Here is a 121896-nt window from a genome sequence, read left to right as displayed (position 1 = left end):
AGTACAATGGCACAATCTCAGCTCACTGCAACCTCCGCCTCCCGAGTTCAAGTGATTCTCCTGCCTCAGCCTCCCAAGTAGCTGCGGTAACAGGTGTATACCATCATGGCTGCCTAATTTTTTATATTTAGTAGAGACAGGGTTTTGTGATGTTGGTCAGGTCGGTCTTGAACTCCTGACCTCAGGAGATCCACCTGCCTCCACCTCCCAAAGTGCTGGGAGTAGAGGCGTGAGCTACCACGTCCAGCCAGTCTCATTCTTTCTAAAGACCACTCCAATTAGACCTTGCTACTTTCCTCTCCACCGAAACAGTTCTTACCAAGGAGTGGCCTCGCTGGAGCTGAGACCAATGACCAATAGTAAACTCACTTAACTATAAGCCGCATTTAGCAGCAGAGATCCATCCTCCCCACTGAAAGGTGGCTTCCTTCCAGCAGATGGCTTCCTTCCTTCCTTCTTATTTTTTTTTATTTTTTGAGACATAGTCTCGCTCTGTCACCCAGGCTGGAGGGCAGTGGTGTGATCTTGGCTCACTGCAATTCCGTTTCCCTGGTTCAAGTGACTCTCCTGCCTCAGCCTCCCAAGTAGCTGGGATTACAGGTGTGCATCACCATGCCCCACTAATTTTTGTATTTTTAGCAGAGACAAGGTTTTACCACGTTGGCCAGGCTGGTCTCAACCTCCTGGCCTCAAGTGATCCACCTGCCTCTGCCTCTCAAGGTGCTGGGATTTTAGGCATGAGCCACCATGCCTGGCCCGATTTTCCTGGATATCTTCCTACCACACTGGCTCCTCCCTCTCAGGGTTCTTTGCTGTTTCCTAATTATTCCCTGACTTGTCATTGTTGTGGGACTGGGCTTAGCACTAACACTCACATCCTAAAGAATCTCACTGGCCGGGCGCGGTGGCTCACACCTGTAATCCCAGCACTTTGGGAGGCTGAGGCGGGTGGACCACGAGGTCAACAGATGGAGACCATCCTGGTCAACACGGTGAAACCCCGTCTCTACTAAAAATACAAAAAATTAGTTGGGCGTGGTGGCATGTGCCTGTAATCCCAGCTACTCAGGAGGCTGAGGCAGGAGAATTGCCTGAACCCAGGAGGCGGAGGTTGCGGTGAGCCAAGATCGCACCATTGCACTCCAGCCTGGGTAACAAGAGTGAAACTCCGTCTCAAAAAAAAAAAAAAAACCAAAAAACAAACAAACAAACAAAAAAAAGAATCTCACTGTCCAAAGGTTTTACCTACTCTGAGAACTGCCAAAATTCTATCTCTGGCCCAGACTTCTTCTCTGAACTCTTTTTTTTTTTTTTTTTTTTTTTTGAGACAGTGTCTTGTTCTGTCACCTAGGCCTGAGGGCAATGGCAAGCTCTCGGCTCACCACAACCTCCGCCTGCTGGGTTCAAGCAATTCTCCTGCCTCAGCCTCCCAAGTAGCTGGGATTACAGGTGCACACCACCATGCCCGGTTAATTTTTGTATTTTTAAGTAGAGATGGGGTTTCACCATGTTGGTCAAGCTGGTCTCGAACCCCTGACCTTGTGATCTACCTGCCTCAGTCTCCCAAAGTGCTGGGATTACAGGTGTGAGCCACTGCACCCAGCTTCCTTTGAACCTGGATGTCCAACAGGCAGCTCAAACTTTATATGTCTCTAAATAAATTCCCAAATTCCATCCTTCACATCTGTTTCTGCTTAAATTTTCCCCATATCACCAAATTGTATCTTCCAGTTGCTTGAGGAAAAAAAATTAGAAATCAGGAAAATCCTTTTAGCTTTTTTTTTTTCTTCAGTCAGGGTCTTACTCTGTGGCCCAGGCTGGAGTGACAGTGGCACAGTTACAGCTCACTGGAGCCTTGACTCTCCAGACTTAAGTGATACTCCCACCTCGGCCTCTAAAGTAGTTGGGACTACAGGCACATGCCACCATGCCTGGCTAATTTTTATTTTTTCCATAGATAGGGGTCTCACTATGTTTCCCAGACTGGTCTCCAACTCCTGGCCTCAAGTGATCCTCCCGCCTTGGCCTCCCAAAGTGTTGGTGAGCCACCTTTTATTATTATTATTATAATTATTATTAATTATTGAGACTGAGTCTCGCTCTATTGCCCAGGCTAGAGTGCAGTGGCGCAATCTCAGCTCACTGCAATCTCTGCCTCCCAAGTTCAAGGGATTCTCATGACTCAGTCTCCCGAGCAGCTGGGATTACAGGTGCCCTCCACCATGCCTGGCTAGGTTTTGTATTTTTAGTAGAGACAGCCTTTCACTACGTTGGCCGGGTTGATCGGGAACTCCTGACCTCAAATGACCCTCCCACCTCTGCCTCCCAAAGCATTGGGATTACAGGCATGAGCCACCTTTTAAATGTCTAGAGGTGACCATTTTACTCTTCTACTGCCACCATCCAGAACCGAGCGTTATCTTCTGGCTGGCTGATTTCAATAGCCTTCTCGCTGGTTCCCCTGCTGAAACCCCCAGGCCCTTCCGACTGGTTCTCATACCACAGCCATAGGGATCCTTCTGAAATGTCAGTCCATGTACTTTCTCTGCTCAAAACCCTTCAAATTGCTTCCCAACTCCTTGAGAGTAAAAACAGGAAGGCCTAACTTTGCTCTCTAGGGCCCCACTCCTTCCTTATCTCCTACCCTCTCTGGGGCCTCGAGCCAGCACATTCTGGCTTCAGGGCCTCGGTCCTTCGCGTCCCTCTGTCCCTCTGTCCCTCTGCCGTTCCATACAGAAAGCTCCCAGGCCCTCACTCTCTAGGAAGCCGCTCCCTGGAGGAGCACTGCAAATAACAACAGCCTGCCTTCTCTCGCCTCCTCACCCAGTGGTGTTTTTCACCAGGGCTCTTAAAACTATCCAGTATTGAACCAGGCACAGTGGCTCACGCCTGTAATCCCAACACTTTGGGAGGTCGAGACAGGCAGATCGCCTGAGGTCAGGAGTTCGAGACCAGCCTGACCAATATGAAGAAGCCCCGTCTCTACGAAAAATACAAAACTTAGCAGAGCGTAGTGACAGGCGCCTGGAATACCAGCTACTTGGGAGGCGGAGGCAGGAGAATCGCTTCAACTCGGGAGGCAGAGGTTGCAGTGAGCACTCCAACGTGGGCAAGAGCGAGACTCCATCTCAAACAAAACAAACAAACAAAAAACCCTCAATTATTTGTCAACTGTGCCAGGAGCAGAGACTGTTTCGATCACTGCCCCAGCCCCTGGCATACAGGAGGTGATAAAAAAAAAAATAGCTCAATTACACATTAATAACAAAGAAACAAAAATACACACATAAGGCATTTACATGCCAGAGCTTTGTAATGCACTGTCCAGTTCATTCTGAGGGGACCGTGGGAGGAACCACTATATTATTACACCTTTTTTTTTTTTTAATGTGCGAGGAAATCCATGCACAGGGACGTGAAACAGCCCACAGATAGCAAATGGTGGAGTAGGATTTAAATCCAGGTTGCTGATTTAAATAGGAATGTTCCCATTAATCTGGAACGTTCCGGCACTTTCTATGCTGTGTCCCCGTAGATGCTAAAATGATCTGATAGCAAGTAAGAAAGAATCGGTCTGCACAAAGTGGGCTGCGGGCCTGTCGCAGAAATAAGCTTGTAGAGTTGAGGGAGCGGTCGCTGAAAGCGAGCGTGCGATTCCCGTAGGAAGAGCGCTCGGGCGGAGAAGGGGCCGAGCCCCGCCTCGGAAGCCGCAGCGGAGGAAGAGGAACTGCGGCCTCGGCTTCTGCTTTTCTCTGCGGCCCCTCCCGTTGGGGCCTGGCGCCGACTCGCAGCGCACTGAGTCCGCCGGCCGCCCGGGGGCGCCCGAGGCGGAAGGGGGCGTTGCGGCGCCGCCCGACGTCGCGTCCTCAGCGGCTGCGCAGTGCGCACGTCAAAGCCGGGCTCGGGCCGCGAGTGGGGCGCGGGGATCGGGGAGCGGCGCGGCCTGGGAGACACAGAGCCTTCAGGCGCCGGGGCGGGGGCATCGGCGAAGGCTAAGGCGGCGTCGGGTCCCGCAGCCGCAGCCGCAACCCGAGCGAGCGCAGCAGCGCGGCGGCCGCCGCGGGAGCCCCTGGGCCGCCGTCCGCCCGCGCAGCCGCCGCCGCCGCCGCCGCGGGAGCCCGTCGCCTGGAGCAGGAGCGGGCGGAAGACAACGGAGGGGCCGAGCGTCCGAGCCACGCCGCGGGGACCGAGCGAGCAGCCCGAGGCGGCGGCGGCCGAGGACGGGGACGGCGACGACGCGGAGGCAGAGAAGGGAACGCCCAGCCCAGCCCCGTGAGTGACCCCCAGCCCGGCCCTACTCGTGGCGCGGACGCCCGCCCAGCTTCCGCCTGCCCCGCCGGGCCCTCACCGGCCCCGAGGCTGCCTCCATTTTCTCGGGTGGCGGCGGCCTCAGCCCGGATTGGCCCCGGAGCCCGTGGGAGTACCCGGGCCCGGCCTGCCCTCTCCGCCCGCCTCGGCCGGGGTCCGTCGCTGAGACGCTCCCCTTGCCTTCGCCGGCGCGGGGCGCCTGGGGGCCTGCGGTCCAGGCGCTCCTGCCGCCCCCTCTGTGGTTCTCAGGCCGGGCTGGCTGCGCCGGGCGGCCCGGGCCGGAGTCGGGAGGGCGGGGAAGTGCGGGCCGGGCCAACTGTCACCGGCAGCACCCGGGTTCCAGCGCCTCGCTCCCGCCCCTGGTAAACTTCCTGTTGTCGGGAGGCGAATACCAGCTTTGTGATCAGTTCAGGGAAATGCCTAACTGATTTCTGGTTAGGAATTGTGCGGTCGGAGCGTTCTCGAGTGCAATGGAACCAGCCCGAGCGCTGACTGCGTGCAGGCGCCGTAGTCGGCCCGCGCCGGAGGGATTCAAAGGTGAAGCCAGCCCCTGTCCCCTCCTCCGAGGAGCTTAGGCTCTGTTGTGGGAGATAAGGCGCGTACACAAATAACTGCGATACCGGGAGGGAGGTGATAAGTCCTGTGAAAGAAGGGCAGAGAGCTAGAGGGGCACCCGACGGAACCGAACCGATCACTTCTGCCTAGCAGAAACCTGGAAGGCTTCCTGGGCGGGGGGTGCCGAGCAGAGTCTTGAAGGCCTGATGGGATTTAGGAGAGGAGGGTTGCAGAAGAGTGTGGAAGGGCAGCGAAAATGAGAAGACAAAGCCTAGAAATCATGGATCATTCCGTTTGTTTGCATGGTGCATGGGGCGGGGGGTAGTGGGCTAAAGAGGTATTTTGGGGCCAGATCCTTGAATGCTGTAGAGAAGCTATTTGAGCAGCATTCTAAGAGAAACCTAGAGCTCATTTCTCAGTGACTCATAAGCCCGGAAATGTAGGCTAGGGGATATTAAAGGCGCTCTTGTGAAAGAAGAGAGAAGGAAGCCCAGTCAGGAGTTGACATTCTGTGCCTTGAATATAATGCAGTTGAGATCGATTTTGACAGCTTCCCAGATATTCCCATGCCCAGGCATAGCAAAGTACTTTTGCAGAAAGCCTCATTAGATGTCAGGCTCTTAAGAGATAATGGAAAAGTGTATATAGAATAAGCTCATCTTCATCCAGAAGGTTTTTTTGTGCGTTTGCTAACGCTAAAATGCATAAAAACTTCTTGCACTTTGTGTTAAGTGTCTACGCTTTGGAATTACCAAGCTAAACCTACATTTTTTGAGGTGGCATTTGTGTAAAATAACATAAATTGATGATTTTTTTAAAAAAATTAAATGGTTATTAATATTCTGATACAGAAAGCCGGACATAGACCTTTTTGTAGAAAGGGCAAGGCTTTCTTTATTCGTTTTTATTAATTATAAAATCTTTATAGTAGAGACAGAAGTGAAAGTGTTTAGCCCTATTTTGTGGTTTCTTCAAATTGCTAGCAAGTAATTAGCAGCTGTATTTGAAATCTAAACTCTGTGATCTGTGAAAGCAGCTTAGGGCCTATGTTTTGTAAGCATGTACTTGTTTGCCTGTGTGACAAGTGAATGCCACCTTTTTGCAGTTTAAAAATTTTCTGCATTTCGAAATAATACCTGATCTTTGTCAAAGCTTGCAAAATTCAGGGAGTACTAGAAAATCTTTGAAACATTGTCTGTATCTTACCACTTAGATTTGGTTACTGTTAACGTTTTTTGTATATTTCCTTTCCAGTCTTTTTCTGTGTGTTTTTTCTCTGCGCAACAATATATCATATGCATATAATACACATCTCCTATTAAGCTTTTCTTGTCATTAAATATCTTTATAAAAATATTTTTACTCAACAATGGAAGTCTTCTAAGTGTGTTATGTTTTTCTGACAAAGTTGTGGTTTTTTGTTTTTTGTTTTTTTTTTTCACCTCAGATGAAGTGCAGTAGTTACGCTTAATAACTAATACTGTGGACAGAACCTTTTTCTAAAGGCTACTTATTTGATATTTATTTATTTAGAGACCATCTTGCTCTGTTACCCGGGCTGGAGTACAGTGGCACAATCCCGGCTCACTGCAACCTCCACCTCCTGGGTTCAGGCAGTTCTCCTGCCTCAGCCTCCTGAGTAGCTGGGATCACAGGCACGCGCCACCATACCTGGGCAATTTTTGTATTTTTAGTAGAGATGGGGTTTCTCCATGTTGACCATTCTGGTCTTGAACTCCTGACCTTGCGATCTGCCCACCTTGGCCTCCCAAAGTGCTGGGATTACAGACAAGTGCTGCCCGGCCCATGAAGTATGTTTATTACTTTCTCTGCAACATTTGGTTCCTATTGCTTGTTGAATAAAGTTTTTATTACTTGGCAGGATGTGTGTTGTCATACTGTCTCCCACAAATGGTGATGCAGCGCCCCTTCCCACCCCCAACTTCACTCTTGAAAAATAGTCTCTATACTAGGCCCATTCATATAGGTTAACTATTTTTTGAACATACCATCACAAAGATTCATGCTGGATAGAAGTATAGAATATTTCATGAAATGATTTGTGACTGTGACAAATGGGTGTTGTTTGCTTTTTTGGTTTGTTTTCTTTTTCTTTTATATTTTTTTAGAGATGGGGTTTCTCCATCTTGGTCAGGTTGATCTCGAACTGTCTCCCTCAGGTGATCCACCTGCCTCAGACTCCCATCGTGTGTTTTGTATTTTGAGACAGGTTCTTGCTCTGTCACTCAGGCTGGAGGGCAGTGGTGGGAACGTGGCTCACTGCAACCTCAACCTCCTGGGCTCAAGCCATCCTCCCACCTCAGCCTCCCTTGTAGATGGGACCACAGGCTCACACCATTACATCTGGCTTGGCTAATTTTTGTGTTTTTTGTAGAGACAGGGTCTTGTCATGTTTCCCAAGCTGATCTTGAACTGCTGGGCTTAAGTAATCCTACTGCCTTGGCCTCCCAAAGTGCAGGGATTACAGGTGGGAGCCACTACACCTGCCTGGCTATTTGTTTTTTTAATTTCAAGGCAGCCTACTTTTCTTCATTAACGTTTTAGACTTCAGGTTCTTGCATTAAGTCAGTTTTTTCCCATGTATTTTATGTTCTGAGGGGTATTAATAAGATTTCTGTTTCGTTACATACAAAGTGAGATGCTGAGTAAGGCTGTGTACATTTCCTAAAGTTAATATAAAAGAATTGCTGAGAAAGTCCAGTGTAAGTATGGGGTTTGGTAACTTGATTTTACTTGAATATTTGTATATTGCAAATGTGTATGCCACACAGGGTCTTTATTACCTTAAAATATTTACTAAAGTTTTCTGTTTTGATCAACTTTTGTAGGATTGTAGATTTCTTTAATTAACTACCATACTTTCCCAAGAGGTTTTTTCCCAGATTGATGACTAATCACTCACAGTTTAGCCATCTGCCAGGAAAATACACAAATCCAACCTCCACAACCCCACCCTCCAAAAATAAAATTCAGTAGTCGACAGAATTTTATTTCAGGTATTATCTTTTGGTTATCTTTCTGGCATTGTTTCTATTCCAGCTCCATTTTATTTTTTAAAAAATTTTTTAAATTAGATGATGTCTCGCTCTGTTGCCCATGCTGGTCTTGAATTCCTGGGCTTATGCCATCCTTCTGTACCAGCCTTCTAAAGCAACCGAGATTATAGGCGTGAGCCGCTAAACCAGCCTCCAACTCGATATTTTAAAAGTTCAGGGCAAGTAGGGTAGCTCGTTCCTATGATGCCAGTGCTTTGGGAGGCCAAGGTGGGAGGTTTGCTTGAGACCAAGAGTTGGAGGCCAACCTGAGCAACATTACAAGACCCCATATCTACAAAAATAAATTAACTGGGCATGGTGGTGTGTGCCTGTAGACCTAGCTACTCAAGAGGCTGAGGAGGGATGGCCTAAGCCTAGGAATTTGCAGCTGCAGTGAGCTATGATCACTGCATTCCAGCCTGAGTGACAGAGCGATTCTGTGTCTCAGAAAATGTCTGTATAAAATAAAAATAATAAAAATTTTCCTCTTTTTCGTTGTTCCTTTTAATTGGGCATTTGATTTTATGAGTGTCTTTATGTGTTACAGAAATGGGACTGTGGAAGGTAGATTAATATGGATAACAGAAACACTTTGGTAAACTTTTTTTTTTTTTTTTTTTTTTGCAAACTTTGTTGTGTGATAGAATTGTGGGAAAAACACCAAATCTCTGAATCGCTAGGTTAAATTACTTGGGACTTGTTATTTAATTATTGAGGTGTAAATATCTGGCATTATGAGAGCAAGTAACTAAAATTTCACTGAGATTTAATTGCCAGTCTATCTTTTGGCCATTACTCTGAGAAGACTTGTATTAGAGCCGCCTTTAATTAAAGAAGGGATTGAGCTGTGTGAGAGTTCTTACATTATGTTCTCTTAATATAACTATCCGACCAGATGCTAACCACTACTTTTTAAAAAAATTCTCCTGCAAGGGGGTCTTGAAGTGAAAGAGACTGGGCTCGACACCCCTAATCTCTGCTTTTATCAGTCCAGAATATGGGGATGGAGCAAAGTGAAGCAAATATTTCTGCCATCACCATTTGTGGAATAGACCAGTCTGTGAATAAAATGATCAGTGTTCTGCTTCTGTTCCTCAGGCCCTCCAAGGATTATGCGAAGAGTTACTGTGGGCCTAGGTGGCAGATCATTGACTGGTGGCAATGAAATCGGGTTAACGGCTTGTTGCCATCTGCATTTTTGGGTGTGTGTGTTGTAGTCCTTAGTTGTGCCATTTCTGTCTCACTGAGCTTCCCAGTCCCATTGTGCTTTTAACTTTTAAAACAGAAGGGGTGAGGGGACAGCAGAATTGTGGTTTATAGCAGCTGTGATGTTAAGCCTGCAGAGGAAGGGAGAATGGCATGCAGAGAATTGCAAGCGGTCATTCGGGTGTGAAGTGGCTCCAAAGGAGGGAGGTAAATCCTGCCTTGGCCGTTTACGTTGACCATATCCAATGCATACCTGTGTGTATGATCTTTAATAGCTTTTGCCTTGGTACTTAGTATATGGTGTTTTAAGTTATAGATTGTGTTTGCTTGTTTATGTGTGTATTTGTATGCATATTTTCAAAGACTGAAAAAATCTAGTTAGCCATTATTTAGTGGCAGTTTGATTTTATATAGTAATTGTTCTTTGGGAGCATTATCCAGCAAAAATTGTTGAGGACCAAGGAAGTATGATACTGTTAAAAACATCACACACTTTATTTTGATAATATGTTTGTCTGAGAAACAAAATACACATTGTGTAGCTTGATCTTGATTAAGTTCCTACTTGGTGACCTTGTCTAATGAACTGTAGCTTGCTCTTTACAGGGGCTGTGGGCTCTATAACCTTAAGCAAGTTCCTTCTGTCTGGCTTGGATTCCTTGGATAATAATAAAAATAGACCATATCTGAGACGGTTGTCAGATGATTAAATGAGTCCCTACATCTGACATGCTGCCACGTATCAAATGCCTAGACATAATAAGTTTTGTGATGCCAGTGACAGGTTTTTCCAGGTGGAAGAAGCTTTAGAATTTCAGAAACAATCTAGGCAGAATGGTTTTTTCTGCAGGTGGGAACACTGAGGCAGAGTTTAGTTCACGTTGAGCTGTAACAGGTGGAGCTTTCTGAAAAGTGAAGTCTCTTTCCTAGGGCTGTAGGGCTTATTAGCCACAGGACTGAATCTGGTTCTCTTCATTCTTTGTCCAGTTTACTTGGATTAAGTTTCATACTTTATGCAGTAATGTCTTCTTCAGACCTTTTCACTAACATTTACAAATGTTGTATTCAAAATATATTAAATGTTCTTAGGCATGTATTTCTTTTTTTAAGGTTTAATATACTAATATTCATAATAATTGTGATGTAGCTGCAAGTTTTTTGGGAGGGGTGTAAGAAATAGATGAACAAGAGAGATTAACAAAATTAGTTAGGTTGGGGGAACAAATTACCATTTAGATCTAAATGTTGGAAAACCTCTTAGTATTGTCCCCAGCATCATTATTGATGGGAAACCAAAGTGAGGGATTTGTCCAGGATCACACAAACATTGCACAGTTGAGCCAGGATTTGAACCTAGGTCTGCCTCACTTCAAAATATGTGCTCCCTGAACAGAATATGACTCCCTCATAAAAAGTAATTTTATTTTCCTTGCTGAGCGTTTTTGAATTCGTATTTTGGAATGAAAGTTTATAAATAGATCCTAATTCGGATTTTAATAGGCTTTCAAACAGTAACTACATGTTATAATCTAAAAGAGATGGTTTATTATAAATGCTTTAGTTGTTTAGTCATAATTTGATTAGTGGCTTATAGTTTAGTTAGGCCAGTAGATAGTATTTAATTTCCACATTATTTTTGTAGGGAAGATGGGAGGCCTGTGTTACAGTGGAAACACAGAAGCCTGGCAATCAAAAGATCTGGGCTGGGTCCTGACTCCATGACTAATTATGTTGTCACTCTGGACAAGTAACTCCATCTCTCTGGGATTCAGTCATCCCATTATTGTATCAAGGGCCCCAGGTTGAAAACCCCTCCAGATCTCTTTCCCTTATTTTCGGTGATTTGTATGTGGGCTTCTGACTTGCCTTTTTCTCCTGCACTGGTTCCCTCCCCTTTTGCTGGTGGTCTTGCAGTCTGTCTGAGCACTTGATGGCATGTGACTGTGCTTTAACCTTTTCCTCCCAGTTGGTCAGATGCCTAGTGTTCTTTCACAGTACCAAAGTTCTCTGCTTAGGGTAATGAGAATAACATCAAAATGTGTATTTTCAAATTTTCTACCTTTGTGCTTATGCGTAAATAGTTAAGAACGAAATGTTTTATGGTCGTGAAAGTACAAGCTTAGTCAGTCAGGCTATTGATAAACAAATCCTCAAACCTGACATCAGTTTCTTTGTCACAACTGTTGTAAAGTTCTGTAAGCTATGTGTTTCATGGGAAGGAAAAACATTAACCAAAGGCAATGAGAGTGGGAAAGAAAGGACCAAAAATGTAGAATTAAATTCGGGGATGTAAAGAACATGCTTTGGCTGTAGTTGGTATTAATACCCTACCTATGTAAACGTGGCATGCTGGCTTGGATCACAAGGTTCTTTGCAGCTCAGGATTCTATCACTAGTAAGAGATGAGGGTGATATTCAGCACCCATTAGCATTCATATCTCCTCAAATGTCTATTTCTTTTTTTTTTTTTTTTTTTGAGACGGAGTTTCGCTCTTGTTACCCAGGCTGGAGTGCAATGGCGCGATCTCGGCTCACCGCAACCTCCGCCTCCTGGGTTCAGGCCATTCTCCTGCCTCAGCCTCCAGAGTAGCTGGGATTACAGGCACGCACCACCATGCCCAGCTAATTTTTTGCACCATTAGTAGAGACGGGGTTTCACCATGTTGACCAGGATGGTCTCGATCTCTTGACCTCGTGATCCACCCGCCTCAGCCTCCCAAAGTGCTGGGATTACAGGCTTGAGCCACCGCGCCCGGCCAAACTAATTTTTTTTTTTCCTTTTTTGAGACGGAGTTTCGCTCTTGTTACCCAGGCTGGAGTGCAATGGCGCGATCTCGGCTCACCGCAACCTCCGCTTCCTGGGTTCAGGCAATTCTCCTGCCTCAGCCTCCCGAGTAGCTGGGATTACAGGCACGCGCCACCATGCCCAGCTAATTTTTGTATTTTTAGTAAAGAAGGGGTTTCACCATGTTGACCAGGATGGTCTCGATCTCTTGACCTCGTGATCCACCCGCCTCGGCCTCCCAAAGTGCTGGGATTACAGGCGTGAGCCACCGCGCCTGGCCAAGTGTCTATTTCTAATTTGGTTCACAAGCAGGTTTTTTTCCTTTTCTTTTCTGAAAGTGGAATCTTGCTCTCTCTTCTAGGCTGGAGTGCAGTGGTTTGAGCTCAGCTCACTTCAACCTCCACCTCCCAGGTTCAAGCAATTCTCCCACCTCAGCCTCCCAAGTAGCTAGGATTACAGGCACACACCACACTCAGCTAGTTTTTTGTATTTTTAGTAGAAACAGGGTTTCACCATGTTGGCCAGGCTGGTCTCGAACTCCTGACCTCGTGGTCCACCTGCCTAGGCCTCCCAGTGTGCTGGGATTACAGGCATGAGTCACCACGTCCGGCTTAAGCAGTTTTTAATGCCCATTCTTCTGGGTACTATTCTAAAGGCCAGGCCTCAGGGAGTTCGGTAAACAGGTTTTTTCCTGCTTTGATGGTGTATTATCAGCCAGTCAGTTCATTTACTTTTGGATTCTATAGCAGAGAGACCGAAACTCAGGCCATTAACATGAGCCATTTAGATGCTCTTTGGCTCCCATCTCTCTAGTTTTCAGTGTGGTTTCATTGCTGTTTAATATTGGTGGGTTATGTTTTTTTATATGTATGTAAGTTTTCTCTCTCTAAATTGTAATTTATTTGAATAGGTAATTGTTTTTTTGCCTTTTAAAATTTATCTTTTCTCCCCTCTTCCCCACCTCATGTTTTCAGAGTAGAATAATACATTCTTTCTATAAATACTAAATGATGCAGCTGTGTGGTAGTATGAGAAAACTTTTGCAGCTGGCATGCTGGCTCATGCCTGTAACCCCAGCACTTTGGGAGGCCAAGGTAGGCAGATCACTTAAGGTCAGGAGTTCAAGACCAGCCTGGCCAACATGACGAAATCCCATCTCTACTAAAAGTACAAAATTAGCTGGGCATGGTGGCGGATACCTGTAATCCCAGCTACTTAGAAGGCTTCGGCAGGAGAATTGCTAGAACTGGGGAGGCAGAGGTTACAGCGAGCCAAGATCTTGCCACTTGCACTTCAGCCTGGGCAACAGAGGGAAACTCCATCTCAAAAAAAAAAAAAAAAAAAAAAAAAAAAAAAAGGAAGGAAAAGAAAACTTGCTTAATAGATGAAATATTTAACCAAAATATAATTTTTTCTATTTATTTTTTAATCTCAGCTATATTTGCGCTTATTTGAAGGTGATTTACATACTATGATCATTGAAGGTTATGAGGATCCCCTTTTCCCAGATAAGTTCCACATAAAGCGGTGTTTCCCAAATTGCGTTTTGTAGAATGCCAGTCTTAGGAGCGATTAGTTCTTGGTAGGAGAGGTTCCAGAGCGAGATTATAACTTGGGAAAACTAGGTTAACATAGTTAAACAGATTTTAATTTTTGTTGGTGATTGTGTTACTGTTTTTCTGTGGAGCTCGTCAGAGTTTTAGTAGTGTGTGTTGGCAAATTGAGAAATGCTGCACATTATATTTCCTTCAAGTTTATTTGGTCAAAAGAATACCCCTTTCCCCGCAAGGAAATACCCACAAACATCCTGAAGAAAAGTTCTACTGGAACACGGTTTGAGAAACCCTTGTATTTGCATACTTGTTAGTATGGCATTCAAAGCATTTAGTTGCTGATTGGGATGATAATTCTTTTTTATCAGAGTTGGAATTCAGCTAAGATTGTAGTGGCTTTTAAGCCTTGTTTGTTTGTTTTTTTTTTCTTCAGCCTGCAGTGAGAAATTTATATTTTTGATCAGTGACCCAACATATTCACTCTCAAAACTGAAAAAGAAATTTCATGTAACAGTACTTAGGTCATACTTCTTATGATGCATTCTAGTACTTTCTATTTTATTTCTTAATGCTTTTTATGAACTACTAAAATAATTCAACATGCATTATGAGAGACACTACAAGGTTACATGAATTTTTTTTTTGAGACGGAGTTTTGCTCATGTTACCCAGGCTGAAGTGCAATGACCCGATCTCAGCTCACCACAACCTCTGCCTCCTGGGTTCAGGGAATTCTCCTGCCTCAGCCTCCCAAGTAGCTGGGACTACAGGCACTCGCCACCATGCCCGGCTAATTTTTGTATTTTTAGTAGAGACGGGGTTTTACCATGTTGAGATGGTTTTGATCTCTTGACCTTGTGATCCACCTGCCGTGGCCTCCCAAAGTGCTGGGATTACAGGCGTAAGCCACCACGCCCGGCCGGTTACATGAATTTATAAACTTACATTAGAGTGAGAATATACCATGCAAACTGTTTCATTTTTCTATTTAAAAATTTTTTTTGTAGAAATGGGGTCTCACTATGTTGCCCAGGCTGATCTCAAACTCCTGGGCTCAAGTGATCCTCCTTCCTCAGCCTCTCAGAATGCTGGAATTACAGGCATGTGCCACCTTGCCCAGCCCCAAACTGCTTTATAGTTGAGAAAACTAAAGCTCAGTGTAGAGATGAGATAGAAGGGGCTCTGGCCATAAATTCTGTATTTAAATCCTGGTTATATATTGTTGAGCAGGGTGTTTATGCCCATTTTTCCTCAGCTTTCTTGTTTATAACATAGCAGTAGTAGAACCTATACATAAAGTAGTTGTGAGGATTCAGTAAGAATGCCATGCATAGTGTGTCCCATAGTGTGCTCTAAGTGCCCAATACATTTTAGCTTTTATGATGGCTGAAGTCTCAAATTCTTTCTGCTGTACTATACGTACTTTCAAAAATATTTTAAGACTTTCGAAGTGTTTAAGCAACCTCCACGTAAAGCTAGACTCTTGATCTCTAGTTGGATGTATCATTTGTTGTGATATCAGCCCTCTGAAATAGTAAGTTTTAAAAATAGCAAAAAGGAGCCACTTAAAGTTGTTTTGTCTCCGTTGCAAATTGACTCTCAGGTTGCTGAGCTTTATGCTATATTGTATAGTTTTAAAACTATTCTTTTTTAACTTTCTTAAATTTCAGTTTTGTTAAAGAAAAGAATGAATACTTTGGTTGGCTTTTCAAGCCTTTTTTTTTCAGTAGTCTTTATAAGCATGTAATTAAATACAAATATGTTGATACTTGTAACCTATTAATTTAGCTTTTTTGTAGTTTCAATTCATTAAAAGAAAAAGACCAAAGTTACCATTTCCTGTTTTGTCCACGTTTCTGCAGGTTTGGTGAGTTTGCCCATCCTCAATATTTTATATTACCATTGGGGGTTTAATTTTGTGTCCTGACCTAAGAAAAGGGACATTTCCAGAGGATTTACGGGAGTGGGAGCCTGATTTCCCATTATCTTTTTCTTTCTTTCATTCTGGTTTAGATGCTTTATTTTCATTTCTCCACTTTGGGCTTCCTGAACCCACCCCACTTAAATTTTAAGGTTGAACCTCCCCCAAACACAGGAAGACAAGTCTCTGATTCAACATTCCTGGGGGAGTAAGTTCTGCTCTCCAAAGCCATGTCAGAGATATCTTGCTGCCCCTTCACCAGCAGGTGTGTCCTCATCTGTACGTTCCTGAAATGTGTTGTCTTTGAGCTGATCCTCCAGTTGTCCGACCTCCGAGACCCTTCTCCTTTCAGTGCCGCACAGTCTTTGGAGGACTACACTATCACCGTGGCACCCAGAACCCTCTGCCTGCTGGTTGGGCTTTGGTTGGGTTTAGCAAGTGGAAGCCCTGGGCAGGAGATTAGAGGGTAGGAGGAGAAAGAACTTGGTCTGGTTGCAGAGGCTCATGCCTGTAAATCCAGCACTTTTGGAGGCCAATGTAAGTGGATCACCTGAGGTCAAGAGTTCAAGACCAGCCTGACTAATATGGCAAAACCCTGTCTCTACTAAAAATACAAAAAATTAGCCAGACATGGTGGCAAGTGCCTATAATCCCAGGTACTCAGGAGACTGAGGCAGTAGTATCGCTTGAACCCGGGAGGTGGAGATTGTGGTGAGCCGAGATTGCGCCATTGCACTCCAGCCTGGGCAACAAGAGCAAAACTCCATCTCAAAAAAAAAAAAAAAAGGAACTCAGCGTATGTTTTGCCCTGCCCTCTCCATGCCCTGGTGATATTGTTTGGCCAAGGATTCCCATTATCTTAAACATAGCTGGCTACTTAATATATTGTCACTACTGAGGCATTTTGAGTTTTCTAGCCATGGATTAAGTGTTTTTCAGTTTGTTTCTTTTATCCCCCAGAGTGTCTTCATTGTGACCTGAAGTTGCTGAAATAAGAGGTTCCAATCAGCATCACTGCCACATACCAATTCATTATGAAAATAGCATAAAGAGAGCCTGGTATGGTGGCTCACTCCTGTAATACCAGCATTTTGGGAGTCTGAGGTGGGTGGATTCCTTGAGGCCTTTAGGAGTTTGAGACCAGCCTGGGCAACATGGCAAAACCCTCTCTCTGCTAAAAATACAAAAATCAGCCGAGTATGGTGGCACACACCTGTAATCCCAGTTACTTGGGAGGCTGAGGCACGAGAATCGCTTGAACCGAGGAAGGAGATGGAGATTGCAGTGAGCTGAGACCACGCTACTGTACTCCAGACTGGGAGACAAAGCAAGACTGTCTCAAAAAGAAAAGAGAAAGAAAATAGCATAAAGGCATAAAGATTCCCTACTTGTGTGAGCAGGAGGAATGTGGTAAAAAAGATAGAACATGTATTTAGCTGCTGATATGTTGTTTAAGACCTCTATAAATAGTTTACCTCATTTAATCTTGTAACAACCCTATTTAATATCAAATTTTGTCCTCATATTTTTAGGTGAGTAATGGAGAAAAACAAGCAAATTATGTAATTGGCCTGAGGTTATACACCTAGAAAGGGGTCCTAGATTTGAAACCCAGGTCACACAGCTTGAACTTGCAACCTGCCATGCTGCCTCTACCACAAGATACTGGAATGTAGAATCATCTTGGAACATAGGACATTTCTGATATGGAAACAGATGAGGTCAAGTCTCCTGGTCAGGATGTTTGATACCTCAGGACACAGAGAACTTTCATTTCATATTACTGAATCGCTGTCAATGATCTTTGAGGAGTTGTGATGGAATGGAGCCATGCAAGAAAATTAGAAAAGTTAAAAGTACTGCTTCTCCATAAAAGGAAGAGGTGAAATCTACAAATCATGAGACTACACTTGATGTTGATTGCCAGGCAGAGTCCTTAGTTAAGTGCTGATTTCTAGAAGCTATCATCCATTTATTAACTATGTCCTTTTTTAGTAGGATTCTGTTAAATGTCTTTCTTGGATAAGGATGGGGCAGGATTCATAGTTCTGTCCATATTTGAGATTATCTGAAAAATGTTAAATCACACAATTTAAATTGGAATATTTTCTGGGACTTGAAAGTCATTTTGGTGTTTGTGCTTTTTAATTTCATTAATTTTTTTTTTTTTTTTTTTTTTTGAGACGGAGTTTCGCTCTTGTTACCCAGGCTGGAGTGCAATGGCGCGATCTCGGCTCACCGCAACCTCCGCCTCCTGGGCTCAGGCAATTCTCCTGCCTCAGCCTCCTAAGTAGCTGGGATTACAGGCATGCGCCACCATGCCCAGCTAGTTTTTTGTATTTTTAGTAGAGACGGGGTTTCACCATGTTGACCAGGATGGTCTCGATCTCTCGACCTCGTGATCCACCCGCCTCGGCCTCCCAAAGTGCTGGGATTACAGGCTTGAGCCACCGCGCCCGGCCTCATTAATTTTTTTTTAAAGGTGGAGTCTCACTTTGTTACCCAGGCTGGAGTGCAGTGGTGTGATCTCAGCTCCCTGCAACCTCCGCCTTCTGGATTCAAGCAATTCTCTTGCCTCAGCCTCCAGAGTAGCTGGGATTACAGGTGCATGCTACCATGCCCTTTTTTTTTTTTTTTTTTTTTTTTTTTTCTAAAGTAGCGATGGGGTTTCACTGTGTTGGCCCGGCTGCTCTTGAACTCCTGGCCTCAAGTGATCTGCCCACCTCTGACTCCCAAAGTGCCAGGATTACAGGTGTGAGCCACCGTGCCCGGCCTTATTTTGATGTTTTTAATAAGATCCTTATACTTGTGTTCTTTATACGCTTTTCCCAAGCAGCTTATGGGCACAATAGTCACAGATATGGTGGCCTGCATCCCTGTGCCTCAACCTTTTAATGTAGGCAAGAAGGAACTAGGAACTGTTAGCATCTTCCTGTACATACACACAGCAAAGTAAATATACCATTAAAATCATCCATTTCTGTTCTTGAAGATTGTTACTAACCTATTTGTTTACTCAAAAGCTAGTCGTGGTCTTGTTCACATAGTGATTGGAAACTGAATTGATGGAAAGAGGGCAGCCCTTCTCCACAGAAGCTAAAAGGGAGGGGCAGAGAATATTTTTTAATTTTTTAATCTTATGGAAGCTTCCCCACTTTTTAAATATAGTGAAAGGAAAACAGAAGGAATCAGTGTGTATGTTGATGCCCCTTGGTGTGTGAAAAGGTCAAAAACTGTCTTTTATGGAGGCTTTTGTTGTTATCATTGAGAAGAGGAAGGAATAATAAATATAGACAGGAAAGAGGAACAAGACATAGGAATATATCCAGAAGAAAGTAACCAAGTAACACTAGATCTAAATTTGTGTTTCATGTACAACTTTGAAAGAGCCAGTAATGAAGGTGGAATTGATTGCTTTTCAGAATTGTCTTAAGTAGAGCGCTTGAATAGATTGTCAACCATATTCAATAATATATTTAAATATATATATAAAATTTAAATATATATATAAATGGGAAGAGGGCAATCTTTCCTCATGGAAGCTGAAAGAGAGGGGGTGGGGAATATTTTAAATGTATGTAAATGTTTAAGAAGTAGAGCACTCGAATAGATTATTAACCTTTGTGTGTGTGTGTGTGTGTGTGTGTGTGTGTGTGTGTGTATTTTTGAAACAGGATCACGCTCTATTACCCAGGCTGGAGTGCAGTGGTGCAGACTTGGCTCACTGTAGCCACAGTTTCCTGGGCTCAAGTGATCCTCCCATCTCAGCCTCCTGAGTGACTGGGACTATTGGTGTGTACCACCATGCCCAGCTAATCTTTTTGTATTTTTTATAGAGATGGGGTTTTGCTATGTTGCCCAGGCTTGTCTAGAACTGGGCTCTGGTGATTAATTTGCCTTGGCCTCCCCAAAGTGCTAGTATTACAAGCATAAGGCACTTTGCCTGGCCTTAACTTGTGGAATATATTAAGTATATATTAAAGGCCATGGCCTTTTAACCAGATAGGGGAAGGAGTGTTCTTGACCCAGTTAGCATAGAAATTATATACTCTTATGTAATGATACACCTAATATATATATACCCATATAGAAATTAAATGTTCTCTTTAAAATTTGATAAAACGTAAACTCTATTTATTCTAGATCCTAGAATACCAAAAGGTACCAACCAAATCGTGTTACAAAACTAGCCTAGGCTAGGTGCAGTGGCTCACACCTGTAACCTCAGCACTTTGGGAGGCCAAAGCAGGAGGATCACCTGGGGTCAGGAGTTCGAGACCATTCTGGCCAACATGGTGAAACCTCATCTATACTAAAGATAAAAAAATTAGCTGGGCATGGTGGCGTGCGTCTCTAGTCCCAGCTACTCAGGAGGCTGAGGCAGGAGAATTGCTTGAACCCTGGGGGCAGAGGTTGCAGTGAGCCAAGATCACACCACTGTACTCCAGCCTGGGCAACAAAGGGAGACTCCATCTTAGAAAATAAATAAATAAGTAAAAACTAGCCTAAATTCTTAAAAACCTAATAAAATATAAAATGTAAGAACAGCAACCTGATAAGACATTACAAAGGATGAAAGCTGCATTCTAGTTTATCTTTTTTTGTTTGTTTGTTTTGTTTTTTGAGACAGGATCTCCAGTCTGTCTCCCATGCTGGAGTCTAGTGGCGTGATCTCTCCTCACTGCAACCTCTGCCACCCAAGCTCAGGTGATTCTCCAGCCTCAGCCTCTGGAGTAGCTGGGATTATAGGGGTGAGCCACCATGACCAGCTAATTTTTGTAGAAATGATGTTTTGCCATGTTGCCCAGGCTGGTCTTGAACTCTGAGCTCAGAGCAGTCCACCTGCCTCGGCTTTCCAAAGTGCTGCAATTACAGGCATGAGCCACCTCACCCTGCCCCAGTTCATCTTTCATGTATTTTTTTAAGACAGGGTCTTGCTTTATCACCCAGTCTGGGGTGCAGTGGCACAGTTGTAGTGTACTGTAGCCCCACACTCCTAGGCGTAAGCAATCCTCCTGCCTCAGCTTCCTGAGTAGCTAGGACTGCAGGCATGTGTCACCACACCCAGCTAATTTTTGGTGGAGACAGGGTCTCACTTTGTTTTCTAGGTTGGTCTTGAACTCCTGGGTTCAAGCAATCCTCCTGCGTTGGCCTCCCAAAGTGCTAGACCTACAGGCATGAACCATTGCACCTTGCCGCAGTTTCACACACAGAAGCCACGAGCATTCTAAGTAAAACACCAGCAAAACTAATTAAATATGAAATTAACAAAGAAGGCAAAACCTGGTATTTACTCGGTACCAAGTGTTTTAAGCACTTATATTATCTCAGTTAATTCCCATAGCCCAAAGAAAGAGGTTATTACTTATTTTACACCTTATGAAATATAGGCCAGGAGGTTAAATAGTCTGCCCAAAGATTAATTGCAAATAAGCCACAGTGTCAGGTTTTGAACCCTTGGTAGGTTTGCATCAGCTAATATTTAACCTCAGACTTTATCATCCCAATATGTGCCAGGTTAACAGTGTTAAACAGTTCTTGTTTTGTGAACTCTTGAAATCAGAAAACAAAACAAGGATGCCCAGTAACACTGATGATGTGTGATCATATCTTGGCTGGTGAAAGAATACATCAAATAAAAGGCTTAACTATTGGGAAAAAAAATGGAATATAGCAGTATTTGCAGGTGGTCACAAATAAAATAAATAGCAAGGACTTTTTTTTTTTTTTGAGGCAGGGTCTCGCTGCATCACTCAGGGTGGAGTGCAGTGGTACAATCTTGGCTGACTGCAGCCTCTGCCTCCTGGGTTCAAACAATTCTCCTACCTCAGCCTCCCAGGTAGCTGGGATTACAGGCGCCTGCCACTATACCTGGCTGATTTTTTTTAGTAGAGATAGGGTTTCACCATGTTGGCTAGGCTGGTCTCAAACTCCTGACCTCAGGTGATCCTCCTGCCTCGGCCTTCCGAAGTGCTGGGATTACAGGCGTGAACCACCACACCTGGCACAGATGGTCACAATTTTAAACCTGGGAAAACCAAGTGAATCAAATCAAGAGTTAAAAATAAGAATTTAGTAAGGTGGTTTTTTTTCTTTTTGTTTTTTTTTTTTTGTTTTTTGAGGCAGAATCTCGCTCTCTCACCCAGGCTGGAGTGCAGTGGTACAATCTTGGCTCATTTCAACCTCCGCCTCCTGGGTTCAAGTGATTCTCATGCCTCAGCCTTCCCAGTAGCTGGTATTACAGGTATGCTTCACCACAGCCGGATAATTTTTGTATTTTTAGTAGAGATGGGGTTTCACTATATTGGTCAGGTTGATCTCGAACTCCTGACCTTGTGATCTGCCCACCTCAGCCCCACAAAGTGCTGGGATTACAGGAGTGAGCCACTGCGCCTGGCTAGTAAGATGGTTTTATACCACATAAAGATATTTAATAATTGGTAACATTTAGTTATGAAAAATCTTGAGAGAAAACCTCATTCATTATAGCAATAAAAAAAAAGAAGTGTCCAAGGTGAGGGAATCTATTAATGTTTGAGATTTTTACAAAGGAAACTATAAATTTAATTAAGTAAAAAAACAAATAAGAAAAAAAGAAAATTCTTCCAAGTTAAATCACTGTAGTATTGGCCAGAGAATACTGTTAGTTTTTTTTTTTTTTTTAAGTTGAATTATGGAACTCAGTAAAAGATATGAGAGCCTACTACATAAGCCACATCACATATTAGTGGAGAAAAGTAATTATTTAGAAAAAAAAATTTATTTCTTAGAATTTTTGAGACAGGATCTTGCTCTGTCACCCAGGCTAGAGTGCAGTGGCATAATCACTGTACAGTGCAGCTTTGACCTCCTGGGTTCAAGTGATCTCCCACCTCAGCCTCCTGAGTAGCTGGGACTACAGGTGCACACCACCACGCTCAGTTAATTTTTGTAGTTTTTGCAGTGTTTCACCATGTTTCCCAGGCTAGAGCAAAATACTTTTCAATGATTGGCTATTCTTTGGGAAAATCAGTTGTGATAATTAAGCTACCCTTTATATGAAAATATACCAGATGGGAGAATGAATAAAAACCATACATTGGAAGAAAACTTACATGATATCAGACCATTGGATATAAAAGCAGGCTATTTTCATTGCTGTTGAGTGATAGAAGAAAAGAACTAAGAAAAATGTGAAAAAAATTTGCATGATGATGGCCAAAGTGTTGACATTTACCTCAGTATAGTAAAAGCTTATAGAAATTGGTAACTGCTGTTTATTAGTAGGCTCCTTTTATGTTTTAAATGCTGTCCTAGGCATTTTATTTATCTTACAATTTTAACAGTCATTTTATAACTAATGGAGACACAGAAGGTCAATGTTTTACCCCCAGGTTTTGGGTCATACTTCTGCTGAACAGCAGAGCTGGGATTTAAACTGGGGTTTGATAAGAGATGCTCATGACCCTTAAAGCATGCTGCCTTTCAAGCAAGTTAAAGGCTAAAACACTGGACAAATGAACAGTCAAATCAGATGGTGGCTAAATAAGATAAATGAAAATATAACAAGGGGGTGCTATCAGAAATTTTTAACAAGTGGTAATCTTTAATGCAAGCATGGTTACATTGAGGTGCGTAAGATGACGATCTCATATACTGCTGGTAGTGCCTTTCTGGGAAAGAGTTTGATCTTTCAAAGTATGTAGTCAGATTGTTAAGATATTCATTTTATGTATACCAGGAAAAAATAAAATTTCTTTTTCATCCTTACTACAGGTGGTCTTTGGCGTTTTTAAAAAATCTAGCTGTTTTACTGATTATGGTGGTACTTGCTTAACTCTGAATATACTGAAAACTATTGGGTTTTATGCTTGAAAATTCTTTTTTTGAGACAAAGTCTCACTCTGTCATTGAGACTGTGAGTGCAATAGTGTGGTCATAGCCTACTATAGCCTCAAGCTTCAGGGCTCAAGTAATCTTCCCTCGTCGGCCTCTCAAGTAGCTAGGACTACAGACCAGAACCGCCCACCTAACTAATTTTTAAATTTCTTGTAGAGATGGAGTCTTGCTATGTTGCCTAGCCTAGTCTTAAACTGGCCTCAGGCATTTCTCTTGCCTAGGCCTACCAAAGGGCTGGGATTATAGATGTGGGCCACCATGCCCAGCTGAATTGTATCCTTTAAATAGGTCAGTTGTATGGTGTATAAATCATATCTCAATAAAGTTCATATTTAAAATACCTAGCTATTTTAGCTATTGAGTGGAAGAAGGAAATAATTTGCTTCTTTGAACTTTGCGTTGTTAAAAATATTCCAACAAGTTAGTCTTCCAGTTTATCCTGCACTGTTATTGGTATACCCCATTTAATGCAGTATCATCAATCTATAGAAAGTAGAATTAGTGCTGAGACTGTCTCAGTCAATGGGTAAAGGATAGAGCTGAGAGCTTGGTGAAGTTATCTCTTAACAGGAGAACTCGGTTTGAGGTTTATCAAAATCAGTTTTAAGACCTCATACTTGGGTTTAAGGAGACATCTTCCATCTCATCTTTATTTAAAACTAATGTGTGCATACAAACACAATCTCAGTTGATTTTCACTTGTATTCCACCTTGTGAGGAGTACATGAAGATGGCCCTTGCTGTCTAGGGGCATGCATGTAAATGTATTTAATGTTAATTTTCAAATACAGGGGTGCATAAACCAGGGGAAAATTGCTCAAAGATTCAGTGGGGAGAAAAAAACTCATGTTGAGATGCTGGCTGTTGAGTGAATGAGATCAGTTAGATCAGCCTGTTCTGATTCTGGGAGCAGGATGGTATGAATGATGCTGATAATGAAGTGTTTGCCTGTAGAAGAAATGCCAACTAGTTGCCCACCTCGCCTGGGTGGTTAGTGGGAGGTTGAGGAGTTACATCATGACATAAGCATAATACTCAGTAAGTCTGGTGAATTGTAGATATTTACTGATTTGAAGTATTAAATAGTGTCAAGAGAGACTTGTTTACATCATCACTGACAATTTTTTTTAATACATTTTTAAATGTGGAATTTTTCTCAACCAGTTCTAACAAATATGTATGTGCAGGTTACCGTGCTGCACCCTACTGTCAGTGGAGGGTGCCCTGTCTGCTAGATTGAGAAATGTGCATGAACAGAAAAGTTGGCTAGTCATAGGGGAATCCAAATAGTCACAGATTAGTAGGGGTGACCAAATGTCCTGACTTCCCAGGGATAGCACACGTTTATGCCTGTTGTCTTCATGTGATTATTCATTGTGCCCTCCTCCATTCTCCAGCTTGCCCTGATTTGGATGATGAATTGTCATCTTAGCATTCACCAGTTGCAAGACTAGCTGTTTCTTGACCCCCTCCTCTCATTTTTTTGCTGTTAACGGATGCAAGGCTGTCTTATCAGGTCCTCAGGTGACCCCCCACACACACACCCCCAATGTAGTTTGATTTTGGGTGTTCCTTCTGGAGTTGTAGCATTCCTTCCTTCAAACCTAAAGGGTTTTCAGTAGATTGCCTTGACTTTCTTCTGAATGAGAGAGCTATATGCTGTTAGCACTTCTGCCTTTAAAGTATTCAACTTTGCTCGAAAGGAGATTCTAAATGTAAACACTTTGTTTTTGCCCAAATTCCCTCTTCCTTTACTCTCCATAAGTAGCTTCTCAGGAACTATTGAAAGAGAAGTTGGGGAGTTGTAGATTTTAAATGGTTGTTACTGGATGCCTTAAAACTCTTAAAAAGGACTGTTTAAGGAGACAGTGTACCAGTATTCCTATAGTTACATATTTATATAATGTTTAATTCTTGACTTTAGAGCAAATGTTTCCAAGGGAAATGCCAAGAGTTTCGCAAGATCATTTTGGGAGTTGAGTTTAGGATTGCCAGGGGAAAAAAGTGCATTTAATTTTCATTTGCTTATATAATCTTGAACTTTATTCTCAATTTGTGAAAATAAACATACTGTTTTTACACTTTAGTTTTTTTCTTTGTTTCTTCCCGTTTCTTTATGACACATTTTAGATCTCCATCCCCCAAAGTAGATATGTAGAGAATATGGAAGAATAAAAGACAGTGGCGCTCTCAGCCTGCACTAGGCCAGTTTGGCCCTCTAAAAGATAAAGAGGAGAAAGATCTGACCCCTGCCCTTTGAATTATTGGAACGCTCTTGTTTCTTCTAACAAAACAGGCATTTAGTAAAATTTTATTTTGGAGGAAAGGAAGAGGTACATCTGGGTCTCAAAAACAGCTGGAACCAGGAATACAGGCACCTTTAAGACTGTCCATTTCCTACTGCATTTCCCTGCTTATTCGCCCCATGATCTCTATGCAGACCAGTTTTTTCCACCTGATAGAAAACCTGGCCACCTGCATTTCATAGGTATGTATCATGGAACTTCAGCCCCTCGATAGAGACTTCCTGTTCAGTGTCTCGCTTACCCCTCCTCTAGGTTAGGTTAGGCCAGCAGGGGTATGTCATGTAAGACCATAGCACCACCCACTGGAGCTATGTGAGTGGTATGGGAGTGGGGGAGTTGCCAGAAGAAAATGGTGCTGGGAGTGATAAAGAGTGACCCTGTGACCTTTCTGAGGGTTGGTGGAGTCGATCATCTTTCCCTCCCATTTGTTTAGGTGTCCAAGGTAAAAGTTACATAGCTTTCTTGGTTATTTGACCCAGACCACATCTTCATTCCTGTTATTTTGTCCTTTATCTCTCATGTTAAACCTAGGTCCAGTTTTAGGACTTTTGGCCACAGATATTGTGAAGGCACAAGGGAGTCTAAAGGGCTGGCCCCCAGGATCCCAGAGGCATTCCACCTCCGACTAAAAAGCCACTGAACCTGTATTCTCTCAACTGCGGAGGGAGGAACTGGAATATGTGCCCCCCTCCCCAGGTAGAACACTGTTCTACATTATTAGTCTTCTGGTCTAAACCACCAATATTTTGGTTGTGTTTTTTGTTTAATCACAGGAAGGCATCAAATGACCAGTACTTGTTGATTGGGTAGCATTTTGGTTTATCTCATCAGCCTGTCTTCCATTTACATTGCGCTCTTTGCTGGTCGCCTCCCAATACCCCTCGAATTCTTGTTGTTTACCTTAGTTTCCTTGGAGAGGTTAGAGTAGACTGTGGAATTGCTGTTTACAAGTACAGCTCAGCCATTATTTTATTTATATTTTAATTTTTTTTTTTTATTTTTGAGGGAGAGTCTTGTTCTGGCACCCAAGCTAGAATGCAGTGGTATGATCTCAGCTCACTGCAACCTCTGCCTCCGGGTTAAGTTGATTTTCCTGCTTCAGCCTCCTGAGCAGCTGGAATTACAGGCAGCTGCCACCATGCCCAGCTAATTTTTGTATTTTTAGTAGAGATGGGGTTTCACCGTCTTGGCCAGGCTGGTCTTGAACTCCTGGCCTCAACTGGTCCACCCACCCCAGCCTCTCAGAGTGGTGGGATTACAGGCGTGAGCCACTACCCCCAGCTCAGTCATTATTTTAATTTATGAATGATTTATATACCTGGTTAAAAATAATTTTGGGGGGAGTGAGAGTGGGGGGACAGGGTCTCCTTCTGTCACTCAGGTTGGAGTACAGTGGCGCAGTCATGGCTCACTGCAGCCCCTACCTTCCAGCTCAAGCAGTCCTCCTACCTCAGCCTCTCAAGTAGCTGGAACCCTAGGTGCGTACCACCACACTCAGTTAAGTTTTAAAATTTTTTTATAGAGCCCAGGTCTCACAATGGTGCCCAGACTGCTCTTGAACTCCTGTGCTCAACCCTTCCACCTGCCTCAGCCTCCCAAAGTGCTGGGATTACAGACATGAGCTACCATGTTCAATGACAAAATAAATCCTTTTTTTTTTTTTTTTTTTTGAGACGTAGTCTTGTTCTGCCACCCAGGCAGAGTGCATTGACGCAATCTCTGCCTCCCAGGTTCAAGCAATTCTCCTGCCTCAGCCTCTCAAATAGCTGGGATTATAGGCACCTGCCACTGGATCTGGCTAATATTTATATTTTTAGTAGAGACAAGGTTTCCCCACGTTGGCCAGGCTGGTCTCGAACTTCTGACCTCAGGTGATCCGCCCACCTAGGCTTCCCATAGTGCTGGGATTATAGGCAAGAGCCACTGTGCCTGGCCCCAAAAAATCTTTTTCTATAAACACCATTTAGACTTTAATATCTATAATGACTTGCATTTAATAGGGGCTTGAAAAATATGTTGAAGAAACCTGGAAGTATTTTTCTTCATCTTTATTTACCAGAAAGGAGAACAACAGGAACTAAACATTTATTGCACACTGCATAGGGGCTCTTTGAGAGATGGAGGAGCTATGTGACCATCTCTCATGTTCAAGGGGCTGGCATGCTGTTGGTCATGGATAGAAAGTATTTGACTCTCAAGAAAAATGGTAGAAGTCCCCGCTTTTGCTGCATATTGTGCATGTTGATTGCTTTGACACATTTTGCCTGTTTTACTTAATGTAGTTCTCTCTTCCCAGATAGGATGTCCCCATACCATTGTTACCTATTTCTACCACAGTGAGAATATTGACACTCTAGAGCTTACAGTATTTAACACGTTTATCATGGTGGTAAAGTTAAAAGCTACATCATTATGCTAAAATTAGATTTTTTTCATGTTCTTTGCCTGCCATTTTAGGGAAATGGAGAAAACTAGGGGTATGTTTCCTTCCCTTTTTTCTCCCCTTCTGGCCCATCTTCTACTTCACCCCAAAGAATTAGATAAGAAGCAATGGAAAAATAAGGAGAGAGAAAATTATTCTCAGGGCAAGGTTAGTATCAAATGCATATGTTTTACGCTAGCTGGATGATGCCTGCACATTTGGCTTTGAGTTTGAGTAGCCAAAGAAAAAGCAAATCCAAGACAGTTTATGAGATAAAAAAAGAAAGCCAGCCACTTAGGAGCAGCATAATTTTCTGTATTTGAGACAGAGTGGATCCTTTATTAATGTGAGCTCTGAGTCTTAATATACTTGTCAAATCTTGGTCAGGAGGAGGTGAAGGAGGAGAGTCAAAAAATCTCGAAAATTCGACACTTCTTAAATCTCAATACCGTCTGTAAAAATGAAGTGCCTGAGTTCAAGTTTAAGGTAGCTTAGTACCAGACATAAACGACATAGTTTTAGGCTGGAGTATAGTTTAATTAAATCATTCTTCTAATCTCTTGAGCTGTGGAAGCAGCCCTCTATAATAATTTACGCTGCTGACCTTTTAATTAAAATTGAGTACCAGAGAGGTCCAAGTTTATAGTGTTTGGTAGCTGCTCTGGCTTTAGCAATTGGCTGAAATGGCAACCAACACTAGTATCTGCCTTAGAAAACTTAACCAGGACTTGATTTCTAATCTAGTTAGGTAAGTTGACTGTGAGGCCAGGTTAGTGTTGTCCTCAGAAACTAGTTCTGTGCCCAACATGCAGACATTTTTAGTGGACATTGTTTTACGTCATAAAATTTTTAGAAAAAAATTATTTAATCGATGACACTGAAACCCAATATATAAAATTGTTAAGAGTAAGGTTTTTGGGCTGGAAAGGAGATAGACCCTCACCTGCTCCAGATCTTAGAACAAGGTTTAAAAGTCACTATCAGAAGAATGGCTACTACTGTCATTTTAGTCTGAAAAACTTCAATGTCTTGATTGCTGTTCTCCCACTGTTACGGAATAAGCTCACCCTATCTCCCCTCTACCCTCTTAGGATATCTGCCAGAAATCTATTTTTAAACACTGTAACTTCCTTTTCAAGCCAGTCTGAGAGATTGGCAATACGGTTAACAGTAATACCAGCATTTGGGGAGACAGAAAAATCAAGAGGATGGATTTTTGAGGCCTGCACGGAAATGATCATCTCGGTTTGTTGGAGATTACAGAGCGCTGTCACAGATATTTCGTTTAGTCCTCATATTCACTAACTCAGTAGTATTCTTTTGCTGAACTAGTAAAGGAAAAGTGAAATCCCATGTTGAGAATTTTTGTAGAGGAAAATAAGGTTTTAATGTAAGTAAATGTATCCCTTGTGGCTCTTCCTGAATGGTTTTAGATCTCTCACTAAAACTTAAATTTTTATGCTCCCTTGGATATAAGATGCTTTTGTTGTACATTTTAGATAGTGCTTTTAGATTAAAAAGCAAGTTTTCCAGATTGACTATATTATGATGTCAACACTTACCTGGAAAGCACCCCTCCATAAAAAGTGTGGAATGTTCTTTGAGCAATAAAAGAAGGTATGTGGTTATTCTGTAAACAGCACTTGGGTTTTTCACCTTCTGCCTGCCTTTTCACTCAATACTTCATTACCCACCAGAGCTTGACAAAATTACAAAGTAATTTTTCTTTCCTTATCTTAGTTCAGATGGTTGCATAAAGTCTTCCACTCAAACATTTTCTGAACCTTATCCAAATTTTTCATTCTACAAAATGCAGTTCAAGAAACATCTCCCCTGAAGTCTGGGACCTTCAGTACACAGTGCCCTGTCTGTGTGTATTAGTCTTCTACAGATTTCAGTCTTCTGTATTTTGTGCCTTTCCCCAGCTGTGTTCTAAGTCCTGGAACAGCTAATGAGTATGTGCCACTTATTAAATGTGTCATTTAGTTCTCATCTTTTGGTTCCTGAGCTGAGTTTAGGCTGTATGATTGGGAACTTCTTTCCTCAGAAACGCAGGCAAGAGCTTTTATATTTGATCATGCCAGTCAGTTGACAAATGAGGTTTGGTTACTTCCTCTGAAGCTCAGTGTTGTTTGGCTCATTATTTCATCAGGATGAAGCCTTCATATGCCAGTTAGCGTGTTGATGTGGAGGAGTGGAATGGAAAGAATATGTTGATTGGTTAGGAAAATTCTCATCAGAAATTATCCTTGGGTAGAATGTTCTGTGTGATCATCTATAAGGGGCTGTGTACTTGTGCATTCTGTGACTCTAAATACTGCTGCTGGAAAAAATCTGTTTACACTAAATACCACAATACGGCAGCCTTTGAGCAGTTTAAAAAGAATCCTTCCAATCTCCTACTATGGTGGTTCAGCTCAGGCTTGTTTTGTGACATGTTTGTGCTTTTGTGGGCATTTGGCCAGAACAGAAATAGCCCTGCTTAGACCTTGAAGGGGAATGATTTTCCAGGTTTATATCTGATGCTTTAGAAATAAGTTCAAGGTTATAAATTTTGCAAAGAAAACTTTTTTTTTGAAAATACGGTTTTTCATTGGAATGACTAAAAGGAAAAAATTAAAGTCTTCAACCACTCTCAGGTGTGAATTTTTAGAACCATAGCATTTCTAATCTACCTTAATTCTTTGACACAAAAATAATTTTCTGGAAGGTCTTTTCCCCATACTTGAACTTTTAAGTTTTCTTTTTTGTTTAGGTATTCTTTTAAAGGAATTCTCTTTATAAAAGAGCAGGATTGGCTATTTGCTTTTCTTATTTACCAAAACGTGGGTGAGGCTGTGATGTTTGCCCATCATCATATGGACTATGTTTACACAGCCTTGTAGCCAGAGAGATTAAGTTTAACCAGAAGGAAAATGGATACTTTAAATAGTAGACACTGATTAACCTTTTTTATCTTAAAATAGTGTTAATTTGTCTAGAAAGAGCTGAAGTTCACATATTCTGAAACTAGTTCTAAAAATACAACTCTTAATTTCTTAGAGTGTCTGAATAAATCATTGTAGATAAAACTAAAGATGGCAGATCTGTATTAATAAAAGACCTTTAGCACATTCATGGAAGTCAGTCATGTATTACAGATGTTTCTAAATAATGCTTCGTAATATGAAACTATAATTAGAAGTCTTTTTTTGAGATGGAGTTTCGCTTTTGTTGCCCAGGCTAGAATGCAATGGGACAATCTTACCTCACCACAACCTCTGCCTCCCGGGTTCAAGTGATTGTCCTGCCTCAGCCTCCTGAGTAACTGCGATTATAGGCATGTGCCACCAAGCCCAGCTAATTTTGTATTTTTAGTAGAGACCGGGTCTCAAACTCCTGACCTCAGCTTATCCTCCTGCTTCCCAAAGTGCTGGGATTACAGGTGTGAACCACCATGCCTGGCCTTTTTTTTTTTTGGACACAGTCTTATTCTGTTACCCGGGCTAGAGTTCAGTGGGATGATCTTGGCTCTCAGCTCACTGCAACCTCCACTTCCCACGTTCAAGTGATTCTCCTGCTTCAGCCTCCCTAGTAGCTTGGATTACAGGTGCCTACCACCACGCCTGGCTAATTTTTGTATTTTTAGTAGGGATGGGGTTTCACCATGTTGGCCAGGCTGGTCTCAAACTCCTGGCTTCAAGTGGTCTGCCCACTTCGGGCTCCCAAAGTGCTGGGATTACAGGCATGAGCCACCATGCCCAGCCTCTAATTTGTCTTAAACCATGATAAAGTCTTTGTGCTTTGTCATAACTTGAAAAGTTCAGCATTGTGAATACGATTGCTATCATTAGTATAAAAGAGCTGTTCAAATTAATTTTAAATCTTCTACTGACTATAGGTTCTGTCTTATCAGTGTTATGAAATCAACTTAGTGGGTTATGACTGATATTTATTAGGAAGGGAAGGAGTAGGGGTTTAGAACAAAATAGAATGTTAGTATCATTTTATATAGTATGAGTGCTGTTTGGTGACACTTGTTTTCTTTGTGTGAATATATGCGCATCATGAGTCATGAGATCAAAGAAATCTGTACGCCACTGGCAATGCTATATTGCAGTTAGGTGGCCTGGTAGCCTCATGGTTATTTAATGACTGTACACAAAATACGCATTGATGACAGGCTTTATTGGAAAGCTCCGGTACTGTCTTCCCTGATCTATTCATACTTGGAATGGGAAGTAAAGGAAAACCTGTGTGACTTGCTCATCAGATTTGTAGTTGACACTAATCTGGTAGGGGAAGCTAATGCATACTGGATAACAGCGTTAACATCCAAGAAAAAAATTTAAATGCCATACTGTGTACTGAGTCTAAATCATAAGGAACTGAATAGGAATAGTTGTTCAGTCCTGCTAGCGTGTCCCAAAATGCAGTAATACAGCAGTCCTCAATCTTTTTGGCATGAGATACCAGTTTCATGGAAGACAAGTTTTCCATGGACTAGTGCCGGTTGGATGTGCAGGGCAGGATGGTTTCAGGACAAATCTGTGCCACCTCAGATCATCAGGCATTAGATTCTCTTAAGGAGCACACAATCTAGATCCCTTGAATGTGCAGTTCACAGTTGTCATAGGGTTCACACTCCTATGAGATCTAATGCTGTTACTGATCTGACAGGAGGCAGAACTCAGGCAGTAATGCTCTCCTGCCCACTGCTCCCCTTCTGCCATTACCAGCAGGCCACTGGATGCATACCAGTCTGCAGCCCAGGGGTTGGGGACCCCTGCAGTAGTAGACAGTGTATGAAGGTGGGGCTTCCTATGCAACATTACAAAAGACTTGGGTCAGTTAAATTGCTTAGTAGAAAACGTTTTAGTTGTGCTGTGCCATAATTAAAACTGTTAATGTAATTGAAGATCACATTTATGAAATATATAGAAAGGTTGTCTTGCCTGGTCAGCTGACATATGGGGAATATGGGATCCCATTTGGAGCACCACGCTCTGAGAGGAGCAGTGACAAATAGGAATGCCTGGAGAGTCATTCCAGCAGCCCCCTGATTGAGTTAATTCCCCCAGGTTCATCTCCCTCTATGACAAAACTACAGCTGGATAAATTTTATAGGAATTTGGTTGCTGACTGTGCTAATTGTGGTACAGATTCAAGGTGAATATATGGCTCTCATTCCCAGACGGCTCACAGGCTAGTGAGGAGGTGATTATTTACATCTTAAACATGTCTGATTAGACAGTTCAAAATGCTTTCAGCTCTTTCTTTATGACATCTCTTCCTTTTATTTTATCCCAATCCTGGATGCCTCCATGCTTAAGACACAAAGGATACTAGTCAGCTTCAGAATATTCCTACCTGATACCCATGGAAATGATTGCTGAGATTTGGTACTATATTTTGTCAGTTTACTTCTAGTATTTGCCCCTGGCTTGGCTAGGACTGGGATAAGGTCCCAGTCTGGTCTCTAATTCCTGACCTCAAGCAGTCCTGCTGCCTCAGCCTCCTGAGTAGCCAGGATTACAGGCATCCATGCCCAACTCTAGGAATGGGAATTTGATCACATCATAAATAGGCTGGAATCTAATTCTAAAAGGCATGTTTATAAATTCAGTTTTTTAAAAATCCTCAAATCACAGAGCTGTAATTTTGAACAATGCATCAAATTTAATTAAGTTTATTTAATGTTATATTTATTCAACATGTATTTAGATATGGTTACCATATAAAGAATATATTATGCCTCCCCAAAATAACTATTTGCTGGTTAACTGGAGAAAAGTCACAGATTCTTACAATAGATTTCTTCATTGACTTTTTTTGTCTGCAACTAAGCAGGGCCATAATGAAAGCAGTCATTCTTTCTCAAACTGGATAGAATAGTGAGATTCATTAAATGAAATTCTACTATAATGGCTTATTTCAGAAAGATACCATTGTTTATAAATGTTTAATATCTATGAATGTGAAATTTTGGATTCACATTCAGTATGCAGTTGCAAGCCCAGTACAAAATCCAAAATTTGTAAATAAAAAGATTTACAGATAAAGCTTATAAGAAAATGAAAACTTTTCATATTAATTGACAAAGTTTAGAAATGCAGGTGGCAAACTAGGAGAACATATTTGCAAAACAAATAGCCAAAGGGATAATATTCATAATTATTCAATATCCTACAAGTCAGTAAGAAAAGGACTCCAAATCCAGTTAACTAATGGGCAGTAGAGATGTACAGTTTCACTAAGAAAATAGAAATGGAAGTATGTTCATTGTGATTAATGATTAATAATTCAAATTAAAAGAGTTGATCAGAGGGGTGGAAAGAAGAGGAAGTCAAGAAAACAGCATTTTTAATCTGGCAAATCAAAAAGATTAATAGGTTCTAGTGTTGATTAGCTGGCAAAGAAATGGCTACCCTTATGGACTTTTGATGACTGTGTAAATTGGCATAAGCTTTTGGTATGAGTTAAGAATCTTAGCCAGGTGTGGTGGCTCAAGCTTGTAATCCCAGCACTTTGGGAGGCTGGGGCGGGTGGGTCATGAGGTCAAGAGATCGAGACCATCCTGATCAACATGGTGAAACCCCATCTCTACTAAAAATACAGAAAATTAGCTGGGCATGGTGGCATGTGCCTGTAATCCCAGCTACTCAGGAGGCTGAGGCAGGAGAATTGCCTGAACCCAGGAGGCGGAGGTTGTGGTGAGCCGAGATTGCGCCATTGCACTCCAGCCTGGGTAACAAGAGCGAAACTCCATCTCAAAAAAAAAAGAAAAAAAAAAAAAAAAAAAAGAATCTTTGTGTTTTGGCTCTCCGACTGCTGCCTTACCTGAGTCACTCAGAGTCTTCCTTAGCCGCATTTTACTCTCTTATCTGGTATACATAACTGCACAGACCATTGTGTGGTCTCTTTGTGGCCAGGTCAGCCCTTTGTTTATTCCTTATGAATAGCTTTCCACGGTGGGCAGGACAGGTATAATTACTTTAGGTTTTATAAAGATGAGGAAACTGGCCTTTATGTCCAGTGACTGTCCTAAGTCTGGGTTAGTTGAGAGGAGGACAAGGAGTTGCAATTTCTTTCTGGTCACTCACTCTATGACTTCCACAGACAACTGAGCTGGAACTCTAATACAAAGTAAGGCTGGCTACATTTGCACAGAAAGGAAGGGACAGATACAGTAAGTCATTAAAAATAAGACCCCCCCTCAAAGACTTGAGTCTTTTTACTGAAATAGTTACAAAGCAGTCTGTCCTTTGGAAAAATGCTGTGATGACCCCCTGCTGACTTCAAAAAGAGTTGTGTTTGTCCAACAGTTTGAAAAAAATCTGTATCTGCTATAATTAATCTAAAGGACATTATTAAAGATAGTTTTGTGTGGAGTTGTTAGTAAAAATATTGAAAGTTTTGCCAAGCTATGTTAATATAGAACATTTAAACACAAGGATATTGACCTTTTAAACTTGACTTTATTTATGATGTTATTAAGGTAATTTAGAACTTTATATACATTTAGTCAAAACTAGAAGAAACTCATTTAGAAGAGTATTCACTGTGATGGCAGCTTGTTTCAGTACCAAGCAAACTACCTTTCTTGTAAACAACAAAAGACATTTGAAAACTGCTAATTGGGGCCAGTGTTCAATTATAGCAAAAACCAAATATTAATGTATAAAAAGAAACCTTTTGTCTGCAGAAATCAGGTAAGTATGTGTATGTGTGTGTAGTATATACGGTCATTAGAACTTAGAAGAAGAAAGTCACAGAGCTCTGATATGTGATACTTGTTGGTGGTGGTGTTGGTGTTGGTGTTTCCCAGGCTGGAATGCAATGGCGCAGTCTCAGCTCACTGCAAACTTCTCCTCTCGGGTTCAAGCGATCCTTCTGCCTTAGCCTCCCTAGCTAGTAGCTGGAATTACAGGCATCTGTCACCATGCCCAGCTCATGTTTTTATTTTTAGTAGAGACGGGATTCACCATGTTGGCCAGGCTGGTCTAGAACTCCTGACCACAAGTGATGTGCCCACCTCAGCCTCCCAAAGTGCCAGGATTGCAGGCGTGAGCCACTACGCTCAGCCCCATGATACATTCTTAACTCTGAAGAGTTACTTAGTTGTGGTCAGTTTGGCTAAAAGACTTCCAACATATGTATACATACATGTATACACACGCACAGACACACACACACACACACACACACACACACACGTATATATATTTTTTGGGGGGAGGGAGATGGAGTCTCACTCTTTCGCCCAGGCTAGAGTGCAGTGGCATGATCTCAGCTCACTGCAACCTCCGCCTCCCAGGTTCAAGCGATCCTCCTGTCGCAGCCTCCTGAGTATCTAAGACTACAAGCACGTGTCACCCTGCCAAGCTAATTTTTGTATTTTTAGTAGAGACAGGGTTTCACCACATTGGCCAGGCTGGTCTTGAACTCTTGACCTCGTGATCCACCCACCTCAGCCTCCCAAAGTGCTAGGATTACAGGTGTGAGCCACCTCACCCGGCGTCCAACCATATTTTTAAGTATATTCTATAACTGTGTTTAGATGTTGTAGTGGATGTTTATACATGTCCTGCCTTGTTCCAGAAAAAATTTAAGGGAGCGTGATCCTAAAGCCAGATATACCTATTATATATGTTAAATAGACCATTAATTCCAAAATTTATGTATTATATATATGTACATAATTATAGGTATTTCTGGCTTTAGGATCCTGTAGAATGTTCCACTAACAATGATCCACCTTTACCCTTGCTTCTATATTCTACAAAGGTTAAAAAAAATTTGAAGTCTCGGCCGGGCGTGGTGGCTCACGCCTATAATCCCAGCACTTTGGGAGACCGAGACAGGTGGATCACGGGGTCAAAAGATTGAGACCATCCTGGTCAACATGGTGAAACCCCGTCTCTACCAAAAATACAAAAATTAGCTGGGTGTGGTGGTGTACACCTGTAGTCCCAGCTAACTCGGGAGGCTGAGGCAGGAGAATTGCTTGAACCCAGGAGACGGAGGTTGCAGTGAGCCAAGATTGCGCCATTGCGCTCCAGCCTGGGTAACAAGAGCGAAACTCCGTCTCAAAAAAAAAAATTGAAGTCTGCCAGGCACGGTGGCTCACGTCTGTAATCCCAGCACTTTGGGAGGCCGAGGTGGGTGGATCACAAGGTCAGGAGTTCGAGACCAGCCTGGACAATATGCTGAAGCCCCATCTCCACTAAAAAGACAGAAATTAGCCAGGCATGGTGGCAAATGCCTGTAGTCCCAGCCAGTTGGGAGGCTGAGGCAGGAGAATTGCTTGAACCTAGGAGGCGGAGGTTGCAGTGAGGCAAGATCTCACCATTGCACTCCAGCCTGGGTGACTGAGTGAGACTCAGTCTTCAAAAAAAAACAAAAACAAAAAACTGAAGTCTTTGAAAAATATATTTTTTTAAGTGTTCTGAGAAAAATGTAGACATGTGCCTAAAAGAACTTTGTTTTAGTTAGATGTTGTTTTCCTAAAGGATGATGAGTATGTAGAGAAGCTCATGGTCCTCAGACCTATGTTTGCACTCTGGAGACTTGGTTGGGACTAGAAGGTCATCTGTAGTACTCATTGCCTAGCTCTTTGTGCAGCATATGTCAGAAATTTAATAGAAGAGGAACTTTATCAATGATGAGCAATAATTTTGAAAGCAGATGAAGCTGGGGTATAGGCCAAGCTTTTAAAAAATCTTTAAAAAAAATTTTTTTAAAGGATAGGGGCATTCAGGGGTATCCTTTTCATATTTATTTGACTCATAATCTTAGAAATTACCCTTTGCCTAGTTGGTCAGGAGTTAACAAAATCACTCAGCAAACATTTATTTGTGATTACTCTGTTTAAAATTATATTTTTATGTATTACCTTTTTTGTAATACTTGATTTGTGTGTGAGATGATGGATTAAGTAAGTACAAAAAGCAGAATTTGGAATCGGGAGACTTGCCTTGAATCCTGGACACCTACATTTATTGTGTAATACCATGGCCAGCCTTTTATGTGACTTTTAAGATTTACAGGAATTACTTACCATGGGAGCTAGAGAAAGGTACAGGGTGGATCATGGATGGAAATTGTTCATAGACATTGTGGTCAGGAATACACATCACAGTATAAGCATGCCTGAATCAGTTATTTATTCCAGTTTAACACTGTTAAGAACAGCCAATCCCAAAAAGCTGTGAAGCTCTACAACAGGATGGCTCTATAAATAGTGTTGTACTCTTAGGAACCCAGATCAGCCCTTTCAGTATTCCATCTTGGGTATTACATGAAGCCATCACAGTTTAGTCACAATATTGCCAGGTTTATATTCATGGCATAAACAGTATTCAGACAGACAAATTAGAGTTGCTCAGCAAAGGTGTGAGTCCAGTTTTGTGTGTAGCGATAGGGAAATTATGGGCACTTTGCTAGAGTTCCTGCTCACTTACCCTCTAAGAGCATCTTGGTTCTGGCCTCTAGCTCCTTTCTGCATGTTTTTCAGATGTAAATTCTCTAGTTAACTCTTGATTATGTATCATCTCTGTGGAATTTTTTTTGTTGGTGTGATTTTTGTTTTGAGAAATGTTCTTCAGTTCTCAGCAAATGTATCTGGGGTGTTGTGTGCAAAGCAGCATGCCAAATGTTATAAGAATATTAAATAACTGTTAATAGACAGCTTTGCTATCAAGAGGCTCCCAGATTAGTTGGAAGTGATACATAGGTACATAATAACACATTATAGTTAAGATTTTAAAAATCTTAGGAGTGTAAGGAGGGCCTTACAGTTTTACTGTGGAGATCTTTATGGAGAAGCTGGTGTTTGAAAATGGTCTAGAGGCCAGGTGCGGTGGCTCATGCTTGTAATCCCAGCACTGTGGGGAGGCCAAGGTAGATGCAGGAGAATAGAATCACTTAAACCTGGGAGGCAGAGGTTGCAGTGAGCCGAGATCACGCCACTGCCCTCAGCCTGGTGACAAAGTGAGACTTTGTCTCAAGAAAAAGAAAAAAGTGGTCTAGAGATGGGCAGCATTTTGGACAAGTAGAGTAAGGAAGGGTTACCCACATTGGCATTACTGTAGTTTCCAAAAACGGAGAGAAGGGGAGGGACACTGTGAACCAGTTGTTGAAGGCATTGCCGGTGGAACTGTTTCCTCTGTAGATATTCTTCCTCTTACCTGCCATCAACAAGGTGAGTTTAATTGAATTGCAGTGGACAAAATGAAAACACATGTAGATTGGAACAGTTAGGTAAGAGAGCTCTGAGACCCTATAGAAGGAAAGGGTAGTGTTTATATCTGAAACATGGATTACAGTGGTCATTTTGCAGTTTTACGTAAATCTGACTTTGAACTTCTTGACAAATAAGGGGAAAATTAAGTAACGCAAAATTCAATGGATTATATAGTTCACCTTTCAATGATTTATTTAAGGAGGCATACCAGTTCTTCAAATAGAAACTATTACTATTTTTTGAATTATGAAAAACATAAATTTATACAAATAGACTATAATACAATGAATCTCCAGCTTCAACAGTTAATACTTTGCTAGCCATTTCGTCTGTCCCCTACTTTGTTTTCTGAGAGAGGTGGAACTAAAGTATTTTAAAGGAAATCCCAAATCACTCATACTTCCATATGTATGTCTAACTGATAAGGATATTTTTTATGTACATATAAAATTAACAGTCATTCCTTAATTGTCATACCCAGTGTATAATTTTCCTGATTGCCAACATATGTTTTTTTCGGTTGGTTTATTTAATCAGGATACAGAGAGGGCCCATGGATTGAATTTGACTGTATCATGAGTCTTTTATTATTTAAGTCTCTGCTGTTCCCCCCCACCCCCCACCCTTTTCTCATGTTGTTTGGTTTTTTTGGAGAAACCCAACATCTGTCCTGTGAAGTGTCCCATTTTCTGGGTTTGACTTAACTGCTTCCCTATGGTGATGTTAAACTTGTTCCTCTCTCTTGATGCCTGTATGTAGACTGACCACTAGATCTGGAATCTTTATTTGATTCAGAATTGCAGTGGAAGGGGATGGTGGGGGACGGTGGAGGATGGGGGAAGAGGGGTTGAAGAGTCAAATTTTGATAGATGATGCTTTTGTACTTCCTACTGTGTTGTATCATGAGTAACACTGGTGTGTGGTTGTCTTAATAGATTAGTGTTGTCCATGTAGTTAGCCTGCATATCCTCTATGAAATTCCCCATCAGCCTTTCACCTAATAGTTAAAGCCATTGGTGATTATTGCCTAGTTCCATTATTTCATCAAGAATTACAAAATGGGCCAGGCATGGTGGCTCACACCTGTAATCCTAGCACTTTGGGAGGCCAAGGCAGGTCAGTCACTTGAGGCCAGGAGTTCAAGACCAGCCTGGCCAACGTGGCCAAAACCCATCTCTACTAAAAATACAAAAATTAGCTGGGCACAAGCCTGTAGTCCCAGCTACGTAGGGAGGCTGAGGCACAAGAGTCGTTTGAACCTGGGAGGCAGAGTTTGCAGTGAGCTTAGATCATACCACTGTACTCCAGCCTGGGCAATAGAGTAAGACTCTGTTTAAAAAAAAAAAAAGGTATTACAAAAGGTAATTTTTTTCTTTCCACATTTATTAGCTATAAAGCTAAAGAACTTTTCCTTGTCACCTATTTGATTATCCTGAAATACAGCCTGTTCAGAAAAAGGCAGGATAAATGTACATGTCCTTTTTTTTTTTTTCTTAGAGCAATTTTTGGTGTATTGCATTGTTGCCTTCACAACCTCCAAGGTAAACCAACGAAATTTTTTTTTACTAGTATTATAATTTTAATGGACTCTATTGTGTTACATATATTATTTTTTATTTATTTATTTTTTTTTTTGAGACAGAATTTCACTCTTGTTACCCAGGCTGGAGTGCAATGGCGCGATCTCGGCTCACCGCAACCTCCGCCTCCTGGGTTCAGGCAATTCTCCTGCCTCAGCCTCCTGAGTAGCTGGGATTACAGGCACGCGCCACCATGCCCAGCTAATTTTTTTTGTATTTTTAGTAGAGACGGGGTTTCACCATGTTGACCAGGATGGTCTCGATCTCTTGACCTCATGATCCACCCGCCTCGGCCTCCCAAAGTGCTGGGATTACAGGCTTGAGCCACCGCGCCCGGCCACATATATTATTATATATACATGTTACTATCAAATATACAATAATTTAATGTATGCAAATGCTTGATTTCCATGTTAATGCGTTGTCCTCATTTTTTTTTTATGCTCAAATTCTACCATCTTAGGTCTGTGCAGCACTTTTCAACTTAGCTCCTGTGTCTTTTTTAGCATGCATGACCTCATAAGTGCAATATTTGCTTTCTGGAGTTAACATGTCCCTGGCTCATCTTGGGTATTTCCTACTCTTTCATGAAGTCTTGGTTTCTTTTTGTAGGAAATGATCATATATTGATTTTTTTTTTTTTTTTTTTTTTTGAGACGGTACCTTTCTTTGTCTCCAGGCTGTAGTGCAGTGTCGCCATCTTAGCTCACTACAACCTCTGCCTCTCAGGTTCAAGTGATTCTCCTGCCTCAACCTCTTAAGTAGCTGGGACTACAAGCGCACCCCACCACACCCACCTAATTTTTATATTTTTAGCAGAGATGGGGTTTCACTGTGTTGGCAGGATGGTGTTGATCTCTTGACCTCATGATCCGCCTGCCTTGGCCTCCCAAAGTGCTGGGATTACAGGAGTGAGCCATCATGCCCGGCCTCATGTATTGATTTTTTAAAAGTACACTTTCTATATTTAGAAAAAAAGTATTACACGCTCATTGTAAATATTTAACCTTAAGAAAAAATATAAATATCAAGCCATGTTCTCACTACCCATTATTAACCTTTGATATTTTTTCTCTTAGCATATCCTTCCGCATATATAAATCATAGACGAGATTATATGAATGCAAGTTTATATTCAAGGTGTTTTCACTTAAGAGGAGTTGTAGACATTTTTTGATGTCAGTAAAAATCTTCAGAAGCATTGATTTTTAAATGACTTCTCAGTGTTCATTTCTACGTGCTGAGGATTCTGGTTGATTTTCCTTTTTCTACTATATTAAATAACTATTCAGTGGCCATATTTGTATATAAAACTTAGAGAAGCAGTAGATGATGAGGATACATTTATAGAAGTGGAATTGCTGGCTTAAAGAGAAACATTTTTAAGGTTACTGATACATACGAATATATTGACTGTAGTATGAAAGATACCAGATAACCTGACAGACACTGTATAAGCGTTGGTCAAAAACCTGCTTTGGAGTTTCAGCTTTTTCACTTTACTAACTAGCTTCATGATATTTTAACAAATTAGCCATTAATTTTGAGCCTTAGTTTACTCATATATAGAACAAAAATAATAAACTTCTTGTAGGAATGAACAGAGAATCCCACTGTTTCTTTGAGGATCAAAATAAATATTTAATAGGTCATTCTACAAATATTCTACCAATATGTGCCTGCTGTGGTTTGAATGTTGTTTGTTTCCATCAAAACTTACGTAGAAGCTTGGTCCCTAATGTGGCAGTGTTGGGAGGAGATATCTTTGAGAGGTGATTAAGTCGTTAAGAGGGATTAATGCCTTTCTCCTGGGATTGAGTTCTCTCTGTTTTTGGGGACTGGATTAGTTAATGCCAAAGCAGATTTTTATAAAATGAGGCCGCCTCTGCTGTTTGGTCTCTTCACACATGTCCACTTCCCCTTCTGCTTCTCCACCATGTTGTGAAACAGCACAAAACCCTCACTAGAAGTGTACCAGATGCTACCACCTGACCGTGTACCTCTCAGCCTTCAGTATTGTGAGCTAAATAAACCTCTTTACTTTATGAATTACCCAGAGTTTCAGCTGCTTCTTAAAGCTACTCTTGATTTATTTTAATGGAACCTAAGTTACCACATCTTTTATTTTTTTACTTCTCCATATGTAGTTCTCAATTTTATTTTTATTTTATTTTTAATTTTTAGTTATCACAAATTATTTGCAGCTAAGAAAGCCTTGTGTCCCATTCATCAGAAGCTGAATCAAGACTTTTAGATGTAGGCTTATAGAACAATAAGTTCATTCATTTTATTACATTTTATGTTGCTATCCAGTTTATATAATAGATACCATATACAGATACAATGCTAAGCACTTTTTAATTTGTATACCATGTTGTGAAGTAGCTATTACTTTTCCCATTTTAGAGATAAGGAAAAGGGGGCTTAGAAATGTCTAAGTTAGTTAAGACATAAGAAAGTCAGGATTTGAACCCAGGCTATCTTTAAAGGCCATATAGTTAACTACTGTGCTTTAAATAATAGTTCTGTACTACCAAACATAGTCTAGCACCTAATTCAGTATCTGGAAATAGTTATTGTTTGAATTAAGTAACAATAACACTGGAAGCAAGGGATTAAGCCTTAGAACCAGCTATCTAAAAAGAATACACATTCATGCATGTACTGCATTTCACACTCCATGGCTGCTTAAGAAGCTTTATAATCCTTGTAAGCAACTATCTTATGGTGTGTGGGTTGTTTTTCTTTCTGTGTGCTTTTTGTGTTTGACCACGAAGTTCGTGAGTCAGATCTAACACATATGTTAGTGTAGAGTCTTGTGAGCTCAGCTGTCTAGGAATGTGTTGTCATTCAGCAGCTTTTCATTATTGTCTCGAAACACATACGCCCACATCCATACACACCAGAATGTGTCTTGAGAGCAGGCACTCTTAATGCTTTAAGTTTGAGGAATATAGTAAATACACAGTATTGGAGTTAATAAATGTTCTGCTGACTGGCTTGTGGACCTTTTGAGTTCTTCTCAGTATTTGTCAGTACATAGATGAATAGAAGTATGTCGCATAAGCCAAAAGTAATCAGATTGCCAAAGACGGGCAGTACCTAAAGGGCCTAACTTTAATGGTGTGGGCTTTTATTTTCCCAATGGGTATTCTGTATATTCTCCAGCACTTTCTTGGGATGTTTCTTTGTATCCTTGAAAATATTCTTGAGACTATTAATGTGATAGAGCAGTGATTTGATGTTTTCGTGCTTTGTAAGATAGAAGTGGCCATTTCTAGTGTCGTCTGGTTTGGAGAAGAGAGTAGATTTCCAGTACCAAAAACCCCCACAAGTACACAGCAAGTAATAAAAAGGAGAATATATTCCAAACTATTGGAATATAATAATGACTGTATCTTACAGACTTTGCAGGTGACTTTCACTTTCTACCTTATGTAATTCTTTAATGTTTGAATTTTCTTTAACCAGTATAATCATTTTTTAAAAGCTAGAGGTTTAGCTCTCAGTGATGGACTTAGATGCAGGAATAGATGGAAAGATTTTGTATTCTGATCCCTCCACACACCCTCAACCTCAGAGGATATGGAAACCAGCAGAAGGAGGATATGCTTATGTGAACAACAGCATGGAAAAGCAATGTCTTTTTTAAAATGATGATTTTGATGCTCACTTTGGCAGCACATAACCTAAAAATTGGAATGATACCAAGAAGATTAGCGTGGCCCCTGCTCAGGGATGACATACAAATTTATGAAACATTCCATATTTACAAAAAAAAAAAATATTTCAATGGTCAGTAAATGTCCCAGTCATTGACAGCCAGATTTCCCACAGCGTCTCTGTCTTATTCCATTTGTACTGCTGTAATATCTGAGTCTGGGTAATTTATAAGAACAGAGAGATACTTCTTGCAGTTCTGAAGACTACGTCCAAGATCAAGGTGCTGGTATTCAGAGTCTGGGGAGGGTTGCATCCTCACATAATGAAAGCTGGAAGGTCAAAATAGGGACAAATGTTGTGTCTTCACAATGGCAGAAGAGAGCAGTCCACACCCGTAAGCCTTTGTTACAGTGACGAGGGCAGAGTCCTCATGACCTAAGCACCTCCCATTAGTTTCCACTTCCCAGCACTTGCATTGGGAATTAAATTTCCAACCTACAGATTTTGAGGTATATTCAGACCATAGTAATCCCCTAGAGGTGATATTGACCCCACTGACAACTGGCTTTTGTGAAGAATGGTAGGGATCTAGCCTTGATGTCTATAAAGACAGATTTAGAAAATAGAATTGACTAAATTCATGAGCTGAATATATATGGAAGAGTTGAGTAGAGTTTGCTGTGACAATCAAGTTTAGTGATGGGTTGAACAGTGGATACATTCACTGTGAAGGGGAACACTGAAAAAGAAGCAGTACTTAGAGGAGATTTGGATTGCCTGGAGGACATCTGTAGGAAGCAGAGTTGGAAAGGCAGGCCATTGGTCGGGCTGGAAATGGGTTTCAGATTGTTGAAAACATAGATGAGATCACCCAGAGGGAATATAGGGAGACAGCCAAGAGTGGAACCTTGAAGGACATCGACATTGGAGTAGAGATGAGTCATTGAATTAAATTCAGAAAGGAAAATAAAGAAATAAATAGATGCAGGAAAGGAAAGGGCATTTGGAGAGAGAGGAAAACAACTAGTGGAGAGCAGTGCATGAAAGCGAAAGGGGAAAACTAAATGTCCATGCACATTCAGCTTGTCCTAAGTGTTCATTTCATATGAAAGTAATATATTAACACCCCTCAACACCACCACTTTGGATTCAGACATACACCAATAATTATCATCAGAAGCAAGCCTATCTCCCTAGTAGGTATGGATTGCCACAGCCCATTAGAATCCTGTCAGCATCTGGCTTTGTCCCAGTCACATTAGTAATTTTAGCTTAGCCCAGGGAATCCTGCTGAGGTTTATTATAAACCATTTTTGGCCGGGCGCGGTGGCTCACACCTGTAATCCCACCACTTTGGGAGGCTGAGGTGGGCAGATCATGAGGTCAGGAGTTGAGACCAGCCTGGCCAACCTGGTGAAACCCCGTCTCTACTAAAAATATAAACGATAGCTGGGCGTGTTGGCAGGCACCTGTAGTCCCAGCTGCTCAGGAGACTGAGGCAAGAGAGTTGCTTGAACGTGGGAGGCGGAGGTTACAGTGAGCTCAGATTGTGGCACTGCACTCCAGCCTGGGCAACTGAGCATGACTCCATTTCAAAAAAAAAAGAAAAAGGAAAAAGAAACCCGTTTTTTATGGGACAAGGGAATTGTATTTGGAAGCCAAATGAGTTTTTTAATTGTAATATCTATTTCTGTTCATTATCTTCATGAACTTCAGTTATGTCTAAAACATAGTTAAGGCTGTTTTAAAACAGTGTTAAGAAAAAGGACATAACAGAAAAATTCAGTAACAATGAAAACCCATACGCCCATATCTAAATTTTAAAATTATTATTTTACCGTATATGTAAATGTGATATTCTAGCTTAGAATTAGTTTGGGGAGCAGAAAGGACACCAGTGTGTCTGAACCTCTAGGATCAAGGCCAGAAGCTGGGCTGTGAATTGGGGATAGGTAAAACCTAGAGGGCTATGGTAAGGAATTCAGATTTTATTAATTTATTTTTAATTTTTTTCTCCATCGGTTATTGGTGTACAGGTGGTATTTGGTGACAAGTTCTTCAGTGGTGATTTGTGAGGTTTTGGCGCACCCATCACCCAAGCAGTTTAGACTGCACCATATTTCTTCTTCTTTTTTTTTTCTTTTTTTTTTTTTTGAGACGGAGTTTCGCTCTTGTTACCCAGGCTGGAGTGCAATGGCGCGATCTCGGCTCACCGCGACCTCCGCGTCCTGGGTTCAAGCAATTCTCCTGCCTCAGCCTCCTGAGTAGCTGGGATTACAGGCACGCACCACCATGCCCAGCTAATTTTTTGTATTTTTAATAGAGACGGGGTTTCACCATGTTGACCAGGATGGTCTCGATCTCTTGACCTCGTGATCCACCCGCCTCGGCCTCCCAAAGTGCTGGGATTACAGGCTTGAGCCACCGCGCCCGGCCAACTGCACCATATTTCTAGTCTTTTTTGTTGTTGTTGTTTTCCTTGAGACAGTCTCGCTCTGTTGCCCAGGATGGAGTGCAGTGGCATAATCTCAGCTCACTAAAACCTCCACCTCCCAGGTTCAAGCCATCCTCCTGCCTCAGTGCCTCCGGTAGCCGGGATTACAGGCACGCGCCACCATGCCCAGCTAATTTTTGTATTTTAGTAGAAACAAGGTTTCCCCATGTTGGCCAGGCTGGTCTCAAGCTCCTGACCTCAGGTGATCCACCCGCCTCGGCTTCCCAAAGTGTTGGGATTACAGGCGCGAGCCACTGCGCCTGGCCTATTTGTACTCTTCTGTCCCTCACCCCTTTCCCCCAGTTCTCCCAAGTCCCCAAAATCCGTTTTACCATTCTTATGCCTTTGCGTCCTCAAAGCTTAGCCCCCACATAGCAGTGAGAACGTACGATGTTTGGTTTTCCATTTCTGAGTTACCTCACTTAGAATAATAGTCTCCAGTCTCATCCAGATTGTTGCTGCAAATGCTGTTAATTCATATTCCATCTCACACACACACACACACACACACACACACACACACTCTGATCCTACACACCACAGTTTCTTTATTCACTTGTGTTTTTTTTGGTTTTTTTTTTTTTTGAGACGCTTTCGGTCTTGTTACCCAGGCTGGAGTGCAATGGCGCAATCTCGGCTCACCGCAACCTCCGCCTCCTGGGTTCAGGCAATTCTCCTGCCTCAGCCTCCTGAGTAGCTGGGATTACAGGCACAAGCCACCATGCCCAGCTAATTTTTCGTATTTTTAGTAGAGACGGGGTTTCACCATGTTGACCAGGATGGTCTCAATCTCTTGACCTTGTGATCCACCCGCCTCAGCCTCCCAAAGTGCTAGGATTACAGGCTTGAGCCACCGCGCCCAGCCCTTTATTCACTTGTTGATTGACGGGCATTTGGATTGGTTCCACAATTTTCCTCTGGGTAGAAACCCAGTAGTGGGATTGCTGGATCAAATGGTAGTTCTACTTTTAGTTCTTTAAGGAATCTCCACACTGTTTTCCATAGTGGCTGTACTAGTTTACATTCCCACCGGCAGTGTAGGCACATCCACACCATTCTTGCAGCAAGAAGGTGGTATCGCATTGTGGTTTTAGTGTGCATTTCCCTGTTCATTAGTGATGTTGAGCATTTTTTCTTACGTTCGTTGGCTTTTTGTATATCTTCTTTTGAGAATTGTCTATTCATGTCCTTAGCCCAATTTTGGATGGGATTGTTTGTTTTTTTCTTGCTGATTTTTGTGAGCTTGTCGTAAATTCTGGATATTAGTCCTTTGTCAGATGTATAGATTGTGAAGATTTTCTTCTACTCTGTGGGTTGTTTACTCTGCTGACTGTTTCCTTTTGCCATGCAAAAGCACTTTAGTTTAATTAAGCTCCAGGTATTTATCTTTGCTTTTATTGCATTTGTTTTTGGGTTTTGGGTCAAGGAATTTGGATTTTATTCTAAGAGCAGTGAAAAATTATTGAATAACTTAACCAGTGGATTCTTGTTATTCCCTTAAATTCTTCTAAATATGTGTAAAAGAAAATCTGATGATAAAGGGGAGATGAGAAAGGCAGGTGGATTGTTTTGGTGAAATATATCTTTATACCACTGTAACCCTTCTAGAACCATTGCTACTTCCAACTTGGGCATCTCCATACTCTAGGGATTGTCAGTTTCAAAACTCAGATACGTGCCCATGTGCTTCACATCCTTCAAGGTCACAGAGTATTCTGAATGGCCCTTTGGAAGGCAGTATTCCCTCCTTGGGAGAAATCAGTACCAGCTGAAGAGTTCACTCTTAAAGGTGCCTTTGGTATCATTTGAGCATTGTCTGAAGGTCACGCATTATCCTATGAAGGAATTAACTCCTCTGTTGTTTAACAACTGAGATACATTCTGAGAAATGCACCAGGCAATTTTGTCATTGTGCAAACATCATAGAGTATACAGTACTTACACAAACCTAGATAGTATAACCAACTACTTAGTAATCTATGTGATACAGCTTGTCTAGGCTGTAAACCTGTACAGCATGTTACTGTGTTGAATACTGTAGGTATTTGTAACACAGAGCACTAAGTGATAGGAATTTTTCAGCTCCATTATAATCTTATGGGACCACTGTCATATAATGCAATCAATCATTGACTGAAACCACATCAGGCAGCTGCATGACTCTGTAAGACATTTAAGCTTACTACTTAGCAAACCTGAACATAAGAAACAAATTTTGTCATGCAGAAGTTTTGGGGAGTGTTATTTCCTTGTTTATGCCTACCAAAATCTTGGGTAACTGTATTAAGAGTTCATGAGCCTGAGGACATAAATGATTGTTGAGAATTGTTACACTCATACTTTAAAAATAAAGAGGATTTTTTTGAAACAGAGTCTCACTCTGTCACCCAGGCTAGAGTGCAGTGGTGGGATCTCAGCTCACTGTAACCTCCGCCTCCTGGGTTCAAGTGATTCTCCTGCCTCAGCCTCCTGAGTAGCTGGGATTGCAGGCACACGCCACCACACCCAGCTAATTTTTGCATTTTTAGTAGAGACGGGGTTTCACCATGTTGGTCAGGCCAGTCTCAAACTCCTGATCTTGTGATCCTCCCACCTCGGCCTCCCAAAGTACTGGGATCCTCCCACCTTGGCCTCCCGAAATGCTAAGATTACAGGCATGAGCCACCGCACCCAGCCTTTAACTTTATTTTTAAAACTAAATCTTGAAAAATGATTTATTAACATTACCAGTGTGATTGGATTCTGCTGAGGAATGTCACTTCTTGTTTTGGGTAGTTGTTACTGTGTTTCTTTTCCTTATTTAAATTTTTTAAGGCAGGGTCTCACTCTGTCACTCAGGCTGGAGTGCAGTGGCACAGTCACTACCTCTTGGGCTCAAGTGATTCTCCAGGCAGCCTCCCGAGTAGCTAGCTGGGACCACAGGCATGCACCACCATGTCCAGTTAATTTTTAAATTTTTTGTAGAGACAGGATCTCACTGTGTTGCTGAGGCTGGTCTCAAACTCCTGACCTCAAGCAATCCCCCAATCTCAGACTCCCAAAATGCTGAGATTACAGATTTGAACCACATCACCTGGCTTGTATTTCTTCCGAATACATTCTTACTAGTTCTTATGTTCTGTAAAATCTTAGCTGCCTGGTATATTAACAGAAATGATTATGTCATGCCTCCCCTTGCCCACACAGAAGCATTTTATATATGTGTTCTCTTCGGTGGCTATACTCTTTCAGCTATAACCAGCGTTCGGTGTATGATAGGACTTTTAAAACCTCTATTACCCTGGAAAGTCACACCCCTTTCACCATTGAGCCAGAGCTGAAAATATCTCTGTTGCATAGCACCATAACACTTACTGCAAAATACCACTAAACATTCCCACCCTCCACATCACTGCTATTATTTGCCGAGTTACAGATAGGAAAGATAATATTTTCAGAGGACATACTGTGAGTGTGATCCACTGTTTTTGGAGAAGCAACCTGCATGCTTCCCTGCCCAAAGGAAAAAGTAATGGAAAAGAATGATCCAGGCTTTGTGCCCCATCTAGCTTGTAGAGCGATCATATGACAGCTAGTTGAGAGTGACTTCCCTGATGTCAGTTCAAACTTGTAGGCATAGAAAAGTTATTTAGAAATGGACTTAAACATCCTTGGATTTTATGACTGGCATGGTGTCTCACACCTGTAATCCCAGCACTTTGAGAGGCTGAGGTGGGTGGATCCCTTGAGGCCAAGAATTGAGACCAGCCTGGCTAACATGGTGAAAACCTATCTCTACTAAAAATACAAAAATTAGCTGGGTGTAGTGGCTCACACCTATAGTCCCAGCTACTTGGGAGGCTAATGCTGAGCCATGAGAATCGCTTGAAGCTGGGAGGTGGAGGTTACAGTGAGCCAAGATCACACTACTGCACTCCAACCTGGATGACACAGCGAGACTCTTGTCTCCAAAACAAAACCAAAAATCCTTGGATGTTTAAGAACCTAAGACAAAGGATATGCATTAGATTGTTTTTCTTTGGTTAATTAAAATGTAGTTTTAATTTTATCAAAAAAAGGATTTACAAGGTGACAAGATGAGGTAGGCAATATTTGGGGTTAGAGATTGGTCATAACAGTTCACTTCAGAACATGTTGAGAAATAACATCCTTGTTGACGATTTAGTTGTAGGCTTAACATTGCATTCATTTGCATGTTTTAAACATTTATTCTTTATAAACAAATATGTAAGTCACTATTTCAAACTGAGGGAAAAGAACACCCAAGTTTTTTCATCAAATGAAATCTTAAGCAAAACTCAAAAGCAGTGTTATGATACTATGCAATGGAGGTATTTTTGTGTTTATATAGGAGGAAAACAAAGTAGAGTTGGTGTCTGAGAGCCACCTCTTCTTACTTGGGTGTTTGTGGGGAGCACCTGGGCAGTTAAATAAAGCGTGTTGAAACTTACAATCTGAAAACCAATGATCTAAGTGATCCATAAGGTTTTTCTGAAAATTAGCATCTTTTGGTGTCTGATATGAGACTGTTTAGTGCCTGTGAGTTTAACGTCTCCTAGGTTTTTTTTTACTGAAAAATGGTAACTTCCAACATGTTCCCAAGTCACTTCCCTTGTTTGTCTTGTTAACTTTGTTTCTTCGTAGTGCCTTTTTGGAATAGTTGCATGTCCTCCTTTTAGATGATGTAATACTGTGGTTTATGTGGTTGAAATGTTTTCTACTGCCCACAAAAAATTAAGAACTTTCAGAAGTTCATCATCCAGAGTTTTATCCAGTGAGTTCTTTGATAGGAGATGGTCAAATCCAGGAAAAGAGAGTACATGTTGACAACTGTCACATAGGAGATTAAAGAATCTAGCGAGAGGTTTTTGCCGCCATCCAGGCTTTTCTCCAGCTCTGAGGCCCTGTGACTGCCTGAATAAGAGGATGAGTGTGCTGAGGAAGTACGTGCCGTATTCAGGGCACCCCACTGGGGTGCTTAGGAGGAGCAGCGTGAACACCAGGAAAAGAGCATCTGGAGAGACCTAGATGGTAGGCTGTTGCTAGTGGTGTTTGGCTGAACACTTTACCTAACTTTTTGCCTCAGTTGCCTTAGCTGTATAATAGATACCTGTCAATTCGAGGTAAAGTGTGGTGATCAAGACAGACCTACGCTTGTTTGACCACTTATTACCTTGAGCCTGACTCCCAACCTTGCCAGACTTCACCGGTAAAGAGGAGCAGGAGATTGTTAGAAAGGGTTCCATGAGATGATGAATTCTAGTACTCAGCATCAGGCCTGGCAGTAGCGGTTGCCCTGTGAGTGGGAGCTGCTGCTCCCTACCTGAGCAGCAGCAGTCAGCATGTTTGTCCTCATTTGGGTGGTTAGGAGAGCAGTTGATTCGAATGAAAAGAAAAGTAAAATGTTTTGAAAAATACAGTGTTCTGTAATTCTAAGCAATCTGTAGTCATTTCTTGCGTGTATTTGTGGATTTCCCTATTCCTACTTATTTTGAAAGTTAGGTAAAATGACTTTTCCAAACACAGGTTTTCTTCCCAGATGAGGATTTACAAAGTCTGTCTTCTCTTCATTCCAGTGTTTGCTCACATGAGCCTTGTGCTGTGTTCCAGGTAGCACAGGCGGAGTGCAGCGGAGGCCCCTGCCCCTGCCGTCATGCCGTTCCCATTTGGGAAGTCTCACAAATCTCCAGCAGACATTGTGAAGAATCTGAAGGAGAGCATGGCCGTTCTGGAAAAGCAAGACATTTCTGACAAAAAAGCAGAAAAGGTATGGATTTGGCTTTATTTATATTTGAAATCTCTTAATTAGCAAGTGTAAGACAATTTATTTGAGAAATCAGTAAGTCCCAATTTGGGTTTATTTTGGGTTTTAAAAGTAACATCTAAAAAAGCAACATATGCTGCTGTCGCAACACGTTTTTTCTTCTATACTTTCATCTAACAAATAGATTTCTAACTTTTCTCAGGTTTTTGAGTTTATTTAAATTGAGTTTATTTCATTCTTGAAGTGTTTTACCTGATTCTTATTTATAATTAATTATTTTTGTAGAGGCAAGGTTGTGTTTTGTTACCCAGGCTGGTCTCAAATGCCTAATGTCAAGTGATCTTCCTGCCTCAGCCTCCCAAAGTGCTAGGATTACAGTTACCAGTTATCTGCTTGGTTGGTTGGTTGGCTCAGAGCAGGACTGAAAGTTTATTAAAAAGTTTTAGAGCAAGAACAAAAGGAAGTAAAGCATACTTGAAAGAAGGCCAGGCAGGCAGCTTGAGAGATACAAGTGTCACAGTTACCTGATTCTTGAAATCAGTGCTTCCGCCACAGTCTTCCAGGCAGGATACCCGTCCTGGTTTTCTTTCTGTGTTCCCTGTATCCATGCCAAGTATCTCCATCTACTCAGTCACCACAGTCCAAAACCTGACTTTCATGCCACTGTGTCTTACCCTTTCTTCCCTAAAACATCATTTTCCAATAAATCTTGTTCAACTCCTTAAATTGTTTATGAATCAGTTCTGATTTCCATTCTTTATTATTATTATTATTTTATTATTATTTTTTTTGAGATGGAGTTTCGCTCTTGTTACCCAGGCTGGAGTGCAATCGCATGATCTCGGCTCACCACAACCTCCGCCTCCTGGGTTCAGGCAATTCTCCTGCCTCAGCCTCCTGAGTAGCTGGGATTACAGGCATGCACCACCATGCCCAGCTGATTTTTTTGTATTTTTAGTAGAGACTGGGTTTCACCTGTTGACCAGGATGGTCTCGATCTCTCAACCTCGAGATCCACCCACCTTGGCCTCCCAAAGTTCTGGGATTACAGGCTTGAGCCACTGCGCCCGGCCTATTATTATTTTTTAATAAAGACGGGGTTTTACCATCTTAGTCAGGCTGGTCATGAACTCCCGACCTCAGGTGATCTGCCGGCCTTGGCCTCCAAAGTGCTTGGATTACAGGCGTGAGCCACCATGCCCAGCCTGATTTCCATTCTTTCTTGAAGAAGTTGGTCATAGTCTTTATGATTTTTAGTCTTTGTAATTTTAGCAGCAGCCTTCATATTGTACTTTTTTGTTTGTTTGTTTGAGACAGAATCTCACTTTGTCGCCAGGCGCCAGGCTGGAGTGCAGTGACACAATCTTAGCTCATTGCAACCTCCGCCTCCTGGGTTCAAGCAGTTCTTCCGCCTCAGCCTCCCAAGTAGCAGGGACTACAGGCACACACCACCACGCCCAGCTAATTTTTGTATTTTTAGTAGAGATGGGGTTTCATCATGTTGGCCAGGATGGTCTCGATCTCTTGACCTCATGATCTGCCTGTCCCGACCTCCCAAAGTGCTGGGATTACAGGCTTGAGCCACTGCGCCCGGCCCTTACTGTATTTTTTAATCATCATCCCTGCTTTACATCTTCAGTGTAGTCTCTTCTTGTAACACATAGGACCTTCATGATCTGGTCTTTGTTCCTCTAACTAAATTGTAGAGGTTTGGAATCATTACCCAAAATGTTTGGAATATGAAGTGTTTCAGAGTTTGGATTTTTTTTTTTTAATTTTGGAATATTCGCATGTACATAATGAGATATCTTGGGGATGGGACTCATGTCCAAATATGAAATTCATTTATGTTTTACATACACCATATATATGTGTATATATAGGCTGAAGGTAATTTTATACAATATTTTAAATTTGTGCATTAAATGAAATTTGTGTACATTGAACTGTCAGAAGGCAAAGATGTTACTATCTCAGCCACCAGTGTCACAGTCTGTGGTTCTTTGGCATCATCATCATTCCTGACTCTGAATTTATATGCTAAACAGTAAGCAGCCATTTTCTTACACACATGTAAGTACTTAACAGTAAAAAGTATGACATACCGGGCCAGGCGCAGTGGCTCACGTGTAATCCTAGCACTTGGGGAGGCCGAGGCGGGTGGATCACAAGGTCAGGAGTTTGAGACCAGCCTGCCCAACATGGTAAAACGCTGTCTCTACTAAAAAATACAGAGATAAGCTGGGCAGGTGGCAGGCGCCTATAATTCCAGTTACTCGGGAGGCTGAGGCAGGAGAATCACTTGAACTCAGGAGGCAGAGGTTGCAGTGAGCTGAGACCGTGCCATTGCACTCCAGCCTGGGCAACAGAGTGAGACTGTGTCTCAAAAAAATACATACATATGACATACCATTAATAATACCAAAACAGAGATATAGACCAATGGAACAGAACAGAGGCCTCGGAGGCAACACCACACATCTACAACCATCTGATCTTTGACAAACCTGACAAAAACGAGCAATGACGGGAGTCCCTGTTTAATAAATGGTGTTGGAAAAACTGGCTAGCCATGTGCAGAAAGCAGAAACTGAACCCTTTCCTGACACCTTACACTAAAATTAACTCCAGATGGATTAGAGACTTAAACATAAGACCTAATACCATAAAAACCCTAGAAGAAAACCTAGGCAAAACCATTCAGGACATAGGCATAAGCAAGGACTTCATGACTAAAATACCAAAAGCATTGGCAACAAAAGCCAAAATAGACAAATGGGACCTAATCAAACTCCACAGCTTCTGCACAGCAAAAGAAACAGTCAGTAGAGTGAATCGGCAACCAACAGAATGGGAAAAAATTCTTGCAATCTACCCATCTGACAAAGGGCTGATATCCAGAATGTAAAAACTAAAACAGATTTACAAGAAAAAAAGAAGCCCATTCAAACGTGGGTGAAGGATATGAACAGACATTTTACAAAAGAAGACATATATGATGATGTGGAGAAATAGGAACGCTTTTACACTGTTGGTGGGAGTGTAAATTAGTTCAGCCATTGTGGAAAACAGTGTGGCGATTCCTCAAGGACCTAGAAATAGAAATCCCGTTTGACCCAGCAATCCCATTACTGGGTATGTATCCAAAGGATGATAAATCGTTTCACCATAAGGACACATGCACACGAATGTTCATTGCAGCACTGTTTACAATAGCAAAGACTTGGAACCAACCCAAATGCCCATTGATGATAGACTGGATAGGGAAAATGTGGCATGTATACACCATGGAATGCTATACAGCCATAAAAAACGATGAGTTCATGTCCTTTGTAGGGACATGGATAAACCTGGAAACCACCATTCTCAGCAAACTGACACGAGGACAGAAAATCAAACACCGCATATTCTCACTCATAGGCGGGTGTTGAACAATGAGAACACTTGGACACAGGGAGGGGAGCACTACACACTGGAATCTGGGGGGGGGAGCGGAATAAGGGAGAGACAGCAGGGGGTGGGGAGTTGGGGACGGATAATATGGGGAGAAATGCCAGATATATGTGATGGGGAGGAAGGCAGCAAACCACATTGCCATGTGTGTACCTGTGCAGCAGCCTTACATGTTCTTCACATGTACCCCAAAACCTAAAATGCAATAAATAATGATGATAATAATAATACCAGGCTGGAGTACGACGGTACTGGAACTAAGTTGGTACCTCAGTTCAGGGTAACTAAGCAGCATAGTTGTTACATCATCTGTATTTGTTGTTACTTCTTAGATAGAATATCATAATCATTTGATTTGGGATTTCTATTTTTATTATTATTTTTTTTTTGAGGTGGAGTCTTGTTCTGTTGCCCTGACTGGAGTGCAGTGACGCGCTGTCAGCTCACTGCAACCTCCCCCTCCCAGGTTCAAGCAGTTCTCTGCCTCAGCCTCCTGAGTAGCTGGGATTACAGGCGCCTGCCCCCACGCCCAGCTTAGTTTTGTGTTTTTAGTAGAGATGGGGTTTCCCCATCTTGGCAGGCTGATCTTGAACTCCTGACCTCGTGATCCACCCGCCTTGGTCTCTCAAACTGTTGGGATTATAGGCATGAGCCAGCACACCCAGGCAGGATTTCTGTTATAAGTATTATTATACTGCAGTGTAGTATGGATGCTTTCAGATGAGTTTGAGGAGTACTAATTATTCCTTCTCTAAATGATCCTAGCTTCGGTGCCTATGAGCTATCATTTCTGGTCTGTCTGTGTTTTCTTTTATTGCTTGTTGTAATCTTTTGGTATGTGCTGCTAACTGATGTTAAGCTTAACCCAGCTTCCTGTCGTTTTCTCATTCTTTTCAATGTTTCTAATGCCCTTTGGACTGGGAAACTAGATTAATTGAAACAATTTTAATAAGAGAATATAGATTCTAAGAGAATTTCCTTGGATAAGGTAAGTGGTACTGTAAACACGGGATTCAAGTACATTTCTCATTTTGTTGGTCAATGGGATATAAAAATATGAAAAGTTTAGCTCCAGAAACTAGAAACAAAGTGACCTCAAGGAGTTTGACTGAACCACGTTAACATCTACTAATTCAGAGGGTAATAGCACTTAAGTTGGCCTCCCTCTCACTGCTGGACATCTTCAACTTTAGGAAACATGCGGAAATCCTGATAGCCTACGGGGCTTCCACGAGCTGGAGGCGGCTACAGCCCACAAAAAGCAGAGGTGTTACCCATGACTGGGCTCTAGAGGCAGTCAGGAGAGAGTAGATCCCACAGAGTAGACATGATGCTTGCCTGCTGGAACCTCCCTCAGTGGTATTCCTTTATCCTTATCCTAAAACTCCAAATTGATAAAAGGATAATATGTATGTCCTATAAATTAAAAATGTTTCACCTGGGTGCGGTGGCTCACACCTGTAATCCCAGTACTTTGGGAGACTGGGATGGGTGGATCATGAGGTCAGGAGTTGGAGACCAGCCTGACCAACATGGTGAAACCATTTGTATATTTTTATCTCTACTAAAAATATAAAAATTAGCCAGGTGTGGTGGCTCGCGCCTGTAATCCTAGTTTCTCAGGAGTCTGAGGCAGGAGCAACACTTGAACCTAGGAGGCAGAGGTTGCAGTAAGCCAAGATTGTGCCACTGCACTCCAGCCTGGGTGACAGAGCAAGACAAAAAAAAAAAAAAATTAAAATGGTTCATCTTTTGTCTGTGGCTAAATATGTCATGTTCTCATTACATTCATTCTATTCATGAGAATCATACTGAACACCTACTAAATAAATGCTCGGTCAGATTTTAGGCACTAGGGATGTAATAGTAAGACGGACAAGGTGGCTGTTCTTTCTGAGCTTCTGTTCTAATTAAGCTGGACAGTAAATAAATAAATATAACTGAGTAAAAATTTCAGGTGGTAGCAAGTGCCACAAAAGCAATAGAATGTACTGATGTGATGATAGAGCACATTTCTTAAGCTTTTGGGTCTCAAGACCTGTTTTAGTATTGAGGACCCAAAAGAGATTCGTGTTAAGTATAGATGCTTTGTTTATTGATGCTACCTTATTAGAAATTAAAACTGAAAGATTTAAAAATATTTGTTAATACATTTAAAAGTAATAAGCTCATTACATGTTATAAATAATGTGGTTTTTATGAAAAATAACCATATTGTGTGAAACAAAAAATTTAGTGAGAAGTGTAGCATTGTTTTAAGTTTTGAAAATCTCAGTATCTGGCTTAATAAAAAGCAGCTGGATTCTCTTATCTATGTTTGTATTCAAACTGCTCAAACATAATTTTGCTTTAAGTATATAAAGAAAATGTATACTTAAAGTTGGGCACGGTGGCTCATGTTTGTAATTCTAACACCTTGGGAAGCTGAGGTGGGTAAATCACTTGAGGCCAGGAGTTAAAGACCAACCTGGCCAACATGGCAAAACTCTGTCTCTACTAGAAATACAAAAATTAGCCAGGCATGGTGGTGCACGCCGGTAGTCCCAGCTACTTGAGAGGCTGAGCCATGAGAATTTCTTAAATCTAGGAGGCAGAGGTTGCAATGAGCTGAGATCACACCACTGCATTCCAGCCTGGGTGACAAGCAAAATTCTCTCTCAAAAAAAAAATAATAATAATCTGGCCTCATAGATGTGTAGTTGGAACAGAGACCAGTATTTTAATAGCCTTTCAGATAATTTAAAATATTTAATGCCACACAATTGGTGGTTTCTTTGTTGCATTACAGAGCATGAAACTGTATGAATGTACTTTTTATATTCTGTACTTTGAAAGGAACTTTTACCAGTACATGATTTTATAACATGTTTCGGTCATTTAGAAAGTACATATGGTGGCTGGGCGTGGTGGCTCATGCCTGTAATCCCAGCACTTTGGGAGGCCAAGTCAGATGGATCACTTGAGGTCAGGATTAGAGATTAGCATGACCAACATAGTGAAACCCCGTCTCTACTAAAAATACAAAAATTAGCCTGGCGTTGTGGCACACACCTGTAGTTCCTGCTACTCAGGAGGCTGAGGCAGGATAATTGCTTGAATGGAGAAGGCAGAGGTTGCAGTGAGCCCAGATTGTGCCACTGCACTCCAGCCTGGGTGACAGTGAGACTCTGTCACCAAAAAAAAAAAAAAAAGTACAAATGGTCCCTGACTTAAGAATTTTCAACTTTATAATGTTGCAAAATAGATACACATTCAGTAGAAACCATGCTTTGAGTACCCGTACAGCCATTCTGTTTTTCACTTTTATTACAATATTCAGTAAATTACGTGAGATATTCCACAGTTTATTATAAAATAGGCTTTATGTAAGAGGATTTTGCCCAATGGTAGGTTATTGTATACCAAGCACATTTTAGCTAGGCCGTGCTAAGCTCTGATGTTTTGTGGGGTAGGTGTATGTATAGTAAACGCACTTTTGACTTACAATATTTTCAACTCTTGATGGTTTTATCTGCAGGTAGCTCCATCATAGTTGATGAGGAGGTCTGTATTGGATCACTGACATATACAGATTTCCCAAATGTTGACACATACAGATGATAAAAATAAACTTTTTAAAATAACACCACTGATCTCATTAGAAGAGTCTTAAGTATTGGGATGTGGTCAACCTTATCCACGATGTATTTAAATTTCACAATTCAGATTTGGCAACAAATACGGTTTATCGTTTTCCTTCAAGTGACAGGTTCATTTCAATCATTTTGGAGAAAACATCTGCCAAATAATTCAAGTCTGAATAATTTATCAATCTTTCTTCCAATAACAAAAGCAGTTCAACTTATAGCTGAAATAATGATACAAGTACTTTTCTTTAAGATGACCCATTATTCTGTAAGGAGCCAAAGGCAGTTTATATGTACATCCCATTTGTTTTCTGAAGAGCAGTCCATGCAAATTACTTACGCTGAAACAGTTTAAGACTAGAAGGGAAAAACCCTGGAATTTCCTATTCACTTTCTTATCAGGATTCAGAAGGAAGTAGCAACTAATACAAATGGTGAAGAGAGGGTACTGAGACTCGAAAACAATGAAAAGATGAAAATTGAATCACTAAATTAAAAACAGTGAAAAACAATTGATGTTATACTGAAAATCTAATGACATTAAGGTGCTTGCAGCCTATTTAGCATTGTTCTAGAAATTCTAATCAATGCATAAAGAAGTGGTTTAGAAATAAAAAATATACCTATTGCAAATAAAGAGGGAAAATTAATGTAGAGATACTTAAACATTTACAAAATACAAGATAATTAATGGGAAAATAAGAGTTTATTAAGGTAGTTATATGAATAGAATATTCATAGCTTTCCTAAACACTGTGTTACACTGTTTTTGCATTGCTCTAAAGGAATACCTGAGACTGGGTAATTTATAAAGAAAAGAGTTTTAATTGGCTTATAGTTCTGTAGGCTTTACAGAAAGGATGGTGCTGGCATCTGCTTCTGATGAAGCCTCAGGAAGCTTACAGTCACGGTAGAAGGCCATAGAGAACCAGCATGTCACATGGCAATAGCAGGAGAGAGATGGGGGTAGTGAGAGAGAGGAGAATGACTAGGAAGTGCTACACTCCAACCAGATCTCGCATGACCCCACAGCGAGAAGGCTGTCATTACCATGGGGAGGGCACCAAGCCATTCATGAGGGAGCCACCTCTATGATCCAAACACCTCCCATCAGGCCCCACCTCCAGCCCAGGGGTTATGTTGTGGTTTTTTTGGAACAGGGTCTCACTCTGTCACTTAGGCTGGAGTGCAGTGGCACAGTCATAGCTTGCTGCAGCCTCTACCTCCCGGGCTTAATCGATCTTCAGCCTCCCAAGTAGCTGGGACTACGAGCACATGCCACCATGCTTGGCAGATTTTTCTATTTTTTTGTAGAGACTGAGTCTCCCAGTGTTACCCAGGCTGATCTCAAACTCCTGGGCTTAAGTAGTCCACCCAAATTGGCCTTCCAGATTGCTGGGATTATAGGTATGAGCTGCCATGCCTGGCCTGGGGATTACATTTCAGCATAAGATTTAGAGGGTACAGATATCCCAGTCATATGATCGACCATATCTAGAAAATGTAATTTACAAAAAAGTAACTAATTCACTATAGCAACAAAAAAACAGTATAAGATGTCCAGGAACACTTTCATTGGGAAGCACGCTGAACCTCTATGAAGAAATCTTTAGGACTTTGTTCAGAGGTCTGTGTTATCAGATATAAATATGGAATATAGTTAAAATGCCATTTCTTCCCAAATCATGCTTAAAGCAATTCTCTTCACAGCAAGATCATTTTGAAACTTTACAGATACAAGTTCTACTCTGTTTTGAAGCAAAATGCATACTTCAAAACCTGTTCCACCCACATTCTTCACTCTCGTCATCAGCAGAACTCTGTCCTTCCAGTTTTTCAGGTCAAAAGTCTTAAGGGTCACCCATGACTACTTTCTCACTCCCCACATCTAACCACTTCTCCCCATTTTTTTTGTTCCCACTGAGCTGTCATTTTCTCTGCTCTGGATTACTGCAATGCCCTGCTCACTGGTCTCCTAGGTTTCCCTACAACCATAGTGATTCTTTCAAAACATGAGTCAAATAATATATTCCTTAGAGTAAAAGTCCAAATCCTAACAGGGGCCTAAAGTAAGTTCTGCAGGCAAATCTTGTAAGGTCTATTTTTATCAATCTCGTGAGCTAAGAATGGTTTTTACATTTACAGAGTTGGTTAAAAAAGCAAACAAGTATATGAGGCAGAGACCTTATATGGCCTGCAAAGCCTAAAATATTTGCTGTCTGCTCTTTTACATAAATGCCAACTCCTGCCCTGAACAATGAGGCCCGTGACCTTAGTGGTCTTGTCTCCTAATGTTCATCACATTGGGCTCCTTTCCTCGTGCACTCCAGTCAATAAACCTGCCCGCAGACCTTTGCATTTGGCTTTTTCCTTTGCCTGAAAGATTCTTTGCCTAGTGTTCTATTTGGCTTACCTCCTGTCTTTTTCAATTCTTTGCTCAAATGGCACTTTTCACCCAACTCGCTATATAAAAGGCAAGCCTACTCTGTGGCATTCCTCTTCCCCCTTATCTTGCTATATTTTCCTGGGCAGTGTACTTAATGAGACTTGCTTACTGTTTTCCCCAGGTTAGACCATCAGTCTTTCAAAGATAGCTCAACAAATAGGTGTATTTATTGAAAATGGAATAGAAAACAGAGTTTTTAATAAGATGAAACACTGTCGTCTTGTACTTTTCTGAATTATTAATATCTTATCTGAATTAGTTAAAACAAGTATTGCTGGCCGGGTGCAGTGGCTCATGCCTGTAATCCTAGCACTTTGGAAGGCTGAGGAGGGTGGATCACCTGAGGTCAGGAGTTCAAGACCAGCCTGGCCAACATGATAAAATCCTGTCTCTACTAAAAATAGAAAAATTAGCCAGGCATGGTGGCGGGTGCCTATAATCCCAGCCACTTAAAAGGCTGAGGCAGGAGAATTGCTTGAACCCAGGAGGTGGAGGTTGCAGTGAGCCAACATCATACCACTGCACTCCAGCCTGGGTGATAGAGTGAGAATTCATTTCAAAAAAAATGCACACACACACACACACACACACACACTCACACACTGCTAAGACTATTGTAATAGTTTATATATATTGAATTTGTGACTGAGGAGAGAGTACCATATTCTCTGGATTCTGTGATAGTGGCCAAGTACTGTATTATATTTCTGTTCAGTGTTTCTGCCCACAGAATTAGTAAGATAAATGTCCTTACTCAAGAGATGTCTACTAGTGGTATTGTCCGTATAGGTTTATGTTCATCATCTTTCCCTATATTTAAGGATAATCGGGGATATTTTGCCTGATTAGATAAATAATCATACCTAATGGATGTGGTGATTGAATCACTGTGAGCTTGTTGACAGGGTTTTAGTTATTTATAGGATAACAGTTGTCAAGTCTAAGCTGACATTCATTGTGATTGACTTATATGAAGAGAATTAAAGGATTTAATTAGCCAAGTTTGTGAATGCTGAAAATTGGAGGAGAATAACAAATTCTGTGAGTGCCTGAATGAGGCACCAAAAAAGGGCCAATTAGCTGGAGGTGGTGGGTCAGTGGTTAGAGGGAATGTATAATATTAATTGATAAAACACAGTGCAAATAAAAGTATGGCTCTGTTCTCTATCTAAAAAACAGACCATATGTTAACAAAGAAAATAAAATCATTAAAAACGCTTGATTAATTTAAAAGAAGGCAGAAAATGGAGGAAGGGAATTAAATAACAAATGGGATATAGAAAACAATAAGGTGATAGACTCAGATGTACTCTATCAATCACATTAAATATAAATGGTCTGAATAACCCATTTAAAAAGCAGAGATTGTCAGATTGGATGAAAAAAATTCCTACCGTATGGTGCCTATTAAAAAATGGACTTTACACGTAGCAACACAAATAGGTTAAAAGTAAAAAGAATGGAAAAAGATAAACGTTGTTAACACTCATCAGAAGAAAACTGGAGTGACTCTTATTAACAGCAGGCAAAATAGACTTTGGAGCAATGAATATAACCAGGGATAAAGAAGTCATATTATGATAAAGTAGGGGTCAAATGTTCCAACAGATACAGTAATTCTAAACATTTATGCACTTAATAACAGAGCTTCAAAATAAAGCAAAATAAAACCTGCTAGAACTGCAAGAAGTAGTCAAAGTCACAATTAATAGTTGGAGATTTCAGTAACCCACTCTCAAGAATTGATAGAACAAGCAGGCAGAAAATCAGCAAGGATTTTCTAGGTAGACCAGAATGATACTGTCAACCAACTTGACCTGATTGACATATATAGAACACTCAACAACTGTGGAACACACCTACACATTCTTTTGAAGTTCACATGGAAGATCTACCAAGGTAGACTATATTCTGGGTCAAAGAAAAAGGTTTCAGCACATTTTAAAGGGTGAAGTCATACAGTGGATGTTCTATGACTGCAATAGAATTCAATTAGAAATGAATAGCAGAAAAATCCTTGGGAAAATTCCCAAATATTTAGGGGCTAAATATCATACTTCTAGATAACTCATGGATCAAAGAAGATACTAGAAAAGTAGTTTGAGGCCAGACACAGTGGCTCATGCCTGTAATCCCAGCACTTTGGGAGACTGAGGTGGGCAAATCACTTAAGCTCAGGAGTTTGACACCAGCCTGGCCAACATGACGAAACCCCTTCTCTACTAAAAATACAAAAAAAAAATTGGACGTGGTAGCATGTGCCTATAGTTCCAACTACTCGGGAGGCTGAGGTGGGAGGATTGCTTGAGCCCAGGGATGTTGGAGGGTGCAGTGAACTGAGAGGTCACACCATTGCTTGACTGAAAGAGTGAGTCCCTGTCTCAAGAAAAAAGTAGTTCGAGTCAAATAAAAGCAAAAACACATTTCAGAATTAGTGGGATGCTGGCCGGGCGCGGTGGCTCACGCCTGTAATCCCAGCACTTTGGGAGGCCAAGGTGGGTGGATCACGAGGTCAAGAGATCGAGACCATCCTGGTAACATGGTGAAACCCTGTCTCTACTAAAAATACAAAAAATTAGCTGGGCATGGTGGTGCGTGCCTGTAATCCCAGCTACTCAGGAGGCTGAGGCAAGAGAATTGCCTGAACCCAGGAGGCAGAGGTTGCGGTGAGCCGAGATCGTGCCATTGCACTCCAGCCTGGGTAACAAGAGCTAAACTCCGTCTCAAAAAAAAAAAAAAAAGAATTAGTGGGATGCTGCTAGGCTTTACTCAGGGAAGTTTCTAGCACTCAATATCTATGTTAAAATATATTTAAAAAGAAAGTTCTGAGTTTCTACCTGAAAAACTAGAGAAAGAAGTGCAAATTAAATGCAAAGGAAGCAGGAGAAAGGAAATGCTATCAAAACAGAAATCAGTTAAACAGAAAAAAAAAAAAACTTAATAGTAAAATTGATAAACGCTAACTAAGATTGACTAGGAGAAAGAAAACACAAATTCCCATTATCTGAACTGAGAGATTTCTGTAGTGATATTACCAGATTCCCTAAGTTAATGGGGAATATGTGAACAACTTCATGCCTTTAAACTTGACAGCTTAGATGAAACAGATGAACTTCGGAGACACAAATTGCCAAAGCTAACTCAAGAAAAAATAGATAATCTGATAGCCCTACATAATTAATTCCCTTACCACTGTGAAAACTGTAGGTCCAGATGGCTTGGTTAGAGATTCCTACCAAATGTTTAAGGAAGAAATAATACAATTTCTATGTAAACGTTTCCAGAAAATGTAAGAGAAAGAAATCGTTCTTAATTCATTCTATGAGGTCAGCATTATAATTATCAGACAAAGATACTACAATAAAATAAAACCTACAGACTAGTATGTCTCTCAAATATAAATGCAGAATTTCTCTATTTTAGCAAATTGAATCTAACTATAGGTTAATAGACCAAGTGAGGTTTATTCTTAGAATGCAGAACTAGTGTAATATTACAAAGTTAATCAGTATCATTCACTGTATTGAAAAAGTACATATCAGTTGATGAAAAGGGGAAGAAAAACCCAGCATCTATTCCTGATTTAAAAAAAAAAAAATCTCAGCAAACTAGAAATAGAGGAAGGAAACTTCCTCAAGCTGAGAAAGGGCATCTGCAAAAATACTACAGCTAGCATTATTCGTATTGGTGAAAGGCTAAATCATGTTACCTCTGAGATCGAGAAGATGACAGGGATATCAGCTTTCACCACAACTATTCAACTTTGTACTTGGAGATTCTAGCCTATAGCAGTCAGGCAATAAAAAGAAATTAAAGTCATTCAGATTAGAAAGAAAGCAGTGAAACTTTTAATTTGTAAATGACATGATAATCTACATAGAAAAACTGAAGGAATCTACAAAACTAGTAGACTAGTAAATGAGTTTAGCAAGTCACAGGTTACGAGGTCGATATACAAAAAATCAATTATATTTCTGTGTAGCAGCAATGAACAGTCCAAAATTGAAATTTAAAAATACCCTATATTCAAGAGTGTTAGGTATAATTGGATAAAAAGAATAGGAAAAGAAAAAAGAAAAAGAAGCATTTAGAATAGCATTAAAAAATATGAAATTCTAGAAATATCATTTAGAATAGCATTAAAAACATGAATTACTTACGGATAAATCTGACAAAGGAAGTGAAAGAGTTGTACACTGAAACCTGCAAAATATTGCTAAGAGAAATTGACCTAAATAAGCAGAAGATACATGTTGTTCATGAGTTGGAAAACTCAATATTGTTAAAATGTCATTTCTCTTAAGGTGTATCTAGAGATTCTGTGCAATTCCAGCAGGATTTTTAAATCGAAGAGTTTATTCTAAAATTTGAATGGAAATGCAAAAGACCTGGAGTAATCAAAATGACTCACTAAACAGAGTTGGAGGGCTCACACTGTCTTATTTCAAGACTAAAAAAGCTACAGTTGTTAAAACAGTATGGTGTTAGTGTAAAGATAGACAGATACACTAATGGAACAGATTGCAGAGTGCAGAAATAGACCTACGCATGTGTGGAACATTAATTTTTGACAAAGGCATAAATGCATTTGTGCAGAAAGAAGGTAGTTATTTCAGCAATTGGTGCTGAAACTATTTAGTAGGCAGAAGTTAGGACTCAGACCTCATACCATATATAAAAATTAACTCAAAATGGATCACATAGCCAAATATAAGACCTAAAATTATAGTTGCCAGAAGAAAATCTTTGTGACCTTGGGTCAGGCAAATAAGTTTTGGATGTTCTGCCAAAAGCACACTTCATTAAAAACAAAAATTGAAAAATTGGAATTCATCAAAATTAAAACCTCTTCAGAAGATACTGTTAGAAGAATGAAAAAGACAAACCACAAACTGGGAGAAAGTCTGCAAAGCATGTATCTGATAAAAGACTGCATCTAGAATATATAAAGAATGCTCAAAATTTAACAGTAAGAAACAATCCAGTAAAGAATGGGCAAGATATTTGTAGATGCATTCCACTGAAGGAGATAGGAAGATGTCAAATAAGCACTTGCAAATATGTTAGTCATTAGGAAATTGTAAAGTAAAACCAAAAGGAGATTCCACCACACAGCTATTAGAGTGGCTAAAATTGAAAATTTGGCTATACCAAATGTTAACAAGGATACATAGCAGCTGAAACTGTTGGTGGGAATATAAGATGGTACAACCACTTTGGAAAACAGTTTGCCAGCTTCTTAAACTAAACTCGAACCAGCCGTATGACCCAGCCATCCCACTCCTAAGTATTTACCCAAGAGAACAAAAAATACTTGTTCATAAAAAGACTTTTGCCTAAATGTTCATAGCAGCTTTATTTGTAAATAGCCCAGATGCATGGATAAACCAGTTGTAGTACATCCTTGTAACAGAATACTACTGAGCAATAAAAAACAAAACAAAACAAAACAAAAATGCTATACATACAGCATGGATGAATCTCAAAGTGATTATGTTGAACAAAAGAAGCCAGACTATAAAGAGCACACAGTATATGATCTATTTGCACAAAACTCTAGAAACCAAAGGTAATCCATAATTACAGAAAGCAGATCAGTGGTTGCTTTAGAGTTGGTAAAGATGCATAGGGGCAAGGGGGGTGGGGTGGGGGAAGGGGGGCGGAGTAAAGGGAGGGACCACAAAGGGACACAAAGAAGCTTTTAGTGGTTACATTACTATCGTAATGGTTTCATGAATGTGTAAATATGTGTCACATTACCTACTTTAAATATGTGGACTTCATTACATATCATTTGTAACTCAATAATGAGTAAGAAAAGACTCTTCATGTACCAACAGGGCAAATGTGGCTTAAAAACCATAAAGCACCCAGAAAGGCCATTGGAAGGCTAAATTGCAATACTTGAAATACGTAATTAAAATTCAGAGAGTATCTTCTGCTCTGTGTGGGCAAATCCGCACTTGAGGATATAGAGCAGGCGTCCCCAAACTACGGCCCGCGGGCCGCATGCAGCCCCCTGAGGCCATTTATCTGCGTGTCCCCCCCCCCCCCCCCGGCCGCACTTAAGGAAGGGGCACCTCTTTCATTGGTGGTCAGTGAGAGGAGCACAGTATGTGGCGGCCCTCCAGTGGTCTGAGGGACAGTGAACTGGCCCCCTGTAGAAAAAGTTTGGGGATGCCTGATGTAGAGGAACTGCAGTGTGCTGAGAGAGGAGTGACCAGGCTGACACAGAAATTCAAAACTCTACTGTGAGGAACAGTTGAATGGCCTGAAGATGTGAGGTGCAGGCTAGGGAGAAGAGTTGAGCAGAGTAAGGTTGTAAGGCGGAGGGAGTCACTGTAGCTCTTACTAATATGTATTTGGGAGACCGTATCATATGACAGGATTAGAACTGACGGTGGCAGGAGGTAGAATTCAGACCCGTGAGTGGAAATAAAGCAGGAAGCCCAGTTTTGTCTTGATGTTAGGAAAAACAGTAAGTGGAAGTTGGCTTTTTCAGAAGATAGCAAGTTTTTTGTTTCTTCAACAAAACAAAAACCTTGGAGAGGTATTGGCATGGGCTAGTGACCACTTAGTTAAGTGTACTAGAAGGAATTCAAGCTTTGCATCTTTGACACATCCTTACATTGATATTCCACCATACTTTGCAAGGTGCCTTTTTATAGAGTCCCCCATCTTATTTTGAGATAGAATTGGTTCCCGTTTCTCGTGATCCAGATAAAGAAAGCTGTTATTCACTAGGTAACTTGTTACATTAGAGTCAAAGATAGAATTTACACCTAGCTCAGCCAAACCCATGGTCAAATTATGCCTTTTTCCACTTTATTCTTTATATCCCTGGGCCTTTTCTGTTCATTTCTTGTTATCTTATAGACAGAATGATAAATACAACATTTAAGCATTTATTCCTTTATTTGCAATATGTTTGTATTTGTTTTATATGATCCACAGTTACCACATTAAGAAATCATGTATGATACAAATACATTAGTCTCTTAGGAACTATGCCACAGCTTTTAAAAGAATTCACACAAAACTACTTTTCTTACATTTTAAAAAAGCAGTTAATCTTACCATCCTTATATTTAGGTGACTGGGCAACAGGGGTGGGGTGGGACGTAGTCTTTCACTGCCAACAACCTAACAGACATGGTATATGTGATTAGTATTTACACACCTCTTGCCCACCACATGCTGTATAAAGGAGGTATGGCTGCCTCGCTCAGCTTATAGGTGGTTCCCTTCCTCACGATGAATGCTTGTGTTCACAGGGTTGAATAGCTATATTCACTCATTTCATGAGAGGAGTAAGTTTGCTGACATATTTAAGAGGGGGAAAGGGAGTAACCTTTTCATAGCATGGCCATTTAGCAGTGACTCATGGTTACTAAACTTGTTTAGAGTAATCTTGGACACCAGAAGGTTATTAATAGACTTTTCTTAGTCCATAATCATTGAGCTTAGAATACCCACACATTTTCTTTAGTGAAGAGGTATGGGGGTGGGGGAGGTAAAAAGCATTTATCACTGGAATTAATGTGATAATAAAAATTGTTCTTATTATCAAATACTTGGCACTAACAGTATCTCCGTCGGTTCACTTTTAGATTCCATTTCACATCTATGTCTTCATTTACTTTGATATAGAACTTTTCTTTTTACAACAAGGTCATTTAATCTTTTCTTTTAGAATGAATTGATATTTCAGGCAGTAAATATAAATTGGTAAATATTTAGGGGCTCTTGTTTAAAATGATTCTTTTGCTGAAGATTGGGTTTAAAGAAACAAAAAAAAATTTAAGCCTCCCCATTTCTCCCAAATCTGAGCTCTTTGAGGCATTTCTTTTTTCTTTTTTCTTTTCTTTCTTTTTCTTTTTCTTTTTGAGACAGAGTCTATCTCCTGTCTCCAGGCTTGAGTGCAGTGGTGTGATCTTCGCTCACTGTAACCTCCGACTCCCAGGTTCAAGTGATTCTGCCTCAAGTAGGTGGGATTACAGGCATTCGCTGCCACACCTGGCTAATTTTTTTTTTTTTTTTTTTTTTTTAAGTAGAGACGGAGTTTCACCATGTTGGCTAGGACAGTCTCAATCTCCTAACCTTGTGATCAGCTCACCTCGGCCTCCCAAAGTGCTGGGATTACAGGAGTGAGCCACAGTGCCTGGCCTCTTTGAGGCCCGCTGGCTGGCCTGCCCACCCACCTTCCTCCCTCTCCTCCTTCCCTCCCTCTTGTTGCCCAGACTGGAGTGCAATGGTGTGACCTTGGCTCATTGCAACTTCTGCTACCCCGGGTTGAAGCCGTTCTCCTGCCTCAGCCTCCTGAGTGGCAGGAATTACAGGCACCTGCCACCACACTTGGCTACTTTTTATATTTTTAGTAGAGATGGGTTTTCACCATGTTGGCCAGGCTGGTCTTGAACTCCTGACCTCAGATGATCATCCACCTCGGCCTCCCAAAGTGCTGGGATTACAGGTGTGAGCTACCACACCCAGCCTCTTTGAGGCCTTTCTTAACAGTAATAACTAGTTACACGTAAGTTAGAATCAATTCAGTTACGTAAACTAATGAACACAGGCATGGAAAATTTTGCTACATAGATCCCTTCAAAATTTTTCTAAAAAGATGACTTTATCAACATTGGTGCACATTGGGGGAGTTAATGTTTTTTTCATGCATAGGTGCCTTTTGTCATAGTCTACTGTACTTGCATTGGCATCTCTTGCAAGAGATCCCCAGTTTGATGGAATCCACAGACATTTTAGTGCCTCTCTGTGTGGGCAGATAGGCATGGGAGTCAAACCTTGTCTCTGTTCTTAAAGAGTTTATAATCTAGTAAAGGAAATACAGATATGAATAATGTAATATAGAGAGACTTGGATACGTGGATAAAATTCTGTGGGAATCAGGAGCATGAAGCACTTATGTCTGTCAGAGACAGGTATAGAGATGACATTAGGTTTGAAGTGACATTTAAACTAGTTTTTAAGGTTTTGGGCGGCAGAGATCGAAAGGGAACAGAATTTGAAACAACCTAAACTATGGCATGTTCAGAAAACAGTGACAAGTTCAGTGTGACTTAAAGGGTGGAGATAAAGAGGAATGGTAGGAAGTAAGGCTAGAGATACAAGCTTTGGTAGAATGACAAGGGCCTTATAGACAACCTAAGGGTATACTGAGGGGGAGTGCAAGTGGTCTTACGCTGTAGAAGTCTTCTTATGTTGCTTTGCTTTGCTTATTTTGAAATTCATTAATTCACAGGAAGTCACAGAAATGAGTACAGGAGAACCCATGTACCCTTCACCTGTGTCCCCATGGTAACCTCTCACATAACTATATACAATATCAAAACCAGAGCATCGACACTGGTACAGTCCACAGACTTTGTTCACATTTCACCAGTTTTGCAATTGGTGTGGGTGTGCGTATAGCTCTATGCACTTGTATCACACTTCTGTAGCTACTGTTAACACTCAAAATATAGAACTGTTTTATCACCAGCTCTCTTGCTACCCCTTTATAGCCAGACCCATCTTCCCTATCCCTAACCCCTGCTGGCAACCACTAATCTGTTCTACAAGTCTATATATTTTATTACTTCAAGAATGTTATATAAATAGAATCATATCGTGTGTAAACTTTTAAGATGAGCTTTCTTCCACTCAGCATCATTCCCATGAGATCCATGCAAGTGATTGTGTCAATAGTTCATTGCTCTGGAGAAACAAGTAGGTCGTGGTTCCAGGTGCTCTTTCTCTCTTCATCCAATTTTTTTTTTTTTTTTTTTTTAAGATAGCATTTTGCTCTTGTTGCCCAGGCCGCAGTGCAAATGCGCAATCTCGGCTTACTCTGACCTCCGCCTCCCTGTTTCAAGCAATTCTCCTGCTTCAGTCTCCCAAGTAGCAGGGATTACAGGCATGTGCCAGCACCCCCTGGCTAATTTTGTATTTTTAATAGAGATAGGGTTTCTTCATGTTGGTCAGGTTGATCTCGACTTCCTGACCTCAGGTGATCTGCCCATCTGGGCCTCCCAAAGTGCTAGGATTACAAGCATGAGCCACCGCACCTGGCCCCTTCATCCGCTTTTTTAGTTTTACTTTATACTAACTAGTATATTGGAATTCTGCATTGGGTAGTGGGGAAGTGTGTGTGTGTGTGTGTGTGTGTGTGTGTGTGTGTGTGTGTGCACATGTGTGTTTGAGAAATATCTTTGTTTCCTTCATAGATGCCAATTTGTTTCTACATCTGTACAAAGTCAGAATCAAATTTCTACAAATAGTGGTAAAACTTAACTTTAAAGTCATTGTAACCTGTTTTTTTGTTTTTGTTTTTTAACGTCTTTTCATGTTCATATAGATCTCAACTTTTTTGTTTTGTTTTGAGATGGAATCCCGCTGTCACCTAGGCTGGAGTGCAGTGGCATAATCTCAGTTCACTGCAACCTCTGTCTCCCAGGTTTAAGTAATTCTTGTGCTTCAGCTTCTCAAGTAGCTGGAATTACAGGTGGTCAGCTGATTTTTGTATTCTTAGTAGAGATGGCGTTTCACCATATTGGCCAGTCTGGTCTCAAACTCCTGACCTCAAGTGATCTGCCACCTTGACCTCCCAAAGTGCTGGGATTACGGGTATGAGCCACCGCAGGCTGCACTCAGTTATTTTTAAAGCCTACCGTGGTTTTTCCATTTTATGGGTATATCATGATTAAACTAGTTCAGTGTGTAACTTTTACTTCTAATTCTTTGCTGTTGTAAGTAACACTGCATGTACTTAGCTTAATGGACTTGTCTGTTTCCGTAGAGTAAATTCCTAAAAGTATAATTCACAGAAAGTTGCAGAAATGAGTCAGAGGGCTTGTAGCTTTTAAAGCTCTTCGGTAACATTTTGCCAGATTACCCTCCAGTAAAATTGTACCAATTTATTTTCCTGCCAACAGTGTATCTAAAGGCCTTTGCCTCTGATAAGAGGAAAGAATATTTTCTCCTTTTAAGATTATTACTATTACTATGAAATAGAATCTTGTGTAAGGTTTTTAATGTCTGACTTAGCCATTTCTATACTTCAACCACGTTACTATGTTTGTCTTCAAGTGTGCTTTCTATATTGAGGTTAGTCTTCCTACTAACTACTGAAAATTGGGGACAATGAAGTGGGCAGCCCAGTCTTGTATCTCACCAAGTATAGTCCTGTCCCTCCATCTGGGAGTAGCCTTCTTGTCACCTTATGTTTCGTAATGTAAGGCCAGTTTAGATCTACTGAGTGCTTGGGTCCAGGGAAGGAATGTTGGGACAGGCTGTGAGTACTTCAGGGACGTAGTATACAAGCACTAGTGGATATGTGAGCTGTCTTCTCGAGTCTTCTGAAACTGTACTTTTGTATCACTATTTTTTATCAACAGGTGCCTCTAGTGACAGTAAAATAGTGCACTGATAGGTACTGTGGAAATACTGGATTTAAGTCAAGAGAGTTTAAACGAAACCTCCAGAGCTTTTGGTGATCTCTAAAAAGACCATTCGTACTAATGTTTGGCTTGCTCATTGCTTGTTTCCCCCACCCTCTTTTATTTTACTTTATTTTATTTTATTTTATTTTGAAACGGAGTTTCGCTCTTGTTACCCAGGCTGGAGTGCAATGGCGCGATCTCGGCTCACCGCAACCTCCGCCTCCTGGGCTCAGGCAATTCTCCTGCCTCAGCCTCCTGAGTAGCTGGGATTACAGGCATGTGCCACCATGCCCAGCTAGTTTTTTGTATTTTTAGTAGAGACGGGGTTTCACCATGTTGACCAGGATGGTCTCGATCTCTCGACCTCGTGATCCACCTGCCTCAGCCTCCCAAAGTGCTGGGATTACAGGCTTGAGCCACCGCGCCCGGCCCTCTTTTATTTTTTAATGGGAAAGTAGGTAGTAGAAAGTCTCATAGTCTTAGTGCTGCTTGAAGAGGTTATTATGGACTCTATCCTTAGAAACTTGAAGCCCTGTTACATATTACTTAACAACAGGGATACATTTCCACAAATGTATCATTAGGTGATTTCCTCCAGCCTGTTGCCCCGGGCTACAAATCTATATATGTTACCTACACTGAACGCTGTAGGCATTTGGAACACAATGGCAAGTATTTGTTTATTTAAACATAGAAAAGGTGCAGCAAAATTATGGTGGTATATCTATGGAACCACTGTTGTCTGTCTGGTCTGCTGTTGACAAGGTGTTATGTGGCATGTGACTCTAGTTACCTGTGTCCTCACCCTGGGAGGGAAGCAGTTTAGTTCTGATATTGTTACTAGTGAAGTGAGCATTAGGTGTGAACTTTGGGGTATTGGTTACTATATAAGTTGATCCTGTAACTTAAATATTTTTAAAAATGTATTTAAAGTGTAATTAAAAATGAAGTTATCATTTGATCGTATGCGAAAGTCAAGCTCCATGGTTTAGAATGAATATGCCTGGCCCCATGGGACATAGGGACTTCACCTCTCAACTCAGAGCCTTGATCTGAGAGGCTCTGCCACACCCAGACTTTTTCCTCTACGTGCTGTGCTCTTTTGGAGCCTCCACACTCCCACCACGTACGGCTGCTCTGCGCAGCCACACAGGGTGAAGCACTTCTCAGAAGCCTACTAATGTCCTTTATCTGAACCAAAATCCAATTCAGGATCACACATTACTAAGGAAACAACTAGGAACTGAAACAAAACTATACCTCTCTTCCAGACAAGTCAGCAGTAAGGGATGATCCGTATCACTTTCCAGCCATGCGAGTGGGTTTGTTGTAAGGGGGCCTGTTCTGTCATGTCTTTCTTTTTCACCATGTATTTATAAAATGGTTGGCTGCTGTTGATAAAGCAGTCTGCCATGAAACGCAATGTTAGGCTAACTGGTTCATAGAAGTGTAGCCTCTATGTCTCAGAACACCATATTCAACTGAGGAAACTTCCCAGACAATTCAGTTAGTTAACAAAATCATCAGATCATTCCATGTGTAAATCTCCATCTTAAGTGCTTTCCAAAGCCCTTGAATATGTGAGGGAGATGAGAGGTGCACGTGAGAGGTTATAGCACTACAAGGTCAGTGACTGAAATAAGGTCACAGCTGCTGGAGGCATCAGAGGGGAGAGTTATGGGAGGGGGAAGAGTCTGGATGCAGGAGCTCTAAAAGTGGAGAGAAGGAGGTAAGCACTCAGGCTTTTAGGTTAGCTTGAGTAGAAACAGATGCCCAGGGTGAGGATAGGAATGTAGATGATCGGGCGAGAGAGAATTGAAGACTTTTATTTGGAATTTAAGACCTTAACAAAATGGAGTGGGTCTCAGGTCATCTGGTCCAGCTCCCTTAATTATCAGATGGTCCAGTAAGACCCGACAGGTTTCCATGAGGCCACACAACTGGTACAATTGCAAAGGGGTCCCTGAGTCAAAGCCAACCCCCATTTTGCCCTTTCTCCACTGCATAGAGAGAGAGCTATCAGCCTTGGAACTAAAGTAGAATGCCCCTAACCTGTGAAGAAAAGGCAAAAAGAGGACTGATGAACTTCTCAGACTTACAAATTGGTTTTGAAGAAAATCTTTCACCCAGCCTCCCTAAATGTTGACATCTTTTATAATCACAGGAGAATGATAAAAATACAGAAAATAACATTGGTATGATACTATTAGCTAATGCACAGGTCTTTTTCAAGTTTCATCAGTTGTCCTACTAATGTCGTTTTCTGAACCAAAATCCAGTTCAGGATCACACATTGCATTTAAGGAGTCGTAACATTTCCCTAGGGCTCCTTTGATCTGGAACAGTTCCTCAGTCTTTCTTATGACTTTTATGACCTTGGTACTTCTGAGAAATAATAGCCAGCTGTTTTATAGAGTGTCCCTTGACTTAGGTTTGGCTGATGTTTCTTCATGATTCAGTGTCAAATAGGCATTTGCAAGAATACCACAGAAGTGAAGTACCCTTTTCAATGTATCATTTCAGGAGGCAGAGATGTCAATACTCTGATTATTGACGATGTTCAGTCGCATCAGTTGGTTAAGGTGGTGTCTACCTTAGGAAAATATACTATTTTTCCTTTTGTCATTAATTAGTATCTTGGAGCCAGACTCAGTCGCTCATGCCTGTAATCCCAACACTTTAAGAGGCTCAGGTGGATGGATAACTTGAACTCAGGAGTTTGAGACCAGCCTGGCCAACATGGCGAGGCTCTGTTGCTACAGAAAATTTAAAACTTGGCCAGACGTGGCGGTGTATACCTGTAGTCCCAGCTACTCAGGAATCTGAGGTGGGAGGATCACTTGAGCCTGGGAGGTCAAGGCTGCAGTGAGACATGATTGCACCACTGCATTCCACCTGGGTGAAAGAGCAGAACCCGATCTCAAGAAAAATAATTACCTTGTGGGAACAGATCACCTCCTCTAAAAGTTTCTCAGGTGATTGTGAGTGTGTTGCCAGGTTTGAGAGGGGATGCAGAAATACATCAAGATGGAGTGAGGAAGTCGAAAATGTTTGGATTAGAAAGTCTTGTGTTAATATAGAAGGAGTGAAGCTAGATGTTCAGATAAAGGAGTAAAGAGAGACTGATGGCTCTTGAGAAAAGTGGAGCAGTTTTGAAATATGTGCTCCTGGGAGTTACTGGTTGGAAATCAACCCAGTTTAAGGAATGCTTCTGAGCTGCTTCTGAAGTTTAATGCCATGGTGTATTGGTGAACCAAATGTGCACAAGTTCTGTCACTTTCTACAATGCTCAGAAATTTGGGAGCTCAAGTAGAGAAAGTTTTGAATAAAGCACATTCAAGATTGTATAGGGGAACCAGGAGACATGAGCTGCTAGCATGAGTGGCCCTGAAATGTGCAGTCTTGGCAGGACAGAGAATGTGGTCGTAAGGGGTCAATGGATTAGGTGACGTGATGATTCAGCATCTTGAAAAGGATAGTGTTTGGAGGAGCTGTAAGTGTGAATACCTTACTCAGTAGGTGTGAAGGCACAGATGGAGGTGGGAGATCAGGAGGATGTGGTTAGAAGGCAGATAACATACTGGCATAATGCCTGCAGGCCAGAGTTGGGGCCTCAGGCCTAGTCACTAATGCGAGCTTCCATGGAGGGAACCAAGTCAAAACTAAACAAGAACAACCAAGTTTTTGTTTTTGTTTTTTTGAGACAGAGTCTCGCTCTGTCACCCAGGCTGGAGTGCAGTGGCACAAACTTGTCTTGCTGCAAACTCTGCCTCCCAGATTCAAGAGATTCTTGTGACTCAGCCTCCCGAGTAGCTGGGGCTATAGGCGCGTCCCACTGCACCTGGCTAATTTTTGCATTTTTTAGTAGAGATGGAGTTTTGCCATGTTGGCCAGGTTGGTCTCAAACTCCTGACCTCAGGTGATCTGCCTGCCTCGGCGTCCCAAAGTGCTGGGATTACAGTCGTGAGCCACCACACCCAGCCACAACCAAGTTTATTTGTTCTGTGTGTGGCATCTTCAGTTAGTAAATATTCGCTGAATTGCCTTCTCTTGTGAAACACTTATTAAAATTTTCTGATCGTTTTTTGTAATAGTTGGGTGTTTTTTAAAGCTTTTTGTTTCATCAGCTTATAATTGTCCATGGTTATGTGGTTATTTGTCAGAAATACATCTTTAAAATGTGGGAGGGGGATGTCTTATGGGGAGGGATGAAAAAGGAGAAATGGAGGAAGAAATCAGTCAATGAGTACCAACATAATGATCATTTTGATCTATGTAATTTACCTCGTTTTTTTTTTACATAAAAGTAGAATGTGAATTGTTTAAGAAAAAATATTCAAACAAGTCTGAAATGGAGCAAGAGAAAATACTCTTAACTCTGCCTCACAGGTAGACAACCATACTGAGTTTGGTATGTATTCTCCCAGAGTATTTTCTCTGTGAGACCACAAGGAGTTAGTTAAATTGAGCACAAGGCAAAACACAACCAAGCTTACCTTTGAAAACCCCTTAATTGTCCATACAGAGCAGTAAACAGTGTGGGCGTACTATGACTCAAGATTTCCAACACTGCGAGTGTTTCCTCCAGCATTGAAACAGGCTGCTGTTTCTTCAGTGGAGCACCAGATGCAGTTGTTGGCTTTCACTGGGCTCATCTTGAGGACATGTCCACACTATGAGCTGTGGGTGCACACCAAGACCCAAGCTTGGGGCATATGCTCATTAAGTAAAATGGCTAGCGTTGAATCACTCAGGCAGTCTCTTTTCCCTTGCTCACTGCTGTAACTCTTTGTTAGGAAGACATTTGCTTGTAATTATTTAGCTGGCTCCCTTCCTTTAAATTGCAGTTATGTTTTCACATCTCTGGTGATTTATTTCTTTGCCCATTCTTAGAGGAAAGTCTGTTCTTGTCTAGTATTATTATTATTATTATTACTATTATTTTATTTTATTTTATTTTATTTTATTTTATTTTATTTGAGACAGGGTCTCGCTGTCACTCTGCCACCCAATGGCACCATCTCAGCTCACTGCAGCCTCCATACCACCCCATACCCCTGGCCCCCAGGCTCAAGTAGTCCTCCCACCTCAGCCTCCCAAGTAGCTAGGACCATAGGCGTGTACCTCCATCCTGGCTAATTATTTGTATTTTTAGTAGAGATAAGGTCTCACTATGTTTTCCAGGCTGGTCTCAAACTCCCAGGTTCAAGCCATCCACCCACCTTGGCCTCCCAAAGTGCTGAGATTACAGGTGTGAGCCACTGTACCCACTCTTGTCCAGTATTGAACAGAGATTCTGATTTTCAGTTCTAATATTTTTCCTTTTCTGTCAATGACTAATAAAAGATTTGCTCAGTTATGATCTTGCTTTGCCTGTTCAATGATCCAGCAGTAGCCTCAAGGAAGTTAAGAGGTGGGAGTCCAAGTCGGGTCCCTTCCTTCCCATGTTTCCAGGCATAAACCAGGTAGGCTGTGCCCTGTTCTTTTTCTGGCCAGAGTTAAGTGTATTGCACAGTCTCTGCTTGATATAGCAACGTTTCTTTCTGGGTGCTGCTGAGATCTCTTCCCTTAGCTTTCTTAGTGAGATTTTAAAGGTTGTGCTTCCTTTAGGTCCCTGTATCAACTCAATATTCGACTTTATTTCTTGAGACAGGGCCTGTCTCTCTCACCCAGGCTAGAGTGCAGTGTGCAATCTTGGCTCACTGCAACCTCCACCACCCTGGCTCAAGTGATCCTCCTATCTCATCCTCCGGAGTAGCTAGGACTGACTACAGGCACGTGCCAACATGGCTGGCTAATTTTTGTAATTTTTCTAGAGACAGGGTTTCACTGTGTTGGCCAGGCTGGTCTCTTAACTCGAGGACTCAAGCGATCCTCTGCCTCGGCCTCCCAAATAGCTGGGATTACAGGTGTGAGCCACCATGGCCTGCCTTAATTAAACATAGGAAGCCTTTGACTTTATGGTGTGATAACATCACATTTTCCTACATCCAGTTGTATTCTGGATTTTCTATCCCTGTGATCAGGAATGCTGATGTTCAGCCATTCATCAATAATTTATGAAGCATTTTAAGCAATGGCAATGTCTTAATCATATTTATGTTAGGAAAAGATAATTCTGGGTGTGATGTGGAGAATGCATCTGCTTTAGGCCCCCTGAAATCCAAAGAAACCAGTTAGTACACTATGTATTAATCTAGGCAAGAGCTATGGGAACTTTGATTTGGGTGGTGATGGTAGAGAGGAGGATAAATGGATGGATTTGGGAGTCAGTGATGAATTAGATATTGGGGCAAGGTGAAGAAGAGGGGAGAGTTGAAGATGACTCCCAAGTTTCTGACGTGTAGTGACATCAGTAGTGGTATTGTTACTTGAAACAGGGAACAAGGAAGGGATACCAGGCACTAGGGCAAGATCTTGGGTTCTGTTTTAGATGTATTCGATTTGAGGTACCCAAGTGGAGACATTTGAGACATTTTGAGAAGGCTGCACAAAGGTACTGATAAGGCCTAGGAGAACAGTACTGGATTAGAGATAGGAATCTATGAGCCATCTGCATTTAACTGTTCATTAAAGCAGTGGGTGTGGATGAGATCACTGAAGAGTCTAGAGAATGAGAAGGAGGCCTAGTACCCTGCCTTGAGGGATTCCCTGTGTTTAAATGGCCTAGGGTGAAAGAAGCAAAACGGAGACAGAGAAGGAGCAACCGGAGTTCGGAGGGAAAATAAGGATGGTGGTGAGTCATAGAGGACTGGAAGAATGGTTTTTAGAGGAGGGTATAATCAGCAATTTCGAATCCTGTGGAAAGTTCAGGTGTAGTAAAGACACAAAATTGTATTTAATAGCATGCAGGTCATTGACTAGAGCCAAAAGAATTGGGCTGAAGAGTGAATGAAGAAAAAAACATGCACCATCGTATGAGGAAAAAAACATGCACCATTGTAAATACAGGCAAATGTTTTGAGAGATTTAATTATGAGGTGTGAGTAGTAGCTGGGAGAGGGTTGTAGAATCTAAGGAGGGCTTATGTGATTTTGTCAAGTGGAGTCTTGATCAAGTTTGAAACTGATAGGAAGAAATTAGGTGAGGGGAGATTGACTCTATGAGGAGATGAGGTAACAGGCAGGGTGAGTTCCTAAGAAGGCATGGGGATGGGGAGATCCACAAGGAGGTGAGGATTAATGTAGGTGGAGGGTGCTGCGTCAGCTGGTGAGGGAATTCCAGTCCATGACAGCATTCAACTCAGAAGTACAATAAATATCTTTTTTTTTTTTTTTGAGACAGGGTCTCGCTCTGTCACCCAGGCTGGAGTGCAGTGGTGCAATCATAGCTTCCTGCAGCCTCAACCTCCTGGCCTCACCCTCAGCCTCAGCCTCCTGAGTAGCTGAGACTATAGGCTTATGCCACCACACTCAGCTAACTAACTTTTGTCTTTTTTAGAGAGTGTTGCCCAGGCTGGTCTCGAACTCCTGGGCTCAAGTGATCCACGTGATGCAGCCTCCCAGAATGCTAGGATCCCAGGCATGAGCCACCACGCCTGGCCATAAATAGCTTTGTAATTGTGTTTCTGCCTCTCTCTTTCCTTCTTTTTTTTTTTTCTTGAAAAGTAAAACAGTCAGAAAACAGCTTTATTGAGATGTAATTCACAGGCCGTCTAGTTCACCCATTTGAAGGGTACAATTCAGTGATTTTTAGTTGATTTACAAATATCTGTAACCGTAACCACAGTAAATTTTAGAACATTTTGTTACCTCACAAAGAAATCCGAATATACTCTTTAGCTATTCACCCCCTTTCTTTCTTATTCATCTTTTGCTGTCAGAATAGAATATGGTCTGAATTCACACTTAAAATTATATAATGATTTCAAAGAAAAGTATAAACTTAGGTACATGAAGAGTCGTTAAGAGCTTTAAAACTTTGATCTAACCAGAGAAGCGAAGGAAACCCAGGCCTGCTGCTTAGGGTCACTGGCACAGAATCAGTAGATAATACATTCACAAAACTTATTAGGTATCAGATTCTTCCTGTCAAAGAGAATCATCTGAAGAATAGAGATAGTAAAATGGAGTGGAAAATGCAACACATGTAGATAGATTGTAAGCAAACACCTACTATTGCTAAATGATTTTTCTCTTGGCCCAGAAAAATTACATTTTGGGTTACTGAATTTGCATATGGGATGATGAGCTACCTTCAGAGATCTCTAAGACACTACCAAGAATAAAGCAGTAACAGCAGACTGGAAAAGGTAGACTCAGCTTAGCATTGATACTATCAAGTATGGTTTCATAATGGGATTATTAGGAGAATGATTTATAAGCATTTAGAAAAGAATGTTTTAGTCAGTATATATTAGGGTAGGCAATAGTAAAATGTCAGACCAAATAACTTCGTTTTATTTTCTCATGGTCAAGAGATAGGAAAGAGATAGTATAATTTTATCAAGTATTTGACAAAAGACCTTTTGAATATAACTTGGAAATAGTTGCATATATACATGACTGAGCAGCCCTGCCCCAAGATTTGTAGTAGATCATTACTGAAAGGAGCACAATGATTCAAAGGCATGATGATGGGCTCTATTTATGCATCATTTCTTTCCAGCATTTTGGTCATTGATTGAGGCAGGTCATGGGAGGCATGCATATGAGATTCTTCTATGATAAAAATGTGAGAGCAGTAGCTAATACATTGGATGGCCATAAGAATCCAGTTACCTCCATAATCTTGAATGATGGGCTGATAATGAGATTAAATTAAAAGAAGAGTTAACAGTCTTCATTGCAGTGTCATTCACCCCAGTTTAAGAATAACATTTGGAAAGACCTGTCTTTACTAATCAGTATCTGTGAAAGCCAAAGACTTTTTGTTCACTGTAAGCTCTCTCTGAGTCAGTTATACAGTATAATTGCAAAAATTCTTGAAAGGTAGCCTTGGGCTACACTGACATTTGTAATGGAGGAGTGGTGGTCTGGTGTCTTCTGCATTGTACCATTCTGGATAGGGCCGAAATGTTAGCTCTGCCTTTCCTAGGAGGTTAATCAAAGAACCTGTGGGGAGGTTTTCTGAAGAAGATGACAATTTAGGGAATTTAGGCAAGCTGCCTTCAAATAAAAGATTTATGTGGAAGAAAAGTTAAAATATTGCCTGATCTGCAGTATAGACCCAGGGCCAGCCAACAGTGTAATGAAGCAATGGTTGTCTGATTATAAGTTTGTCTAACATGCTCTGATTCTGAATTCTGCTAATCGTGCATTACTGGAAATAATTAAGGTAAAGCAGTGTGATTTGGTAGGAAGGTTAGAAGGTTACATAACTGAGTACCATGAAACTATATGATCCTCTAAGTACTATTAAATGCTGAGGTTTTGCGAATCTGTGCAAAGTAATCTCCCTGAAGTATATTTCTGATCATAAATGCTTCAGTTTATATAAGTTTTTATAGCCATAAAAGTTACATCTCTTTAATACTCTACTTGGGTCTCCTTCGTTAGTTTATTAGCTATAAATCTTTTTGTTTTGGGTTTTTTTTTTTAAGTGCTTGCTTTTAGGGCTTATAGTATACACCTTTAACTTACTATAGTCCATCTTCAGGAAATATACTACTTCAGTTACTGTAAGAACCTGACAACAATATACCTGTATACCTCTATTACCCCTCTTTGAGCTGTTGTTACCATATGTTTTTGTTCTACTTATTTATAACACCAGAATACATTGTTATTTTTGCTTTGAAGAGCCATTTGTCTTTTAAATAATAGGGAAATTTTTGTTTAATATTTACTCACATTACTGTCTCCATTGCTTTTCAAAAACTTTTTATTCTGCCTTTGTTTTTGAAAGATATTTTTGCTAGGTATAAAATTCTAAGATGACAATTTGGTTGTTTTTCAGTATTTTAACAATGTTCCTCCACTATCTTTTGACTTACATCATTTCTGTCAAGAAGTCTGTTGTTCTTTGATTCTTTGACCATAATATTTTTCCTCTGGCTACTTTTAAGATTCTCTCTTTATCACTGAATTTAAGCAATTTGATTATTCTATACCTTGGTATTGTCTTCCTGTTTCTCATGGTTGGGATTTTTTAATGTTTTGGCTCTATGGAATTACAGTTTTTATTAAATTTGGAAAACATTCATCCATTATGTCTTCAAATATTCTGTCTGCCCTTCCATCTCCTTTGGGGACTGCAGTCACACATCTGTGAGATTGCTTAATGTTACCCCCTAGCTCACTAATGAGATGTCCTTTTTTTCCCCAAGTTTCGTTTTAGATAGTTTGTAGGGTTCTCTCTGTGTGTTTACTAAGAGAGAGCCTAAAAACTATCTAAACTTGGTGTTACTATTCTTCTGTACTATCTAATCTGCTATTAATCCCATCTGGTTTACTTTTTGTCTTAGACCTTGTAGTTTTGTTTCTAAGTATTTCGTTCAGGTGTTTTTTTATGCCTTTTGTTTCTCTTCTTAACACATTACATTTTTCTTGAACATATTGAATACAGTAGTAGTAAATATTTTACTGTCCTTGTTGAGTAATTCTGCCTCTGTGCCATTTCTTTTTTTTTTTTTTTTTTTTTTTTTTTGAGATGGAGTTTCGCTCTTGTTACCCAGGTTGGAGTGCAATGGCACGATCTCGGCTCACTGCAACCCCCACCTCCTGGGTTCGGGCAATTCTCCTGCCTCAGCCTCCTGAGTAGCTGGGATTACAGGCACGCGCCACCATGCCCAGCTAATTTTTTGTATTTTTAGTAGAGACGGGGTTTCACCATGTTGACCAGGATGGTCTCGATCTCTTGACCTCGTGATCCACCCGCCTCAGCCTCCCAAAGTGCTGGGATTACAGGCGTGAGCCACCGTGCCCGGCCCTCTGTGCCATTTCTACAGCTGTTTCTGTTGATTAGTTCTTCTCATTATTATTAGTCATGTTTTCCAGTTTTGGTCCTTTCCAGGATTGCTGTTGAGCTTTGTTGGGCAGGACCAGAGCAGGGTTTGACCTAGGATTAATTTTGTGTAACTACTGAGGCAAAACCCCCTGAGTACTTGCTTGATGACTGATGAATATGAGGTTTTCCATTAGGCTGGTAGGAAACAAGAACTGTTTCCAGCCCTGTATGAGCGCCAAGGTCCTGATCCCTAGCCTTGGCTACATTCCTTACATACGTGGTTATCAGTACTCAGTTGAAGACATGAGTGGGCTCTGCAAGTCTCTGCCATGCTCTTTCTGTGCAGCTTTCACCTCTCTGCCACTCTGCCCTGTAAACTCTAGTCTTCTTGGCCTCGCTGGGTTGCCAGCTCTGCCTCTTCAGCTCACGGAGACCACCTCTTCTGGCCGGCTTCCCCCTCCCTGTGCTGTGGCTTAGCAAGAAACAGGTATTTATGAAGTTCCCCTCATTTGTTTCCTTCTTTCAGGGATCGCTGTCTTGTGCTGCCTGAAGCCCAGTATTTAAAAGTCATTGTTTCGGCTAGGGACAGTGGCTCACACCTGTAATCCCAGCACAAGTTGGGCAGAGTGCTTGAGCCCAGGAGTTTGAGACTAGCCTGAGCAAGATGGCAAAACCCTATCTGTACTGAAAATACAAAAATTGGTCTGGCATGGTGGCACACACTTCTGGTCCCAGGTATCCAGGAGGCTAAGGCAGGAGGATTGCTTAAATCCAGTAAATTGAGGCTGCAGTAAGCTGTGATCACACCACTGCACTCCAGGCCTGAGCGACAGTGCGAAACCGTCTCAGAAAAAAACAGTTGTTTCATATATCTTACCTTACTTATTAGTCTTTTGCATGAGGAATGGTAAATCGGGCGCTTATTCCTCTGTCTTGAGCAGAAGTAGAAGCTCTTTAATGACTTTTTATCTATCACTAACACCTTAGCTTTGCACTCATAGCCATTTTCTGCTCACTCTCCCATATTCCCACCACATTTTTTCTGTGATAGGCCGTGTACTTTCCCTTCTCCCTCATCTCTAGCTCATGCCGTCTTCAAGTATTGTCAGAATCTCTTCATTCTTGGGGATTAGCCCACTTGCCTCTTTGGTGATGTTTGTCTCCCACTTGAGGAACTGAGGCTTTCTCCCTGTTTTGTTTCTGCTATACATAAACATGGTTTTCAGTGTTTGGCTGGCTGTGTTGTGCACATGCTGGCCTTCCTGTGGAGTATGCATGCTGGTCCCCATGTGCACGTGTGTGTATCACTCAGCCCCTGAGGGCAAGGATGATGGAGCTTGGCCCCTTCGCTTTTTGTTCATAGGTCTACGGGTCTATGATATAGAGGGGTGATGTGACAAATGTTGATGTGTCATATGTTTGTTAAAATGAATTGTTTTTTTCCTCTTCCCCAATCCCTCTCTCTAAAATTAGGCTACAGAAGAAGTTTCCAAAAATCTGGTTGCCATGAAAGAAATTCTGTATGGCACAAATGAAAAAGAGCCTCAGACAGAAGCAGTGGCTCAGCTTGCTCAAGAACTCTATAACAGTGGGCTCCTTAGCACCCTGGTAGCTGATTTACAGCTCATTGACTTTGAGGTAAGAAATCAGTCTCTTATTTTTTAAAAACAGTATCCTATTTATAATCCTTTTCCATACGTTCTCTCTTTTGGAACATCTTAAGATTCCTGTTGGGCTCTTGGCTCAAGGTTACTGACCTCGAACGTCAGCATGCCTGGGCTACCTGCCTAATTAGCAAAGCAAAGCCAGGAACCCAAGGGTGTTTCAGGCTTGGGACAGGGTTCCTCCCTCTGTTTCACCATATTGGATGTGGAGTTTCTTAGATAGTCATTATGCCCTTTCATTTAGGTTGTATTTAATAAACAGCTGCTCTTTAGATCACTGTAGTGTTCTGATAATTCACTGGCCCTTGGCTTTCAAGGAATAAACAATCTAAAGACAACTATAGAGTATTCGAATTTCAGAGGTAGATACAGTCTTAGAGAACATCCAGTTATGTCTTTTCTTTACCTGTTAATTCATTGTAACCAGAGATCGTGGGTATTTTGTTTACTTAGCACTGCTTTTAAATTTTAAATTAGTATAATACTTAAGTGACAGGAGATTTTATACACAGGTCTGCATTTCTGGCTTCTCTTGAAAAATTTTACTCCAGCAATATTGGGTCTGTAGTCCTACCTGGCTCTTCACGTAGACCAGAGTAGCAACACAGGGCATCCACACTTGTGTTTGCTGTAGATGGCACAGCTTACTTCTGTCTCAGGGCCCATTTGCGTCTCCTGCCCAGCCCTGGTAGGCATTTGAGATTGTTGCCCAAGTTAATACAGTTGGATCACGCCATGTTAAATATTTAGTGAATTTGACAGTGAGAATAATGATCCTGGATACCATCTGAGTAGTCAAGACGCATATATGGTCATGAAGCACTGTGGCATGGCCATCCCTCTTTAACTCCTTGTCATCCGTGTGCTTTGTTTTAAGCCCCAGTGTTTGTCAGCCTGAGTGAATGGATGTCTGTACAGGTGCTTGAAAGATAGGCACATGTTCCAGGGGAGAAAGTGACAGACATACAGCCAGATTAAATTTTGGAAAAGGATGAGAGGATATGGTTCATAAGTTGAGTTTAATACTGATAATAAAAGAAAATAAAATTTTATTTCTGTCCTACTATAGAGCAGATAGAACTGCAATATTTCCATTTACATAGCTGATTTCAGGTATTTTTAATAATGTATCAAATTCCAAAAGCAGTTTTTATTTCCTCTGCAAAGTTGGGGATGTAGTGGAACATGTAGGTTCCTTCTCCTTTGTCTGCCTCCACCTGACCTGGACACTGAATTTAATACATGTCAACTTAAAAGACAAGTGTGCCCTTAAGGCTGGGTCTTAGAGATTGCCATTACTGCTCCTGAGCTAGTGCAGGATGATCTCTGTGCTTTAGGTATATGCTGGAAAGCTAGCGTTTCACTCACTCTCCTATGGGCTTGTTGGCCTTGTAACAAGTGGCGGTTCAGAAACGCCGCTTGAAGTCCAGTTCTCTCCATTTGTTAATTTCTTGTGCAGCTTTCTGATTGTAAGATTCACTGGATACTTATTGCCTTCATTATTAATCTATATAAAGTCTTCCCTACATAGGCCTAGTTTAATTGGGAAATAGATCTACTTGCCATTAAAGCTCAGCTTTATACAGAATTAATATAGAGGCAGAGTATATTTCCTTTCCTTCCATCACTATAAAAGGAAAGCACATATAATGTTCCCAATGTAAGCATCTTATTTGAAGCTGCTTGTTCCATTTGGCTGGAATTCAGATCCCTTAGACTGTTAGCATTGCAGGGTTTTGTTTCTCATATCAGAGTCAGCATGATCCTGGGAGTTAGAAATAGTTGAAATTATATGTGGAATATAGTCAACACATTTGTCAACACGTTGTTCATGTTAAAAGTAGTATGCTAGTAAACTTAGAATTTGGAATTACAAATGAAGAGATAAAATAATGTCTATAAATGTGTTAAAGTCATATTCAGTCATAACAATAAATACAATCGCTTTATTCGAGTTCATTTGGGAGGGTGAATGGGCATTTTGATGTTTAGTCAGGAAAATATGTTAATGATTGTATTCCTAATAGGGCAAAAAAGACGTGGCTCAAATTTTCAACAATATTCTCAGAAGACAAATTGGTACAAGAACTCCTACTGTTGAATACATCTGCACCCAACAGAATATTTTGTTCATGTTATTGAAAGGGTATGTACAACGTAATAAAATTTGTATTCTTAGTTGAACATAAAGGAAAGGTTGCGTTGGGAAAAAAGCAGGATGCTGAATGTGGGAAGCATTTTCTCTGCAATTGAGTCAGATAATTTTTCTACAGATTTTGAACACATTTTCCTCCTTGAAATTCAGTCTGTGAGCTAAATTGAATTTGAAAATACCCTATAGATGAGAGCTTAGAATTAGGTGAATTCTGAGCTTTTAAATTCACAAATTCAGCATGACTGAAGGAAAAAAAAGAATCCTCTCTGGTCTTATTTCTGTTCTCTAGGATTTTAAAAAGTAGGAATTCATTGAAGTATCAATTAAGTTATATATTGGAAGACATCTCCTTTGGACATAATGTGCACACCATAAGGCAGTAAAAGCTGCCTCTTAAGTGGAACATGATTTCTCTACAGCTTTGCTTTGTTGAGTCAGCAAATACATGTTTATGAATTAGTGCCCTTTGATTTTTAGCTCTGTGTGTCCGCTTACTAATCCATATAATTTGGCAGTTCACAATGCATCTTCCTGGGATTACTGCTGGTCTAAGCAGGCATTAATATTTGGGTGGTCTTATCAGTTTAAAAGCAGAGAAAAACAAAAAAAGCCTAAAGACTGAACCATAGAAACAAATGCCCTTCTCCTTCATCCCTGAGCCTTCTTGCCTATGAAGGTAATCTCCTGCTGTTTCCCACCAGAGTCATGTGCCAGCCCGAGTGTGGTGTGCGTCTGTTTGTCCCAGCATTGGTGGGGTCTTTCCTATTAAGTTGGTGGGCAGACAAGTTCCTGACATGACCACTGGCGTGAATCAGCTTGCTGTCCTCCTCCTGGCTTTATAGCTTACCTCAGTCTGATTCATATCTCTGCGGTTTAACACTTCCCCCAAGTTCAAACTTGTTTAGACAAAGCGTGAGTCAGTGCCTGTGTTGCACGCCAGCATTCTGCTTCCCTCTTTCTCATTCTAACCATCTGTGTTACTTCTTCAGATGTTGGGCTGCAGAACTTTTGGCATCTAACTTTTTGTTGTATCAATTCCGAGTTGTATGTGTAAACACGTAGTGGGTAGTGTGAAACTTTGGTGTTCTTAGAGCAGCTTTCAGGTGCCTTTGTGTATTTTTAAAGCCCATATTTCCTTTTCCATAGAAACCAGTGATTATTCAAGTCAGTATATTAGTTAGCTGCCAACATTTTCACCTGAGAGTAATCAGAGGCATGATATGAATGTTGTTAAATGGCATGTAAAGCAAGACTTTTGAGATACAACTGACAGTTTGGAGCTTTCACCTACGCTGTCCAGGGCAGATACTTCCAGTCAGGAAGTAGTATGGAGACGGCATCTGGTGGATCAACCAGAAGCCCCACCCACCACCTTTGTTGTGAAAAATGTACATACCACTAGAGGGAATAATGTGACATACCAGTTCCTACCCTAAACCCACTTCAACAGTTATGAATGTTCTGTCATTCTTGTTCCTTGCCTCCTTTTTCCTCCAACACGTGACATCACCTCAATATATGTCCCTAGTACACAGTACAAAACACAGTATAACACAGTTACAATACCATTTGCAAACCTGATGTCTGTTGCCCAATTTTGAGATTTCCTCAATTTTCACAAAAAGAGCATTTCACAGTTAGTTTATCTAATATCAGTTCCAGGCTGAGCGTGGTGGCTCATGCCTGTAATCCCAGCATTTGGGAGGCCAAGGCGGGTGGATCACTTGAGCCCAGGAGTTTGAGACCAGCCTGGACAACATGATGAAACACTGTCTCTACTAAAAATACAAAAAATTAGTTGGATGTGGTGGCGCACACTTGTAATTCCAGCTGTTTGAGAGGCTGAGGCACAGGAATCACTTGAACCCACGAGGCAGAGGTTGCAGTGAGCCAAGATTGTGCCACTGCACTCCAGCCTGGGAGACAGAGCAAGACTTGGTCTCAAAAAAAAATGGTTCCAAGTAAGGTCCACAAACTGAATTTGGTTAATAGAACTCTGAGCTCTCTTTTGATCTATAATAGTTAATATTTTGCCATTTCTTTGTTGAAGCCTGGATTGCTTGTTTTGTAGAAAAATCGTATGTTTTCTATTTTAGACTTGCATTTCTGTTGTTTCTTGAACATGTTCCACTATCTGCTATCAATTTAAGTGGTGAATAGTTAGATCTGGCTTTTTTATTAGATTCAGATTCACTTTGGTGGGGGTGAGGTTGGGGGAAAGTTCGTGGATGGTGCTGTGTGCTTCAGATCGGGTGACACTGATTATCCCATTTCCGGTGATGTTTGGATTGACCAGTGGATGTAGGTATTGTCAGTCTGTCATCTGCCCATTACAAAATTCTTATTGACCTTTCACTGATTGTTTTAGTTTCCATTGAGGATCACTGCCTTGATTCAGAATGGCAGTTTCCCAATTGTGTTATTTCTTCTTCATATGATTGTTTATATAAAGAAGAACCCTTCCCTTTTTTTTTGATGACTTAGTTATCTCAAGATATTATCTCATTTTTTAGTATAATAGGGTATTATTTTTTGTATAATCAGTTGGTGACATGGCCACTTCCTTAGATAAGCATTGAGTTGTTTTAAGGGTCATTATAAACTCAAGTTCGTTTTTTTTTTTTTTTTAAGACGCGGTTTCACCATGTTGGTCAAGCTGGTCTTGAACTCCCAATCTCAGGTGATCCGCCTGCGTTGGCCTCCAATTTCTTGGATTACAGGCATGAGCCACCACGCCCGGCCTTAAACTCAAGTTTTTAAAAAAATATATATTTGGTATGTCTCAATCCCTTCCAGTCATTAGTTTCTTGTGTCCAGATTACCCCATCTTTGGCTATTGGGAGCTCCTTGAAGTTGGCAAGACCCCCTCAGTTTGTGATAGCTTCCTTGCTTTTTGGCATAGGATAACCATCTTGCTCTTTGTACGAGTCCTGCCAGACCTGGAAACAGCTGTTTTTTCAAGGAGCCCTGTGAACAACAGCATTTTAAGATTTTCGTACTTTTGTTGATTAATTTAGACTGCTTTCATCTAATGTGATTATCTTCTTAAGCTGTAAGTACTTCTGTGTTAGATACTTATTTGGGGGGCTATGCTGCTAATATTAGCATGCATTTGAAGTCTTACTGCTAGTGTTAGACCACATTTGGGGGTGATAGGATTTTTTTTTTTTTTACTGGCATTTTACATGTTAATGTGCTGCTCACTCTAGTGCTCACAGGTTATACAGCATAACTGTTTGCCTTGTACTTACTGGTTTTCGGTTTAATCATTTAGACAAGCTTGACAAGCCTCTGTCAAAACCTGCTCAACTTGTTGTACTAAACTATCTTACCCTTGTCCTTCCTGCCTACTAAAGATCAGCAAAGATGACTTGTATGATCAGCCATTTTGTAAGCAGGTATTTCCATCAAGTAAGAGCTGGCCAGCACCCTAGCTTCATCCCTCTGCTGATGCCAAGGAGTATGTGGTTTATCTTGTTGAGCATCTATGATGAGCATATGTGTAAGAGGATACTACTGCTAGATAACAAGTTAGTACCACAGGATTTCCGAGAATAAAGTGTGGTTTGGGTTAATAAGACAAGGGTTGATAAAAGGAATGAGACTCGAGATTGGAGCTCCTCATGGTTTAGAATTTACATAGGCAGAAAAGAGAGAGAAGACATCCTAATGGCATATGACTGGGAACAGAGGTACAGGGGCAGTAATGAATATAACATGATTGGCAGCAATAAGGAGAGAACTGGAAAGTTGTATGGCAGGTGGGAGGTGGCATTGTGCTAGAACAGGAGATCTGATAAGGGGAAGACTGGACAGTAAGTCCAAAAGTTATTTGATTAGCTAGAAGGAATCGTTTTAAGCTTCTGAGCTGGAAATGCTGTTGATACACTTGTGTGTTGGGTAGATTTATTACCACAGAGCTTGAACAAGGCTGCTGACTAAGAAGCATTTGTAGTTGTCCAGATATGAATTAGTGTAACAGTGGGAATGGATAAAAGGAAATGAAACTACGATAATCAGAGAAATATTTTTAAAAGCCTTGGAAGGCTTTTAAAACCTGACATTGAAGGTTAGAAGATTTGGAGTAAAGAAGGAAAGGTTTAGAACTGGGCTGTGCAATATAGTAGCTACTAACCAGATTAACTAATTTAAATTAAATAATAGTTAAGATTCAACCCCACAGTCACACTAGACAAACTTCAGGTGCTCAGTAGCTGTATGTGACCAGCAGTACCACAATGAACAGCACAGATACAGAATACGGAAATTTCTGTTAGACCTGGTTTAGAACTGTATAACTGAAACAGAATAATGACACTAAATTATAGGAATGAGGAAGCAGGGGGGTTGAGGGCATGCTTTTTTGGAGGGGGATGAGATTTGATTTGAGACACGTTGAGTTTATGGTAGCCCTTTAACTGAAATTGTCCAGAGGCAACAGAAAGTGCCTAACTGTATTTCAGGAGTAGACACGGAGGTGGGGTTAGTAGTCATGGTGGGAGCCATGAGATTGTCTGGGCTTTCGTTAGCAGGTTGTAGGCTACAGGTAAAGACCTCAGCCAGGCAAGAAGTAGAACAGTCAGAGACATAAAAAGAAGAACCATGAAAGGTTTTGGTTTGGTTTTTACAGCACTGTCAGGACACTTAAGTAGAAGAATCTATTTAGCCAAGAGGGTGTCTTTGCTGGGCGGTTCGTTATTTCACTAGCATGTTGGGAAATGGAATGTGACTACAAGAAACTAGAGGAGAATGTGAGGTGGAAAGAGCCAATGTGTGCAGCTGGAGAGGAAGTAGAAGAGAGTGACGTGTTTGAGGGGGCGGCAGAGTCCAGTCAGAGGGCTTGTGCATGTCTGAAGGGGAAAGGCCTCTCTTGCTTGGCTGAGAGGTGTTCTCACTAATGGCAGGGGAAGAAGCGAGAGGCGCCGGGAGGAGCCCAGAGAGCTGACGAGGAGCCCAGAGAGCTGACGAGGGGGGGCCCGCCTGCTCCATGGCCCCTAGGCTCTCTGGTGGGGACACTTTGTGAAGTCCTCAGGAGGAGGCTTATCAGCTTGGTAGTGTTTACATGTGGTGGAGAGTCTCTAAGTACTATCTTGAATTGAAACAACAAGATAGTACTTTGAGTATTGAATTGAAACAACAAGGTATAAATTCTATGTATTTATAGACCTAGTTAGATACTCTGAATTTGGGGAAGTAGTTTGTTTTCTGTTTTTTGATTTAGCTTTTGGTTTTTCTGAAGAGCACTGTCTGTAATAGCTAACCCGCTTGTATGGAGTGGTGTGACCCGAAATACTTCTCCTGAAATCTTTTTACTTAAATAATGAACCTTTGGTCACACAGTCACTCATATGGCTATTTTTCTTTGATTTAAGGCAGTCATCACTAAGTAATGTGTGTGTGTGCTCGAGTCAGTTCATCTGAGTACATGTGCTGCTCTGAGAGAAATACCTTCCGTCATCTGCGATGGTCATTTAGTTAGGACACATATCTGAAAACTTCCTGTCTTAAAAGTTTGAACTGTTAAGTGTTGGAGTTTTGAAAGAGCAATCATGTGGGTTTTTGTTTTTTGCAGGTATGAATCTCCAGAAATAGCTTTAAATTGTGGAATAATGTTAAGAGAATGCATCAGACATGAACCACTTGCAAAAATCATTTTGTGGTCAGAACAGTTTTATGATTTCTTCAGATATGTCGAAATGTCAACATTTGACATAGCTTCAGATGCATTTGCCACATTCAAGGTAATGTAAAAACTGTAGAATTCTAAATACGCTTGAAAGATTAACAGGTGTGCTGGTTTTCTAAACCTTCATTGCCCTTCTAAATCTACACGTGGCTGCCCTCTAGTGGGAAGAGTAAGATAACGTTTTATATGTGTTTGTGTGATACAGGTATGTGCAGTAAAGTCACAGCTTTAAAAGGGTGGAAAAGTTAGATTCTAAAGTCTGTCGAAAAGAAGTCCTGTATGCTCAAAATTTTACTTCGCTGTTAAATTATGATTCAGTATGGCATACTGTACAACGTGTAACAACCAACTTTTCTCCTGTGTTGAAACATTGTGTAGCAGGTTTTTTTTGTTTGTTTGTTTGTTTGTTTGTTTTTGGTTAAGCACCAGATGAAGTAGTTGGCTTCTGTTCAGGGTTATGTTAATTTGGAATATACATGTCGTGAAATATTAGGACCACATTCAGGACAGAGATACTCATATTGTGGACAGGCCCAAGGAAACAGGATTCACTTCTCCCATCTCCTGCCCACACTGGATCGTGTCTATTGCATGTAGTGTGTGGACAGAATCACCTGCACTATTCAAATCATAGTGGATCCTCCCCGCTCCCCGTCTCCCTTCCCTCCATTGGTGGGTATCTGTATAAATTAAATACATACATGATGTGACGGCACTGTATAGGATGCCAATTCTTGTTTTGAGCTGCAAGGCTCTGTGCTGTTTACAGTATATGAATAAAGCAGGAATCTGTTTTTTACAATGAGAGCAGGCCTTTATAGATTACTTTCCCTTATGTAAGTTGCCTAACCTTATCAGTAAATATTTAGAACTATATTAATGTAAACCAGTATTTAGCATACTGATATGCAGACAACCATGCTCAGAAACCGTGAACACTGTCACAATGAAAAGTGGCCACCTTTCTGGGGAAGGCCTAGTTTTATGATTATGAAGAGCCCAAGAGATAATGAGCACACACTTTCGTGTCTGGGTGAAATAAGTTCCACCCCAGGGTGAATAAATGCCCTAAAGATAGGATGAAACCCGAGGACCTGATTATTAGGGTTTTACATTGAATGAGAATCAGGTCATAGTGTGAGAGGCCCCCCCAGGGAGTTATTGTCCAGCCATCTTAAAGAGGGAATCGGAAGCCTCGAGTGAGGGCCCAGGTATTTGTATGTCAATGTACAAAGCAAAACAAAATGAATTTGAGATTATAACATAGAGTGGTCGGTATAATGTCTTAGTTGTCACTGCAGGTGGTGGGCTAGGACTCATGCTTATAAGGCATCGGTGGAAGGGTGTGCCCCATTCAGAAGCAGCAGACCCACCATGAAGGGAGGTGTAGCAGCACCTGTGTCAAGGAGAGATTCCCCTGTGTTGAAGGACAGCCAGGAGCCCTAGGGTGGCAGCACTCCGGGCACGTGAAGGTGAGGGAAGAGGACTGAGCAGCCACAGTGATGTGGGAGAATGCAGCAAGACCCCTGACCCTGTGGAGGATGTGGATGACATACTTCTGGCACAGATGGTAAAGGTGGCCTAGAGGTGAGAGAGATCTGCTGACTACGTGCTGAAAATGGCCTTTGCAGTGAGTCTTGTCTGGCCTTGCTGATAGTTTTCATTTCAGTTAGGGTTACTTCTTTTGATAATTCTCACCAAGGAGAAAATGGCAGTGATGGATTGCTATGGGTAAAGCAGCCCTATCAGGTCATGGTGGCCAGAGAGGGGGACTGAGCAGCCAGGCAGGTCACCCCTAATTGACAAAGGGGAAGCTTCATAAAACAAGGTAGCGTCCTAAGGGTGACTCTGGAGGGAGAGAGCTCTGGGGAGCTGGCCTGGACTGTGCATCTCAAGTGCTCGTGATTGCATGCAAAGGAAGGAGCTAGTAAAGAGGAGAGGCCCCCAGACAGAGGATTCTCCAAGAAACAAAATTCACCAGAGTCTACGCCAAGACAGTACATGAAAGAGAGGACAGACCTCCCGTCATAATCTCAGGTGGCTAAACTACCAGACAGGTGGAAGTCACCCTCTTACTCCTTCCTGAAAGAAACTCCAGTCAGGGGAGGAAGGAAGACCAGCAGGAACAGTCTCCCAGCTGCACACCAGAGGTACCGACACAGAGCTGCTCCTCTCCTGCTTTGCTGCTAGTCTCCTCTTTGCAAAGAATATTTTTATAATGGAAAGGGAGAATAGATCTATGGTTCATGCTGTACTTTAAGAACGTGACAAGAGTGCCCTCCCAGAAAACATGCTCTGCACACAGAAATTTTCAAACACATGGTGGCTCATCCACAGCCTTGGAACAGGTGCCGAATCTTAAAAGGAAATTAAAACTGCTCTAGGCCAGGTGCTGTGGCTCATGCATATAATCCCAGCACTTTGGGAGGCCGAGGTGGGTGGATCACCTGAGGTCAGGAGTTCAAGACCAGCCTGCCCAACCCTGTCTCTACTAAAAAATACAAAAGCCAATTATGGTGGCATGTGCCCATCCATAATCCCAGCTACTCAGGAGGCTGAGGCACAAGAATCCCTTGAACCTGGGAGGCAGAGGTTACAGTGAGCTGAGATCATACCATTGCACTCCAGCCTGGCGGCAGAGTGAGACTCTGATTTTTTAAATTAAAAAAAAAAAAAAAAAAAAGCTCTAAATATGTCTAAAACTCAGATGGCCAAATATTTGTTAATTTTTTTTCTTTTTCTTTTTTTTTTTTTTTTTTTGAGGAATTGAGATGGGGAGGGGCATTAGAAGGCCAAAAATATGTTTCCAGTGTTCTAGATTGAAAGAAGGTAGATTCCCCAGAAGTCTGATGGAATTTGCAGCTTGATACTTTACCTGCATAAGCTTCTAGAAATTACTTGTAAAGAGATGGTTTCTGAGCATTTTGGAAAGGAAACTGCACCCACACCTATCATGCATTCACTAAGAGGAAGTTCAGTCATACTGATCTCATCGGTACTGGTGGATTGGGGGTTAAAAAAGTGTGGCTGCCTGGGTTCAAACCATCTCTGCTGCTGATTTCACCTCAGTCTTTTCATCTGTTCAGAAGCAGGTAACATGAGCATATCAGTTACTATGCCTTCACACAGTATCTGTGCAGTAAACATTAGCTGTTAGAATTACTCCTTCATTGTAAGGATATGCTAGATGTATACTTCTACAAATCTGTTTTCATGGAAACTGTAAAATAGCTGTGCTGGATGGAGTTTCAGTATAGTGATTCACAACGAGTCGTATGTCATATCCATACGCTCTTGGCAAGTAAATTGCCGTCACCCTACAAAGGACCTTCTAGTGAATCTCCATGGGGCTTTCCCCACCCAGCACAGCTGAATGTTTTTATTAATAACTGAAATAAAGGGTAACAAGGCATCCTAAATGTATAGATGTTAGCCATGAAGGGAAGGACAACAGATAACAGAGGATCCTAAAACTTAGAAAGATCCAGAGAGACCAGAATATAGCAGGATGACATTAAATACAGATAACTGAGTTCCTCCACTTGACCCAACTGTATAAAACGTGGGATAGAGGAATCACACAAAAATAATTAATAGAAAATGAGATACCGGGTGGTTGTCCGTGTCCGGAGAACGCTCAGTGTTCTAGGACAGATCAGACATTTTGTAATGATGCCTGAAATAAACACTGACCACCTCGACGAGCAACAGGTTCAACTCCTGGCAGAGATGTGTATACTTATTGATGAAAATGACAATAAAATTGGGGCTGAGACCAAGAAGAATTGTCACCTGAATGAGAACATTGACAAAGGATTATTGCATCGAGCTTTTAGTGTCTTCTTATTCAACACTGAAAATAAGCTTCTGCTACAGCAAAGATCAGATGCTAAGATTACCTTTCCAGGTTTGTACACTTAGTGTACAGTATTTTGTTTGTACAATAATTTGACTTTTTATCATTCTGAATTCCTGGAACCAAGGTCAAAAAGGGAAATCCTGTGAATGGCATATTTTATATTCTACGTAAAGTAAGTTTATACAGTAAGTGCAACCTAATACAACAGCAATAAAGAATAAGCTAGTGAGCAGTTGAGCAATGTGTAAAAAAAAAAAAAAAAAAGAAAATGAGATACCAAGTATAATAATTACTAGAATGTAGATGTTTTCATATCATACTTTAGGAAGGAAGTATTGTTATTACTGACTTTCCAGGGAAGTGCAGCCTGGAGATGTTGATCGAAATCAGACAATAAATGAGGAAGTCAAACTTTGGACCCAGGCAGGCAGGCTGCCTCCCAGGGCCCACTTTGAGTAAACAATTTTGAATACCTCCAATACAATTAAGCAGTATGATAATGTGTTCCCGCAGAGCTCTATGTGACCATGTAGTATGTAGCCTAAGGAGCTTGATAGTCTCACTCCACTGTGAGCTTATTAGGTAACAACACATAAATGTGTTCCATTCCAGGTGCTATACTTTAAGAGGCACATAGACAAATAGATGACATTCAGAAGACAGTAGATGGTGAGAGGGACTCAGAACCCTGTCATTGGAGGAGTGGTTAAAGGAACTGGACGTATTTAGCCTGGAGAAGAGAAGACTCGGTAGGGGCCTGTCATGAGATCACTACTTGTATTTGAAGCAAGGCCCATAGAAAATGGACTAGCACATGTCTGTCGGCTCAGTGGTTCCTGGAAGGAACTTGGGGGTAGGTTTGACCCTAGCACAGGAAGAACTTTCTCACTATAAAAGCTCCAGAGGTGAATCACACAGCTGGAAGAATTTCTTGTCTTTAGACACAGTCAAACCTCAAGTGAGAAATAGGGCCAAATGGTTTGCCAAAGTGTGAAAATAAGCCCCCGGGTTAGCAGGATTTCTTCAGAGATTCAGGGCTGTCTTAGTCACGTGATGTTTTGGCCTAAACTCAAGCTTTTAGGAAGCTTTTAAATTCAGCCCACCCTAAAAGTTGACTGCTCAGTCTTCTGGACTTGGGAAGTGATTCCTAGTCTTTCTTCTGTTATATGAGGGCCTGGAATAGACTGGAATTCAGATAGATGGAAGATCAGGAATCCTTTTCTTCTTCCCTCTGCTGACTGACCGAGCAACTCTGCTGGTCCGGGTCACATGCACTCTAAACTCTGCAGGTCCACATGCCCTTTGCCCTTTATATTCTATTCTGTTGGTTTCCACATACACCCCGCGCTCACCCCGGTTTGAGCTGTCCGGAGTTTTTGGCTGCAGTCACTAGGCTAAGTCCCTTCTCATCTCTCAGTAGACACAGGCGCTGCCAGCGTCCTCATCCCCTCCTCCTCCTGGCTTAGTTCACCGTTTTCTCTGTGCTGGCTCTTAGCAGTTGCTCTTTTCCTACTGGTGTTTTACCCCCCAACCCCACTCCAGGCTTTTGAATGACCCTTCTTATCAAAGGGTTTTCATCCTCTTATACCTGGGTCCAGCTCCTCCTTGAGCAGACTCTGAGTGCCCCATTCAATCTCTCCCACCCAAAGGCCATTGAGATTTGATTTTTGGTTGGCAACAGTTTCTTAACTTTCCAGATAATAACACACAGAATCTCCCCTACATGGGAAGATTCTCGGTGTCTGCTCTGTGCCAGGCACTTTTTTTTTTTTTTAATGGCGTTTTGCTCTTGTTGCCCAGGCTGGAGTACAACGGTGTTCAGCTTACTGCAGCCTCCATTTCCCTGGTTCAAGGATTCTCCTGCCTCAGCCTCTGGAGTAGCTGGGATTATAGGCATTCGCTACCACGCCCAGCTAATTTTTTGTATTTAGAGACAGGGTTTCACCATGTTAGTCAGGCTGGTCTTGCCTGACCTCAGATGATCCACCCACTTCAGCAAGGCACTATTCTTTAGGTGCGGGGGATTCAGCAGTGAACCTTAAGACAAACCTTGCCATTGTGGCACCTCCACAGCAGGACACCAGCCATAAACACACCACAATAGCATGCTAAATGATGCTGTCCGTACTTGATACATTCCCCTTCAGGTCCTCATGTTCCTCACTCCTTTGCATCTGTGACCCCATGGACCAAGGTACGATAATAGAAATTCTCTTTCTTTCCTCTTCTCCTTCCCCTGCGTTGTAGCACTTCTTGCCAAGCTCTTGAGGGTACTCAAAATATTAACTCCAGGTTTTCTAATTTTGTCTGTCCAGTCCTCCATGAGGATTTGGGAAAAATTGGGTCGGTCATTCCTGGGCATCCCTGTTACAATCAGGAAATACAACACATACCCTATCCAGCAGTTTGAACAACTGTCTTTGGGGTGGGGTTAGAAACCTTCACAAAACATACTTTGAAGATTGCTGAATGTGGTGGTTTTTTCCAAACATGTTCCCTGTTTTTATTGGTTCATTCATTCATTTATTAAATATTAAGCTCTTACTATGTGCTGGGCACTACATAGGTGCTGGGGATTCAAAGGTTAATGAAAAGAGACATGATCCTTGTATTTATGGAACTTACAGTGTAGTATAAGAGAGACTTGAATCAAATAATCCCACTAACCAGTGTAAAGTCAGAGCTGTGTCCAATGCTTTCATGCTGGTGCCCAGTTAGGAGGAGTGGCCGTCTGAAGGGTGAGCAATAGATAACCAGGCAGTGGGGAAAGCCTGTACAGAGGCCTTTTCAGGAAGGATGTTAACAGAAAGTAGGTGACAAAAGAGCTCCCTATAGAGTCTGGGACCTGACATCGAGCAAGCTGTGGCACTCCCCTCGTTTGTTTGACCATGGGACATTTCTTAAAGCATTTCTCAGAACCAGTATTTCATGTCAGCATACTTCAGGAAACACAAGTTCTTGGTAACCTGGGCAACCTTCAAACATAAACAGGAAAGAAGACTAGGAAAGTTGGTTGGGAGAAAGGCGGTGATTGGCATTATCCTCTTTAGCAGTGGTACAAAGGACGTTGATCCATTAGTTCAGCAGCTGCTGGCCAGGCACTCCTGCTGTCACCTGTTCCCTTTCTCTTCCCACCCAGTGAGACCAAGGCTAGTCCATTGCTGACTTCCAGGTCCTTGAAGGCAGGGATCACATCTTTTTGTCTTTGAAGCCCTAGCACCTAAACTTTACGTGGCACATAGTAAATATTTCTGAATGATCGATCCTTGGGAAAGTTATGGGGTGAGGCATAGGTTCTGTTTCATAGTAATACAAAATCATACTGGAGGTCACACTCATTGTTAATTCTACGTTATCGCACCAGCATTCTGCTTACCTAGAAGCTAATGTTCATAGTATGATGGAGCTTTTAAAACACGTTCTACCTTTTAAAAAAATGCTCATTCGCTGTGAAACTGAATGTGATTGAATTTAGGAGGAAAAAAATAGAGCCTCTAATACTTATTCTAATAAAATTTCCTCTTTCTCCGCAGGAGCACTAAGTGGGCGTGGAAATCTATTTGACAATTTACCACTACTGTTAGCTTTGATGTTTTTGTTTTTATTTTTAAATAACCAGCTCACTTGAGGAGTGTTAACTTTAATTTCACTACAATTCCTTGTTCTTTTCTTTTAGTTTATATTTCCATTGCTTTTATAATTTTTCCTTCAAAGAGCTATAGATCCATGACTCATCATGATTATTAAAATTACAGTTTTAATAATGATTGTGTTTTGCTTTTAAGGAATCCACATTTTTAGTACAATTCATGAACAAATGTTAAGTATGGTGATTTCTAACAACGGTTTTTGTCAGGTAAAATGGTGTGAAATGTTTAAGATTCTCTTTGAAAACCTGGAGAACAACTGTAAAAAGATTTTTTTTTTCTTTTTCTAGGATTTACTTACAAGACATAAATTGCTCAGTGCAGAATTTTTGGAACAGCATTATGATAGAGTAAGTATATGAAATATTTTTAAATAATAAATTGTAACTTCTGTTACCAGAAATGAAAGCCTTAAATTAGGTTTTATACTAGAATATTTATTTTGTGTATGTAATGCTTATAAATGGAGCTGTAGTTATTTCTCTACTAAAACAGCTTGTAGAATATTACTTGGTCAGAAGTAGATCTTTTTGATTGACATACTGCCCTTTGAAGCTTTTATTGCTTTAAAAGAGGAAAATAGAGCGTTTTGCTGCTAAAATGATAGTTAAAGATAGTAGGAAAATTATCTGACTTTTTAACTTTTCCTTCCTTTTCCATCAGTTGCCCCACATTTCTGCTGCATACAAATAGAGAGAAAGGGAGGCAGCAGCTGATAGGATGAGAGCAGCACTGGCCAGAGGGGATGGGAGCCCGGCTCTGCTCCTGCTCTACTGCTAACTCCTTTGTGGCCATGGCCAAGGCAGTTAACCGCTTGGGGACTTAGAAGTCCGTCCTTATTGTAAAATGAGGACATTGGACTAGCCTGTCGGTAAGGTCCCTTCCAGCACTGAGTCAATGTCAGATGTTCCTGGTCATAGTGTCCCCCAGAGATTTGTAAATGATTCCCAGAGTGCTTGATAACTTGATTTCCCTAGACCCGCACAGCCGCCTCTAGGGCTGCCACGTGAAACGATCTCTTCCACCGCTGCCAGTTCTGCAGCCTCAGGAGGATCTTCCAGGATCCCCACAAACACACTGTTGTGATACACTGTTTAACTACACATCCTCGAAGATTCTGATAGGTACCCTTAGAGAAGTTAGAGAATGACAGTCCACTTAAAATTCCTATCTGTCCTGCAAGATTTGGTTTAGATTTTAATTTTCCCACTACTTGTTTAAATTTTTGAAATCCTAAGTATTATGAATACTTCATTATTCACTTTGCTGTTCAAATACATTATGAGATTCTTAGAGGCAAAAATCTATGCTTCCTCGTTCTTTTGTGTTCTTTTTTTCCTATCTTTTCCCCCTGCACTCCACTCCCAGTAAGATCATGACACAACATGAGCACCTAAGTCCCTCAGAAGTAGCCTCATAAATGGCTTACAAATTGCTGGTCTCTTATTTCAGCTCATGTATATTTGGATGGGGGTGTGTTTCTTCTTGTATGTTCATTGCTTTAAAATGGGAGCCTTGTCATCATCAGGGCCTTTTTACAGTAGTTAGAAGCATGGACTTGAGCCTTTGATTGCCTGGAGTCTGGCTGCAAGTCCCATCCCTGCCTTGGGGGCTAGGAAGACTTCAGCCACTGCCTTGATGCACCGTCCGTGCCTTCAGGGTCTTCTGCCCTGAACAAGGCTCTTCATAATACCTGCCTTCTGGGGTCATTGTGAGGATTAGAATGTTTATGTGATGAACATGGCGCAGTGCCAGGACACAGAAAGCATTTAATAAATGTTAGCTCATTTATCATCAACACAAAGATTTTTTAACATACCAGTAATTTAAGGCCTACCAGAGTCACAGACTGGCTAATTTCTAAGACATTTGCTACAGTGAAATCTGTTTACTCTTCAGTAAAATGGCTTCCTGCATGTTATTAATAGATGACATCAGTTAACGGGATTTTAGAAAAATGTATGTGAGGCAACTAATAAATACATGGAAAGCAGTCAGATCTTACAGGGGGAGAAGCAGTGGGGGATGTGGGTAATTTACAGCCACAGCTGAGGTTATTGCACCAAAATGCATGCTCTAAATTCTGGTACACATTGGCTCTGAGCTTTCTAATAACCAAAGCATAGAAAGAAAGAAAAGCAGTTAAAAGATGACAGTATTTGTAGAGTAAAATATATGCTGGCTGCCCAAAAGAAAAGTAGCCTTTCCTAGCACTGGGACCTGAAACAAATTTCTCCCCTTGGCATTCCTACAGGAGAGTCAAGTTACAGTGTCATGTGGTGGACAGCCATTGCCATGGCTCTGCAGTAAATAAAATGCCCAATTCCGGTGCAGTTCCCTGAAAGCAATCTTTGAGGAACCCAGAAGTGGGCAGGAGGGCAGGGATCTAGGTTCGTTACTTATCCTTTGTCCTAATTCAGAGAAAAAAATCTAACGTAACTGGAAGGAAACAGGGACTATATACATACTCTTCAGGCAGTTCTCCATGAAAAACTTCTTGCAACCAAGCTTGTCCAAAGAATTATGCAGCAGGAAATCTTAACTTGCATTTTCTATCAAGAACTTGAGGCATATATATTTTGTTACTGAAAGCAGGGCCAGTTGTTTTGATCACCAGTTCGATGATCATTTGAGAAGGCAGACTTAACAGCTCTTTCTGAAAAGAGAGAAATCTAACTGAAATACTTACTAAATAGATGGCCAATTGCCAAGAAGTAGGCAAAAGAAATCATGTATAATTCTGTGTTAGCTCTAAACCAATAAAGCAAATATTCGAGGCTTTGTGGTCTCTGTTAACTCTCCTGTCTGTTGTTCTATGAAAGCAGCGGTAAATAATACATAAACATAACAGTGAATTCACGTTCAAGAAACAAATGAGCATGGATGCGTTCCAGAAGAACTTTCTACAAACAGGCAGCAGGTCGTAGTTTGCCATCCCCTGCTCTAGACCACAGATGAATGGCTAATGAGGACCCACCATGAATCCTGGGCACCCATAGTTTTCCCACAGACAGATGACAAAGCAGGCATCCCCTGGCACTCACTCGCCATGACCGAAGGAAAGTCTCAGGAAAGCACCAAGATCCAGCAGTCATCCCAGTGCTGCAGACTTTTAGAATGTCTTAAATGTCTGTGGTTTACTCAGACAGACAAAAAATAAAATCTTAAGGCCAACTGGCCTTATCTACCAGGTTTTTGAAGGATAGCCTTGGCCCCGAGTGCTCATCATTTCAGTTTTCTAACTCTCTGCTTTATTGGGCTTCTAGCCCTCACCATTCCAGCAATGCCACTCTTGCCAGTGACCACTGTTTTGAAGATTCAGTGGACCTGTCAGTTCTTCAGTCTGCGGCATTTGTTCTCCCCGGGGCTTCATTCGTGCTCTGCCCTTACTTTTTTTATCTCCCGGGAATCTCCTTTCTCCCCGCCATTTCTGAGCGAAATTCTTCCCATCCGTCAGATCTGAGCCTAAGCCTCACCTTGTGTGGGCCATCTGCCTGGTTAACATAGTGCTGAATTTCTCCTCTCCAAATTTCTATTCTAAATTATTTTCTCTGTTTGCCTGATACATTGAAAGAGCAGGTAACTTTTCTCTTTGTGGTTGTGCTTTGAGCAAATTGAGTTCTTGTTTATAAAAAATATGAATTTTTCAATCTAACACCAAGATATGAGAGCAGACTCAACAAGCAGAAGTGTGGGGTCAGGGAGTTAGGCTTTGTGCATATGGAGTTTGGGGTGACAGGCCTGGATTTAAGCTCTCTCTATGGGCCTGGCTGGAACTGCGGTGGGGAGGGGGCTCAGTCCCAGGAGCCCTCTTCATGGAAGGGATTGGTGGGATCACCTGAGGGTCTCAGAGCAATCACATCAGAGGAAGACATGAAACAGAATGGCAGGGGAGCTAGGGAAACCGTCGGCCTTCATGGTATGAGAAGTGTGTCCTTAAGTTGATTTACAATGTTACCTACCAGTCTTTTTTTTCCCCTGCAATAATCCTGATATATTTTTTCTTATCTCTTAGTTTTTCAGTGAATATGAGAAGTTACTTCATTCAGAAAATTACGTGACAAAAAGACAGTCACTCAAGGTATGACAGACCTTTCATATAGCTTATTTTTCTGCACTTTGTGTTTGAAATTTGGTTTGGGGGAAAGGGAGATGTCCTGGATGAGTCGTAGACCTTTGGGAGAAATAAATACCCTTGCCCACAGTTAGGATTTTTCAGAAATGGGTGGAGTTGGACAGTGAGCCATGCGGGCACTTTCCTACCTCCTTGTAAGGCAGAGATACGCAAAGGGAAAGCGCAGGAGTTTGAAGAAGACTTCTGTCTCCTAGCGATGCATTATTTGAGATTCTGAGCCATAGTCCTGTCAACTAAGATGAAGGCACTGCAGGTGCTGTGCTCCTGGGCGGCACAGGCAGGTGTGTGAGGGTGGGGAGAGGCGATGTGCGTGTGAGGCTATGGACCGTAGACAGGCTTGGCTGCTTTGTATCAAATGTGAAATTTAAGATGTAAACTCTAGAACAAGGCAAACTACAACCCATGGGCTAAATCCAGCCAACTACCTGTTTTGTAAGTGAAATTTTACTGGAGTAAAGACGTGTTCATTTATTTACATATTGTCTATGGCTATTTTGAGCTCCAGCAGCAGAATTAAAGAGATGCCCAGAGGCCCTATGGCCTGCAAATCTAAAATATTTACCGTTTGGCCCTTGATAGTTTGCTGACTCCGCTGTAGAAAATTCTTAAAGCAGTTGATAAAAGCATACCCTCCGTTCTGTCAGTAAGCACTCCTGACAGCAGCTATAGATAAAATCACAGAGGATTTGCGGGGAAGTCATAATTTCATTCAGTTTTTTTGCCAGGTCCATTTAAAATTTGACTCTGCCCACAGTCCCCCCCACTGCCATAGGTGTCTGGACAGATAGACCAAGACTCCGTCCCCTCATCCCCTTCCTACCATGGGGAAATCTCCCTTGAAGACCTTGTCTTTCTGTGGAAAGACTAGAGGACACCAGGAGCATCTGGAACACTATGTCCTTTGATAGGAACGCCCCACCATCCACATTTTCAATCAGTCCTTTCTTTCGGACCAGTATATTCCTTATTCCAATAAGGCTGTAATTCCTGCAGTAGGGGATCTGTGACAGCCACAGCTGGGGCACAGGCACAGTCCAGCCAGACCCCGTGCTTTTCCATTCATTGCTGTTGCTTGGGCCCAGCCTCCCAGCCCTCCTCTTCGTCTAGTGTTGGGGCTCCCTAAAGATTTTTTCCCCGCCTCCCCTGGCTAGAGGATCATCTGCTGTCCTTTCATCTGTGGGGTTGGATAGAACTTCTGGCAGCTATGGGCGGAGTTTCTCCTCCCTGGACATCTGTGTGATAGAGCGGAGGTTCCTGGGGTCTCTCCTGCTCTGTGATCCTCAAAGAGCTGAGGTGTACTGCTCTTGCCAGTGGTTACACGAATGCACACAGTTCACTGGAGTCAGTATCTTCTAAGACCACAAAGGCCAGGCAGGATAGTCCAGGACAGTAGCTTCTAGGGCCATTATAGAAGGAAGTGGGGAGGGGGGTTACTGGCAACTTTGACCAAATGTTGGATTTTTGGGCTGTTTGGATAAGGAGAAAGGCTTTCAAGACCCTCTGCCATTCAGAGTTACCAACATGAAAAGAAAGGCTGAGACCACCATTTGCAAGCCCTTAGGAGTGGATGTAAAGCAAGTCGCTGGCTCCTGCAGTTCACGTTAGTGGTGGGCCTGTGAGCGCCTGATGAGCACACAGAGTGGCTTCCGCACCACTAGTGCTTTAAAGATGGATTTTAATTTGCACTCTTTTTTGTAGCCACATTGGCATTTATTTATTCCCATATTTATTTTGCCAGAAAATTTATATTTCCTATGCAAGACTTCAAGTTTTTTAGTAAAGGATTACATGTTTGGGCTGAGCACGGTGGCTCACACCTGTAATCCTAGCACTTTGGGAGGCCAGGGCAGGTGGATCACCTGAGTTCAGGAGTTCGAGACCAACCTGGCCAACATGGTGAAACCCTGTCTCTACTAAAAAGATCTCCAGAAATTAATTAGCTAGGTGTGGTGGCACAAGCCTGTAGTCCCAACTACTTGGGAGGCTGAGACATGAGAATTGCTTGAGCCTGGGAGGTGGAGATTGCAGTGAGCCAGGATTGTGCTACTGCACTACAGCCTGGGCGACAGAGTGACACTGTCTCAAAAACTTAAAAAAGGATTATGTATTTAAAGCCACCTTCCTTCAGATAACTGAAATGATCCATTTTCAGATTTTCTTTGGTTCTGTGATAGAGAAAAAATACCATGAAAGCTATAAGTCACGTAATACTAACTTTTGAATCTTCCTAAGAGTAGATACTGGTTGCTTCTCACCGTAAGAATAGATTTTGTGATTCACATTGATGTGAAGCCTGTCTAAGCTTTTGAGTTCTTCCTGAGTTCCTTATAAAGCCTAAGTAAAATAGATTTGTTTTCTTGCACATCAGCTTATTTTTTACTTCTTATGATGATGGGTTACTTACCCAGAGATCAGTTGTCTGGAGACTTCAGCTATCTAGACATAGCCAGAAACCCGGACAGGAGGCAACAAAAGCAGTAAAGCAAGGCACAGTGGCGCTTTTCGCGGCTTTTCTTCCCTTAGCCCTCACAAGAAGTAGGGAGCCAGGGCTGGAACCCAGGCGTTCTGGCGCCAGGGACCGAGCTCTCCACTGCTCTGCCTCTGCCCACGAGGACCGCAGCTTGGCGCCTGCCCCACTGCCCACAACCTGAAGAAGTGACTGCTGGTTTTAGGAAAAGGAAAACCTAGAGGGTGCAGTGACAGTTTAAAAACTAGGCGTTTCTATGGTATAACCAGCTCTCCAGAAATTAGTAAACCCTGAAGCAAACAGATGTTTTTTAGCATAATTGGTATCATTAGTGATGATGGGGGGTCAGTAAGAAAACACTGGATTGTCTTCAGGATACTTGAGGAGAAGCAGAAAAATACTCACTGGTGTAAATCTTTCTGAATTAGCAGTAAGAAAAATTGAACCTGTGGCATGTGCAGCGTACACATATGGAAAACTTCAGACAGAAAACCCTTTATCCTGGGAAGTCCTGCTAAATAAAATTTTAAAAATTGTTTTAAATTAAGCTAAGGTTTGTGGTTAGTTAACAGAAATAATTGATAACTTTGTTTTGACCATTTTCTTGAATAGTTTCTTTTTAATGAGCCAACACAGATGCACGTGTAAGGATAGGCTGTGATGGTCTCCCACCCTGGGCCGAAGGGGCATCCCCTGCAGAGAGCAGTGCCAGGCCTGCCCTAGATGTCCTCTCCTCGAGGAAAGGTGGCAGAGAGTAGGCCCTTGATAGCTTTGGGGTCATAATTCAGTTCGGTTCTTCAAGCTTTTGAGTGTCTGCTAATATTCTGTACTTAGTGATGATTATAAAATACATTGGTTTTTATGAACTTTGATTTTTCTTTAAATCTTAATGACAGTGTAAGAGTAATTGTTTAAATGTCTTTTCAGCTTCTTGGTGAACTACTACTAGACAGACACAACTTCACAATTATGACAAAATACATCAGTAAACCTGAGAACCTCAAGTTAATGATGAACCTGCTGCGAGACAAAAGTCGCAACATCCAGTTTGAGGCCTTTCACGTTTTTAAGGTAGAGTAGTAAAACCATCAGGACGCTTTCCACTCAGATTGTTCATCTTCCATTCACAAACAACTGAAATTATTAGCCTCGTTTTGGTAATCCAGGTGACATAATTAAGTTCAGTCACTTTTCATATTTGTGTGCTATGACTTTTAAACAGAAAGGTAGACCTGGAAACAGGGGTTACTATTTGGATTTGGGAACAAGCAAGTTTACAGAGGAGTGTCACTAATCTTTGGAGTAGAAGATTATTAACTGCAAAACAAAAGCATTTCTTCATGCTTTCTGTAGACGTTTCATTCTTAAAATCCAGTCTGACCTCTTGTGCTGAGAAGTAATTTCTGCCCATTTTATTCTAAAATCAGAGTCTCTATTTAATACTAGACACTGTTTCAGGGCTGGCAGAGTGAGTTTATTAGCCGTATTTGTGTTAAAACATGTAATTATTAAGATTTTTTTCTCCAAATTGTAAAATAAGGCTTAAAGCAAAACCTAATTACCCTGACTTCACCACCAGCCCAGAGAGCATAGACGCATGCTTTTCTGTGCTGTGGCCGCAGCTCACGTGTGTCTCTGCATTTTGTTCTTTCTTTGTGCCTGACGTGCATTTCTCTCCATGCAGGTGTTTGTAGCCAATCCTAACAAGACACAGCCCATCCTAGACATCCTCCTCAAGAACCAGACCAAACTCATAGAGTTCCTCAGCAAGTTTCAGAATGACAGGACGGAGGATGAGCAGTTCAATGACGAGAAGACCTATTTAGTTAAACAGATCAGGGATTTGAAGAGACCAGCTCAGCAAGAAGCTTAATCTCCAATAAACATCTATATTAAATCCAAATTCAGCGTTTGCTGTTAGCTATTCAGCATCAGGCACTCTTATTGATTCGTGAGGAACATTACTGCTAATCTACTGTTAAGTGAACGGTTTTTCATTTTACCCTTTTGTTTTTCAGTCCAGGTTGGAGATCGTAGCTGCTGCTGCTTGCACACTAGGGCACATGTGGGCTTTCTCTTGATCTTTGTGTCATTTCAGAATTCAAAGACTCCGTGTGCTGCGGGAGTTCTGAACATGGCTGGGTTCATGAAGGCAAATGTGTGGATGAGAGTGTGGTTTAGGGAAGAGGGCATTGATCCAATCAGATTAGACCTATGTGTTTGCACCCGTCTTTGCTGGCGATCTGAGTGCAGTGTGGCATGCGCACACCTGGCATCCCTGCGTCAGATCGCGCGCCTTTGCTAAAGGAAGATCACGCAGAGCTTTATCTGAAATCAGAGGGGAACTGTATCCAAAAATGGGAATTTCGGGGCAGATAAAGTTGACATGCCAATAAATTGATACTGAAACTTAGCAACTTCTTAAAAGTGTGAAGAAGCCTCATAAGGTCATAAGGAAAATGTATATATGCTTTTCACAGCTTTCTAGAATTTTTCGACATTTGATTTTCTTGAGACTTGTAAACCTGGATATGTTGAAGAGTATTTGTTAATTTTACTTTTTGAAGATATTTTAAAACAGTAGAGCTAGCAATGACACCTTGCATTTCATTTCAACACTGCTTACAGGTTTCTTTTGTATATAATTCTTAGAATGCTCATTTCTTTTAAATGGTTTAATTTGTACAGCAGAGGAATGTTATTGTAGTAGTATGTAACTATTACCTAATACTGAGTTTTTGCAAAAAACAATGAATGCTCATATGTAATTGAAATACTTCAGATCACATGAAAATGCTGATTTAACATTTAATATCACAGCATTAAGAGAGAAAAAAGTAAACCAATCCTTTGTATTCAGTTACCTAATGGGGTGCCATCAATAAGCCTAGATCCAGCCCTGGAGCTCAGTCAGCCACACCTTCCTGCATCCTATTGGCCTTATTCATTTAAAGTGAGTTAACGAATCCGCCAGATCTGTGAATGATAGAGATTATGCTAAATTAATGCTGATTCTTTGTGTGTGTATGTGTGCGTGCGTGTGTGTGTGGGAAACCTCTGTACAGCACCTTTTCTTTCTTAGACTAAGTAACCCAGTACAGTAGTTGTGAAACTGAATAATGAAAACTTCGGCTTCTCTTAGAAAAAGAAGAGTTCCTAGTCATAGGTGTCCTATGGGAAAATTTATTTTTTTTAATGTCCTGTTCCTTAATGCTGCAAATTATCAGTATTTATAAAGTAACTGATTTTGCACCACTTTTTTGTTACTGTGACCACGGCAGAACAGTGTCTTCTAGACTCTATCTATGTCAAGTCATTAGAATGGTTATCTGTTCATTTTAGTGATACGACGAAGATCACAACTAACGACTTACAAATCAGAGTTTGCCAGTTCAAATTCAGCATGGCTGCAGCTGATTAAGAAATTGATATGATTATTCTTTGCTAGCCTCTCTAACTAATGGAATTATATATTGGCCAGTAAAATGGGCCTCCCAATTGCTGTTTCAGCAGGTTTTTAAACCTTCAAGGAACACCAGCTAGGAAGATAGTTCCAGAACATAGAGATATATTTTATTTTTATTAAAACGGCAGTCTGTGTCCTAATTGGCTCTTCCTGAGACTGAGACTGTCTGTACCAGAATCTGTGTGAATTAATTCATGTTTTTCTAGGGAAAGTAGGAAAGGCAATCTAGTCTCCTTGAAAAGAAACTCTTGGATGTTTAGGAAGGCAGACTTGGCGGTGATGTGGCGTCCTGGCTATTGTGGTGTCGTGCTGTGTGTATGGAGTTAGTGTGAAAACATGGATTACACCAAGTGGAAGAAATGTCTCCTGCCAAGCTCATTCTTAGAACCTAAACAGTAAAACAGCTTCCACTGTGGCAATGATGTCGTACGTAGCCTTGGTGGAAGACAGTGGGGGAGGGGTGCGGCGTGGCGGAGGCGTTCGTGGGTTACTCTCGCATTGGAATCTGAAGGTAGTAAATAAAGACTTCTGGGTTTTGTTTTTAAGCAAAACAATGTGAAAACATTTAAGGATGAAATGTTGCATTTGAAGTTATGATCGTTTAATATATTCATATTACCAAGACTATGATACTGGAAGTGGTTTCTTTTTGTGTTATAAAGGTTTAATTTTACCTAAGGCAGTGACTTATGTGATTTTTAACCCTTAAAAAAGTGGAGATGTATACATTTGTTAACAATGCCACGAAAGCATTTTCTTTCTCCTGAGGAAAAGTGAATTTCTTATCAGAATATTTGGCTGGCCCTGTAATTTAAATTAAAATAAAATTTTGGAGAAACAGCATCGTCTGTCTTTATGATGTATTATAGACAGTTGTGTTTGTGTTAACTGTGAACAGCTGCATCAGGAGACACACAAGCACGAATCTTGTCACCAGCTGAAAGCAGAGAGACAGTTAACACCCATTCCTGCCCACCGATCCTATTCAGGGCTTCACTTGACTCTCCCCCTGCCCATGTTTTCTGTACCTTTCCTGAGTAAAACTAAATGGCACCATTTCTTAGACCTAACGTTGGAGGAGCAGCTCCTCGGTCTTTGGTTCTGTGCTGCTTTGTTGTCGACACTGCAGGGCTGAGCTAGAGCTCTCAGCCCGCAGTATGTACAGGTTACTAGAGGGAAATGATCGTGAAGGCCAGGGGACCATGGAAGAAGCAGGAACAAAGGATGTCCCTGGTCTGTCTTCCAGGGTGCCTTGTAATCCTTAATTACGGATTTATTTTCACCCATCAGTCAATGAAGTCTTTATTCTCTGGAATGAAGGCAAGGGACGCACTTTTGCCAAAAACACTTCATCTGGGTAACAAGGTCCTGTTTGTTATTTCTGCCAAGTAGTTCAGTCTCCTTGTGTGCTGTAATTCCCCGAAGGCGACAAAGGCCCATTAAGTCATAACTTGTGACTTTGCCACTTCCTAGGATCTCCAGGCTAAGTACTGGATTCGCGCTTCAGCTCAAATTCCGCTTCCTACGTAATTACCAATCAAATGCCCTCCTCCCCTTGCCAAGAAAGCCCCAGAACATTGCACTGCCGGCAGCTCGGGAGTAGTGCAGTTCTCACCCAGCCTTCCCAGTAAGGACCCAGCAAGGTCCCCCCAAACCCCCACAATCAGGAAAGTGCTCTGAGGCTGCAGTCAGTGCCCAATACCATGTTCATTCTGGAGGCTAGAGCCACTCGAGGTCATGAGAAAGCCAACCCACGGATATGCCAAAGTCCTGTAGACGGCAGCCAGGACACACCAACCTTCAGGTGCTCCTGGATGTGTCAGGAGTGTTCTCCCGGGCCATTGTGTCCCCACCACGTTTTTCAGGGCCAAATGCTTGCTGACCATCTGATTTCCAGATGACGTGAAGGACAGGGTAAGAGTTTCCCCGCTTAGTAATCTCAGTCCCGCTGGCTCCCAAAAACCAAGCCTGCAGAAAACCTCAGGAACAGTCTGAACATACCCCACTGGAGGTTTTCATTACGAAACCATCAGCTTCTACCTGCTAACATCCTGCTTACTGTCAGCCAGCACGCCTGCCACCAAGCACTTAAGACCCAAGAAGTGCCTGATCCGGACCATAAGCTTTCGAGCCTCCAGGAACTCTGCCACGGTCATTCATGCTGACTGAAGAGGATGGTGGTTGCACAAAGGCTGGCTGTCGCTGTCATGCTGTGTGTGCCCTTAGTGTCTTCTAAAGCCTTGCTCATGTCTGGGAGAACTGGCAGCCAAGTGCCTGTCCCCACCCTGGCTGGAAGGTGGGGCATGTTCCACCTGAGGGGACGGTCCCCAGGAGCTAAGTCTCCAAGGATGGTGACCCCCTGGTTTCTATGCAGGAGACTTCATCCTCTGCAGTTTGTTAAACTTGTTTTTTTCTAGGTAGCGCTTCAGTGGTAAGACCCCAGAGATTGCAGGAAAAGACTGACATTTTTCAACATTCTGCACAAGATTGACAGGTTTTACAGATGAGCTTTAGCTCAAAGCCCCTTGCCCTTGGTAATAATTTATTATCACCTAAATCTTGGTATTCCGTGGCAACAGCATGGTCTGGCTCTAAGTTTTGGTAGCTGAGGCTTCTGTTTCGTTGAGATGCAACTGGCATGCAAAGGCGGGAAGAGCCGCAAGTCACCTGGGAAGGCTTCTGCCCAGAGGAAGTTTCCAGGCAACATTGCACCTCGGTGGCCCCCTCTTTCTTTCCCGTGGGCTGCAGCTTGAAGACCGGAAGTCCCCTTCAGCCCAAACCAGTCCCAGGGAGCAAAGACCCTGCTCCAGAAACTGCTCACACACATTCCTGGGAACCTTTGCATATATCTCAATCATGTTAAAGCCTCGCCTGTGTGGAGAAAAAGGAAGTGAGAGTCCCACTGCACCAAGCCCCCTCCTGACCTCAGGGGCACCTTCTCGCGCTTAGCTGAATCTCCCCCCTCCCCCACCAAACGGAGTTTCCCTGATGTTGTCCAGGCTGGAATGCAATGGCGCCATCTCGGCTCACTGCATTCTCTGCCTCCCGGGTTCAAGTGATTCCCCTGCCGCAGCCTCCCAAGTAGCTGGGATTACAGGTGTGCGCCACCATGCCCAGCTAATTTTGTATTTTGTAGTAGAGACGGGGTTTCTCCATGTTGGTCAGGAAGCTGGTCTCAAACTCCTGACCTCAGGTGATCTGCCTACCTCACCCTCTCAAAGTGCTGGGATTACAGGTGTGAGCCACTTCATCCGGCCCTCCCTTAGCTGAATCTCTGTGATCCTGGGATCTGCCTAAGGTTTCTGGGATCTCGCTCCTTTGAAGATCCAGAGCATGAGGTAGGGTTGGGTGCCAACCTGTGTCATCTGAACCCTGTCAGTCCTCACATCCTGTCCTTGACACCCACTTCTGTTCATTCCGAACACCTGTGACTCTGCCTCGGCGCTCCCCTCTGGCCCCAAATGCAGGAATGACTGTCTCCAGAAGCAGCCCTCAGCTGATGAGGATGATGGCTGGTGGGTAAATACCCCAGTGTCCTTGGCCGTCAGCTGGGACGACTGCACTCCCACCTTCCAGAGCCCACATCAGGGCTGAGCTCTGATGCCCACTGTATTAACCAGCTTGCTAGAAACCTTTTGTGAGATTCTTTCCATCCCTGGCTCACATCCCACTCTGTCGTGTCTCCTGGGATCAAGTCCCAAATAAATAACCAACATTGGAACCCTTATCTAAGGGTGTGCTTCTGGGGTAACCCAAACTAAGACATGCTCATTTTGTTTCTTCTAACTCACAGCCATGCCCATGGTCAGCCAGGTGAGAGGCCTCTCTCCTGAAAAAGGAGGCCAGTGGGGCAGCTAACAGTGCTGCCTGCCCTTCTGGAAGCATCCTTTCTGTCTTTTGCCTCAATATTTAAGAGAGGCTGGCCCCCAAGTATGCATCAAAGCCTGACACCAGGTACGGAGAAGCCCAGCTCAGCAGAGCCGCTGTTGACCACAGCTTCTGCTGCCCAAATCTCAAATTGTAGCTCCCGTAATTCCCTGTGTTCTGAGACCCCAGACACAGGCTGTCTGTCCCCCAGTCAGCCAATGCCTCCTGACTCTCACCTTTCAAAAGCAGCTGGGTAAGACACACTATCTGTAACCAAACTGTTCTTCATGGCCATCAAACATGCTAACAAGACTGGAAAACTCCAGATTTTCTCATGTTCTGCCCCCTTTTAAAAAGACTTTTGAAAGATACACTCTAGCCCAACAAAATGATTGCACAATTGGGAATTGGAGCCAGAATTTAGGAAACGTGCAGGTTGAGATAAGAATTGGGATGGGGACAGTGGAGAGAGGGCTAGGGTCCATGTGGAGGCAGAGCCAACCCAATGGTGCTGGGGCAGCTCAAAGACGCCTGAAGGGGCTCCTCTGCCTTGCCGGTCCCCTTGAGCTTTCCCTGCAGTCAAGTTGCTTTCATTTTTTCAAAATGTCCACTGGGTGGCAGTAGAGCTCCTTGTTTTTAGCAGGTGCGGAGCTGGAGGAAATGGAGCATTCTTAGGGCAAACCCGGGCAACAACAGAGACCCTGGGATGTCATGACCCAACTGCCCTGAGCTTCCTGGACACCATTTTGAGCAAAAAGTCGGGGACAGTCTAAGGGGGCTGTGAAAAGAATGACAGAGGGCGGGACAGATGCATGAGAGTAACATGTGAAGGGTAGAATTTAGGGGGTAGGTACCTGATTGCTTTGTTTGCTAATGAACTTTATTTTTTGGAAGAGTTTCAGATTCACAGAAAACGTTGCAAAGATTATACAGAGAGATCCCATATACTCTGCACCCCATCCTCCCTGTTATCAGCATCTCACATGACTGTGGTATGTTTGCTAAAATTAAGACACCAATATGGATACACTATTATTAAGTGAAGTTCAGACTTTATTCTGAGTTCCTTATGTTTTCCACGATGTTCTTTTCCCGTTCCCAGATTCCATCCAGGACCCTATGTTCTATTTAGTGGAGACTTTCTCAGACTCTTGTTTTTGCTGACAGTTTTGAAAAATACTAGTCAGTTATTTGTGGAATCTCCCAAATAACTGGGATTTGTCTGCTGTTTTTCTTTTGAGTAGGATGAGAGTATGGGGTTCTGGAGGAAGACCATACAGATAAAGTGCTTTTTTTTTTTTTTTTCCTGAGATGGAACCTCACTCTTTCACCAAGGTTAGAGTGCAGTGGTTCGATCTCAGCTCACTGCAGCCTCTAACGGGGCTCAAGCGATCCTCCCACCTCAGTCTCTCGAGTAGCTAGCTGGGACCACAGGCGTGTGTCACCACACCAGGCTATGTTTTGTACTTTTGGTAGAGACAGGGTTTCGCCATGTTGCCCAGGCTGGTCTCAAACTCCTGAGCTCTAGCAATCTGCCTGCCTCTGTTTCCCAAAGTGCTGGGATTGCAGGCATGAGCTATGGCGCCCAGTGTAAAGTGCTGTTTTCATCATGTCATATCAAGTGTGCACACTATGGACATGACTTCTCCCTCTTGATGTTGACCTTGATCACCTGGCTGAGGTTGTGTTTGTAAGGTTTCTCCACAATCACTTTTTATTTTCCCTCTTTCAGTTCTGTACTCTGAAGAAGGAAGTAACTATGTGTAGTTGACACCTACCAAGCAGGGAGTTATGCTTCACCTTGAGAACAGAGTATCTACATAAATTATTTAAAATTTTTCTGCATGAAGATTTGTCTCTTTTCCATTATGGTTTGTTTTTTGTTTGTTTGTTTTGTTTTGTTTTGTTTTGTTTTCCTGTAAAATTCTTTCGATTTTCTGTGTGCTTCAAATGTTTCATAATGAAAAGGTGGGAGAAAAAATAAATGATTAAAAAAATGGCTGGGGTGAGGGTGATGATATACACCCTGCACGTACTACCAAATACAAGGGCATGGGGGCTTCAGGGGCATCTGGGGATACAGCAGCACATGCAGCACCTTCTTCAGAATTCACTTCCCTGCTGTTATGGTTTGGCTGTGTCCTCATCCAAATCTCATCTTGAATTATAGCTCCCATAATTCCCACGTGTTGTGGGAGGGAATTTATGGGAGGTAATTGAATCATGGGGGTGGATCTTTCCCATGCTGTTCTCCTGATAGTGACCAAGTCTCATGAGATCTGATGGTTTCATTCATAAAAAGGAGTTCCCCTACACAAGTTCTCTCTCGTCTGCCACCATGTAAGATGTGCCTTTCACCTTTGGCCGTGATTGTAAGGCCTCCCCAGCCATGTGGAACTGTGAGTCCATTAAACCTCTTTCCTTTGTAAATTACCCAGTCTCGGATATGTCTTTATTAGCAGTATGAGAACTGACTAATACACCAACTGCCCACCCGCTGCAGCACACAGATGTCAACAACAATCTCACCTGCACTGTGTCCAAAACAGAACTAGATGGAGGTGCACCCATCAGGATCCTCAAACTCAGGGCACCCATGCCCTCTGGTTTCTTAAGCCACCAATGTAGGAATCACAGTTCATTCCTCCCTCAACCAACCGAAAGCAAACTACATTCTACCTTAAAATGCTTTAGTTTCAAGGTTGCAAGTCAAACATCCTTGAAATTATTACAGCAAGCCTTCTAAAGTTACAAGAAAGCTCGTTTCCCTTCTTAGGAAACAGCAAAGCAATTTTATCAGGAAGCCATGCAGAATACATGTACATTTCATTTAAGTGTTCTGGTAACTGATAGGTAAAACTTTGCTAACCTTGTCCTTATTCATCTGAGAAATCCAACTACATCTTTCTAAAGCACCATGACAGGAGATTCCCCGTTCATTAAGTTCTTCATTCACAGCCAGCAATCCTCCTTAATGTTTGCTGAGTGATTGTCAAGGGCTTCGCAAGGGCTACTTCACTCAGTCCTCAGGACACTCAGAAGCATGGCTACTCTATTCTGATTTAAGAGGAGGAAACAGAGGCACAGAGAGGTTAAGCCAAGACCACACAGCAGCAAGTGGCAGGGAGGTGGTTGTGACATCTTTTCTTCAGCCCAGCCGTCTGTGCCCTCTTCCAAATGCCTGGCTTCCTCCAGAACCTCCAGAGCACGTTGCTGGGGCCTGAGGAGCAATGTCAAGGGTCCCGGAATCCCATCTGCTCTGATCCACAGTCACAGGACCGCTGGCCAGGAAAGGCGATTGGCCACCGTCCCCTGACAGGCTAGAACCGGAATGTCCCGCTCCCCTGGGCCACGGCCAGGGCCAGGCTCGGAGAAGGCTTCAAAAACTGTAGGGTCGGCCGGGCGCGGTGGCTCAAGCTTGTAATCCCAGCACTTTGGGAGGCCGAGGTGGGTGGATCACAAGGTCGAGAGATCGAGACCAACCTGGTCAACATGGTGAAACCCCGTCTCTACTAAAAATACAAAAAAAAAAAAAAATTAGCTGGGCATGGTGGTGCGTGCCTATAATCCCAGCTACTGAGGAAGCTGAGGCAGGAGAATTGCCTGAACCCAGGAGGCGGAGGTTGCGGTGAGCCGAGATCGTGCCATTGCACTCCAGCCTGGGTAACAAGAGCAAAACTCCGTCTCAAAAAAAACAAAAACAAAAACAAAAAAAAAACTATAGGGTCCACGCCACCCGCCAGGGGTCCAGCGGTCTGGGGGTCTGGGGTGGGGCCGGAGACTCCAGACATTGCTGCCGCAAGGACCACACGGGATGGGGAGGGGGCGGCGTGGGGGGTGGGTGACCCCAGGCATGGGGGGTGGAGAAGGCCCCCCCGCGCGCTCCAGGGGGTGGCGGGGCGGGGACGCACAGCCCCGACGAGGGCGCGGGCCAAGGGGGGCGTCTCCGGGGCGCACCCGGGCTGACGGCGGCGTCGCTGGGATACCGGAACCCCGGGAGCTCAGCGAGGCCGCGCCGATGGCCACCCGCGCGGAGCCTGGACTGTGGGCTTCACCACGCGTCCCCGCACCCCGAGCCAGAGCGCGGTCAGGTCGGAAGCCGGTGTCGCGCGCCTTTCACCCCGACCCCACCCAGGGCTCAGCGCAGCGCCGTGGCGAGCCGAGGCTCCCAGGTCTGGGGCTTTCACGTGGCCGCCTCCCCGCAGAGGGTCCCGGTAGCTGGTGAGGAGGCCGCCCTGTCCTTCCGCTCGAGGTGGCCCTACCCAGGGAGACCTCCAGTGGCTCAGATCCTCGGACTCCCCGGAGCCGGGTGGCAAGCGCCCCGGGGCTGGGGCCTTGGAGCCTGGGAAAGCAACCGGCTCCCTGGGGAGTCCTCAGTACAGGCGCCTGCCCAGGCCAGGAGTGTGGCCAAGCCCGCCTCAGACCTGCCAAGGGGGCCTGTCCCTGCGCCCAAGAGCCTGTCCCTGCTGCCCCGAGGTCTGTCCCTGTGGCTCTGAGAGCCTGTCCCTGCTGTGTCGAAGGCCTGTGCCAGACTCGAGGCCCTGTCGCCCACTCAGAGGGCCTGTCCCCACCCAGGGCCTAGGCCTAGAAAGTGGATGCTCAAGAGTCCCCAGGTGATGTTTGGCGTCCAGCTGACAGGCAGCCGTTCTGCTCCTACGGCGGTGACAGCCTCTGCCTCCCCCACTGAGTGGAGGGCTCAGGTCTTCCAGGCCTGGAAGTGACCCTCAAAGGCCTAGTTCTTCCTGAGGGCGGCAGCTTGTTGGGGTGCAGGGCAAAGGGCCACCCTCCTTGAGCCCTGGAAAGCATGGGAGACGCTTTTGCAAGAGGCGGCTGCTGTTGAGCCTGGCGCCCAGGGAGGTGGTGGCGAGGAGGCACTCCTCCTAGTTCACTGGGTGACTCTAAGGGACACCAATCCCGGGATTGATAGGTCGGCCCCCCTAAGAGTCCAGGGAAGAAGCAATACACGTGGCATCACCCTGCTCAGTATGCCCCAGACCACCACCACCAGCCAGGCATGGAGACAGGACCCTGAGGACGACTGCTGGGCTCTGGGCAGGGGCAAAAGCATCCTAAAGGCTTGATGCGGACCTGGATACGGCCCAGGCATGGACTTTCTACTTGGTAGCATTTGTGGAGTGAGGAGAACCCCATGCCACTGCCACATGGCTTCTGTCACCTGCATCCAATCACAGTGCCTGAGGAAAGGGTCCCCGAGACCCCCGTTGGCAACCCTAGGTGCGAGGGAGGAAGTCTGGGCAAGTGACTGTCCCCATGGACACCACAGGTGGTTTCTCCCTGACATAGATGGGAATGTCAGTGAGATCAGAAAGACAGCAAATCCTTTATTCCTCATGTAAGAGGTGGGCCTTTGACCCAGACCTGCAGTTGTAAAGGACAAAGTTTTAATAACTGTCTCAGTGAAAAAACCTGTCAGGTTAAATATTACTACATTTTGCAAATGTGAGAGACGAAATGTCAAGTTCATGCAGGCACTGAAGTGAAGTGCAATGGCAGGGCATGCATTTCCCCTCTCCCCAGCCTGTTTTCCTTGTGGAGGCCAGAGAGAGTAAGAGCTACCTCCTAGGCCTTCTGTGAGCACTAAATAAGCCAGGGTTTGTGAGGACCTTGGAGAGTGCCCAGATTAACATACACTTGCTTGGAAAAAATCACTGGGTGTCATGTGTGTAGCCGTGACCTTTAGGACACTGCTTGCCTTGACTCATCACCCCTGTTTGATGGATGAAAGCACAGTCACTCACTGGCATTTACTGTGCTAGAAACATCCTGGTGCCTTCCCTGCTTGGGCCACTGTGCCTTGTAGCCGCTGTTACAGCTAGTGTGTGCTGAGTCCTGCTGCCAGCCGGCATGGTGCTGAGTGTGGCTGTGCCTTGGTCCTTCTACTCTCACACAGTGAGGTCAGGACTGCCAGGACAGTGAAGCACACTGGGTAAGAGCCCAGCAGGTTCGCCCTGTCTGCTGCCTAGACAAAGCCAATTTATCAAGACAGGGGAATTGCAACAGAGAAGAGTAATTCTCACAAAGCCAGTTTTATTATTACTCAAATCGGTATCCCTGAGCATTCTGGGATCAGAGTTTTTAAGGATAATTTGGTGGAGGGGGGGCAGTTAGTGAGTCAGGAATGTTGATTGGTTGGGTAGGAGATGAAATCATAGTGAGTCGAAGCCATCCTCTTGCCCTGAGTTAGTTCCTGGGTGGTGGCCACAAGATGAGATGAGCCAGTTTATTGATCTAGGTGGTGCCAGCTGATCCGTCAAGTGCAGGATCTGCAAAGTGTCTCAAGCACTGATCTTAGGTTTTGCAATAGTGACGTTATTCCCAGGAGAGATGTGGGGAAGGTCAGAATCTTGTAGCCTCCAGCTGCATG

General features: G+C 42.1%; 1 protein-coding gene and 1 non-coding gene across 2 annotated transcripts; both read left to right on the top strand.

Annotated features, from left to right (window-relative positions):
• Positions 1-3875: 3875 nt before the first annotated feature.
• Positions 3876-112487, top strand: CAB39 (calcium binding protein 39). The gene is made up of 9 exons (XM_039469847.2): positions 3876-4272; positions 52562-52718; positions 86039-86203; positions 88257-88375; positions 93957-94125; positions 101867-101926; positions 105592-105657; positions 109106-109249; positions 109863-112487. The coding sequence occupies exons 2-9, from the start codon at positions 52605-52607 to the stop codon at positions 110049-110051; spliced, it is 1026 nt and encodes a 341-aa protein (XP_039325781.1). The 5' UTR covers positions 3876-4272; positions 52562-52604; the 3' UTR covers positions 110052-112487.
• On the top strand, positions 44460-44567 carry LOC120364419 (U6 spliceosomal RNA). Its single transcript, XR_005579681.1, has one exon. It is a non-coding gene; the product is annotated as a U6 spliceosomal RNA (small nuclear RNA).
• Positions 112488-121896: the final 9409 nt, after the last annotated feature.

Source organism: Saimiri boliviensis, chromosome 5 (assembly GCF_048565385.1).
Source record: "Saimiri boliviensis isolate mSaiBol1 chromosome 5, mSaiBol1.pri, whole genome shotgun sequence".
In the NCBI taxonomy this organism is placed as follows: domain Eukaryota; kingdom Metazoa; phylum Chordata; class Mammalia; order Primates; family Cebidae; genus Saimiri; species Saimiri boliviensis.
This window is presented reverse-complemented; position numbering and strand designations above follow the sequence as displayed.

What these genes read in the sequence shown, in the direction of transcription:
- CAB39 (XM_039469847.2), top strand. Translation starts at nt 52,605, where the DNA reads ATGCCGTTCCCATTTGGGAAGTCTCACAAATCTCCAGCAGACATTGTG. An exon ending in CTGACAAAAAAGCAGAAAAG is followed by an intron (nt 52,719 to 86,038) that starts GTATGGATTTGG and finishes CTCTAAAATTAG; the next exon opens with GCTACAGAAGAAGTTTCCAA. An exon ending in AGGCCTTTCACGTTTTTAAG is followed by an intron (nt 109,250 to 109,862) that starts GTAGAGTAGTAA and finishes CTCTCCATGCAG; the next exon opens with GTGTTTGTAGCCAATCCTAA.